General features: G+C 45.0%; 3 protein-coding genes and 2 long non-coding RNA genes across 10 annotated transcripts; 3 read left to right on the top strand and 2 right to left on the bottom strand.

Annotated features, from left to right (window-relative positions):
• Window positions 1-7154: 7154 nt before the first annotated feature.
• On the top strand, window positions 7155-26328 carry DDIAS (DNA damage induced apoptosis suppressor). 4 transcript variants are annotated; one of them, XR_013982000.1, is made up of 7 exons: window positions 7155-7938; window positions 13062-13196; window positions 14152-14277; window positions 15936-16097; window positions 18228-18345; window positions 21056-23594; window positions 26204-26328. XR_013982000.1 is itself a non-coding variant. In XM_081024406.1 (6 exons), exons 3-6 carry the CDS (start codon window positions 14168-14170, stop codon window positions 23540-23542), a joined length of 2877 nt encoding a protein of 958 aa, XP_080880532.1. In that variant the 5' UTR covers window positions 7155-7938; window positions 13062-13196; window positions 14152-14167; the 3' UTR covers window positions 23543-23826. The 4 variants fall into 4 exon arrangements, 2 of the variants coding, with proteins under 2 accessions (XP_080880532.1, XP_080880533.1); XR_013982001.1 differs by having other exon boundaries at window positions 21056-23598; window positions 26204-26300; XM_081024406.1 differs by lacking the exon at window positions 26204-26328 and having other exon boundaries at window positions 21056-23826.
• On the bottom strand, window positions 25879-66784 carry RAB30 (RAB30, member RAS oncogene family). Its single transcript, XM_081024414.1, has 5 exons — window positions 66049-66784; window positions 35399-35499; window positions 32476-32559; window positions 30372-30555; window positions 25879-28407 (listed from the first exon to the last, which is right to left on the bottom strand). The coding sequence occupies exons 2-5, from the start codon at window positions 35489-35491 to the stop codon at window positions 28157-28159; spliced, it is 612 nt and encodes a 203-aa protein (XP_080880540.1). The 5' UTR covers window positions 35492-35499; window positions 66049-66784; the 3' UTR covers window positions 25879-28156.
• Window positions 66785-70815: 4031 nt separating this feature from the next.
• Window positions 70816-83632, top strand: LOC308469089. The gene is made up of 2 exons (XR_013981999.1): window positions 70816-76100; window positions 83267-83632. It is a non-coding gene; the product is annotated as an uncharacterized lncRNA (long non-coding RNA).
• Window positions 83633-90758: 7126 nt separating this feature from the next.
• On the bottom strand, window positions 90759-94535 carry LOC308469095. 2 transcript variants are annotated; one of them, XR_013982003.1, is made up of 3 exons: window positions 94290-94535; window positions 92426-92518; window positions 90759-91891 (listed from the first exon to the last, which is right to left on the bottom strand). It is a non-coding gene; the product is annotated as an uncharacterized lncRNA (long non-coding RNA). The 2 variants fall into 2 exon arrangements; XR_013982004.1 differs by lacking the exon at window positions 94290-94535 and having other exon boundaries at window positions 92426-92558.
• Window positions 94536-94704: 169 nt separating this feature from the next.
• PCF11 (PCF11 cleavage and polyadenylation factor subunit) lies at window positions 94705-114936 on the top strand. Of its 2 annotated transcripts, none has more exons than XM_081024404.1 (16): window positions 94705-95386; window positions 99899-100024; window positions 101711-101899; window positions 102203-102412; window positions 103851-104908; window positions 105083-105275; window positions 105363-105813; window positions 106055-107772; window positions 108802-108910; window positions 109410-109529; window positions 110450-110564; window positions 111296-111479; window positions 112488-112643; window positions 113186-113278; window positions 113961-113996; window positions 114420-114936. In XM_081024404.1, exons 1-16 carry the CDS (start codon window positions 95144-95146, stop codon window positions 114636-114638), a joined length of 5220 nt encoding a protein of 1739 aa, XP_080880530.1. In that variant the 5' UTR covers window positions 94705-95143; the 3' UTR covers window positions 114639-114936. The 2 variants fall into 2 exon arrangements, with proteins under 2 accessions (XP_080880530.1, XP_080880529.1); XM_081024403.1 differs by having other exon boundaries at window positions 108802-108925.
• The last annotated feature ends 3118 nt before the right edge of the window (window positions 114937-118054 follow it).

Below are 118054 nucleotides of genomic sequence, written 5' to 3'. Positions count from 1 at the left end.
CAGGGAAAATACGTTTTTGTGGGGGATGGGGGTGGGAATCAACTTCCCACTAGAAATATATTATTATTATCTTGCATGCCAGTGATGCTGAGAATCATTAGAAGTAATGAAAATTTGGTTATAATCAAAAAATTTATGATCCTGCAATTGTCTGCTGATGCACCAGCTTCATGGGTTCTTAACTAGGGAACACATTATCTTCAGCTGCAGGATTCTACTTGTCTACTCAGATGGAGGGAAATGAAAAGAGGGGTAGTTTGCTCTATCTCACCACTAGCAGAAGTGCAGCTGATGGGTATGCAGGAGAGAACTCTTCATTATGGCACCTGGATTTGAGAACGCCCTAACGCAATTGAACTTTCTTTGATAGTGCTTCATCAACCAATAGACAAATTGTTTATCTGGGCCTTTAGCTTAGATAATTAAATGGTTTGCTATGTAGCCATGTGTAATTTTGGATGTTTACTGTATTGCTTTATTGATGCTGTAACCACCTTCAAAGTGCATTGGAATGGAAAAGGAAAGATAACACCATTCTAATAAAAATAAGATATTGGACATGGAAGAATGGGGAATTTGAACACATGTCCATCCATGCAGCTCATTGGGTAGGCCTGTGTATGTCACTTCCTCAGCTGCAAGAATAAAGTTGGGGTGATCTTATGTTAACCACCAATTGTTTAGAGCAGGCTTCCTCAACCTCAGCCCTCCAGATGTTTTGAGACTACAATTCCCATCATCCCTGGCCAATGGTCCTGCTAGCTAGGGATCATGGGAGTTGTAGGCCAAAAACATCTGGAGGGCTAAGGTTGAGGAAGCCTGGTTTAGAGGGAGAAAAGTGGGGTGCAAGTATCATAGTACAGCTGACAAATAGCAAGAACTCATAAATGTGTGCCAAAGAGAAAGATGATGTGGAAGCTGTGACCTTCCAGATGTTTCGGACTACAACTCCCACCAGTCCTAGTCAGCATGGCCAATGGTCAAGGACCACCAACATCTGAAAAGCCACAGGTTTTCCTCACTGGGTATATAAGGGATCCTGCCATGCTAAGCTTTTTGTGTGAGCATGTGTGGAGGGCAGGGGTTGATGAAGTGGGGGAATGCACATATCTAAGCATTTGTTACTGCATTAAGCACTGCAGTGAAGGAAAAAGCTGGAAATTATGAAAAGGAAACTCTTCATTTACAGACATCCTTAAAGAGTCATGTCTGCAGTCTGACCTACAGATTAAGTGCATAAAAATAAAGTTTCACTGAGAAAACACAAGCAACTACTTCCGCTATTTCCGAGGACTATTGTTCAAAGGCCTATTGTTTCACTCACAGTTTCTTTTGTCCCTCACTATGCAAACATCTGCCAAAAAGGACTCATATGAGCAATGCTGGCTAGCAACCTCTAAGAGACAATCACTTATTTTAAGAAAGAGAGAATCGGACACCTCTTTCAATTGGTGTATGATGGAGGCAATGACTCTGAAAAGTAAGAGGAGAGTTATGAAATACAATACAGAAATTTTAAAAAGTAATACTCCAGGATATACTCCATTCAGACCTAGCCATTTATGCATGCCCTAGAACAGTGTTCTTCAAGCTTGGCTAAGGTAGCAGGGGATGTTGGGAGTTGTAGTCCAATAACAACCAAGGACTCAAGGATTAAGAACACTACCTTAGAAATTGTTGCAGCAAAACATTGCAAGGGAAAGCTGGCAACACTAATGCGGCGGCATGCTTGCCACTACTATTCTTTTGAAAAATCCACAATGAAATTTCAAGGTTCTTCATGGTTCACGGCTGCAGTTTTTAAGACATTGCACTGAACAGTTGAGTCTACAGCGTTCTGATGAAGGTGATCTGCGCCATCTGTTTTAACTGCCTGGGAGAATGGAAGACTGCATTTGCACCTGTGCATAATTACTTTCATGTATGAAACCAGGAAAAACACTAATTACACATCCGTCAAAAGAAACTGATGGCAAGCGAAACTGCCATGTGCTCTCCTCCCTTCTGCAGGCAGTCCAAGACACCTATTAAATCAATAAGCAATTTGGCTTGCAACATCTTTCTTTCCACCCTAGAGTTATTTTTACTGAGCCACCCAGGGACAAGGCATTACTACATCTACAGAAACACAAAGATCCATGCTTCTACTTGAAAGGCTTTCTTAGTTTGTTGGGCTATATTACAAGAAGGGTTAGGGTTTTATTATGTTTTTATATCTGTTGGAAGCCACCCAGAGTAGCTGGGGCACCCAGTCAAATCAGCAGAGTACAAATAATAAAATTATTATAAGGCTAATCCACATGATCCAAACAGTTTCCCCTTCTACTTAAAACCTGTAACTTGCCTTTAGCCTTATTAAAATAGTAAAGCTTTCTCCTAAGCAACCAGACACAAAAGAGGGCATGTTACTCGACCTCTAGGGGAGAAAATGTTGGCTAAGTACAAGTTGTCAGGCAAGGATAATCTGAACAACTGTTAAAATGCAAAATCCACACCCCCCCTTAAAAACCAAAACAAAAAATGTTTGGAAGAGCCATGCCAACTTCCTGCACTTTTGAAATAAGGAGCAACTGTCTCCAGACAGCAATCTGGTCTATCCCACCCACTGTTGATGAGCTGGTCACATTCTCTTAGTGCAAAGCAGGCAGCCACCATAATAAATTCCAGCTACTATGCAAGCCCTTCTCGGAGCTATGAGGAAGAGGAACTGCACACAACTGGATTTTGGAGTTGGGAGACTACACACACCTTCAGTGCTCAATTGCAAGGCCAATATGGTTATGTCATAATACAACTCTTCTCACAGCAATCAAAGGTTCCCAATATATGCATACACCATCTGAGTGTGTCTGTTCCAAGTCTACATGTGCAGCCATTTATTTATTTGCTACATTTCTATACCACCTTTTCTTCCAAGGAGCTCAAAGTGGTGTACATGGTTCCCTTCCTCTCCATTTCATATTCTCAACAACCCTGTGAGGTAGGTTAGGCTGTGAGATGGTGACTAGCCCAAGGTCACCATGTCTCCCAGGTCAAAGTCCAACACTAAGCGTTATGCCACACTGGCTCTCAGCCTTGGCATATTTATATGTGATTTACACATTAACTCTCTTCAGTCAGGTGATCATCTGGTATTCTGCCACGCAACTGCCTACCCTGTGGCACAGCTACAATAGCTTGGGGCTTTGTGCTGCTTCGTTCTAAGACAAAAGAACAAGTCGTAATTCAAGCTTTCTCCTGACCCTCTGATCAGTTTGATCACTCCAATCTCAGCACCTCAAACTAGTTAAATAAACAGACTTCCATACTGACAAGAGTCATACCTTAATTATCAATCATGGGAGAGTTCACTACACTGATTGTCTCAAGGCAAGCAGAATGCATTTAAATACCAAGTTTCAAGTTATGTGCTGTCCCAATGACTTCTCCAAATCACATCCTCATTTTCCGGTGGCATGTGATTTCCACGAAGATAAACATGAAACAGATTCCGCATGATCTCCCAACATAAATTATTGAGTTTTAGCCCAGGGGAAGGGGCCAAATGTGGCCCACCAGCCATCCTCATTCAGCTCATGAGAACATTTTCCCCAAGCCACACCCATCTGCCCAAAACCAGATACATGGGGAAGAGGAAAAAAAGTGATTCCCCTCCCCCCCAAAAAATGTTGAAGTGATGCACAGGGAGCTCAATCTTTCTAGGGCAGCATCTTGTCCCACTCTACAGGGAAATTTTGACAAATGAACAGGTTAACCCACCTGTCATTCCCCCCAACTTCATTTTTTTCCATGAACTTATTACTTTTGTTTTACAAAATGCATCTGAAGGTGACTTACCAAAAATAGCATGTGCATTAAAACCACCACAGAACTAAAAGAGTACAAGCTAAAAACACATTCCTATTTCTAAAAAGGCACATCCCACCCACTGAGGGCCACGGATAATTAAATATGTAAGACCTGGCAGAAAAGAAAAGCTTTTACCTGGCATCCAAAATTCACTTAATAGTCATAGCCAATAGCCGGGTTTTATGTTCAAAAGTACTTCACATACATTATAATCTCATCAATCTTTACAAGGCTGCTATTGATGAAACTCATGAAATTTTAGTGTTTTTGGCACTGAGTTTTTAATCTCCCCCTCCTATGGATCAACTAACAGTTTACAGCACAATTCTCTGGGACTTTATTCTAAGCAAGCATGCAACATGTTCAATTGGGTTGCAAGTGTATATAAGAGCAACAACCAGAAGATGTTACTTAATAGGAAAAGCCCAAGAAACCTGCAAACTAATAATGACAGGATAGGTTAAAATTAGACGAACTCATAGCCAAAAAGTTTAATAAGGCACAATGGTTCTGTCTCTAAACACCAGTTGCTGGGAAAATCAAGGAGAGAGAGTGCTATTGTGCTTACGATATACCATGTGCATCAAACTGGACACAGTGAAAACAGAATGCCGGACCAGGTAAGCCTGTGGTGTGATCCCTCTTATGTACTTACAAAGACAACTGACTAAGTACTGTGGTGCCTCGCAAGACGAAATTAATCCGTTCCGCGAGTCTCTTCGTCTTGCGGTTTTTTCGTCTTGCGAAGCACGGCTATTAGCGGCTTAGCGGCTTTAAGAAAAAGGAAACAAACTTGCAAGAACTCGCAAGACGTTTCGTCTTGCGAAGCAAGCCCATAGGGAAATTCGTCTTGCGGAACGACTCAAAAAACGCAAAACCCTTTCGTCTAGCGAGTTTTTCGTCTTGCGAGGCATTCGTCTTGCGGGGCACCACTGTAGAAGGGAGAGACCAGAGTTTGCACAAGAGCAGAAGGGCATAAGGCTCCATTAGCAGAGGGTGGCAGTTGTGTCACGGAAAATTGGCTGGGCTAACTGAAGACACCTCCTAGCCAAATAGAAACACCATAGTTAGCTGAAACCCAGTTGCTGGCTTTTGCTTTCGTGCCCTAGTTGTGGGTTTCTGGAGAGCACTTGTCTAGTCACTGCTGAAAAACAGAATAACCATGAGTTCATCTAAGTTTAATGTAAGAAAGCAGCAGCCTGGGGTGACAGAGTTGTGAGAAAGCACATTCTGTCATTCAAACAGGGACCAAGCACCACTGGGAGATTACACCACCCGCTTTCCTGGAAGAACATGTTGCACAAGGGTGAAGTCGACGTGGCTCCATTGGCCACCCAATGAAAAGCAGCTGCAAGAAGCTTGCTTCACCCCCTCCCTGCCAGAAATGAAATTTATTAAGCACCTTCCATACGAAACATTAGTGTCAAGAGTATGTATGCATTTTTCCTCCTCCCTCCAAATCTTTTTCCTCTTACGTACTGTATCTCTTTTTTTAGGACTGTGAGCTTGAAGACATGAGCAGTCTTATTACTGATCCTTGAGAGTCACTCTGGGAGTCTTCTTAAAAAGGCAAGTACAGTGGTATCTCGGGTTAAGTACTTAATTCGTTCCAGAGGTCCGTTCTTAACCTGCAACCGTTCTTAACCTGAAGCACAACTTTAGCTAATGGAGCCTCCCGCTGCCGCCGCGCCACGCGATTTCTGTTCTCATCCTGAAGCAAAGTTCTCAACCCGAAGTACTATTTCTGGGTTAGTGGACTCTGTAACCTGAAGTGTCTATAACCTGAAGCGTCTGTAAGCCGAGGTACCACTGTACCGGTACTTTTTAAGTATGTAAGAATACTTAACTTGACACTGGGCCACTCCAGTCACACTCATCCTGACCTCCTTGCACAAACATTGTCGCAGAGCTTAGATTATATCCCATTTTCACCGAGTCTTCCATCTTTGCTGAGCTTATATTCCAATTCGTTTATGGGTCAATTAGACACTACTGAGCATTCAACCCATCTCCATCCTGATTTATATGTTTTCCCATGGCTCACTCATTTGCCCCACACTTTTCAATGCTTGTCACTTTCCAAACTTATTTTTAAACGTGGCTCTGTTGCACTAGGGAGGAAGGGACCATTGACCCACCTGAACTGCAGTTATATTGTAAATTCCTATTAATAAATTACCAATAATAAATTTAATAGTTTAATATTTAATTTAACATTAATTTATTGTTAATGGGAAACTTTTTAACAAATTATTCAGAAACTATTGTCATTGATTTAATATCAGTTCATTTATTACCAATAGCAAACTATCAATAAGTTACTAATTATTATTAATGAATGACTGTTAATAAGAAAATTATGGCTAGTATTATTATTACTTTTAAATATATGCATGTAAACTTTAACTATACGGACCTTTGTTGGCAAGGTGATGTCTCTGCTTTTTAAGATGCTGTCTAGGTTTGCCATCGCCTTTCTCCCAAGGAGCAGGCGTCTTTTAATTTCGTGACTGCTGTCACCATCTGCAGTGATCATGGAGCCCAAGAAAGTAAAATCTCTCACTGCCTCCATTTCTTCCCCTTCTATTTGCCAGGAGCTGATGGGACCAGTGGCCATGATCTTCGTTTTTTTGATGTTGAGCTTCAGACCATATTTTGCGCTCTCCTCTTTCACCCTCATTAAAAGGTTCTTTAATTCCTCCTCACTTTCTGCCATCAAGGTTGTGTCATGATGTATGGAAGTGAGAGCTAGACCATCAAGAAGGCTGATCGCCGAAGAATTGATGCTTTTGAATTATGGTGCTGGAGGAGACTCTTGAGAGTCCCATGGACTGCAAGAAGATCAAACCTACCCATTCTGAAGGAAATCAGCCCTGAGTGCTCACTGGAAGGACAGATCCTGAAGCTGAGGCTCCAATACTTTGGCCACCTCATGAGAAGAGAAGACTCCCTGGAAAAGACCCTGATGCTGGGAAAGATGGAGGGCACAAGGAGAAGGGGACGACAGAGGACAGTGTTTTCGAAGCTACAAACATGAGCCTGACCAAACTGTGGGAGGCAGTGGAAGACAGTAGTGCCTGGTGTGCTCTGGTCCAGGGGGTCACGAAGAGTCGGAGACGACTAAACGACTGAACAACAACAACAACAACAACAAATGTAAACTTTTGTCCTTATTTCCTGTCACTTTCCAAATTGAAACGTGGCTTTGTTGCACTGGGGGGACAGGGACACTTGCCCCACCTGAAGCGAGGACACCTTTGCCAATGACTACTTTTAGATATATGCCTATCAGCTTTTCCCCTCCGCTGAGGCGAACCCGCTCTTCCCCGCCTTACCTTCTGGGTCACATAGCAGGTGCGGTAAGTGCGGGAGTCATAGAGGAGGCCGGGGTCGGGGCGGGACGCCGTGTGGAGAGAAGCGGGTCCGGGGACGACGACGCCCCCTGAAACCAGGCACACAGCCTCCAACAACAACCCAAGTATCGCCGGGAGCCTCATGATAAGACTACCTCATCCGCAGCCGCGCACCGCCCTTTTTATAGCTGAGCATCGTGAGGGCGGGGCCGGGGGAACGGAGGGAGCAGGGCGCGAGGCGGCTCCTAGCTCCGCCCATAGCCGGGAGGGAAACCAAAACCAAATCCGTTGGGCCGTGAGGGAAGGAGGAGGAGGGGCGGGAGGTCCCAGCTCGCTCTAAACCCCGCCCTCCTCCAAGGCGATTGGCTGGCGGAGGGGGCCCCCCTCATTGAGGAGCGGGAGGTCGGCTGCCGAAGCTTCCCGCGGTTGGCTAGCTTGTCAAGACCGGCTGTGGATGGGGGCGCGCGGGTCTGACGGTTGGAAGCCGCGAAGGGCGCCGCCGATTGGTCGGTGGGCGTGGTAGGGCGGGGAGGCCGGGCGGGGCTTGAGCGATGATTGGATGCCTTCGGCCGAGGCGGGAAAAACAGACCTTGTTGGCATAGCCGGTGGTGTCTTGGGTCTCGCGCGGGGCTCTCTCTCCCCCTATCTGATTGGTGCGCGGCTCTGGTGTCGTCACTTCCTCTGTAGCGTGAGGAGGATGTGTGGTAGGGGGCGTGAGGGAACTTGAAAGTCTGTGGTGAGTGAGGCGCTCCCCCCCCGTTTCCCTACCCATTTTTCTAACCAATGTCTCTTTTTTCTTCTTTGTAATCTTCCTTCGTGTCCCCCCCACTGGCCTCATAATGCTCCGCCCGAAATTTTTGGTAAAACACGGGTTTTACCAAAATATTATTACCGAAAAATATTATTAAATTGCTGTGCCTCCCTTAATCTGGGGTTCACAGGGCGGTTTACACTATAAAAACGTAGACATACATACCGCAGTAACAGACAAAAAACAGTTTAAAAATCCATAGATTGTTTAATCCATAGTTTACCAAACTTGGGTAACTTCCTGTTTTGGGACTACATTTCCCATCATTCCTGACTACTGGTGCTTCTAGATAGGGATGATGGGAATTGTAGTCCAAAAACAGCTGGAGACCTAAGATTGGGAAACCCTGGTTTAATCAGCCAAATGCCTGAGAGAAGAGGAATATTTTCTCTTAAATATATACATAATGAAGGCGCCAGGTGAGCCTCCCTGGGGAGAGCATTTCCCAACTAGGGGGCCACCGCAGAAAAGACCCCGTTCTTGTGGTGCCACCCTACGGACCTCAGGTGGAGGAGGCACGCAAAGAAGAGCCTCAGGATGATTTCAGGCTCCAGGTCAATTCATATGGAGAAAGGCAATCCTTGAGGTATTGTGGTCCTGAGCCATTTAAGGCTTTAGAGATCAAAACCAGTGTCAGTGGTTGGACTACTCCTGCCATTGTTACTACCATTAATTCAATTTATATACCATCCTTTATCAAAAGACCCCAGGGTGGTATACAACGTTAAAAAAATTTACAGAACATCAATGATAAAAACATAAAAAGCATACTGACAGATAATAAAATAGTCATCATAATAACAGTCCTCTCCCCTACACTTTCACAGGCCATAGATTATTTAATAGCCATAGGCATGGGTAAAGAGGAATGCTTTTGCCTCATGCCTAAAGACATGTAATGAAGGCGCCAGGCCAGGCAAGCCTCACTGTGGAGAGCATTCTACAATCGGGGAGCCACCACTCTTGTTGCCACCCTCGTCACTAGGCAGCTCCCAAATCCCCGCTTTACCATTTTATTCTATTTATTTCTTTTAAAAAGTTTTTATTTCATTTTGCAACATGCAGCAAAGGAGGACTGTTGCAAACATCTTGAATGCCTTTGCATTATTCACTCATAAGAGCTTTCAGGATACAGTGGTACCTTGATTTGCATACATCTCGGATTACAAACACGTCAAACCCGGAAGGTGTGTTTGCAACCTTTTTTTGGATTACATACAATCCTTTTTTTTTTATTACGAACAAAAAATTTTAGAAGCCCCATTGGCAAAAGCATGCCTTGGGTTACAACCTGTTTTGGTTTACAAACGGACCTCTGGAACGGATTATGGTTGTAAACCAAGGTACCACTGTATTGTGAATGAAAAGGAAAATACATTATCACACCACACATTGGCATACAAAAAAAGAGTATATACAGTACTCTACTCAAGGAGAACTCTCCAATAGTCTACCATGAGACTGGGAATGGCAGGAGTCCTTGTGTGCTCTTCCTGTCTCATGTAAGATACAAATGGTCACCGTACCATGTAAAAAAAGGGGCTTTGCCCTTCCTTTAGCCACATGGTTTCATTTTGTTTCTTTAATGTATTTGTATTCTGTCATTCTCCCATGATGGCATTCATTATTATTATTTTTCAAAATGTGTAAAATGTAAAGTAACAAAACCAATAGCTAAATACAGTAAGCCTGCAATATATGTGAGGTTACATTCCAGGCATCATGGCCATTGGGATTTTTTTTAATTGCCAAGCTGTCAAAGCAGAATGTACACAAGCTAAATGCGCGTAAGTTGTGAGCTTACTGTACATCAAAACAATTTTACAACCACTGGTTCTTGCTTGCTATTTAAAAGGGCAAAGATTAAGTTGTACTAGTTAAAAACGTATAAAGCACAGAGCTTCCCTCCTTCTTTAATGTGTTATCCTCCAGGCACCCTTTTCCAGATTGACTCCTCTGGCCAAGGAAATCCTGATGTGCACATTCTGCTATGGATCCCTTGGCTCATTGCAAAGGACTCTGCGACATGTTTTAAGGCAGGCATCTGGCTTAAAACCTCATGGGTTTTATACACTAGGAAATTTGCAGTATAACTACAATCGGCACCTGCATTACCACAGACGAAGGATTCCAATAGCTTAAGGCAGACTCTCCAAGTGTCTATTTTCCAGGGACAGAAACCATCCCAGTTTCTGATTTGATCCCAGAATGTCCCTCTGTTCCTTAGAATGTTCCTACTTTTCATCAGGGAAGTGGAGGGTATGGTAGGACATCTCTATTTTTGTCAGATGAATGTTGGAGGGTATGCTAAAGTGCTGCTGTGAAATAACTGGAAATTTGAAACCATTGTACCTCAGCTGAAAATCATGTAGCAATCCACCAGTGCATCCAAATCTATATTCCCTCTGCCTGTGTTTTAAGGTATAGCTGTTGGACCTCACTACATGCTCATTAAAGCATACACAACACCATCTTGTGGTTGTACACACAGTGGAAGTGTACAAGCTTTCTTTCAGGGAACCTCTGACAAACTATGGTTTGTTGCAATGTATTGCAAACAATCAACATATTATTGTATTTTTATTTTGAAATGGATTTTGTAGCTTAGGGGTCAGAATGTCTGTTTAGTATGAATGCTTTTTATCCCACACTGACTTGATGGTTGCGGCGGGTCCCAAAGCTTATTTTTATATTTATATTGCACCTTTCCTCCAAGGAGCTCAGAATGACTGGCATACATCATCTTTTCCTCTTTCCCATAAGTTGAGGAATAGCAGCTCGTCAAAAAATACCCAGAGATCTTCATGGCTGAATAATAATAATAATAATAATAATAATAATAATAATATATTATTTATACCCTGCCCATCTGGCTGGGCTTCCGCAGCCAGTCTGGGCGGCTTCCAACCAAATATTAAAATACAGTAATACATCAGACATTAATAGCTTCCCTAAACTGGGAATAATGATTTGAATCAAGGTCTCTGTGTTCCAAGTTGTGCGCGATTCTGTCCACTCCACCATACTGTCTCTTTAAAACCCACAGTATTGACCACTTTATAAAAATGTAGAAGCCATGTCAGGAAAAAAGAAAAGAGTAATTTCTTGCCGAACATTTTGCTTCTCTGCTGTTCTTGTGTGCACTTTCCTCATAACATCTCCCAATCCACATATTACTTACAAGTCACCCTACCAGTTTATTGAGTGTTAATTAATCCAAAATTACTCAAACACAGCTGGCTGTGCAGTCACAAGCAATAAGGTGCATTAGCACCCTGAGGTAAATTAGGCAGAAATATGATTGCTCCAGAAGTACTAGATTTAAGTTGCTGCACCTGCAAGCTGCATCTTAGCAGCTGCTTGCGCCCAGGACTCTCATTAGCTTTATTCCTGTAACATTAAAATCAGGTTTAATTTTGCTCTTGACCCGAGCTGAAGTGGTATTGGTCCTTTGGTAATCTTTGCTGCTGTACAGTCCAGGGTTAAAGTGTTTGAGTTGCAACCCTCATTTTTATTGTATTGTATTGATATGTTGCCTTTCATAACAAACCAGGTGCTAGAATGCTAGTATCATCCCCAGGGCCCCAGTTGTAAGCAAAATGGGTGAAGGTGATTGTTCATATTAAAATAGGGTTAGACAAAAAAGAAAAAAGCTTCGAGCCAGCCTACCCAGACAAATAATTTAGCCATATATATATCATTTAACCATATATATTATATATATTAGTTCAGTCTATCTGTTCAGTCTATCATTGATAATTGTTTTATATAATTTTGTATACTTAGATGGTTTTTTATTATTAAGCAGCCTGTACATTTTTCTAAATAAAATGAATGAATACATATATGGAGAATAAGGCTACTAGCCATGATAGCAGCACTGTACATCTTTGAAGACCAGTTTATAAGGAACACAAGTGGGAAGAATGTTGCGCTCATGTCCTGCCTGTGGACTTACCATAGGCACCTGGTTCGCCACTGTGAGAAGAGGATTCTGGGCTTGATGGAAATTTGGCCTGGTAAGAACATAAAAAGAACCTCCTGAATCAGGCTAAAGGCCCATGTAGTACAGTATCCAGATCTCACAGTGACCAACCAGATTTCTGAACGCAACAGCACTCTTCACCTCTGCCGTTTCCAGCAACTGGTACTCAGAAACTTATAGTCTCTGACAGTGAAGGGAGAATTAAGTAAGTCTGCTTCAAAACTAGAGGGCTGAAATCCACCTAGCGCTCCAGCAGCTGAAAATCTCATACTTCACTGAGATTTGTAAGGGGAACATGTAAATGCAGAAACCAACAAGACAAAACCAAGGAAGATTCTAGTGCCATTTTAAGAACTAACACTTTTAGCATAGCGTTGAATCTCTGATCCTAAACCTCCTCTGCCTTGTGTGATATCTTCAGAAGAAAAGGCTAAGAAGTAAACCCTACACAAATCCAGAATGGAGTTCCTAAGATGGATGACATCTTGTACACCTCCTTCCAGCAACTTCTGTAGCCAAGCTGTTGCCAGACATATTGCTCTGCTTTCCTTTGGACCATATCAGCAAGGCCAAGAGGGGATCTTGTCATCTGGGCAGCCTAGGACCTCCATATACACTGGCCAGCCTTGTGCCCAGAGAGGTCACTTCAGTGCTGCTAGCACAGTGGTTTGACTTCACCCCCAGTGGCACATTCCATTGTCCATTGATACAGATCTGTGCCAACAATGTTTTGTGTTCAGAACCCACTTCCACCACGATGCATGAATTAGCCACTTAAGTCTTTTTTTATAAATAAAAAACCAGGAAAAAGGAAAAGAAGGCAGAGAATACAAAATATGTAGAAGCAAGAGTGGGGAAGAGAGATGAGATTAACAAAATAGAGTGGGGAAATTTTCCTGGTAAATGTAAATGTGCAGCACGATTGCTGAAAATTTAGGTTACCCCGAAGAGCAATGAAAGTAGTCAGAAAGTAGATATTAAGGCTAACTGTTATATCTTCCCTAGGTTATTGCTGTACAGAGGCCCTTTCTAACCAAAACTACTTTGCATTTCTACACTGCAGGTGCTGATCTTGCATTGTGCTCCAGCAAATGAGTCACTAAGGCATTAGCCAGTCCTGTAGATGAGTAAATACATGTGCCAGTTTGTTTTGTCTTCTGCTTTGAAACCCAAGAGCATATCTTGCTGAAATGTTTTGGTTAGTGCTTTCCCAACTTCAGACCCCTGCTCTCCCCAATTCCATAATTTAAAATCGGAACCTTTACTCTTGTATCTGAAAAACTTCCCCATTTTTAAAGAATCCCAATAATAATACCTACCCTCAGAGAAGTATGCTTTCTGTATTCACCTCCTCACTGGAAGGAAGCAAGTTCTGAACAATGAGTTATGCAGAGATGCAATGGATAAGGTTATTGGTGAATGAGCTGCCACAATTCACTAGAGAGTTTCGATAGGGAGCTCTAGTGTAGCCAGTCCCATCCATGTTTGCTGTCAATGTTGATCAGCCAGCCATTGATGTCAGCAAGCTCTAGTCTGCAAAGGAACAATATAGAGCTAACTTTGATTACCCCTTTGTAGCCATGTCCTTACCTGCTTCGCGTCTCACATCACATCTTATGTCAGGTGAGGGGCCAAATTTGAACCAGTGCTGGACCTAATTAGGCCTATGAGCTGGAAGTTGCCAACCTCTGGCTTTGGCAGTGGAGCTAATTACCTGTTGCACTCCATGGGCCACACTGTAGGATGATCTGTATATGTAACTACAAATCTACACCCTGAATTACTACATATCAGGGACTCTTAACAGTCCAAGTAGTTTTTATTTTTTATTTCTTACTAACCTTCCACCATGAGATCCCAGGATTACAGCAATAAAAAATACAATATTAAACTCAGTTTGAAATAAATTATGTTCAAGAGAACATGGTCCTAATATATGTACAAATGTGTGTGTGTGTGTATCAAGTGTCAAAGGCCAGGGTAAAGTGCAAACAATAAAGCTTTTTGTCAATTAAAATAACAGAGAGTCAGAATTGGTGGCTGCTATACTACAAATCGCATTGAGTGATGCATGTCTAGGTTAAGAAACATTCACTGTAGGAGTGTGAGCAGACTTGGTATGACTAACAATAAACTATGTTGTCTCTTGGTAGCTAACCCTGGGAGCACATGAATGGCAGACATCTCTTGGCTGCTTCTGTAATTTCTGTCCAGAACTCCAACTTTGTATATCCTTCATGTCAAAACTGCTTTTCCAGGCTACTCCTAGATTTGAAGAGGTAAGTCCACTCCAGAGCACTGATAAATTTGGACTATCATCTAGCACAGCACAAATAGGAAAGCTGTGGCCCTCCGAATGTTGGGCTTCAACTCCCATAAAATCCAGCCAGCATAGCTAGCGATCACAGATTATGGGAGTTGTAGTCTAATAACACCTGGGGAGTCACAGTTCAAAAAGTGTGCAATGAATTCTCTAGGCCTGAGGGCCAGTGTGAAATGACATTGTTTCCCCACTTGCATAACATTTGGAGCTATATGGCAATGGGTAATTCGCATACAAAATTCACATGAACTTTTATTATTGATTGATTGATTGATTGAATTTATATAGCACCCTATACCCAGAGGTCTCAGTCTGCTTGTCATGCAACTGAGGCTTGCTTTGCTGTAGTGGAGACCAGGCCATGGCAGTACAGAAGTACAAGACTTCCATCAGCCATTTGAGCATTATGCACTATGAGGCTAACACCATGTAGTGATAGTTTGTCATTTTAAGACGTTTGTTCATCTGAGATAAATTTATCTGGCCATATTAAGTAAATGACAGTTTGTGGGCATTCTCTAAAGTTGGATGGGCATTCTCAGCCGGGGGCTACATTCCAGCCATACAAAAGCCAGAGATTTTCCTTTAAATGGCAACACGCACAACCTTCAAGCAGGCAAGTAAGAGGACTTGTCACAGTTCAAGGACACCTTCCAGACAGGCAAAGCATCCAAGGACATGGTGGGGGTCAGTGGGGGAATGTGGCCTTGAGAGAGTAGAATAGAGAAAGTCCTAAGGGCCAGATAGCAGGGCCTCATTTGATCCTCAGGCTTGGAAGTTCATCACATGGGGCAGCAGAAGGCAAATGCCATAGTTTAAACTGCGGTGAAAAGCTTGAGTATTTGGAACTGCAGTTGGAAGATTCACCACACGGGGGTGCTGCATGGCTCAGCAGTATGTGATAAGTGAAGCTTAGTCCAGAAAAGCCTTTTCTTTAATAAATCTGTTAACATTTACACTCTAAAGTATGTCAACATCGTTTCCAGTAATCTGTAATTCCTCTATCACAAAATAGATTAATTCTCATTTTTCAATTGTTCACCGAGTAGCCCACCTTTCATTGTGATGCATTGCAGGTTTAATTCCCCCTTTAGGGCTTAATCTAAAGCAGGGCATAGTTCTGGCCTCTAAAGGATCAGCTCTCTCTTTTAGAACATACAAAATGACAAAGAGTGCACAAAGAGTATATAACTGCAACCAGTTCTGTCCCCCAGGAGGTCACAGAGTGAGTCTCCCATACAGGATTGTTTCCCACCGCTTCTCACTTATGAAATTAAATTGTCTGTTGCAGATGGGGACTGCCTTTTCCTAACCACTTCCGTGAGTTCAAATCTGAGCTGAGGTTTGAATCCAGGTTTCCTCCGCTCAGAACCTGTGAAAGCAGGTGGCTTTTGCCATTTTCATTCATTTTTTCCTAAGGCAACAATCCCAAGTACACTTCCTAGGGAGTAAATCTAATAGGACTCAGTGGAACTTGCTTCCGAGCAAATATGCAAAGGATTGTGCTGTTAGATTATTAAGATGACAGGTGATTAAAGACTTAGGTTGGGAAGCTGGTATGCACCTGCAATATTTGTCAGCTTCCAGTAGCTTTTTCATCTGGTCTTTTAACAGGTACAGTTGCCTGAAGTGTGGCTGCTCAGGTGACCCTAGGGAAGCGAACTACAGGTATCGACTCTCACTAGAGGTAGCTGACACTCGTGATGTATTTGAGGTGACAGTATTTGGAAGCTGTTTGGATACTTTCTTTGGAGTGACAGCAAAGGGACTGCAGAGGTAAGGAATGCAACATCATTTCTCTGCTGAAAGTGAGTGTTTCCCCCCCCCCCCCCAGTACATCCCAGACTGCATGTGATGTAATTATGTCTCTAAAAACAGTTGCGGCACATTTTGCTGCTTGGATACCAAGCTGGTATTTATTAATAGGGGCAATTAAATCTGTGCAGCTATGAAATTTGTGGACATTCAGGAAATCCAGCATATTCTAGTGGGGTGGATCCCTGGACAAATTTGGACTCAAATCCCCTCTCAGCTTTCCTTAAAACATTTTTTAAATTGATGTTTGTGTATATAAACATCCATCTGTAAGATGAAAGAAGAGCAAACAATGACTACATCTTGCCACCTAACCCTGATTTCAGTTTCTAAGAAAAAGGGAGCATGATTGCTTCATGCCCTGCATTTTAAAAAAATGGCAATAATCAGTCTTTGTCCAGAAAATTCATGCTCTCCACTTCATGTGTGCCAGTGAGTAACACTGAGGTAAGCTGCACCAAAGCAGGTACAGCATAATGTAGCATACTTAAGTTAAACTGTCTTGCAGGATTTGCAGAAGGAGATAAGCTGCTCATGGACAAAAATGAAGGGCTCTGATAACAGTCAGAGGCCATGAGAAAATGCTTTTGTGTTCTCAAACTTCTATGCTTTATAAGAGAATGATGATTTGGACCAAGGTTTGAAACAGTGGCCGGGGGGAAAAAACTGTATTTTTTAAAAAGAAGCAAAGTAAAGATTCTCAGGAGCCCTGATTGATGCTAACTAGGCTCAGATAGCAGTCTGTTGTCATATGACTCACTTCTATTTCTGATACTAAGCCAGCCTTTTTAGCCACCTGGGAGCCATTTAAAGCTCCTCTGAGCTCTTTTGGGGAAGAGCAGGGGGCAAGTGAAAGAAATGATAACCAAAGAATTGACTGGGTTGCTCAAATTCATATGTGAACTTTGGTACCTTATTCCAGTACTCCATTAAAGGTAGCCAGATTATAACAGAAGCAACAACTTGCAGAATTCTCTCTCTATGCAATTCAAAAAGATCCTCTTCATATGGGGATAGACATGGTAACACTCCCCCCTTCGCTGGGAGAAACGCAGGGGGAAGAAACTCTATGCTGCATCTGCAGCAGCACAACCAGACGCCGTCATCTGCCCCAGCTGCAACAAAACATGTCTCTCCCACATCGGTCTCTACAGCACAGTAGGCGCTGCGACCTTCCAAAAGCTTGAGTTCACCCCCAAAGGCATAATCCTCCATCGTCTCTCAAGATGGACGGATGCCAACAACAGCAGCTCCCTAATTCATAATTTTCAAGCCTTTTTCAGGTTTCAGTGTATTCAGGCTTTTGGTTCATCTTGTCCAGTATTTACGAGTACAGTGGTACCTCGGGTTACATACGCTTCAGGTTACATACTCTGCTAACCCAGAAATAGTGCTTCAGGTTAAGAACTTTGCTTCAGGATGAGAACAGAAATTGTGCTCCGGCGGCACGACAGCAGCGAGAGACCCCATTAGCTAAAGTGGTGCTTCAGGTTAAGAACGGACCTCCGGAACAAATTAAGTACTTAACCTGAGGTACCACTGTATCTGCTGTAACTGAGAACAGCTCTTAAAGACCCCAGGTAAAGATCTTTGATAAACCTGGGAGACTGTCCCAAGAAACATGATACATACAAAGGAGATGGAAGGAAGGAGGGAATCTGTTTCCTTTTTCACGGCAGGTCTGGAAAACCTGAGTTCAGCATCTTCTATTGTACAAGTACAGGGATTGAGGGAGGCATTAAAATTTGAATACGATGGGTGCTGTCCTTTTCTGATACGCAGGCAGACATTTCCACATCACATTTTCAACTTGCTAATACACGTGCACAAACAATCCTGGGTGTGTTTACTGCGAAGTAAGTCCCACTGTGTTCATTAAGGCTTACTCCCAGGTAAGGTTGCACCCCATAGCACAGTTGGTGATGTCCTGGCTATTTGAATGGAAGTGCATTTTGCTAAATTCTCTCTTCGCAGCTTGCTGCAAAGTGTAACGCAGCAATATTATTTTGACACTTGGACCTTAAATTCCTTATAGGTCTCAGAAGCCAAGCAGTATCCAGTCAGTAATTTTTTGTAACACTTTTATTCAAGGTACATTGAAGAACTGAAACAAGAAGCAAGAGAACCAGACAGGGATGCAGTTCCGAGTTTGGTATTTCAAGCAGTTGAAACATGCTTCCTTGGGAAGAAATTTGTCTTTGGAGTTAAGGTAACTCACCCCCACCCCACCAGCATGTTTTGTTCAAAGAATGCACAACTTATTCTTGGGGGAGATGAGCATCATTCGGGGGGGGGATGAAAGCTGCCAAATTTTGTGCATGACTGCCTTATTTCTATATTACACACACACACACACACACCACCCCTCAGATGCCCTGGAACATTTTTAGCATCTGGGGCATTCCAGAGGGTGTGGAATAGCTGCCCTAAGAAGCTGAATTGTTTGAAATGTAGCGAGAGAAATAACTTGCTTCTGCATTATATCAGTGGCAAGCCCCACCCTATCACCCTCCCAGAAAAAATCACTCGTCACCAAAATCCACACACACTCCCAAAAAATGTCTACATGTGAACGGGGTGAAGAATTGGAGAACATTTTTTCGTTCTGCGCTAGTTACTTCACAATTGGTATTTTAACTAAAGACACCAAACATGACTAGTATTTCCTACGGCAAAACATTAACATCTGCACCAGGAAATCAGTCTGGCTGCATTTCAAAATTAGAAGAGGAGTGGGAATTTGTGTACAGATCACTTTGCCTCCAAGCAGGAACGTAGAGGCAGTTACCAAGAATCAAGCTTGAATTTCTCGATCCATAAGGTGCAAACTAATAATATATATGCCTCCAGTGTTCTGACTTTTCCAAGTGATGGCTATGAGACCATCCAGTTTCAACTGCTAAAAGTAAACACATGCCATCAACAGCTCCTTGAAGCATGTTTGGATATTTTCCCGCTCCCCCTTCAATCAAAGGCACAGCTCCCGGGAGAGATACAAAATCAAATCACTTCAACAATAATCCTACTCTAGGCTTGCTGATTTTATTTTTTTCATTTTCAATCTCTCTGTTCAACAACCTAGAGTTGGAAATAGGTAGACTGTTTGTGATCAGAGAGAGCGAGATTACTGTCAGTTTGCACAGATATTCTCTGAGTTTGGGCATCTGCCTCCAGACGCCGTACATGTGAGGAATTATAATGAGCGGTATTAATGAGAATAAAGCTGCTTATGAGGAAGGGTCTCTTCCTCAGAATATCTATTTTGTGACTGTTAGATTCTAGGAAGAGCAAAAAACCAAGGCTTCCTTCTCACCGAAGTAAATCTGTGTCTGGGGTACACCACCTGAGGGTGCAGATGTGTGCTCATGTGACTGGGGGTGGGTTCTACATAATTGTTTTCCTAACATGCTAGTTTCCTATATGCAGAGACTTTTCAATATGAGGGAGGAGTCGTTTTGAACTGAATTTGCCCCTTACACTTGTTGTGGTTGAAGAGATTCGGTGCTGGGCTTGCTTTAGTGCCCTCATCAGTTTGCTGTTTGGATTGACCCTCCTTGTATTATAGACAGGAGAAAGTCCTGCCTTGTAAACTGAAGCATTTGGGTTCAAAACATGGAGGCACACCAACTCCAAAGGGCGTAGGTGTCTTCAGACTCCTCAAAATCTCCTGATGGGGCCAGGCTCCCTCCATGTTAAGGGGCGGTGGAGGCTGAGTGCAGAGTGCTTTTGTGGCTGACTCCTCCTGAGCACAAGAGAGGAAGCCGCTCTGCAACATTGTCGTGCATCGTGCACATGACATTGCACACATGACGTCAGATGCATGTCGCATGCCAGGTCCCCCTAATATCGGGCACAAGACGGCACCTCTGCCTTACAGTACAACTTCCAAGTGAATCCAGCCAGCTAGCCTCTCCTGCTATTCTGTGGTTGAAAAGAACCGTCCACTGATTGTAGTTAGGAGAAAGTGTTTCTGTATAAACTACCTCTTGGCCCTTGAGTGCTTAACAGATGCTTACTAGATAACTTATAATATGGAGTTACAGGAACTTGAAATTTCAATCCTGTGTATCTGGAGTTTTGGAGCAAGGGATTGTTTCCCGTGGTCCCATGGGTGCAACGACCTGTGCAAAATTTGTGATAGAAATTGAAGTTAATGAGAACCTTGTCTGTCTTAAGAAGCAAAAGTCCAATATCAAAGAGTAGCTGTAGGTTCCCAAGGGAGAACAGCAGTGTCTTCCTGCACAGATTGTGGTCTTGTCTCAGTTTAGACACCCCTTTTGCTGTTCCTGACCGTTCCCTCAACTCTGCTTGCTAATATGCAAGAGTAGCTTTCGGGGCTTCCTCTTTGTCCTACTTACCTGAAATCCTAATAGGTTTCACCTGTTCTTGTCTAACTGACTATGACTGCAACCCCACAGATCTAGCCCAAGTCCTTACTCAATCACAGTCCTGCAACTCAGTTTCCAGTGCAGTCCGTCTACAACAATAAATATCCTCCTTACTGACATGCGGATACCAAATAAAACTATAATGTTGTTCCCCAATAACATAACTTTAAAGGAAACCCAGGTGTACCCATGTGTACCTTGCTGATAGACGTGCATATGCAGAACCCAGGTGTACAACTGTCATAGGTGATGATGAAAATGGGAATGTTTGCTTCAGAACTGAAGCATTTCGTCTTGGTGCAATTCTGCTGGACTACAACTCTCATCATCCTTGGCTATTGGAAATACTGGCTGAGGCTGATGGGAGTTATAATCCAGCAACATCTAGAGGTCCATAGGTTCCTGATCTAAAGTAATCAGCTTCATGAAAGTGATTGGTCCAGGTAAACCTCTTAAGGTTTTGAGCTATGAAATAGAAGTACCTTCTTGTAAAGTATGCTAGCTGATAGAGCACCTTCTATTATCTTGCAGGATTCTGATAAGCAGGATGGCACCGGCTCCATGCAAAATGGCTGCCAAATTGGCAAGAACTCCAGAGCTCTCACTGCCTGTCAGATGGTTGTACCAAACTCTGGACTTGTGGGCTGCACTGTTATACAATACCTCAAGGAGCTGCAAAGTTCTTACTCCAAGCATAGCCATGGGGGCTTCTGGCCTCCTGACTGCTTTGCAGCTGTTGATCAACCAAGCAGAGAACTCAGTGGCCTGCATGGCTCTGGCACCTTGGGTACAGTTCCATCAAGTTGCATAGATGTTCTTTCAAGCCTCTGGCCTCAATCATTTGGACTGACTTCCTCCTGTGTTTCTTCAGGAACAACCGCTGATCTTGTAGCTCTAAGTACAAGCAAGGCTGCCCAGGATGAGCCAAACTCTGATGATAGCCCAGTTTCTTTGCATAGCCTGTCAGTCTTCAAGCCCCATGACCGTAACCTGACTGTGAATACGAAAAAAGAACAGAAAGATAAGAAATGTCATTTGCACAATGTCACTGAAAAGAGTGAAGCAGAAGACTATTCCTCATTAAGAAGAAAAGACTGCAGATCATTGCTGAGCCCCTTAGAATTAGAGGAGAGAGACTCTCCGCTGAGAAAAATTAGCATCCAGTGCAGCTATGGACTGGAAAAATCATGGACCTCATTCCCACCCCAGACATACGATGGATCTCTGTCCTCCCTTGCTCCATCTTCCAGTCGCATTAGAGCAGATGAAAACACTCAAGAAGCTCCATGGCTTTGGGATGAGCTGCCGTCATCCGAAAGTTTCAATGAATTCATTGCCAAAATTGAAAATGACAAAGCCATGGTGTTGCCAACAAAAGCTGATGTTTTGGAGCATTTCCCCAGTCAGGAGGCTGATGAATTCCATGGACCTTTTAAGCAGTCGTCTCCCAAGCCAGGCATTTGCAGAGCCAATTTCATTACTGAAGAGTCAGGTGAGAAACTGAAGAAGCTAGCTGGGAAGATGGAAATGTGCAAAAAAGATAATTTCCCTTGCCACCAGCTGAATCTTCCATGCTTCATTAGCAACAGAAACCACCAAGAAGCCTCTTACACCTCTTTACCCACTGAAGAAAAGGAAAATTTGGGGTGTTGGTCCAACCAGCACCCAGATCTTTCACCTCGGTCCACCCCAACTGGAATTAAACGTTCTCATTCAAAGGGAAGCTGTCTGTCATCCAAGGAAGGAGTTGGCCAGGATGTCAGTAGTTGTAAGAGTCTCAATTTCTGCTCATCTACCAACAACTGTCTCAAAAGCCCTTGTTTACAAACCAGGAAGACTACCCACTTAAACTGTAAAGATGATGGTAATTTAGACAAATGGGAAAATAAAAGAAGTGTTAGCGATCAGCTAAACCAAATGGCTGATCTCACAAACACCCAGGAAGAGGGTTTCACCCTGGCAACTTGTGAAAAAACAGACAAAGTTTGTGAAAAAGGGAGAGAGTTGCTCTCAGAAGTGCAAAATTATAATTTTAGAGAGGCTGAGGTCAGCGGTTCCGATTGCCCTGAGGGTAGTTACAATGCTTCAGCTGATCTGTTTGATGCTAGTACCAGACAGGCAGATGCTACTGTACGAATGTTCAACTTGGCACCAGCTTTCTCTCCACAGGAGGGCACACTGAACAAGAAGTGTATACGATCTGAAGCCATGCTGAGTGAGCAAGATGCTAGCTGGAATACTTCTTGGCATGGACTGTCCTTACATAAAATGTTCGCTACACCTCATCAGAAAACAAGCACCCCAGTTGCTGGTTCCATATCTGAGTTTGAGCACAGCCCTGCAGGTACTCCAGGCTTTGTGCCTGATTCCCAGTCAACTCCCCTTTCCAGACCTTGTCGACAAGTAAGCCTCCCTAGAGGGAGAGAATCCATTCTTACCAAATTGCCACGGAATAAATTGTCTTGGATCAATGCCAGATGCAAAAGACCCAGGCCTTCCTTGAAAAATTATTTAGCGAAACAGCTTGTCAGCAAGTTCCTGCAATCTAGAAGGTCGAGCGATGCAAATTCTGTTAGCATCAATGCATCTGGTCCTCAGCAGCTATCTATCAAAGTAAGTCCAGCCCAGAGGCTGTCTGAAAACGATGATGAGGAATGGATTCCTCCGTCAGATAAAAAATTGATACATCCACTTGCTTTCCAGAACGGAAAAACTTTGAGGAGCGATGCCAGTTGCCAAGTTGCAGAGAAGTCTCTTCTTTCTGAAAACAAAGTAAGGTTTGTGATTCCAAAGTCTAATGTTAGCTTAAGGAAGGTAGAATTCATTCATAAAAGGCAACAGCCGACAGAGACTAGATTTGAGGATGGACCTGTTCCTGAAGATGGTGTTCATCTCAGACAGCTCATGAATGAATCCCTCAGCTCCTCTGCTTCTGCAGATGTCAACAGGCCAGGCCCTTCTTCCCCGCCTGGCAGCATGCATAACACTGCAGATTGGTCTTCTGAACTGTTCGTGTAATAAAACAGCCAGCTCTCCCGCTTGGAGGCCACTTTGTCAAATTCATCTGCTTGTACGTAAGTTTCCTTTCAAAACATCCTTTTTGGTCACCGTTGTGCTTTTTGACATGTTCTCAATTATGAGTAGTTTTCTGAAGTGATTGTGAAATGGGAAAGGGCTATTTTGAAGGGGGGAAAACACTATTGTTTGTTATTCCTCTTGGCACGTTTAAACAATGAATTATGTCTGTTGGACTGAGCATTAAGTGACTATTTGCTAGAAGACAAAATAAAATGTTGCCTCTATCTCTGGGTATTTTTTTTATCAATAGCTTTGAACTGGTGACTGCTCTATTGCTATGTAATATAGAGGGCAGCATAAGGGTACAGAGTGCCTGCGTGGCACACAAAGGAGAGGTGATTTGGGTAGCCCCTCCAGTGCTTACAGGCAAGCTTATGCTAAGCTGCGTTCACTCTGGGGCCCACCTTCAGTGGCTGCTCCACCAGAACCTTTATTTACACCCCTGTGACAGAATCATTGAATTGTAGGGCTGGAAGGGTCCACAGGGTCATCTAGTCCAACCCTAATCTTTTGCCCAACCTGAGGCTTGAACCCACAATTACGAGATTAAGAATCTCATGCTCTAAATGCTGCTTGCAGCAAATATGGCAGAAGATAGGCTTTGCCCTGTTGGGAAGTATATCTGTTCTAGAGGATTGGTGAATAAGGCTGCCCTTCTGCACCCTTACATGGAAATAGGTCCTGTGCCATTGAACTCAGATGTACATCTGAACTGACACCTGAAATCAATTCCACAAGTTGTTTTTCTATGCAACCTGGTCGTGTAAATGAGTGGTAGGGAACCTGTGCCACTTCCTGATGTTTTTGGGATACATTCCCCATCATCTTGGAACACTGGCTATGCTTTTGGGGGCTGATGGGAGCTGATAGTCCAACAAGACCTGGAGGCCCACAGATTTCTCATCCTTGTTTGAGAGAATATAGAAGCATTCCCTTCATTTCTGTCCAAAGGAAGAGGGTTCACAAAATCCTTGTGAACTGAGCTGTATCTCCCATCAGCACTGCTTCCTATGAGCATTAGGAGGAAAAGCACTGCTGGGTTTTGTGTACTTACAGTCATGAATATACAGATTGTTTATTGGGGATGAAATCTAGGATGCCCATTTATAGTATACACAGGTTTCAGGATGACCATTTACAGTATGCACAAGTTTCTGTAGCGTGCCACTAACTTGTACAGGATTTTCTGTACAAAATTGGGGGAGTGGGGAGAGAAAAGCTGCTTTGAACAATCGAGGGGAAACTACTAAAATGGAAATAATTGTAGCTGCTCTGCTCTACCAGATAGGAGTTTTTTGGGCCTTCGTGTGCAGCTGTGGGAAATGAAAGCAACATCTGGAATGCAGCTCTTATAAAAACCCAGGAATATGGAACAATACACCGCTGATTAATCCATCCAATGTGTATGGTTAAAAATGGATGCCTTGACACAATGGGCTACTTGCTTCCAGTTTGCCTTGTGGCATTCCAAAAGCACATCTTTTCGGTATCCAAATGTGTCCAGAAAGCTTTATTAGTATTCCTGCAAGTACTCTGACTGTTTGCAAATACTTTTTACCATGGGTTCTGCATGTGTACAGCTCAAGAGTAGAGGAAGAGGAAGAGTTAACAGTGTGTCCAAACAGTGTGTTGCGACACATTAGCGTGTCAGCTGCAGTGTGTAGGTGTGTCGTACGAGCATGCTCCACGATCCTCCCAGGGCTGGAAAGGGGTTAGTTTAACCTCAAGTTTGGTAGTAAAAATGAATTACTGTGACATGAAATAATGCATATCTAAAAGTGTGTCACAGCCATGAAGTTTAGAAAGCTGAGTTAAGGGCCAAACTAAAGTTTTACCCAGTCAAGTTTAACTTGGACATGTTCATTAATATAAATAGGTCTACTCTGAGTTGAATACCACCCTTTGCATTCTTCATTTCATGGCTACTCTCATTGTCTGTCTGTATTATGCAACTCTCCACATAAAAATAAAAACCCTAGGGGTATATTTGATCATGCCACATGTAGTTTGACCATGTAACATTCTTTTAAAATCTCATCTCTTATGTGTTTCTGCTGCATTGATAAAGGAAAATAGGAAATTGCCTTCCATCTAGTTTCTGGCTGGCAGTAGCCATGCAGGGTTTCAACACAGAGGTCTTTTCCATCACTTGCTACCTGCTCTTTCTCACAGGAGATACCACAGAATGAACCTCTTGCCTGTGATTTATCAGTAAACTGCAGTTCACTCCTTTAATTTTGATAAAACCTTGTAGGGGGCAGAGGGAAGACACACACTTTTTAAAATGTTGACTTTATTCTCAAAAAAAGGCTAAAACTTTAGCAGCTTCTTTTTCAATGCAGAAGAGATCGCCTTGTCGGTGATCGGGCACAGCCTCCTAGAAGCACCTCGAGTAAAAGCAAGCCCTCTTTAAACAAAGGGTTGATACACAGAGCGCATCATGTATCCATGCCTTTTCACATGTTCCCCTTTCACCAGGGGAGATGCACCTGTCCAGTCCCCAGCAAACAGTGCCCATTCTTCTTCTGCACATAATTGAACTAATTAATACTAAATACAGAATAACCAGCGAATTAATACTAAAATTACAATCCATTGCAGGTCCATCATGAACCAGACAGTTCGCCCTTCCTTGCAGGGTAAGCGAGTCAACACCAAGATCTGAGGAAAAAAGCTGGCCATCTCTGCCCCTGTGATTCTTCTTCCAGCATCCAATTTGCAGAATCTGGGTGCGTTCTTTGAGCATGGCACAAGAGGTGCAGTAACAATGGAGATGAGGGCAGGACACATTTCACACTGCTTCCAACTTTCGTGGTTTGGGACTGAGGGGAATGCCCAAGCCAAGAGTTTTACATACAGATACACACACGCGCACACAGTTGAGCCCAGGAGAGCGCAGCGGACAAATTAGATGAACTACAATCGTGAGCCTGCAAGCGACTACATTATAAAGGAAGGCTTTTTGACGCTGCAATTTGAATTCGCTTCTTAGGAGCTACAGCTTTGCAAGATGGTCGCAGCCTCAGTAAAGATCAGAACATGCGCTGCCATTTTCTGTTTTATTCCTAAAGCATATAAAAACCCTATGAAATTGTGCGCTCGCTTCCCAATGAGAAATACATTTCCACAAATGGATTTGAGTCCAGTACCGTGGCGGCGGCTGCTTCTGCTTTAATTAAAAGCACGCTCAGTATTGATCCTTCTGCAGACTGTACTGCTGTTCTGGACAGCTATTATCAGGACTGATCTTGGGGTTTTACTCCTTTGGTAAGGTCTTCCTCACACTTTCTTTTTTACATTTAGCAGTGCACACCACGAGTGGCATCTGTGCTTAAAGTGAACACATGGATACATTTGGCCAGCCCCCCAAAAATATCAGAATCCTTGTGTTGTAATATGCCTTTAAACAGACAATTCTATATTGCTGTCCAAATTCCCAAGTTACCCAGCATTCCAATGAACCAGTCCTGGAACTATTTCCGCTAACTCCCGAAATAATTAACTATATTCAAACCACCTTCATCGGGTCACTTCCGTATGATGGAAAGTGGGAACAGAAAGCTCCACTATATGCCAGGACGGTGCAAGATTTTAATTGCAAACTCCAGAACACTTATTTGTTCAGGTCAAGTTCACAGAGGATTTTTAATACTCCTCTTTAATAAGCTAAAACCAACTCTTTCAACCCACAGAAACGGCATCCAGGCAAAATGAGGCCTGTGGTGTATTTGTTTCTACCAGCAAAAAGGGTTTTTTTGTTTGTTTGTTTTTACAATTGGTGCTTCCTAGTGAACAGTTCCTGGCTTCTGTACAAAACAGAGCGGGCAGTTATGGATCGCATCTAAAATTTCGCCTGGGGGAAAAGTTAGCCAAACTATTAGTACCCAAAGAAGTGAGAGAGCCAATCTCCACTCTTGTTGGTTTCAAAATATTGGCATTTCTATTTTTAACTTCCATGTCGATGAAAGTGTATGGACATGAGAGGCATTAACACTTATTTCCCACCCCCACCCCCCAAAAGAAACATATTTTCAGGGGCTGTGCCCTAGAAACCAAATGATTTGGGCCATATCTATATACACAGGTCATTGCTTAGCTGGCAGGCCATGACAGCTGCATGATGGCTAATGTGCATTACACTTATTAAAAGGTCGGGGGGGGGGGAGAGAAATGGTGCAAGAGAGAACTTGCATTACTCAGTAATTCCAAGGAAGTTTCCCTAGTTGCTTCCTGGAAGTGAAACGAAGACCTGGCTTCCGCTTGCCATCGGATACCTAGAGCACCCTTGTGAATCCTCACCACCTCCAGATTACAGGGGAATTACATTTTTATATATATTTGTGTGTGTGTGTATATATATCTTAAAAAAATTAAACCAGGTTATATTTCTGCTACGCTGACCCCGCAGGCGAAGTGGCCAGCCTGCCATGCTTCAAGGTTGTGAACCTGACGACATCCGCCAGTCAGGTTGGGTTGAGGTGGCAGGAGCGGCCTTTGTCAAGACAGGCCTTGGCGAGAAAGAAGAGTCATAACCCTCGGGGGCTCGACTGGTTATCAGTTGAAATTGCAGCAAGTCAAATAGCTGATACTTTTCCCTTCCCCGGGCAACGGGGATTCCACATTGTTCACAAGCGTGTTTTGCCGCGCTTCGCTGATCAGCCGGCAAGCCAAGTCGAGAAAGAGTTTTTCCACGTTATCCGATTCTTTAGCTGAAGTCTCCAGATAGTACATGTCTTGGGCTTCGGAAAATTCCTCCGCTCTTTGTTGGGAGACTTCTCTTTTATCCGCTAAATCAATCTTGTTCCCTGCGTAAACAAAGCAGACGGAGGAGATTAGCTTGGCTGCAGGCAGGCAGAAGCCAACGAAAACTAAAAACCCCACCCTACAGAGCAGTGGAGGCTGGTCCATTAGGATGAATGGGGCACTGACCCACCAACCCTCAACTACTCCCCACCTTGCTTGCCTTCTTATAACCAGCTCAGGCTGCTGGCTTCCTCCTTAGTCTCAGCCATGGGTTGGCAAACTAAGGCCCAGGGGCCGGATCTCGCCTAATCGCCTTCTAAATCCGACCCACGGACGGTCCAGGAATCAACATGTTTTTACATGAGTAGAATGTGTCCTTTTATTTAAAATGCATCTCTGGGTTATTTGTGGAGCACAGGAATCCGTTCATTTATTTATTTTTCCAAAATATAGTTCGGTACCCTCAAGGTCTAAGGGATAGTGGACCAGACCCCTGCTGAAAAAGTTTGCTGACCCCTCTCAGCATCGCCTTTGCAGAACTCAGCAGGAAGGAGGAGGGGCACAAAACCAGAATTTATATCTCCCACTTCCAGATTTGTCATCCACACCCCACGTTCCCAGGTATGGGCACTACTGCAACCTAAAGGAGGTGAGCAGCAGCTCTGCACACCTCCCATTTTCTCTCCCTGTCCCTTGTCCGTATTCAAGGGGTAAATGTGCTTCATACTGTTAGGCTGCAAGCACAAAGCCAATGAGAAGCAGCCACGGTGCCACTGCAGCTGGCCAGCTGCCCTAACTAAACCCAAAAAGTTGATAACTAGCTCATCTTGGAATGGTAGAACTGTACAGTTGGAAGGGACCCTGAGGGTCAGTTAGTACCACCCTCTGCAATGCAGGAATCTCAATTAAAGCATCTGCCTTCTATCATCAAGTCCAATTATTTCAAACAGGAAGGAAAGCCTTGAGTTTTGTTGTAGTTTGTTTTTAATAACAAAGTGGTCAGTATATCTGTACAATCCCTGGTGCCCATTTTGTACCCCTGTCCCAACACACTTAAATGACTGGAAGAGTTTCCATTTGAAAAGGAGCCAGAGGAGAAGATGCGACCCAGCATGGGGAATTGTCTAGCCAGTAAGCCCTCCTAGGAGCAGTGGGGGGGTATGTGTGTGGGGGGGAGAACCACATTACTTTTCTGGGTATTCAGAATAAAATTTCAGTGCAAAAAGAGCATGTAGATGCAACCATGGGTTTCTGAGCTACTAGTGGGGGCTGCAACAAAATATTGCCTTGCAGGATACTCCAGTTCTGGAGACTCCATTTGATCCTCCCTCGCCATTTGCTCCCTCGGTCCTCACAAAGAAAAGCATTCCATGGCCACTAAGCTAATGCATTTCTCATTCAGCTATGTTTTTGGGGAAGCTGTTTCTCCCTTCCCCTTTTGCACTGTTTCCCTAAAGGGTAGTGTGGTTTTTTTGGGTACGGGCAAATCTTGGGGTTTCCCTGAGCCTGCAGATGCTTCCTTCCTGTGCACAGATAGTGGTGTTTTGCCTGCATAAGCAACGTCAGTCACCTCTGAACACTGGAAATGGGCATGGGGAGCAGGCTGCTTGGTTAAGTTAAGAAAACACTGCAATTTGTGGGCTTGCCATCATGACATACAAAACTTGTAAGAGAGGTGAAGCATGGAATTCTGGACTCTCTTTCTCCTTCCTTCCCTGCGCTCCTTGGAAGTGAACAGCCCTGTCTGCATGCAGCCTCTTTACTACTCCAATAAAATCTGCCAACGGCAATCAACAGCTCTATAAAACTGCTCCGGGAGCCGTTTTGAGACCTTGGGCCTCCATATCCTTGCTAAAAATCGCTGGCATTAAGCCTAGCGCAGCGCATAGCTGTGTCCAAAGAAGGCAGGCCACACATATCTCCCTTCCGCCAATGCTTCCAATGGCTCTGTGCTCCAACTCCCCCTTCCCAACTCTGCCACCCATGGATTTGCTATTAAGGCTCCCTTTGCATCAATGCCTCTTACCCACTAGGACGGTGATGACCTTATTGCTGGCGTACTGCTCTATCTCCCGCAGCCACTCTGGGAGGCATCGGAAGGACTCTTCGCAGGTGATGTCATAGGTCAGTATTAATGCATTAGCACTGCGATAGTAACTTTGAGTAATGGACCGAAATCTCTCTTGTCCTGCCGTGTCCCAGATCTGCAGCTTTTTTTCCCATAACAAGGGAGGAAAAATGATTGGGGTGGGTGGGTGGGAAGGAGAAAGCGACTGCATTAGTACAAAATCCTCAATTAGAATGTCTCATTGACCCCAATTTCCTTCCCGAGAATGTCTCAACGTAGGCAATATTTCTTCCGTATGCCACCCGATAAACCCAACCCCGTTTTAAGAATGTCGAAAAGTGCCTTGCTGGATCTGTTTAAAACAAGGTTGTATTACATGTCAAAAGGCCCACAGCTTCACCCTTAATTTTATTAGGAGAAACGGAAGGGATGGATCGCTCTCTCTTAGCTCCTTCCATGATTCGTGATGATATAAACTTCTCTCGTGCCCTGTCTACTTTATGACACAGACACAACCCTTTCTGCATTTTGAGATTCACAACAGGAGGCATGAAGCTGAGATGACTCTTGGGCTGGGGTATTTTGGGGGGGTTGTTGAGAGGGGGCTGTCGCTGTTAATGATACTAATTTTTGTATCTTTATTTTAGATCTTCTGAATTTTATGGGGAAATGGTTTAATTTTGGTTGTGTATTTTTGATACTTTATTGTTTATTACTACTTTTGTTATGTCTGTAATTCTGTAATTCTTTTAAAGCCACCTTGAGCATGGTTTCATCTATGGAAAAGCGACATACAAATAAAATTATGTATGTATGCCTGACATCCCCGGTGATTCTCCTTGGAACCAGCCTCATGTGGATACTGCATATGCATGCAAAGTGATGGGGGAATGTAACTGGGCAGGTGGGCAGCCCTTCCGGGACTGGGATAAGGAACGGGCTGCCCACCAGAAAAGGTTCCCTACCCTTGCCCTACAACAACTTAGGGCCCCTCCAGACTGGTAGGTCCCCCCCCCCCCCGGGTGTATTCTGCAACATGTCATTGAATCCAACAATATTGCATTAGTGCTGGATTTATACTGCACAGTCCACATATCACTCTACTCTATTAGTTGCTCTACAATGCTCCCCCAGAAAACTTGCCATACGTCGGTACAGAAATCGGGGAAATGTCTTAGACGTATGGGAGCCCATAAAGCAATTTTGCCCAAAAAGCTCAACGACTTTGGCCCCCTCCCCTCCCCTCCCAAAAAGCTCAACAACTTTTCTGTCCGTAGTTACAGTGTTTTAAATATGGCAACCCTAGAATATAAGATATTTCAGCAGGAAGTTAAAGGACATGCACCAATCTGAAGCAAAGCAGGGTGTCCTTATGAAAACCTTTGCAGGTGCAAATATTGCTGAAAGTGAGAGCATGTATAACCAACCTAATAGCATAATAGGCACAAATAATAGTGAATGCACAATAAAAAGAGTGCCTGGAGGGGCCCTTAGGCAATCTGCACTTGCCATGCTATAGCAACCATTCACAATACCCCTTCCAAAGCCGCCAATATACTCATAGGTTGCCAGCTAAGCCCAGTAGTAAAGGCCATTTGTTAGACTCTGGATTGCCAACATTCACCTCCAACATGCAAAGCAAGTGCCAGGAGGGATTTTCAGTAGAGAGAAGCCACAGGTGGGAGAGTGAGATGCTTAACCCCCAGCCTCCCAGCCACTGTCCTCTACAATCTCTTTCTTAGTTGCTTTCTCCCAATTGATTGGGAGACCTGATCTTTGGTTCATAGGAGGTGGGGGGCAGAGGATGAGGCAGAGTGAAAGACAGGGGAAATGAGATCCTTCTATGGGAATCCCCACTGCTGCCACAGGGAAGTTCCATATGAAGGGGAAATTCATAGGATGCAGAGTTTTCATACATCACACAACATGGCGCCAATATGAGACTTCCTATCCCAAGATCCCAGGTATTTCCCTGAGTGGTCATATATTTTAACAGAGAAAACTGTTTTTCCTTATGTCAAATCAACTCAAAGTGGAGGAAAAAAACCAAGCAAACCCTTACCTTTACTTTTTCACCATTGATCTCCACTGTCTTAATCATAAAGTCAACGCCGATTGTGGCACCTTGCCCTGGTGGAAAAAGACCCTTGAGAAGGGAAAACAAACATTGTTCATAAAACATTTTCAGCATAAGGAATGTTGGACATTTCACACTGCCGTTGTCCTAGTGGAAGAATCTTGTGAACACCGATCAATGTTCTGACTTGAGGCTCTGTGTCATTACATGCCTCTTCTGAATCTCTTCTTTACGGAAGGCTAGAGGGAAATTTTCAGATTTCCTGCAACAGTAGAATTTTGCTCAAGGCAACAGCCCTGCAGCATAATGGCAATCAATGAGGCACCACCAACAGGTCCAATTCTAGGTTTTTTGCAGGCAAGGAGGCATCATTCAGTGGCTGGGGAACGTGGCCAAGGAATTGACATCTGCAGTTCCATGCACAGATGGTCTCCAGAGTCCCTTGGGGACACTGTCCTCCCTTCGTAAAATGCATGGCCAATACTCTCCTGAGCTGCACACTTTGGATTTCATTTGGATTTCTCGTACACTGTTTTCCCTCGTCCAGCTCAGAGAAACCACTTCACAACCCCCCCCCCAAGCTACTGTTCTGCGGCCGGTTTTTCAGAAGATGGGGGACCAAGTTGTGCAAATCCCATCTGACATGGAGGACCAGCCCAATGGAGCAAAAAAATAATAATGTTTGGAAGCTATGAGAGGTAGCTGAAAAGCCCAGTATTTCTCAAAAGTGAAATATGTGCAGATTCTCTCTCACCTCCCCGCAACTTTTTATACAGAAGAGATGTTTGGGTGGTTTTGTCCCCCCCCCCCCCCCCGTGTGCGCAGCAAGCAAGATTTATGTTCCTTGCAAAGGAACACAAATCACCTGGAGATGTCTCCCAGAAACCACCAAATCACAGCGAGTTCGGTCAGTCTGCAGTGCTCCCAGCAGAATTTTAAGTCCGGCGCTGTTGGAACAGAGCAAGCAAGCAAGCAAAGCACCAGCTGCCTCTTTTGTTAGCTCTGCACCACAACTTGTTCCTCTTGTTTTGTTGGACACCTCCATCCCTCGGAACACTTACAGGGACGGGCTGTGGAGTGGATAAGCTGGTGTTTTGATTCCCCACCCCCACTTCCCCAGGGGTGGGGGGTCAACTTCGCTCCATCCCCCATGGCAGGCTGCCCATAGAAAAGAGAATATTTCCAGGCACATTCTTTGAAAGGTCTCCACGGGGAAGAAGTGCTGACTGTTTAAGATGCAGAACTGCCAAGAAACATTCCGTGCGTTACGCAACCACTCGGCAAGAACTTCCTTTCTACCAGGCAAATGCAACGTCGCCGCTGACCCTTTCAATGTCTTCTTGCACAGAAAGGGAAGGGGAAAGCCAGTTTTCTGTTATTACTTTCCTTCCACCAAAGTGGCATCACCTGCTCATAGAAATATAACAAGAGCCCATCTGGGTCTGCATCCTATAGGAAGTCTGCAGCACAACAGAACACTCCCCTGCAACTTGGTCATCTAGTCCCACCCCCCAGGCCCAGACAGAGGGGGGGGCCATATGGGCCACTTGGCCCGGGCCTCCGATTCCAAAGGGGGCCTTAGTCAGCATATTCACAATCGCAATAGCTATATTTTCCATTTTGTCTTTATACGCAGATATGGTTAAAGCCTTGAAATAAAATTATTTGTCAGCATAACTTTTGTGAAAATTATTTATATACAGTCATACCTTGGGTTGAATATGCTTCATGTTGAGCACGTTCGAGTTGCGCTCCGCGGCAACCCGGAAGTAACGGAGCGCGTTACTTCCGGGTTTCGCCGCTCGCCATGCGCAGACACTCAAAATGACGTCACATGCATGCGCAGAAGCGGCGAAAAGAGACGCGCATGTGCGCAAATGTGCCGTCACCAGTTACGTTTGCTTCTGGATGCGAACGGGGCTCTGGAACGGATCCTGTTCACATCCCAAGATACCACTGTACTTACTTATTTATAAGACTTCAGCTATCCCCAGGGTAAAAAAAGGGGGGGGCACATTATCTACCTGGCCCGGGCCTCTGCCTGGCTCTGCAAGCCCCTGCAACCCCCCAGCGATGCAGGAACCACAGCTAAAGAATCCCCAGCGGATCACCATCCATCCTCTGTTTAAAAACCTCCAAGTTCCTGTTTGATGCTGCAATCCTCAAACGATGTGCATGGTCCAACAGGATTTCCCCGGCCTGTATTCACCCTTGAGGTTCATCCTGCCCCAAAACCCAGCAGCAGCAGCACAAGCAGCAGCAGAGACTGCAGTTCAAAGATGGAGAGCCTGCAGCCCTTCAAATGCTGTTGGACTCCAACTCCCATCATCCCTGACAAGAGGCCAATCTGGCTGGGGATGATGGGAGTTGGGAGTCCAGAAACATAGGGAGATCGCCAGACTGGCCACCCTGATACAAGTATATGGGAACACCCGGAAGGTCACAGGCAAGCCACTCCTGCGTTGGCTGATGCCCTCTCTTACTATATGATAATAATAAATGATAATAATTTTTTATTTATACCCTGCCCTTCCTGGTTCAAAAACCGGGCTCAGGGCAGCTAACAACAAATTTAAAACACTTAATTGTAAAAGCAGCATAAAATACAGTATAAAAACATGAATAACAATAAAATTCGAAGTTCAGAAATCAATTTTGGTGAAATCCATTTAATAAACATTAGATAATCACCAGGGCTAGCTGGCTGAATTAGTCCTATTTGGGCCAGTGAGGAGGCCAGGGGGGAATTAGGTGGTACAGATGGTACAGTTCTGCCTCATACCAGGAGAAGATGGCCGAGATTCTCCTGGGTCCTAGCTACTAACACATATATGAATGTGCTGTGTACACATCTGTCCTGTCCTTCTTGTCCGCCCGAAGCATCAACAACCCTAAAATGCCACCTTACCTGAGTAAACCGCCGCACTAAGCAGGTCTTCCCCACGCCAGCGTTCCCAATTAAAACTATCTTGAAGAGAAAGTCATAATCTTCCATACTCATTTACACAGCTGCAAGGGAAAGGAAAACAAGGAATTAAAAAAGAAATCCCCAAAGGGCTTCCGTTGCAGCCAGTCTTCTCCAAAGGGCTTTAACTCCTGCTGGTTAAAAGAGCACCAGGTTTCCAGTTAAGCTCCCTGGAATCCACCGGCGACACAGAATCAGAAGCAAAATACATAAAGGAGGGACGTTAGAAGACCCAGTGACTTATTTCATTATTGACGGACTTTGATCCTCCAGGTATTCAAGGCAAAGGTCACTGCGGTATTGGCAATTTCTCACCAGAACACAGAAGTCATGGCAGCACATGAACCCAGGAACTACTGTTGCCTGTGATCTGGTAACCTCTAGCTTAGATTACTGCAACATCTTGTACATAGGACTGCACCTGAATTTGGCAACCAGGTTGCTCACTGGGCCAAAATGGTCTGAGACTACCACACTAATCTTGGCCTGACTGCACTGGCTGCCAGTTAGCTTCCAGGCCCAATTCAAAGTGCTGGTTTTGACCTATAAAGCCTTAAAGCGCTCAGGACTGCAATACCTCAAGGACCGCCTCTCCCCATATAAAACGACCCAGATTGTGTTATCATCCTCTGAGACCCTTCTTTGTGTGTCTCCTCCACATGAGGTCCAGAGGGTGGCAACACGAGAACGGGGTCTTTTCTGTGGTGGCTCCCCAGGGAGGTTCGTCTGCAGCCTTCATTATACACCTTTAGGCTCCAGGTGAAAACATTCCTCTTCAACATGGCCTTGAGTAAATGACATTCAATGCCCTTTTAAATGTGTTGTGGGAGCAGGGATTGCTGTTTGTTGTTCTTATTTTCACTACGAATTTCGTGGTTTCTGTGTTGTAATTTTATATTTTGAACTGCCCTGAGATCTGTGGATGAGGGATGGTATGCAAATCTAATAAACAATAATATAGTTCCCTTATACAGCAATCAGAGCAACAGTTCCCAAACTCCTTTGGGCCACCAACCCTTTGGTTTCATGAACCTATCCCCAGTTCCCCCTAGCCTGCAAAAAGCATTATTCAGAATAGCAGTCTGAACAACCTGCTAAGGAAGATGATAACACAATTTTTAAAAAATCAAAACAGTAACAAGCGATTGCACATTTTATTCAAAATCCAATTAAAACTACTAAGTTTAATTAATTCAACACTGGTGAACTTGATCCATTGATACCAGTTTTTCAAAGCCTGATAGTCATTTACAACTCCAGCGTCCCCCTAGGTAATCCCCACCCACCCACTTTGAGAACCATTGATTCAGACCATTGGGCCACCTAGCCAGCAATGGCTCCTCAATCTGCCCCAGGTTCTCAGGGAGAGAGAGGTCTTTGACAGCTCTGGTTATGTTGGCCTCCAACTGCCTCAACAGACAATGGAGTCCGCCTCCAGAGGTGAAGTCAAACCACTGCGTTAGCAGCATCTAAATGATCTCCCCGGGGCACAAGCCTGGGCATTGAGTATGGAGGTCCTGGGCAGCCCGGATGACAAGACCCCCCCCTGACTCGCTGATATGGTCCAAAGGAAAGCAGAGCAAGATGTCTGGCACCAGCTGGGATGCAGGATTTCCCAGGAGGCGGCGTACAAGGGTACCAGAGATCTTTTTACCTAGAGATGCTGGGAGAGAAGGTGGTACGAAGGGCCATATCACACATTTATAAAGGTTCCCATGGATGGATCAGTATTAGAAACTGGAATAGAAAAGCTAGGAGCCAAATGGCTCCTGGGACCTGGGTTGTGGGCGCCAAAACAGAATGTTTAGTTGCCATTTTGGGAGGGGGGAGAGAGTCAGCAACACTTTATTTATTATTTTGATAAGCATTTTGATAAGCATTTTGATAAGCAATTCACCTAAGTGACACATTGTTAATATCACATTTTTAACAGAAATGGTTAATACATGTTTAATGTGTTTACCACAAAAAATATTGGTACCATGCTTTAGTTTCCAAAACACTCTACTCTCTGTTGTTAAACTCCTTAACATATACAGTGGTACCTTGGGTTACAGACGCTTCAGGTTACAGACTCCACTAACCCAGAAATAGTACCTCAGGTTAAGAACTTTGCTTCAGGATGGGAACAGAAGTCACACAGCGGCGACGTGGCGGCAGTGGGAGGCCCCATTAGCTAAAGTGGTGCTTCAGGTTAAGAACAGTTTCAGGTTAAGAACGGACCTCCAGAACAAATTAAGTTCTTAACCCGAGGTACCACGGTACTTTGAGGCTTCAAAGCACATACGTTTCAGTAATCCTTGACTGTCAGCCAGGTGCAAAAAATGGCACCCTGGCTTTTTGAGGTGCTCGCAAATGAAGAATCTTTAGGTGTGAAATGCGCCTGGCGCCCTGCTAATTTCGAACCCTGGGGTGGATGTGGAAAGCACGTGGTAGCCCCCCTCTGGAGCCAACTTTGTCATCTCAACCTCGTCATACGAACATGACGGCAACTGGACTTTGGCTACAGCCAACTCACTTCTCGCCTGTTGCTGTTTCTATCCTTCAGTAACAGTGCTGCAATACAGACGCAGCCCTGTGTCACACTCAGTGCTCAGTGACCCTCGGGCAGCTCGAGGTATAAAACCTCAGACGGCAGCTCCTGGGCGCCATTCAACTTTCTGTCTATAATTGCACAGAAGCCACGGGATGGTTTTGGAAGAAGGCCTTCGGTTTCCCTCTTCTAAACACAGGAAGTGAATTCAGTGTTTAAAGCAGTAAGAAGAGCCCTGGTGGCTCAGACTGAAGGTCTATCTAGTCTGCTTCCCACAGCAGCCCCCAACCAGATGCCTCCAGGAAGACCAAAAGCAGGAAGTGGTGCAAAGCCCTCTCTCGCTGTTCTTCTCCAGCATCTAGTACTTGGAGGCATGCTACCTCTGATTCTGGAAGTAGTATACTGCACAGTCAGCAAGGTATCATGGTTAGAATGTTTGGAGATTAGGGTTCGAATCCCCACTCAACCATGAAGCTCCCTGGGTGACCTTGGGCCATCCACTGTCTCTCAGCCTAAACTACCGTACTTTTCGCTCTATAAAACGCACCAGACCGTAAGACGCACCTAGTTTTTGGAGAAGGAAAACAAGAAAAAAAATATTCTGAATCTCAGAAGCCAGAACAGCAAGAGGGATCGCTGCGCAGTGAAAGCAGCAATCCCTCTTGCTGTTTTGGCTTCTGTTATAGCTGCGCAGCCTGCATTCGCTCCATAAGACGCACACACATTTCCCCTTACTTTTTAGGAGGGAAAAAGTGAGTCTTATAGAGCAAAAAATACGGTACCTTACAGGGTTATTGTGAGAACCACATACACCATCTAGAGCTCCTTATCCTCCACGAATATGTCTTAAATCCCTGTTCAAAGCAGCCCAGAGATGTTCACGCATACCTTGTGGTAGCAAATTCCATATGGGCTGCGTGAAGATCACCTCCTTCTTGGTCTATCCCGAACTCCCGCCAACGTTCAGCGTCACTGAATGACCCTGGGCTCTAATATTGTAAAAGAAATCTCTCTCTGTTCGCTTCATCCACTCTGCCCATTATCTTGAATGTTCTGTTTTATTATGTCTACTTGTTTGATTTTATTGGTATTGCAGTCATAACCGCCTCAACCAGAAGCCAACATCACTTTTGACTTTCAGGCATCTCCTGAATATTTTTTATTTAAATGGCAGCAGGCCTTTGTGGCTGTTTAATTAGCCAGTCACTTTAATGATTATTTGTAGTATTATTACTATTATTACTACTATTATTATTATTATTATTTGTTGTACACCACCCTGATAATTCATGATACAGCAGTAAAGGAATGCTTTTATGGATGAATAAAATAAATAAGAAAGATTATGAATATGTAAACCACTCAGAGTGTTAAAAAAAGGTAAATAAATCTTGTAAAATATCAATATACTGTATACCAACCCTCTGTGAACCCTGCCTTAGTCAGCCCAAAACTAGAAAAAACCAAATGCCTTTAGTGTTTCCTCTAGGGTAATGGCTCTCAATTAGCTAAGCACTGTGGACCCCCTGTTTTTCAAAAGCCAAGTTATGGACCCCCTACTTTTGAAAATCTTGACACCTCTTTGCCAGTTTTTATCATGTGAATGGTGCCACCATACCTTCCAACATTCCCCAGTGCAAAACTGGGCCGTGCTCCCATGCGAGTCACATGACCCGTGCGAGATCACAGCCCCCCAAAATAGGATGTCCCCATTGATGGGGATGTGCCTCCGCAGACCACCAATTGGGAACCATAGCTCTGGGATGATGTGCTCTGACCCCTTGAAAACTTTAAATGGGATGGGGGAGAACCATGCAGACCACTTTGAGATCTTTGGAGAAAAACATGGAACATAAATGCAATAAATTAAACTGAATTTCGGTTGCTCTTCTCTTCACCTTTTCCAACACTGCATATATTGGAAAAGCGGGAACCAGAACGACACAATATTCCAAATAGGTCAGGGCCACAGATGTATAGAAAGACATCACACGGTTCCTGCATACTGGATCAACTTTTTCATTGAGCAATCTACCATGATGCCAAAATCTCTTTCCTGGTCAATGCCATGTAAAATTAGGGATTTATTTTATTTTACTAAAAACAATCACTTGGAACACAGAACGAATCTCATTTGACATTTCGTGGCCCGTTTGCCCACTTTGGAGAGATCCTTTGGGAGCTCTCTGTGGTCTGCTTGGATCTTCGCAGTTTCATATAATTTAGGGCTATCCACAAACCAAAAAAACCTCACTGCTCTTTCCTGTCTCCACTTCCAGTCCGCTTTAACAAATAAAAACAATAGGGTCTTGCGCACTTGGGAAATGATCTAATTCAGCGTGGTCTGGGATTTCAAAAAATAAACACAGGTAACATTCGTGAGTCCATCAACTATAGTGAAGAAGATTCAATCATGTGCGAGGAAAAGCTTTTACAGTGGTACCTCGGGTTAAGTACTTAATTTGTTCTGGAGGTCCGTACTTAACCTGAAACTGTTCTTAACCTGAAGCACCACTTTAGCTCATGGGGCCTCATGCTGCCGCTGCGCCACCGGATCACAATTTCTGTCCTCATCCTGAAGCAAAGTTCTTAACCCGAGGTACTATTTCTGGGTTAGCGGAGTCTGTAACCTGAAGCGTCTGTAACCTGAAGCATATGTAACCCAAGGTACCACTGTAGAAGCATACTGCTAGCAGCAGCGCTGTGCCTGAGTTAATCAACTGCAGTAAACAAGATTAAATTAGCAAGGGTGGAGAAGTCCTTAGGGTACAGCAAAATCCCAACCCTTTGAAGCCAAAAGCTGGATTTGCAGAGCATCACATTAGAGATCATTATAGCTTGCAGAAGCCTTAAGAAGGTAAGAAGAGCCTGCTGGATCGGACCAATGGCCCAGCTACTCCAGCGTCCTGTTCTCACGGTGGCCAACCAGATGCCCCACCAAAGCCCTCTCTCCTCCTGTGGTTTCCAGCAACTTGCATTCAGAAGCATTACTACCTCCAGCCAAGTGGGCAGAGCACAGCCATCCATGTTTAGTAGCCATTGAGAGCCTTGTCCTCTGTGAATTTGCCTTGCATTTAAGCACTAGCCTGGTAGCCAAATGGGAAGTGGGTGGCACTGTGGGTTAAACCACAGAGCCTAGGACTTGCCGATCAGAAGGTCAGTGGTTCGAATCCCCGCGACGGGGTGAGCTCCCGTTGCTCGGTCCCTGCTCCTGCCAACCTAGCAGTTCAAAAGCACATCAAAGTGCAAGTAGATAGATAGGTACCGCTCTGGCGGGAAGGTAAACGGCGTTTCCGTGCGCTGCTCTGGTTCTTCAGAAGCGGCTTAGTCATGCTGGCCACATGACCCGGAAGCTGTACACCGGCTCCCTTGGCCAATAAAGCGAGATGAGCGCCACAACCCCAGAGTCGGCCATGACTGGACCTAATGGTCAGGGGTCCCTTTACCTTTACAGCACTAACTGTCAGCAAATCTCCAGAATTTCAGGCAGGGATCTCTTCCAGCTTGTTCCTGGAGATGCTGGGGACTGAATCTGAGGTCTTTCTGCATGCAATGTAGATGTTCTACTGCTGAACTACGTCTATTCCCCGGCAGTTCTAAGGCTTGCTTCATCTTCTGAGATGATTGTTGGGTGGGATGGAAGCTGTATGTTGATCTATATCATAGAATCATAGATTTGGGACAGATCATCTAGTCCAACCCTCTGCAATGCAGTTGTCCCATACAGGGATTGAACTTGCAACCTTGGCGTTATCAGCACTGGTAGCCAAAGGTGAACAGGAATGGCATGCAGGCAACAATTTACATCTGATGTGGATGTTACATCAGCTGCGCGTGAGCCTCTTTGCGCTTTTTCCCACCCTTCCCCTTGACTGTGCGTGACTGACTTCTCTTCAGCTATTGCATGTGTCAGGGCCACACAGATAAGGATGATCCTTTGTCCCTGTCTGTGCAGACACAGGGGGGAAGGACACCCAGAACAAAAATACTAAGGGGGTGTGGGAGGACTAAGCTGGTTTTATTGGAAGCAGAAGGCAAAGAGCAGCCAAAACACATTCTGAAAAGGAGAAGGGAGGGGGGAGAGAGAGAGATGGAAACACCCATCTGCAAAGTCTAAATATTTCTTGGAAATCTTTCTGGCTGCTGCAGATGCATTTCTGGCCTCTGGAATGTGGCGTCAGGGTTGTTACAAACGCTCACAGCTGGCCAGAACAATCAGCTCCCTTGGAAAAGATTGCCAAAGGTCCAGGGCAAATAGAAAACCAACAGACCCTTTGACCCAGCTGGACAATTGCTACAAAGCATACTGATGAAAAGACTGGCTTTTGGGAATACTATAAAAACAGCTGAAGCACTGCTTCAGAAAACGGGGGTGGGAGGGCAAGAAAGAGCAAGGCCCCGCCAGGTTTAGATTTCTTCTCCCCTACGAAGCAAGTCAGGGGCTAGACGAATTCAAGCTATATAAATATAAGCCCTATCACATGGCCATAAAATTCTGCAATAAGAGCCAAATTATGTGCTGTTCCAGAAATCCATTATTCTGCTATTGCCACCTGTTTGGCTATGCAGCGCAATAGAATCCCACCTGTTGAGTGCTGGGGGTCAGATTCAGCATTCGATTTTCATTAGTTTGTTTTCAGTCGTGAGGACCAGGAACTTGTGCCCCCTCGCTCTCTGTCAAATTCTGTGCTTGCAGAAAAGTGTAAGCATCACTCTCCATTTATGATTGTGTACGTTTTGTTGCATTTGCAACCCGTGTTTCTCCCAGCAAAGAACCCAAGGCAACGAACATGTTTCTCCCATGCAGTCTCCCATCCACGCACTGACCCAACCCAGACCTTCTTAGCATCTGCAAGGTGTTCACCTCCTCTGCCTTCAGACCACACCCTGGGATCTTACGCTGCAGAGATCTCTGCAGTGACTAACCCCATCTCTTCTAGCGTTCACCTGGAATGTTGCTGCTGTCAGGAGGCCAGATGTTTGGCTATGAACAGCTGCTGACAGGACACAACAGAGCAGTCCTGCCTCTTCCAAACCACCACCGCAGCTCCGAGGCTCAAGGGTGTCAGAAAAAGCACGTCTCAAAACATTTCCCCGGCTTGGGCAGACTTACTCCAGGATGTTGTCTAGACAAAGGAACTGAATGCCTCCCCTCTCTCTTTGCACCCCAGGCGTGTACAGGGAAGGAAGGAACCTGGGCTCCGTGTCCCTCACCAGCCTACACGCCGGCGTGCAGAATATCTGCCCAGGAACAGGAACGCAAAGAGGAGGAGTCAGAGGGAGCAGCCAGGCTGTCGGTCAGCCAGAGCATGCATGCTGCTTGTGGAGAAAAGGCAGCATCAGAGTATCTCTGATTCCGCTCTGAGGTGGCTGGCTGCAGAAAAGGGAGGAGAGGGGGAAATGTAGAAAATAAAGTTTTCAGATGTACAGTGGTACCTCAGGTTACATACGCTTCAGGTTACAGACTCCGCTAACCCAGAAATAGTGCTTCAGGTTAAGAACTTTGCTTCAGGATGAGAACAGAAATTGTGCTCCGGCGGCGCGGCAGCAGCAGGAGGCCCCATTAGCTAAAGTGGTGCTTCAGGTTAAGAACAGTTTCAGGTTAAGTACGGACCTCCGGAATGAATTAAGTACTTAACCCGAGGTACCACTGTAATAGAGCCTGCAATGCTAACTCACGATGTGTGTGAGAGAGAGAGGGAAGGGGGCCGGCAGCACCATGGGCATGTGGCTCTTTTTGCTGAGGGAGGACATCTCTTGCAGAATTGTGGGGGGTTTCATGGCTACACACTAGCCAGGCTTTAACTTTTTTTACTCATTTATTTCATCTCTCCCAACACTTACTCCAAAGAGCTCCGCTCATAACACAGGGTTCTCCCCAACACACACATGATTTTTTTTATTTTTTATTTTTGCCCTTTCTGGGCTCTTTTAGGGCAGTTTCTACCATTTTAAAAGTCACTTCTGGGTTTGACGTGATGCACGCATGCATGGGTTGTGCGTCAATTGGGCGAACGTAAATGGGGAGTTAGGGACATGGGTGGTGCTGTGGGTTAAACCACAGAGCCTAGGACTTGACGATCAGAAGGTCGGCGGTTCGAATCCCCGCAACGGGGTGAGCTCCCGTTGCTCGGTCCCTGCTCCTGCCAACCTAGCAGTTTGAAAGCACCTCAAAGTGCAAGTAGATAAATAGGTACCGCTCCGGTGGGAAGGTAAACGGCGTTTCCGTGCACTGCTCTGGTTCGCCAGAAGCGGCTTAGTCATGCTGGCCACATGATCCAGAAGCTCCCTTGGCCAGTAAAGTGAGATGAGCGTCGCAACCCCAGAGTTGACCACAACTGGACCTAATGGTCAGGGGTCTCTTTACCGCTTTAAATGGGGAGATGCCTGTGTAGCAAGCTTGGGGAGAAATGTTCCAGGTTTTGCAGACAGGTAGTGGGTGTGGGTTTCTTCAGCACCTGAATTTCCAAGCGTCGCAAGCGCTTTGGAGGTCTCTGTTTCAGTTCAAAGCCCTGTGGAGAGATGGTGCTTTGGCCGGGACAAGCGCTGAATCTGTGTCCAAAGATTGTCTGCTTCCGTTCTTTATTTGGGACCCCTCCAAATCTTCTCCACACCCCTAGGATGAAGCACTGTGAATGCTCTGCAACACCCTAAGTTAAGCTAATAAAGTATTCTTTTGCTGGTGTGAAGACTGAATGACAGATAACATCTGGACAGCAAAATGATGCTACAATTCCATCAGTCTCCAGGATACCTGATTCTCACCTGCATCTTCACAAGCATCACTTGCAAAGTTGCTACTCACTTCTTGAAAGGAGAGAAGTGTTGCCAGACCCCTCCTCTGGGTGGCTTGAGACAACCCACAGAGGCCTCAGAGGAGCCATTTCCTGAAGCAGCAGAAAACCACAGGAGGAAACATCTTTTAAACCCCAGAAGGACAATTTAGCCTCGGCACAGAGGGGAAGAGAGAGCCAGGTGAAAGCTAAAACCATCTTGCCCTTTTCACACAGAAAGAGAAGCCAAGAGTGCATTGCTGTCTTAAAGTAAAATGAAAAAAAATACTGTGACAGGAGGCACTTCCACAGTCTGAGCCGCCAGAAAAATGAAAAATGCAAACTGCAAGCCTCAAACTTGGCTTCTGAGCATCATCAGCTCAGGCCTGGTTCCAACACAAGGCTAAAGGCCAACTACACACGTCCAGGAAAGGGGGGGAGTACACGGTCACCACTGACCCACATCTCCTCTCGTACGGTAGTGATTATTTACAGAGCCAACACAGTGCAGTGGTTAGAGTTGGGCATGGGCCAAGGAGAGGCCACATGTCCAACTTTAGAGAGGACTGTCGTCTGTTGGAAGGGATGGCCGGGCTGAGTTTGTATTGGGAGAAGCCTAAGAACGAGAAACTTCAACGGGTCCAAAATGGAGCAGCCAGATTCCTGGCTGGGGTTCTGTTTAGAATTCGCATAACCCCAGTTTTGAAACAGCAGCAGTGAAACCCAGCTTGTTCCCGGGGCCAATTTAATATGCTCACATTAGCGTTTAAAGCCTTAAACAACTAAGACCCTCAAGTATCTGAAAAAAGCATCTCCTTCCCTATTGGACCCTCTTAGACCCTCTTAACCTTGGCATCTGCAGAGAGAGGGCATTCTCTGTGGTAGCCCCAAAGTTGTGGAATTCTGGTTTCATCACTACACAGCTTTCAGCTGAAGACACTTTATCTTTATTGTGGCCTTCGACACTAGAGATTTATATTACTGCATGCCATCCCAATCTCCAAGCGGTGCAAAATTCCAGGGGTTCCAGGCGCTTTTACCCAGGGTTCCTATTTCCATTAGAATAAGGGACAGTAGAGACTGCGGTGTCTTTATGATATATGGTTTATTTACACATATATACAACCTGAGCTTACAATGGAGAGGTTCACAGCATTAGTACCCCAAGAGGGTCTTGATTCACCCATTGCCACAGCCTTGGCTATATATAAACCATCTCTGCAAACTACAGAAACAGTAGGACAAAATACAAAAATGCAATAAAGCATTGTTATATAAAAAGACAGGGCACAGCTTAATAATCAAGGAAACCCATGAAGTTGCATCTAAAGTATGTCTAAAGTAACTGGTGGCGCTTTCCAACAGGCAGGGGAAAGAGAGTTCAAAGTTATGCAGAATAAATCATGGAAACTAGTTAAAAATTAAAGCATAATTTATGCAAAAATAAGAGAAATGATGGAAAGTTACCCAGTTTGCATGATGTATATCCAATATATCCAAGAGGTTATGTCCTTTCCATCTGCCCCACCCCCCGCCATTTTATCCTCACAACAGTCCTGGGAGGTAGACTAGGATAGTCCAAAGTCACCTTGTGAGCTTCACTGTCAAGTCAGGCTTTGAGTTTGGGCACCTGCCTCTTCCTCCTCCTCAGTCGGCCCCAGTATACAAGTCCCAGCCTGCTTGCGCAGCCACCCATCCCAGCATTTGCAGGTTCCAAACCTGCAAGGACTCTGTGGCTCTTCTCTCTGTTTGTTCATCATCTAGCTGTGCTCCTGCATGCCCCCCTCACCTCCTCAAAGAGCAATATAGTCCCTTTCTCAAAATGTAAATGCTGTTCTACCTGAACTCAGGAGCCTTGCCAGGAGCAAGAAGGCAGCCAAGCAGATACAGATGCTGCCTAGATGTGTTCTCTCATAGCCAAGGACATCAGAGATGAGATGTCTGCAACCACCCATTACACGGTCTAGCCATTAACTTAAAACATCAAGATAGCTACTCTCTCTGTAGTCGCCATATCTCCCGACTTGGATCCTAAATGTAGTCTGGCTCTGTGGCTGTCTTTAGCTCTCAAAGGAGAGAGAGATGAAAGGCTTACTGAAAAGTAAACCCAAGGTTGCACTGTAAAAGACTGAGGAATGCAGTTATAGCCATCTTCAACCTTTTCAGGCAAAGACCTCATCTTTACCCCCAACATTCAAAAAGGGACCCATTTAAGATTTTAAGTTGTATGTTTGTCTTTCTCCCATCTCTTCCAATCCACTCCCAGACCTTTTTAACTCATCCTCTGCATCCCTCTCCTTCTGCTACCCCCCTCCTACTTGGAACAATTTGAAGAAAGCAAGAATGAAAATGGTCCTGGAGCTAGTGGCCTGACCCACCTTGGGTTGGGGGCCGCTGGACCCTGTTATGGGTCACCACCCACCAGCCAAAAAACCATGCTCAAGCCTGCAGTGCTATACCTGGAAGGAAGACGCAACGATCTCAATGGACTTGCTTCCACATAAGCATGCAAAGAGATGTCACAAGTGACAACCAATTACATTACCTTCCGAAGACATCTAAAGGCAGCCCTGTATCGGGATGTTTTCAATGTGTGGTGTCTTCAGAAAGTAATGTAATATAGGATTGTGCTGCTGAATGCTAGACTCTTAAAGTGGGCTACCATAATTTGTGATGCACCAAGGCGTGCACACAGTTTTGACTGGCCAGGTGCTTGCCAACACCTCCTCCCCTGCAATCCTGATTTTAGAAATCCAAAGCAGACAGGAAAAACAGCCTCTGGGTCACCATTTGTGGGTGGTGGACTTGTCTCGCTTGGTGGGCCGCAAGCTGTGCAGATGTTCCTTGTTAGCGGGCAAAGCCAAAGCAAGAAAACATCTGCATCTTTGTGGACAAGGTAGTGCCAGAACTATTGACATACAAATCTCACTCGCAGTCAATATGCAAAGCATTCTGGGTTGTTGGCAAAGTTTTGTGTGCATACAAAAAGCTGTCTGCCCTCAAGGAGTTTACAATCTTAGGGGGAAACAACAAAGAGCAGAGAGGAACAGGAGGGGCAAGAGTAGCTATGGAAGAGTGCAAGCAAATGCAGTCACATTTCAACTTAAATGCTGAATCCACATTCTCCAGCATCGGCTTCAAGATACAAGTGACACAATGTAGTGGAAATGCGGAAGACAACTGTATTTCGAGGAGTTAGGTGGCATGTCCCTTTCCCTTTAACACCCCCAGTTTGATTCTTGTGTTTCGCACACCTGTCGGGAGTTTCTTGGGTTCTTCCGGGTTGCAAGTGCTGGCTGGATGCCCAGCTGCAGGTAGTGGGCGACTGTCAGCCGCTCTGTATTAATTCCATCTCAGGGTCCTGGGCTAATCATGCGTAATGCCAGGTGCACTTGATTACATCAAGGCAGGCTATAAAAGCCATAGGTGGGAGGGGCCTGGGGAGCTTCTGCCCAGATCAAAGGACCTGATGCTGGGAGACCGATGGGCAGGGTCTTTCTCCTGCTGCTCTACCTGGGGCTCCAGGCAGCTGAAGGGAAGATTGGGTAGCCCCTGTTGGGTATGTTTTATGTTATGCTTTGTATGCCGGCTGTTTATTTGTTAATAAAACTATTTTGGTTCCCCTTCCACCTCCTCAATCCTTTTGTCCTGATATCCTTGGAAAGAACTGCTGTATTTGACAGCACACACTATGGCAATGCTCTGCTCAGGAACAGAGCTATGGTAGTATGTCAAAGCATGTGGTGTAGGACCCCAGACACCAGCCCTACCCCAAATGTCCCCACACACATGCCAGCCTGCCCCCTGCACTACCAACCTCCCCAGATTGAGCAGAAAAGTCTGAACGTTCCCCGCAATCAGGAAACCAGCATGACGGGGGTGCTCAGGTACAGAGAGAGGCTCATAAGTGCATCCAGCCCAATGTGCTTAGAATTCCCCTCCAGGCATTCTTGCTCAACAGGACCTCCCAGCCAACAGCTGGAAAGGAGGCTTAATTGTGAGCAGATATGCAGAGAAGCAAAGCCCTCTACACACACATACATGTTCAAAGTGAATGTGTGAAGACAGCTGTGGAGTCAGGCACACATTACTCTCACAGAAGATATTGGCACATGGAATCATGAAGGTTGGAAAGGAGCTTCCAAATGAACTCAGATGAACATTCTGAGAAGACCCTTTCGGGCCAAGAAGGTTAGGAGTTTGCATGCAGGGCAGGGATGTTAGAAGGGACAATTGCATGTGTGCCCCCATGCCCCCTAGACAACCCCCCCCACCTACTTTTTAACCCGCCCATCAATCTTCCACAACAGCCCTGTGAGGAAGGTCAGTTTTATCCCCAGACAGCAGACAAAAGAGAAGGGAGAGAGGCTTGCCTGTGGTGAATGAGTGAAGGAAGGGATTTGTGGTCACTTCCTTTGAATTGAAATAAATGGCTGTATTTTCATTTCAAAGCCAAAGTTCCTTCGTGCAGACTTGCAATGCAAACAGATACTAAAAACGAGGAAGAAAGAATAAGAACAAGAGGGGGCAGGGTGAGAGATTGGGAAGATAAGAAAAATGGATTTTCCCCTCCTTCCAAGACATACAAAATTGATGCCTCGATGGCAAAACCCAGCACATTACCAATCCTGTGGGTGCGAGTTGCATTTTATAGGCAGCAATATAGGGTGGCAGGTGTTAGCTCAGTGTCCTTGGTCTGATTATGTCGCTGGCTTCAAAAGGAGCAGACTCGGGCCCTTTAATTAGGATGCATGGCGGAGCTTATTTTATGCCTCTGCCCAGCGCAGAGCAAGCAAGCCTCCTCAAGCAGGACAACCCCCCTGGGGAATTTTTCTCCGCAGAGCTCTATTAAACGCACAGGTGTTAATGCAACTGCATTCTGGCACACAGGGAACGTGCAGCATTTCATGGCTCACACGCTGCTCTAGGAAGCAGAAATCAAGGCTGGCATCAACGTCTAATCCCAGTTCTGCTACAGACCATAAGTTTTAAGGGACTTGGAAGGAGTCCTTCTGATAAAAAGGGAAAAAACCAGGCACTGCCTTGGAGATAGATACCACAATCTCTCTTCGGTAAAAAAAATAAAAATGGTTTTGTGGGTTTAAGAATCTGGGTGAGAGAGCCTGCTTTGCTGGTTCAGATACACAGTCCACCTAAACCAGCATGTTGTTTTCAGCCAACCTAATGGTCACTGTTCCTGGCAGCTGTAGTGACCAGTAGGCCTGCAACAAAATTTTGCAGCGCTCCTGTGCAGCACTCCAGCCAACCAGCTGTGCCTGATATCAGTCCCTTGCACCTTCCTGCAACCTGATGGCAGCAGCAGCAGCAGCAACAGCAGCAGCACATGGCCATTTTGATTTCCCACAATGCCGTGGGCATAGTGTTGCTCTGGGGCATTGTGGGAATTTGAATCCTGCCTGCTGGCCAGATGCTTCTCTTTCCCCTCCTCACGCCCATCGCCTCTGCTGACAAAATCTGAGAGGCAGGCAGGGCTGCCAACCTGTCAATGGCCTGACTTCACAACAGCGCACGGTTTGAAATCAGCTGAGCTTAGGGCATAATGGGAAATTTAAACAGAGGCCTGCTGCTGCCAGGTGAGGCAAAGGCCAGGCAGCCCAATAGTGGGACACTTTAGCAAGGAGGTTCTGGAAACCTGAATCTAGACCTCAAGAGACCCAGGAGCACTGCCCCGAGAGGAGGCAGAGAGGGACTGTTGGTATCTGTCTCAAGAGACAACGGAGTGTGCCTCTGGGGGTGACGTCAAACTGCTGTATTAGCAGCACCCAAGTGACCTCCCTGGGGCACAAGCCTGGGCAGTGTGTATGGAGGTCCAGGGCTGCCCAGACGACAAGACCCCCCTCTCGACCTTGGTCCAAAGGAAAGCAGAGCAAGACGTTTGGCACCAGCTTGGCTGCAGGAGTTGCTGGAAGGAGGCGCACAAGACGCCACCCAACCATCTTATGGACTCCACCGCATTTGTGTAGGGTTTACACCTTGGCCTTTACTTCTACCAAAGATCTCCCGCAAGGCAGTGGAGGTTTAGGGTCAGAGTTTCCCTTCTCTAAAATGGGCTCCCATGACAGGGGGGCGAGCTGCATCTGCCCCCCACTTCCTTCTACAGCATGTGCAGAAACGGTCTTTTTTAAAAAAATAAAATAAAAAATTATTAGGAATTTCAACATAAGAATTATCAAAAATACATCATCATCCTCTTTCCCCCCCTCCTTTTTCCCTTTCCCCCTCCCCAAAGAAAGAAAGGCCCACCCCCTAGACTTCCCTCAGCTCCTCTTTCTGATTTCTCAACAATATTGTTCTCTGCATATTATAAAAATGTATAAATCCTTGATTTATCTATCTATATATTGCCAATAAAGAAAAATTTGTGAATGTTTATTCAAAACCTGCCAAGGAGTCCAGTTCATTTTGTTGTTTCTTTAAATACTTTGTAAAAGGTTCCCATTCTTCTTTAAAGTCACAGTTGTCCTTATCACGTAGTTTGTGTGTCAATTCCGCCAATTCCGCATAGTCCATCAGTTTCTCTTGCCACAGTTTGCAGAAACTGTCTTATTGACCACTGGACCCACTACAGATCTCATCTGCTCCATCCACTGAAGCCTGTCTTCACAAGCAAGGGAAACCGCTAACTCACTAAGGGTTTGAGACCCTTCAGCTACCCTCACCTAGTTTAGCTGGGGTCTAAACCACAGAGCCTAGGACATGCTAATCAGGAGGTCGCGGTTTGAATCCCCACAACGGGGTGAGCTCCCATTGTTTGGTCCCTGCTTCTGCCAACCTAGCAGTTCGAAAGCACGTCAAAGTGCAAGTAGATAAATAGATACCGCTCCGGCGGGAAGGTAAACGGTGTTCCGTGCGCTGCTCTGGTTCGCCAGAAGCAGCTTAGTCATGCTGGCCACATGACCCAGAAAAACTGTCTGCGGACAAACGTCGGCTCCCTCGGTCAGTAAAGCGAGATGAGCGCCGCAACCCCAGAGTCGTCCGCGACTGGACTTAACGGTCAGGGTTCCTTTACCTTTTTTAGAAGCTGTTCCTGGGGTACGGCCGCTGTCACATGCTGACAGCTTCCAGGAGCCGCAAGAGAGAGCTGTGTGCAGCATGGGGACCCGGCAAACTACCCCAGAAGGAGCACGACGTGTCCCCCATCAGGGGTACTGCCCCTCCCCTAACACCCCATACATGCCTGGCAGAGAGGGATAAGACATCAATAAACGAATAAAATCTGGCTTCATGCTGAAAGGTGATCCTCAAGGCTCAAAACCTCTCCTTCCTAAATAGTTACACACACACACACACACACACACACACACAGGCTTCTCTTCTTTCTCCTGGATCAGTTAGACTTCATGCAGGACTGCTTGAAATTCAATAGCTACAGCCTGCCCCGGAAAGGAAAAAAATAGGGGGGGGGGAGACCTTCCCCAGATGCACAGAAACATGTAATAAACTGTCTTGTGCTTTCATGGCATGTGAAAACCCCGAGGCTGAAAAGATTGTGCCGAAATGAGGTTTCAAAGCCGTAATGGGACAATATTGCTGAATAATCAGAAGAGGCTTACAAGAACCCACAGTGCTAGAAGCATGTGAATGGAAAACCAATTTTTCTTTTAAAAAAAATAAAAATAAACCCACACACCAGGCTGCAAGATCCTATTCCTTCTACTAGAAACCAGAGCTGTGCTTCCCAAGCTAAGCAGCACATGAGAGAGAATATTTCTTTTCAGAATTTGTTGGCCTCCCCTTTGGAGGGACAGCTCACAACAAAGTGACCTAAAGTGACTTTACAAACACAACTGCCAACACTAATGCCAACTGCAATACAGATGAAAAATAAAACCCAAGAACCATATCTATACAAATAAAAGACACATCCCACAGAACCTGCCCCCGCCCCAGCTAAAGCCCCCTTGAGTCTCCATCTGGGGGGAAAGCAGGATATAAATATACTAGTAACAACCTTGACAGTAGAAAATCAGGGGACAAAGGTTCCCCAACAAGACCTTGCCAAAAGTGCTTATTATGTGTTGCACGTTATTACAAACTGTATTTATGAAAAGTGTTTTAAATGTTTGAATTTTATTTGAGTTATGGAGAGCCGTCTCCAGTCACAGGATAGCTGTCGAAATGAATCAGCAGGATGAACTCACGTCCTTTTATTTCAATGGGTCTACTCTGAGCTGAATTTACGTATAACACAACCCTATGTTTATCATTCCCATTATTAGCAGAATTTATATCCTGCCTCTGCTCCCAAAGCAACTCATGTTTTACTAAATCACCATACTGCAAACTGCCTTTTGCGGCCTCTGGAACAATGGGAAGCATATAAATTTCTTAAATAAATACAGCCCGCCACCCCCACCCCACAAAACCCTGGAGCTGGGTGCAGCTTGCTGCTTGTTAGCTTTTCTCCCACGTCCTCCCTGCTCCTCGGCCCATTTCTTGATTTCCCTCTTTGTGCTGCAAACACAATCACTCTCCGCTCCCCATCTTTCGCCTGCCGCTCAAGGGGCAGGAGACCGGCCCAACGATATATTCCACACGGAGCGGGACCACGTGACGGCTCCTGCAGCAGCTAAATTGCAACCCCAGAGAACAGAGAATCAAAGATCCGGCCAGAGAGCTGCTACTCCGGCCCCCGCCAGAACCAGGCAGCCCTGCGAACACCAGGCCTCTCCCAGCTGGCTGCCTCGCGCATCAAAATTGAGAGCTGTCAACTTCCATTGGCAGGATGGGTTTAGGGGGAGAGAAGAAATGGGCAGGATGAGACACATGTGGAATCCCAATTCTTTCACCCTCCCAGTTGCTTCTGTTCCTTCAAACCCTTGCCAGGCAAAAACTACTTACTTAACTTATTTTATATCCCCCACCTTCCCTTCTGAAAAGGGGTCCAGGAAGGCAAACACACTGGACTCCTCTGGGAGGAAGGGCATGGTATAAATTCAATTATTAAAAACTGTTTAAAATAGGGGTAGGCAACCTAATCGCCTTCTCAATCCGGCCCACAGACGGTCCGGGAATCAGCGTGTTTTTACATGAGTAGAATGTGTCCTTTTATTGAAAATGCATCTCTGGGTTATTTGTGGGGCCTGCCTGGTGTTTTTGCATGAGTAGAATGTGTCATTTTATTTAAAATGCATCTCTGGCTTATTTGCAGGGCATAAGAATTTGTTCATTATTTCCCCCCCAAAATATAGCCTTGCCCACCACATGGTCTGAGGGATGGTGGACCGGCCCATAGCTGAAAAAGGTTGCTGACCCCTGGTTTAAAACATCCAAAAACAATTCCAAGGCAGCTGCAGACTGGGATAAATCTCGACCGAAAAGGCTTGTGGAAAAGAGGAAGGTCTTTAGTGGGGCACCGAAACAGCAACAGAGACGGCGCCTGGCTAATATTCAAGGGGAGCAGAATTTCAAAGGGTAGGTATCACAACACTAAAGGGTCCTCTAGGTAAGATGGTACCTGACGGAAGCCCTCACCTGCAGGGTGCAGTGATCAATGGGATGTACGAGATGGTCTTTCAGGTATCCTGGTCCCAAACATAGGGCTTTATATGCCAAAACCGGCACCCTAAACCTAGCCTGGTAGCTAATTGGCAGCCGGACTTCTTCCGATTTTGAGTCTACAAAGCTGTCTCAAACCGTTGGTCCATCTAGCTCTACAGTGGCTCTGCACTGATTGTAGCTGTACACGCTCTATAGAAGCGACTAGATTTTTTATATTAAAAATCATTATACTATCATCATGCGCTTATTTAAACCTGGATCATGGTGGACAACATCTTCTTAGGTTGACCAATTTCTGACTCTGCCCTCAGGCATTACCAACTGGGGTTTAAACATTTATATCAGTGCAATACTGTTATTTGGCTAATTAAAAGGTCACTAAATCATGCGCAAGCTTTTGAGTTCTCCAGAACTCTTCACCAAGAAAAGAGGGGAGAGGACAGATATCTATTGCGCCATGCAAATATGACACATACCAGCTAGTCTGGCAGGTAGTCACTTGTGCCATCGTGTAAATATGATAGGCATACAAGCACTAATAAACTTCTCTTCCCCTGCTTTCCCCCCTTTGTTTACTGCCTAGCCTGACGAAGACATAGCTGTCAACCTTCCCTGGTTTTTGTGGGAAATTCCCTTATTCCAGTGCCGTTTTCCGCTGCTTCCTGCTGCTATCCCGGATTGTTAGAGATCCCGTAGACTGTCCCCGGGACAGGTGAGGCTGCTGATCCCTTATTTTCAAATCTGAAAGTTGACAGCTATGCGAAGAGTTCTGGAGAACTCAAAAGCTTGCACATAATTTTGTGAATATTCAGCTGGTCAAAGTATTGCAATAATATGGTCATTTGTGGGGAGGGGGCAATCTGGCTTCCTTTGCTTTTTAACTGGGGTTTCCACATCACAAGCTGCTCCTGGCCCAGCCAATGGGGATGGTAAGAGTTGTTAATGACTCAAGGCAAATGGTTCTATCAGGAGAGGGAAGTTTCTTAATGACATCCATTTAGATGGACACTTATCAGATGGCTGGTTCATTAGGAAGTGGATTGGGTCTGATGGGTGCGAGACGGCTCCCTGGGGGCATGTCTGCTATTTCCTGGCCTGTAAGTAATAGGCAAGTTCATGTACCATAACTTGGAGCCAGTTTTCACCGACAGATAGCGGATGTGCCAGAAACAAAAAGTAAACAAAACCAGGTCTTCCACTTGATAAGGTGCCCAGCTGCAGCTCTGCTGTATGTAACAGAGGTGCAGTTAGGCCTCCTGGTTCTGCTGCCAAAAAAACGTTTCACAGGGCACTCAAGCAATTCATGACAAGGAACCACAACTGTTAAAAGTGTGACCTCCCTCACCTGTTCTGTTTGAAAAAGCACAGCGGGGAGTAACTATGTACAAACAGCACAGCCTTACTCAACAGATTTGCTCTGCTGAAGCGTGGTCGCAATTGCTGACTGCAAGCAGCACAAAAAGTTTGGGTTCTTTAAAAAGATTATTTAAAAAGAAGAAGCAGCAGGGAGGCCACAGGAACAGCATGGCGGAAGGAGAAGAAAATGAATTCAATCTCAAATGCCATCAGGAGGACCCAATACATGCATTTCCCTGTTGCAGACTTAACTGCAATGATGGACCGACTGTGATTATCAGTTAAAAGCAGTTGGCTAGTTCAGATGACAACCATGAGCTAGGTTAAGAACTTTGGGAACTTAAAAAAGAAAGGTCACTTGATAGCAGGACAGTCCACATATATATTGGCCTATTCCAGCCTCTTTTTCTTAATGGTGACTGCTCCCGCTCAGAATGTACAGGAAAAAGGTTTTTGGTCCCTGAAATTCATTCTGATTGTGCAGATAAAATATAACTGATAGAATTCTACAGGATGTGGTATTAGTGTGTTAAAACAATCAAGATCCAGTGATCCCCAGGCATGCAGGGATGGTGCCCGGGCATCTTCACTTGGCTTGCAAGGGGACGATAGCCAGGGTGCAAAATGCACCTGGTGCGTGTCTAATTTCAAACACTGGCATCAGTGAGCCCTAAGACACCAAACAGCACACCATTTCACAAACTACAGTTCCTGAGACACTCTGGGTACTGTGTCTCGTTCTAGATGCCACATTTTTAGGAGGAGATTGACAAACTGGAGTGTGTTCAAAGGAGAGATACCAGAATGGTAAGGGGTGTGCAAACCAAGTCCTACAAAACACAGCTGAAAGAGTACATTTAGCAGGGAGAAGAGAACATTCAGGAGAGGCAAGATAGCTACCTCCAAATACCTAAAAGGATTCCACATAGAAGAGGAGGCAGATTTGCATTGTTGCTCCAGGGGGTAGGAGTGGAACCAATGGGTGTAAATTTCAGAGAACCACGTCTTCCATTCTAACCTTGCAAAATCTCCTCTTCTTCCTCTTGCTTACCCATCCTTGCCCTTTCTGTTTCCAGAGCATGTCAATCTGTTAGCGATGCCAGTGCACAAGAGGAAGTGGAGGTCTCTTTGCAAGGAAAGGAAGAGGCACAACTACAAAGGGGTGGGCAGACCATCCCAAACACCTTGACGGGCCTGATCTGGCCCATGGGTTGCAGGTTCCCTACCCCTGACCCACAGGATGGGAGAACTACCAGAAAGACTCTTCCTATTTTGAATGACCAGGGATAGCTCAGTTGGTGAATAACGCCAAGCTTGTTAGGGAGAAAGAAAGAAAGTGTTAAAGCAGAAAGCTCAGCTATTAGAACTGCAGGCGTTGCTACAAATAAAACTAAAGTGTTCACTTCGTGTCAACACAGTTGCACCACTAACTGAACTGCTTATTTACTGCAGGATGAAATTTCATGAACTGTTGAGAAGGATGGGAGGAAAAAATGAACTCAGGGCACCCTTTCCTATGCTAATGCAAAAAATATGGCGCTCTGCAAGTACTTTGTCCTTTGTTCTCTGCTTCAGATGATTTCCCAAGGCACTGAACACAACTAATCATAAAGTTCATCATATTTAAAGGCCCCTTGAAAGAAGCAGTGGTTAACCACTGCACCAAGATTTTACACGCATGCCCCACACTAAGGGCTCCGCTCGCTGGCCCCACCTACCCCTTTGCCCAACCAACACCCCCCCCCATCATAGCTGTCAACGTTTCCCATTTTTTAAGGGAAATTCCCTTATTCCGAATAGGATTCCTCACGAGAAAAGGGAAAAGTTGACAACTATGCCCCCAATATGCATCACCCACTCCCTCACGAACACACCATTTCTCTCCCATCTGAGGCAAATTCCATCAGTGACTCACAAACTTGCTACATCCAATTACAGTGCTTCACTTGGAAGTGCCTTTAAACACAGTTCACCAAGTGCAATCAGCTCAAACCGTGTCTGCCGCGTAGGAGAAAAACTGTTGGCATCTTCAGAAACAAACTTGCAGCCAACGCTGGTGCTGAGCTCTAAAGCCCCAGGTCCTTTCAGGACATGTGTGGGGAAGCTTTGGTCCTCCAGATGTTGCTGGACTCCCATCATCCCAAGCCATCGGCCATGCTTGCAGGGGCTGATGGGAACTGTAGCTCAACAACCTCTGGAGGGTGAAATGTTTAGGCGGGTATATCAAGGACAGATTGCACACATTTTAAACTACCCAAGCCTGGAGGTCAATACGGCCATTATGACTAGCAATAGGATTTGGAGCAGGTTGTGTATGGACTGCATTTTGGCATTCCTTACAGCACGTTCTTGAAGACTACTTATCTCCTCTTGAAAACATGACTGTGCTCAGACTTCCCTGATCCCCTGGATTCTGTGCCTCTGCATTTCCAATATTCTCCTGACGTTTTTAATGATTTTATGCTATTTCTATAGTTTATATGTACACTGCTTAGAGTCTTTCCCTCCTAGTATTAAGCAGACCAAACGTTTTCTCAGACAAGTGAATAAATAGGGGTGGGACTATCCTGCTCTGGTCCTCACCAGACAGCCTACGGCCTTCCCTAACCTAGCTGAGCCATAAATACTCCCAGGTCACGGCTGCGGTGTTGCCTGTGCCAATGGCCTATTTTAAGCCATGCCTGTCTGGCTGACCATCTCCGTGCAGCTGCCTCCTGCTCACTTCAGGACACTGCAGCATAGACCCCAAACCATGAATGTTCTGCATGAACCTCAGGCCAACAGCTCCAGTGCCAGCCCCGTCACCCCAAAATCCAGCAGGTGCTCATGTTAGTTCTTGCTGCTGAAGCCTACAACCCAGTGCTGGCAGTGAGTGACAAAATTAGACCTTACATATAGCTTAACTTTCCCATTATGCCACTTGAACAAAACAGGCAGTCCGCAACCCCTGTTTCAGTTAAAATTACATAGGATTGTCAACAAGGTACAGTTACTGCAAAGGGATCGTTTCGCCATTTAAATCATTGCACTAAAAGGAGGCAGCACAACAAAGAAGACTCCTTATTCATCAAGAAAGGCCACCGCAGAATCCTCCAGGGTGCTGCTAATTCCCACATTTATTTCCAAACTGCTTGTCTGTTAATTTGCTTACAGTGTGAGTAGTTGATGTGTTAGTCAGGTACAGAAACCTACAGGGCTAGAATCTCTGGCTTCACGTGCAGCGGCTTATATCAGCCTGGATAGCTCAGTTGGTAAGAGCATGGTGCTGACAACGCCAAGGTTGCAAGTTCAATCCCTGTATGGGACAACTGCATTGCAGGGGGTTGGACTAGATGATCTGTCCCAACTCTATGATTCTATGATATAGATCAACATACAGCTTCCATCCCACCCAACAATCATCTCAGAAGATGAAGCAAGCCTTAGAACTGATGGGGAACAGATGTAGTTCAGCAGTAGAACATCTACATTGGATGCAGAAAGGCCTCATATTCTGTCCCCGGCATCTCCAGAAACAAGCTGGAAGAGATCCCTGCCTGAAACTCTGGAGATCTGCTGACGGTTAGTGCTGTAAAGGTAAAGGGACCCCTGACCATTAGGTCCAGTCGTGGCCGACTCTGGGGTTGCGGCGCTCATCTCGCTTTATTGGCCAAGGGAGCCAGCGTACAACTTCCGGGCCATGTGGCCAGCATGACTAAGCTGCTTCTGGCGAACCAGAGCAGTGCACGGAAACGCCGTTTACCTTCCCGCCGGAGCAGTACCTATTTATCTACTTCCACTTTGACGTGCTTTCAAACTGCTAGGTTGGCAGGAACTGGGGCCGAGCAACGGGAGCTCACTCCGTCGTGGGGGTTCGAACCGCCGACCTTCTGATCGGCAAGTCCTAGGCTCTGTGGTTTAACCCACAGCGCCACCCGCGTCCCACAGTTAGTGCTGTAGACGACACTAATCTAGATGGACCAATGGTGTGATTGCTACCTACGTTCCACCAACCCAGCAGGCAGCTGTATAGGAAAGGGCCTCCCCGGTCTAAACCTAGCTGGCCAAACAGTTCCATGTCACAAACATTCTAGTTTCACTGAAAGTGAATTTAGTCCTGGATCTCCTGGCTGCTTTTTAATCAGGGCTAGCCATCTTATTTTGCACATAAGATGATAAGAACTGATTTAAAAAATAAAAAAAACTTTTATTCCCCAGTCTCATAACCAAAAATCAATATGCTAGTGCTGTGCAGGGAAGAAGAAAAATAACACATTTAGATGCCTAGGCAACTCAGTTTCTGGGATATCTTTTAAACGCAAACTATAAACATATTTGCTCTATGACTTGCATGTATTTTTTGCTGGCTATAGTTACATACCCTCCAACATTTCTTTGATGAACATAGGGACGTCCTATTTCATAATAATAATAATCATCATCATACCCTGTCCATCTGACTGGGTTGCCCCAGCCAATCTGGGCGGCTTCCAACACGTATAAAAACAAAATAAAATATTAAACATTAAAAAACTTTCCTATACAGCTGTCTTCTAAAGGTTGTATGTATAGTTACTTATCTCCTTGGCTTGGTGACTGCCTAACACCATACCCTCCAATATTTCTTTGATGAAAATAGGGACGTTCTAAGGAAAAGTGGGACCTTTCAGAATCAAATCGGAAACTAGGACAGCTTCTGTAAATCTGGGACTGTCCTGGGGAAATAGGGACACTTGGAGGGTCTGTAGTTATAGCTCTCTCTACCTTTAGGAAGTGCAAAGGCTCTCACCCCACCCCGCCCATCCTTTATAACATATTTTGCATTTTGCTCAAACGCTTTAAAGCAGGCATAGGCAAACTCGGCCCTCCAGGTGTTTTGGGGACTACAACTCCCATCATCCTTAGCTAACAGGACCAGTGGTCAGGGATGATGGGAGTTGTAGTCCTAAAACATCTGGAGGGCCGAGTTTGCCTATGCCTGCTTTAAAGGCCCTCCAAAAGGAGCAAATACTGCCATACTAATTATTTAGTGGTAGAAAATAAAAGACTAATAGGCCGTTCCACAAATAATTGAATCAGGCTATCTGAGTCTGGTCTTTGAGATGTCAGGGTGGGCATGCTAGTTTGAATCCCAGTAGGTCAGCTCAACTGACTTCTGAAGCAGCTTGGAAAGGGTCCATTCTGCAAATTGGCTGCCCACTTGAAATCACTGAGATGGCCCTAAGATAAAGGAGATCACCAGCAATCCCATGTCTCTAACCAAGCTCTATGAGCTTGCAATAAACAGCAGGCCCAGATGGAGAAGCACATCTACACCCCAAAGTGCCATTCAATGGGGCCCAAATGAGCATCCAGAAGTATCTCCACGGCAGCTGCACTTGCAAAAGCTTATTTCCGCACAGGCTCTTCTTCTCTACAGAATCTAAGTGGGTGGATTTTCCACTTGGAATAAAGCACTACCTGCAGCAACACAGTGCTTTGCTTAACTTTGCAGTCCAGTCCAATGGCTGTTTGGAACAAACGGGCATTGGACTAGACTGCAAAGCTCAGAAAAGTGCTACAGTGGGTGGGTGACAACACCATTATTAAAATTAAGTTTGCATGCTTATACTTGGGGTAAATCACATTGAACTTGGTGGGGCCAAAAGTGATTTGCCCCAATTACCGTATTTTTCACTCTATAGGACGCACTTTCCCCCCTCCAAAAATTAAGGGAAAATGTGTGTGCATCCTATGGAGCAAATGCAGGCTCCTTGGCTTCAGCGATAGCAACGTGAAGCCTCCGAAGCACAGAGGGAGCACTTCCTCCATGCTCCGGAGGCTTCAGGTTCCTTTTGCTGAAGCCAGGAGAGCAAGACTCTCCTGGCTTCAGCAGAGAGGGAGAGCTACGCAACGCCCCTTCAGCGAAGCGGGAGGAGAAATGGAAGGGGCTCCATTTCTCCTGCCGCTTCGCTGAAGGGGCGCTGAGCAGAGAGGGGAAGATTTTTTTTTTCTTGCTCTCCCCCTCTAAAACAAGGTGCGTCCTATGGTCGGGTGCATCCTATGGAGCGAAAAACACGGTAAGGGTGCACAGAACTGAAACTATGAAGAGTTGTTGTTATTGTTTACAATTTGTATTTTGGATAATGGCATTGTTACCCCACCCAGCCCAAACCTTAGGAACAATGGTTTGTAGGGCAATTAAAAATAAAAACAGCAACAACAATGAACAAGCCCACAGTAACACAAATGACTTTAACAACTATATGAACAACATATGCTCCAAAAGTGCTATGTTTGGATTGGAGACTCCAACACGCCCTTTTTCCTAAAGTCCTTGCATAGTTTTCTCATAGCTCACATATCACCAGTTCACCAAGGAAGCCCCCAGCACAAACTTATCAGGCTGAACTTTCAAAGCTCGTCCTTCTGGGCCAAGGCAAACCACTCCTAGAAAAACCTCTGCTTTTATAGCCAGTGCAGGAAACTGCATATTTCTTTACCCCCAACTTGCCAAGAAAAAGGGGTGGGGGTGGAGAAGATGAGGAGGGTAAAATAAAAGAAGCAATTCCAGGCACAAAAGAAATAAAGAAATCTATGGAAAGCAGAAGGGACCTGGGCTGTCGCTGCATTGTTGCTCTCCTTTGACAACAATAATAAAGGAAGGAAAAGAGAGCAGATAAAATATAAATGCAAGGCGGTTGAGCTGAGGAATGTCGATCCCTCGGGAAGGGAATGGCCCTCGCAAGATTAAAGAAAATGATATCAAATAGGATGTGCTGCAATATCGGCTTTTGTGGCCATTGTGTCAGTGTTTACAAACGCGTTGATCTCAAGGAACAGGGGGTTTCATTGTTCATCCTGAACTCATGTCACGCAGGGCAATGCGATTCCAATGAAAGTTTGCCAGAGGACAAAACAGTGCCAGTTACACAAGGGAAGCGCAGGAACAAATCTATGCAGTAGCGGCGGAGGAGATGCAGCTAGCCGGCCATATGGATTCAATTCGAGCCGTTCCCTTCCAGGGAAGGAACTCTGTACAGGAACCAACACAATGACGCCAGGCCTATAATCCACAAACCACTTAAGACAGATCACACTCACACTATCTCTCTCTCTCTCTCTCACACACACACACACACACACCAGTTTTTCTCCTCTGTATGCTTTTACTTGGACAAGCTGCTGAAATCAGTGGGATTTAACTTGGGATCCCACTGTTCTTCCACATAGTGCTTTCATCAATTGCATTAATTATAGGCGATGGGGAGGGAAGGGTCTCTTAATAAAAGCCACAAGCCCCACTGCCTGACTCTTTAGCCAAATCCCATAACACCCTCCCCAAAGGCATTGTAAACCCAGTAGCTATTGGGGTGGGGCACTGAATAGAAAGTCCTGCTGCTTGTCAATGAGCTTTCTTCCAACCACAGTCCAGAATACACTTAAACCATGGAACCACAGTACTGCAGAATTGGAAGGGACCCTGAGGGTCATCTAGTCCAACCCCCCACACTGCAGGAATCTTTCACCCAATGTAAGGCTCAAACCCACAACCCTGAGATTAAAAGTCTCATGCTGAGCTATCCTTATCTGAGAGCAATCCTTTGGTTTATTGGGGATTTTATGCTGCCAGATTATATGTTTGCGTAAGAAACATATACTCTGGCAGCATATAACCCCCCCAAAAAACCTATGATTGCTCCCAAATAAATTGTGAGCGCTGAAGTTAGGATAAGGGCTCCAGAGCCAGTGACAAGATGCAGCGTCCTGGGCAGGTCCTAGCGCCCCAGCAGGACGCCTTTGATCCCAGCTGGACAACTGCATGTGGGGAGCTGCCATTTTAATTTCCCACATTGCCCATGACTGATGCTGCATTAAGGAGCATTGTGGGAAATTCAAAAGCAGCAGCCCAAATTGCCATGGCTGCCCACCCCTGCCAGGGAAGCACTCCAGGTGAGGGGGAAGCTAATGACACATGAGGCGTTCCACCGGAGGGCACTATGCCAAGAGCTCCCTGAAACCTGGAGCCAGTTCTGCAGAATCCCATTGCAGCCAGCGCATCTCAAATGCACTGACGGCTCAATCTGAAGAAGGTTTATTTGGAAATAAGCCCCTTCGGATTGCACTGGAACAACAAGTGATGGGGCTGATAGAGGTGCTACTCACCCTGCATGCAGGCTGTAGAAAAGCCCTTCCCTAAGGAACAACGCTGTATGCAGGGAACGCAATGTTTTTAAAACTCCTTCCCAGTGCATGGAGCAGTGCATATGCGGCGCAGCATATTTCTGCCGGTGGTAGCACAGAATGTGCAGTCAGGAGTTCTTGCAAGTTAGAATAATAAACCCTCACAATCGTTATAATGTAGTAGGGCTGGGACTAAGACACTGATTTGTCATATGTTAAGCTGCTGGGCTGAGCAGACCTAACTCATTCTCCCTTACCCACACACAACTTCATACTGGGGATGGGGGAAAGGTGACTTGCCTCTTCTAATCTCCTCCCCACACATTGGATTCTCAGTCCTCAAGAAGAGAAAGAGCTGTCACATTTAGTTTTGCAGATTCCCACACAGTCCGCAAAATTAATATTTGGGGGTGGGGGAGTGAGCAACGATGACCCTTCAACTAAAATTCAGCCTTATCAGAAACGCAAGTATTGCAACTTGTATGGCTTTTGACAAGACTGCACTTTATTCATCAGGGTGCCCAAGCATCTGAAACACAGCTGCAAGCTATGCAAACTTGCTGAACTCAGTGATGCTTACTTCCCAAGTTGACATTCAGAGGCTCAGGCTACATAGACCCACCTTCGCAAAACTGAGGATGGCTCCTGAAAAAAATGAAGAGGACCAATAGGAATCTTTCAGACTATTTTAAGACGCCAGTCATCCCAGGAGAAAGAGCAGAACAGCCCAAGTCCTTGCTGTGTCAATGTTTGCTTTCCTCCTCGCCAATCAGGCATTTCTCCCGACATTCCCAGGGCCTTCCATCTCTCTGAGCATCTTGGCAGCATTAAGAACAGTGAGTGACTCGTTCTGGTTGCCAAGAGAATAAAACTGGACCAGTACAGCCGCTTCGCTGACAATTTATGGCTTGCATATGGTCATTTGGAATTTGTCGTTAGTGTGTGGCCAAAGTTTTTACAGAGTTGAAAACACAGAGAGAGAGAGATTCCAAGCCTGTTAGCAACCATCAGAAAGAAAAGGAAAAACAGGAGTGGGGATTGGGTTGAGTTTTGGGGGGAGGTGAGAATACTCACTGCAACATATTGGTTATGTAGTGGGATAGGATGCAGGCTTCCTCAGAAACAAGTCCCACCAAGCTGAATGAAACTTACTTCTTAGTAAGCACGCTTAGGATCGCAGCCTTACCATACATGCATGCAAAAGTATGTCTTATAGACCAATGTTTTCAAATACGGTTGGTGGAAGCAAGTCCCATTTTATTCAACAGGATAAACTTCCAAATGAGAGTAGGACTGCACCCTCCCCTATAGGAAATTACAGTGTGATCCTATGCACTTTGCTCAGAAGTAAATTCCACTAAGTCGAAGGGTGCTTAGGACTGCAGCCTAAGCCCCATCAAACTCAGTGGAGCTTACTTCTGAGTAAATGTACCCAGGGCGTGGGGTTCCTGGAGGGCTATTATCTTTTCTCTATTTTAAACACCACTCGCCTACCCCTATGACTATTGCTTATGCCATCTTTTCTTTAAAAAAAAAAGACGAGAGCCATTTCCAATAGTAAACATTTCTGACATTTAAACACACACACATACATTTATATCCTCTACTGATCTTGCAAAAATAGGAGGCAGAAAGAGTGATGGGGAGCTGACTCAAGTCTTCGAAGCTTGCATTAAATCATCTCTTTCGCACCCAGTAATTGTTCAACGTGCCAAAGACTCTCCACCGCAGCCCCCCAAAACACGAACACACCCGGCTATGTTCAGTCAATGCCACAATTAGGTGCTTCAAGCGTCCCAGACACTCACACCCCAACATCTGGAAAGGGGAAGAAAGAGGAGAGGCAGGCAGAAACACTGCCTGATAAGCATTCAGCAAGCAAGCCCGTCTCTGTAGGGATTCCGCACATGTAACCTTTCCTTTCCCAAAAAGAAAAAGAAAAGACAGGAGGAGGAGGATGGGGAAACACCGGGTTTGCAGACAACTCCAAGGCTTTGTTGCTGGGGCTCATCAATAATCTTCGGAGTTAGGAGGCGGCTCATTATCATTATCACTTTGCTTTGGGCGATGTTGCATCCAAACAGCAGGGAGGGGAGAGAAACCAGGAGACAAAGCGTGTTTCCACCCCCCCCCAACCCTTCCCCACGCCGCCGCCGATGCATACATCCACAACACGTTCCGGATTTTAGACAGACTAGCAAGATGATAGATATGAAGAAGGGAAAATAATGCTTTAAATAAAATTAAAACAGCATCGCGCAACTCACCTGGTTTGGGACGGCTGCTCCCTGCCCTTTACAAAGAACATAAGCCAAGAGGCCAGGTTGGAAACCAAGTCACTTAATTAGACATGAGCGGGGCAAAGCTTGCGAAGCAGTTCCCTTGGGATGCAAACTGTAGAAGGTCGTGTGTGTGCGCCGCTTCCTCCCCAACCAACCAAGCCACCCACTCCCGCCCCCTTTTGCTTGGGATTCAGTCACTGGTGCTGCTGCTGCTCTGGTTGCTGGAAGCAGCAACAGCAGGGGGAGGGAGGAGGAGGCTGCACACCGATCTGGGTCTGGCACAATGAATTGCAGCGCAGAAGGACCGCCCCGCCCTTCAGCCGCTTTGCAATTACATCATCCTTCTGTGGCTCGGTAGGGGGCGGAGGCGGAGGGGGGGCGGGGAAAAGGAAAGACAGAGCCTTCCCATTGGCCCCTCCGGGCAGGCGTCCCTTGGGTCGCTGGGAAACGTAGTCCCGGGGCGCTGTTCCGCCCCGGGCTACTACAGGCGCGTCTGGTCGTTCGCGGCACTACAACTCCCGTGAAGCCCCGCGCGGCGCGGCCTCAGAAAGGAGCTGAGGGAGAAGAGGGAGGGCCTTAAGGTTTCGAGAGCCGAGCCCGCTCGCTCCCTCAGAGCGGCCATATTGGCGGCGGTGATGACGGCGGCGGCAGTGCGGTTCTCGACGGGCGCCCTGCGGAGAGGAGGAGCGGCCCTAAGGAAGCCGGGTTTAAAGTGGCGGTGCGGTGGGAGAGGAGGGGGTGGGGGAGCGAGTGGGGGGGGGGGGAATAAAGCGAACCGGAGCGGTTGAGGAGAGCTTTTCAACCTGAGGTGGGGGGGGGGGAGAAGCGACGGTGGGCGCGAGGAGGTCAAAAGTCCTCGGGTGCGTTTGGCGATTCTCTCTCCCTCTCCCCTCCCCTTCGTGATAAGTGACGGGCGGGGGCGCGCGCTGGGGGCGGGGGCGGCGTGTTGCCGTGGGAACCCCCGACGGGAGCGCGGCTGCGCCTTCCCCGCCCCTTCATAGGTGTCCCCAGACCGCAGCGTTCCGCGCTTTGCCGCGGGTGGCGCAGAGGTTAGAGCGCTCGTTTCGCGCGTCCCCGGGAACCCAGAGTTCGGTTCCTGGGCGCCTCTCTCGGGCCTGGTTCCCCTAATAGCAGTTTGAACACCGAAACAATCGGTTGCTGCGGCGCCAGTGCAGAGCGCAAGCCCTGAGCCAGGATTAGTGGCGCCTGCTACTTAACCTGGCCATGGATAGGAAGCTGCCCCAGACACTTACTTAGGTCCATCTAGCTCAGTGTTGTCTGCACTGGCTGGCAGCGGGCCAGGACTGAGCTTTCAGCCCTTGAATTTAATGGGATTTTACTTTTGAGTTGAGTGGCTTTCTTTGGGGTGGGTGGACTAGAGTTTCACTGAGTTTACGGAATGACCAGGTTTTTATTTCTCTCCCTCTTCCCTAATGCAGCCTACAAACCCTCCTGCTTGCAAAACCATCAAACTGCCTGGAAATCCTGCTTTTCGTAAAACTAGGAGAGCTGGTCCTAGTGGCATGTAGTACTGAGAATCTGTCCAGCTTGCGGCTGTAATATTACAGCGAAGTAGTAGAGCACTTACTTGCATGCAGGGAGTCCGCAAGTTGAATCCCCAGGGGATCTGCTGCCAGTCAGTGTAGACAGTGTTGAGCTAGAAGAACCAATATTGCAGTTCAGGGTAAGGCAGCTTCCTAATCTAGACAAATTCCCCAATAAAGTTGATGAAAGACAGCATTGTTATAATAGTTTTAACTTTGGGAGTTCCCCCGCCCCCCAAAAAAATTCCTACTGCAGATTTCCCTTGTTTCCAAGCACTTTGTGGTCTACTCAAGATATACCTTAACAGTGCAACTCTGTACATCTTTACTCAAAAGGTCCCACTGAGTTCAGTGGGGCTTACTTGCAGGTAAGTGGGTATAGGACAGCAGCTTTAAAAATAATTTTCTCCTTCTTGACAAGATCTCTGGGATCTTATTTGAAAGGTGAGGTAGAAATCCCTGTAACAAATAAATCATACCTATGATAGTTCAGATTGCGTTGGATTTTCAGAGCAGTATTAATGGAGCTTCATTGCGCTAGTTTGCAAGTGGTTGTGGTTGCATAGTCCTAAAATGGTGAGGTTTCAACCTTCCTGTTTTAATCTGCTACATATACTATTATGCTAGTATCCTGCCTGTTTTTTGTTCTACAACAAACATTCCAGGTGGCTGAAAGGTTTATTTACAAAGCGTTATAAAAGCCTAGTGAAAACAGATATCACAACAGGGCAGTAGTTGAAAGTATAAGGACAAATTAACGATAAGGGTCATCCTCGTTTTGCATTCAGCAGAATCACAACTTTAACCATCAAGCCCCAAAGATATTCTTGCATTGCAGGAAATAGATGACTCTTGGTCTCCCAAGTCTACGATTCTATTACATTTGTTTCATTCTGTGGGAATTGTTGGCTAAAAATGGAGCATCATTGACGGATGTCAAAGAGCTCAATGTGTGGATGTTAAACGAGTTCCCTTTTTTTTTATGAATACTTCTTCCAGAGCAAGAATGGGGAATGTTTGGCCCTGCAGATCTTGCTGGGCTTCAGTTCCCATCATTCCTCACCAATGGCCATGCTGCCTGGGGCAGGTGGGTGTTTGTCTAGACCTGGGCTGTTGAACAGAAGATAAATAAACGGACAGGGGCCTCTTCAGAAGCATTTCCATGCTGTGTTCTCTTACCAGTTTTGGTATTAACCATGTTCTGTGTATCCTTCAGAGAGTTTGAGTCCATTGGCTTTCCTATCGCTGTTGTGGAACTACAAAATGCTACATTTAGGCCACTGCTTTGCTTTGCAGAACTACAATTTCCAGAGTTCCCTGGAAAAAAGGATTGTTAAACTCACTCTTCATATATAGCACTGTGAAATATAAGTGTGTGTGTGTTTGAAAAATCAGCTTTGTCCACACATGTATATTTTAGGGAGGGGAAAAACTCACTGCTTGACCACTTTTTAATTCCTTTTATATTCCTAACACCAGGAAATGTTCTTACCCCAGCACAGCTTTATAGGGAGATGAAGCGTACTGCATTACCGTATCTTTAGAAAGGGACATTATAAAGAGCAGGCAGGGGGCTATTTTATCTCTGATCTTAGCGCTAAGCACCACAGTGCTGAGATCAGAAAGTTTGCATTTTACTTTTCACAGATATTGCCCTCCAAAGTGCTGGGTAGTGGGGAGGGGGCTGGAAATGATGGTTGTGTGTGCATCAGCACCTGTCTTTTGTGTGTGATAAATTTATGTAAGAGTGTGTCTAGTGTTTGAGCTCTCTGTGTGTGTGTCCATGCATGTGTACACTGACCACTTTCACCACTGGCATGTGGCCTTCAGAAAAGTGTGGCTGTCAGTGTGTCCCTCTGACCAGAAAAGACTAGCTGTTCCTTGCTCACACCAAGCAATCTCACCTGAACGTACATTTGGGGTTTGAGATTATATTAATACACAGGCTGAGTCAGTAAATGGGAGCAGGGGTAAGGCTTGTGATCTGGTCACATAAACATTTGATACGGTCATTCTAAACCAGGGGTTGCCTTCCTTTTGGACCAGTGGGCCCATTTCTAACGTTGGAGGCCACCAGTCACAAAATAGCTGCTATTGCAATTGAGGGGGACGTGATGGTGGAGGATAACCTGAAATGGTTGCCACAGGGAGTGTGGCGACATGCAAAATTAGAGACACAGCCACCCACAACAATTTTATGCTTTCCATGGGAAGTCTTACCTGTCCCAATTGTAGAGATACACAACCATGGGTGTAGCCGGGAAGGGGACTCCCCCCCCCCCCAGCCTGGATCAAGTAAAACAAAAGGAATACATAACTAACTGACCAATCACATCGGTTCTGCCCCCCTCAACAAAAGTTCTCCCCCCGCAACAAGAATCCTGGCTACATCCATGCAAACAGCACTGATTTTAAACATACTGTACACTGATCCTGCTGCTGAACATTTTGCTCCATAACATCATTTCTAGGAGGCCTGGAGACACACCTAAAAAGAAGAATGAAAGTGTGAAGTCTGGGGCATGTGCCCAGGTGAAAGCCTTTGCTTGGTGCCCACAGGTGCCACGTTGGAAACCCTAGTTCTAAACTTAAAAGCAGAAATGCAGCACAGTCTTATGTGTGTTTACTCAGAAGCAGTGCTTTTTTTTCTAAAAAAAATGTTTAGGGGTATGCGTACCCCCAGAAAAAAGCACTGCTCAGAAGTAATCCCTGCTGTGTCCCAAGGGACTTTACTCCTAAATCGATGTTCTTGGGGTTTCAGCCTTCTGCTGAAAGCTCCCTTAGACACAGTGAGGCTTATTTCTGAGTAAACATGTAGTAGTGAGTTGACACTGGGTTGGTACACTGTGCTTAAGCCCACCAAAATTACTAGTCAGCCTATCTAGGAATATTTAGCTGCAACACATTGGCAGACACTGTTGGGGGACAGAGTGGAGTGCTTCGACTTGCAAAAGTTTCTTTCCAGGTGAGTGGCTTGGAGAGGACATAAAGCAGGGGTCCCCAAACTAAGGCCCGTGGGCCAGGTAAGGCCCAAGGGACTCGTTTATCCAGCCCGCGGCAACTCCCACTGCTGCTGCCCGCTCTTACCTGCGCTGCGCGGCTGTCCACTTCCGGGTCGGAGGAGCACCAGAAATAGCTTGTGAGCATGCACAAGTGTTTGCGTATGCGCAAGCATTATTTCCAGTGCACATCCGGGCCAGGAGGCCCGTGCACATGCGCACAAGCTATTTCCGGTGCTCCTCCAACCCTGAAGTGCGCCGGAAATAGCGTGTGCGCACGCATATGGGCACTCACTCCTGCCCGCCGTGTGATCAGCGCTGGAGACACCAGCCCGAGGCGCAGCAAGTTTGCTGACCCCTGTCAAAACAATGATGGGAAACCTGTGACCTACCAGGTGTTGCTGGACTCTAGCTCCGATCATCCCCAGCCAGAGTGGACCATAGGGATGATGGCTTGTAGTAGGCCACAGTCTCCCCATCCCTTGTAAAGTAAGCAACTAATGAGAAATGGAGAGTGCTTAATGTTCAGTTCTGCGTTCTCTTTCAGGAGCTGCCAGCGCAGAGAATGTGACTTCTACGCCTCCTCTTCGTCTCTTAATGGGGTCATACTAGAGATTTCTGTGATCTGGGCTTTATCTGCCGTTTCTGGGCAATGTCTTGGAAAGACGAGGGCGTGCTGCTTATCCCATGACCCAGCAAGAATTGAAGCAACAGTCCATTCATTTTATCATGGCTAGTTGGGAGGGGAGGGTGGAGGTAATTTATTCAAAGTTCTTCCTTCTGCAAACACTTCACTCAAACCTTATTCGTTCCTCCTCAATCCCTTTCCCTTCACAGCAGGTAGATCTGTAGCACCTGAAGAAAATGTTTATGGAGGGCTTTAAAATCTGAGTAGGCTCAGGATGTTCTCTTCTGGGTGTCAGAACATCCTGTTTTTAAGACTTGTGAAATTGAATCTCCTCCACAGCAACAAATCCATTCATAGGTAAAAGGCAGTAAGTATTTTGAAAAGCCCTGCCAGGATCTTGTCTCTGTAAAGCTGCATCTGACACAGGTTTCACTGAACGTTGACCAAAATGTTATTACAGACAAATTAGGTGCTTTTTGTTGCCTTCTATAGAGTCAAACCTTGATCTATGTATTGTTTACTCTGGCTGCCAGTTGTTCTCCAGGGTCTTTGGTTAAGAGGTATTGACAAACCCTTCAGTGTGAGATCTTTGAAATGGAGATGCCAGAGATGAACCCAGGACCCTTGGGCATGCAAAGCATGTCCTGTACAACCGAGTTACTTTGTTCCGACATTTTTGGGATGGTGCTATTGTTATAAATAGTCCCATCGGTCTGCTGCAGAGTGATGCACTATACAGGAGGCTTTGCAAAAAGTAACAGCCAGATGCTTACCCCTGAAGAGTTTGCAAAGTAAATTTCAGCTGTGGGTGGGTTTGGAGGAAAGGCAAAAAATCTAAAGAGGGGATGGATTGTTCTAGGAATCTGCAGCTGAAGACTGCACCAATTTGAGCCCACAGTAAGTTGCAGACCACGAGTTCAGGTCAGTCTACACACAACAGGGGCATCAGCTTGGAGAGATGGCATTCCAACCTCAATTACTAAAGCTCTGACTTGGACAGGAGCACAGTGGAGTGTGAACTGCCGATCCAATTGCACAGCAATTGTCTGTGACCTATAGACGGGACTTCTTTTAAAATTTCTTCTACAAGAGGAGGCAGCAGGAACCAGGTAAAAATGAGTCCGGTTGCACTTTGGTCTCTCAATACTGTGTAAAGCACCTACATAGTATGTGGATCAGCAAGATTATATAAACTCAAGAGGGGTTGACATACTGGAGATTGAATTTTTTTTGCACGCTTCATATTTTCTACTTATTCTCAACTTGGAATCGCTTAAGCCCAGGTGTAGTTAAGAGCTGCAGCCTCATGCGGTGATCATAACTAGCTTACGTAGAAGTAAATTCAGTTGGTTGCACAGTGGGACTTGGTTCCTGCCCCTAAAGATAATGCAGGTGGTCTGTTTACCAGGTGCAAGGAAGTGGCCAGTTGCGATTTTCTTGGGTCTATTTTATTAGACAATTCAAATGGCTTTTGTGGCCAGATCTTATAAACAGCCTAGTCAAATGACTGATTTCTTTTCTTAAGCCACGTTTACACATACCTTTAACTATTTTATCCCTTGGAACCAAATACGTGCTGAATTCAATTTCCAGATGGACCTTCTTTCAGTCTCTGCTTCAGGTGTCCAAAGCAATACGTTTGCTTAGCATTAGCCATGCCACTGATGCTTTTTTTTAGAATGGAGCAATTCAGTGCTGCTGCTGACCTATCCACTTACAAGGGTTTGACACTGCTGGAGGGAGAGGCTTCATTGCACCCATTATGCACATCAGGAGTGAAGAGGCTTTGTCCCTGCAGACTTCACTCAGCTACAGTTGCCAGCATCCCTGCTGATGGACCATTCTGGCTTGGTCCGATGGGATTTGGCTTCCCTCTGAAGTCTGGGGGGCAATAGGTTCCCCTTCCTTGACACACAAGATAGATTTTAACCTGGTGGCTAATTTAATGCTCAACAATTTCATACTAGAAGGGTTTGATTTTAATGTGCAGAAAACATGGATAACTATCAAGTAATGATGCTTTCTTTCCACAGTTTTCCATATGCTGAATGCTTCTTACCACAGTCCTCTAGAAAGCCTGATGCCATCCTCGTGCCGTAGAAGCAGATACAGTAGTATTCTTTTCTTGAGGAAATCTGGAATGTCCTTCGAAAGCTCCTTTCTGATTTCAGTGCATGGCACAGGGGTTGGACTCGATGGCCCTTGTGGTCTATTCCAACTCTATGATTCAGTCTCCCCTAACCTGGTGCCTTCCAACTTGTTTAGAAGTCTCTTATTCCAATCAGCCTTTGCAAGCATGGACAGTGTTCAGAGAACGATGGGAGTCTTGGCCTGACAAAATAGGGATAAGCCACAGATTGGCTTTAAAAAGCATGTCACGCTCTGGCAGAGGAGGGAGTCTGGTTTTGGTAAGATGGTCATGAAGGGCCGACCCACCCATGGGGCAAGTTAAAGGCAGCCGCCTGGGGCAGCAGGATCCATAGGGTTAGCAGATCCGACCTGCAAGGAAGGCTGGGAATGTGGCCTCTACAGTGGCCTTGTTCCTGATGTAGATCTTCACTCACCCCTTCCCTGGTGGGTGGGCGTTGGGTGTTTTGCCTCAGGTGCCAAAATGCCTTTGGCCGGCCCTGTGCGTGTGTGGACCATCAAATCAAGATGTTGATGTTTTATTCCCAACCCAAGGCTGGCAGATGTGTTGGAACGACTGAGCCAATGGTAGGCAGAGAGACTGTCATCACAGGTGTGAGTGCAAAGTCAAGTAGCTAAGCATTGCTAACCCCATTTTTATCCCAAGTGGCTCTTCCCTTACAACCTAAGCTTTCCCAGCGAACTTCCTGGCTTAGCAGGGGATTTGAACTCTGGTCTCCGAGGTCTTAGTCCAACATTCCAACCACGGCTCCACATTGCCAGTCTTGCAAGAGAATGAAGAAGCCTAGGAGGAGATGGCAGGAACAAGTGACCCATACTGTTATATATTGCATAGAAAACCAATACGAATGGGCAGTTTCCAGAACGTTAGCTTCTTGCATCAAAAAACGATCCTGTGGCACCTTGGAAAAGTTGATGGCAGGTGTTGCTGCCACCCCATCGTTGTGCCTCTTTCCTGGGCTGCTCAGCGGCAGCAGTTTCCAGTGAAATCTCATGAGATTCATGCTCTCCATGAGATCTCACGAGATTTCGGCAAGGTCTTGCTGGAAATGGCTGCCAGCAGAGGCAAGATAGGTGCCCTCTTTTGGACTTCCACCACTTGAGGTGAGTGCCTCACCCTGCTTCATCAGTGGGCCGGGCCTGTTAACAGGCTTAGTGAGCCAGCCATCACTGCTCCAGCTTGTAGGAATGCTTTTCTTTTCCACCCTCAAAGTCATGTTCGAAATACAGTGGTACCTCGGGTTAAGTACTTAATTCGTTCCAGAGGTCCGTTCTTAACCCGAAACTGTTCTTAACCTGAAGCACCACTTTAGCTAATGGGGTCTCCTGCTGCTGCCACGCTGCCGGAGCACAATTTCTGTTCTCATTCTGAAGCAAAGTTCTTAACCTGAAGCACTATTTCTGGGTTAGCGGAGTCTGTAACCTGAAGCGTTTGTAACCCGAGGTACCACTGTATGTTTGTACGAGAGAAGATTGCCTGCCCCCCAAGGCTGCTGCAGGCAGATTATGAGTAGGATCTGCAAAAGGGTTGAGCGTCCCTCTTCCTGCTCCTTTGCCCCATTTTTGTGCAAAAATTAAATGGGCCATTGAATGTTTGTGTAATACTGTAGTCAGGTACGTTTGGCTTGGGCCATGAATGGACAGGTGCTACATGTCACCATCCAACCAAGAAGGGGTCCTTGGTTCTGGTGTTTATGGAGTGAGGGAGGTTCAGTAATCACAAGCAAGTTGAGAACAGCATTTAACTGGAATTGCCTGTAGAGAGCTTGCGTGCCTAAGGATCCTCCCAGCACTCCTACAGATGCAATGGTGACCTGCGTTTGCTGGCTTAACAACATTCCAGTGTGAAATATTTCACACCTGCGTGCACCTTAACAGCAAATTGTGCTATTTTGTTAAACCGGTGTTGTCAGCTCTCCTGAGCCTCGGACAAAGAAAAAAAATCTCTTTGCCAGTCCCCTGATCCTTTTTAAGCTGGCAGTGGTCCTGGGCCTTCCTGTGTGCATATCAGATGCTTTGGCACCGAGTTGGGGTCCCTTTTACATTCCAGGTGTATATAGGTAAATATATCCTGGAGGTGGGGTTAGGGCCTGTTTCCCTTCAGGGCTTTGTGTTTTAAGAGCTGCACTCGCATCCATTCAAAAGGAGCGCCATCTGTTTCATAATTTTGTTTCTCCGTAGGCAAAAATCTTGCCTTCCTGTTCCCTTTCCTTAGGGTCATTTGCTGTTGAAAGACAAAACCTTCCGAGGAAACTGGGATGGGTGAAAACTGAATAAGGGTGTGTCACGGCGTTTTGCGTCGCATGATGGGAGCAGGCAAAGCGTTAATCAGGAAAACGTGACCCAATTATCTGTACAGCTAAGATGCATTTGCTTCTGTGTCGAATTGAAACAGCATTTCTTAATACATTTTTAAGTGACTCACACAGGCTTTAACAACTTGTACAGGAAATTAGAAAACCATGACTCAGCTGGGAAGAGAGCTCTTTTCTCTTCACAACAAGCCTGTGTAACCAACTCTTTTCTCTATAGGCTGCTACAACTACACTCATGCTAATCTTTTGTCTTTTCAGCCTAAAAGGCCAGAGTCAGTCGGTGCTTTGATGGAGGCCCAGGAACCGCTTCTTGCAATGCAAATGGCAAAACAGGACTGGGAAGTCAAGATAAACCTAAATCGGCTGACTTGCTTTTCAGAGCTGCCACCAGTGCAGGCCTGAGGTTGTCACTTTGGAAAGTTCATTAATTGTTCAGTGGATCGTAAGCTGCTTAGCAGAAACCTAGATCTGCCCTTGTTAATAGGACATGTGCAGAGCTGAGGTTCAGCACCGTTCTTCGTCCAGTAGGGGGAGAAAGAGACGCCAGGCACAGTGAATCGAAAATGCACCAGTGTCAGAAAGATCGTTTTTCTGCGTGCATGGCAGGAAAACGGTCACACACCCCAGGCTGTTGTTTTTGGAGCAAAGGAGCAGGCTGGTGCACTTAGTCACAAGTCGGCAAATGCTGTTAAAGGCTCCAGTCTTCCAAATACGTCACCACCCGTTCGTCAGGCAAACGCATGTTGCTTGCGTAAGGGGCAAGATATAGGTGCCCTAGCAGTGGAGGAGAGATGATGGCACCTCCTCTGTGCAGACCCAACTGTGCAGGTAGTGTTACTGCATCGGGAGCTGGAACATCAAAGCACCCTTATAAATCAAGTGGGGGTGTGGCCCTCCAACATGCAGGGATTGTGGGATTTGTAGTCCAACAACATCTGGAGGTCACAGGTCATTACAGAAATGCTAAATCGCTGGGAGCAAGGATTAAAAGTTGGCGATAAATTGTGGAGGAAGGTGGTTCTTCACTTCTAACAAAAAAGAGCTATAGCTCAGCTGGTCATATAGTGGCTGTTAACCGTCCCCAGGGAAGCAAAAGCAATGCAGCTGTTTGTCCCCTTTATCCTTCTGTATGTTCTGTGCGCTTTGGACTACAACTTCCATAATCCCTGTTCCAGCATGGCAAAGCTGGATGGGCTTGATAGGAGTTGTGGTCCAAAACTTGCAGGTTGGCAGAGGATGTGGGGTGTGGCTCTTTTCTCTGCCTTGCCCCCAGCTTTTCCTGCAGATAGGAGGAGAGATGGTTGGGACTTAATATTCAGCATTTATCTAGCATGGGTCCCAAGTGCTGTAAACTACATACAGTGTCCCTGCAGTCCCTTACAACAACACTGTAAAGTAGGCAAGTATTATCACTTGCCTCCTGCAGATGAAGGACTGAAAGATGGGGTTTTTTTCTGCTCTTGCTAGCTTTGCCTCTGTGATACCCCAGCTAAATAGCATGAACTCATTTATCCCAGCCTATTCTATATATGAAAAGTGTAGTTTCTGCCTATTGTCTTGAGTTATGCTCTCGATGCCCTCACCTGCTGTGACTCATGCTATCTTCTTTGCTGCCTGCTTGACAGCATCAGATCATCATGTTCCTTCCAGTGCCAACTGGAAACCATCCGGGAGGTGCTGCAAATGAGATTACATCTCTCCCAGCAGCCACCTGCTATGACATCTTAAGAAGAAACGTAGGTAGCATTTGCCATAACCGGATCTCTGATCTTATCCTTTGCACGTTCTACATACTAGGCACAGTTCCACTTGGCTTGATGCATTTGTGCAAATCCAAAAGCTCGGGCTGTTGCATTAGCTGATACCTTTTATCACAGCCTCCCCCCCCCCACAAAAAACAAAGTGTGTTTGCTGATTACACCATCACATATGGCATGTGCCAAACAAATGTTGCCAAACCACAGCTCCCATCAAGTTAAATTCTGGCCTGTGAATGTTGAAAGCACAGAATGTAGAACTAAGTTTCCTGAGAAACTTTGCTCGCTCTTTAGCAAGATGCTGGACCTTATGACCACAAGGACATGCCCAACAGTGAATAATGTATTGTTGAATCTCTAAAGCCAGAAGTTTTGGTTTAACACTTTTCCTGCTCCTGAGGCCCTGGGCAGCAGGTGCCAGTCGGTGTACACAAGAAGTGAGGAACCCTTGGGCCTCCAGATGTTGTTGACTAAGAGCTGTCACCATCCCTGGTCATTGGCCATGCTTGATGGGACTTGTAGCTCAGCAACTTGTGTAAGGTCAAAGGTTCCCTACATCTGGTGGAGACAGTATTGAGCTAGATGGGCTACTTTTCTGACTCTATAAGACAGCTATCTACATTCCCATTCAGTAGGATCCTCAACCCTTGGAGAGCAGGGAATAAGGAAATCTGGTTCTGCTGGCCTTGTCCCATGTGCGTTTCTTTGGATCTAGCCCAATAAGATCAATGACAATAATCCTTTTGCCTGGATGTGCCTACGTTAAAAGTGTTTGGCTAGCACCTGGAAGATACGGGTTCAAATCCCCACTCGCCATGAAGCTCACTGGGTGAACTTTGGCCAATTGCTTAATCTCTGCTTCACCTCATTAAATGAGGTGAACCATGAACATTACATTGAACTTTTCTTCAAGGTGGGATATAAAATAATAGCCTGCAATGAAGGAAAGCCCACCACCTGCCAAGGTAGCCCATTCTACTTGCAAGCAGCTCTTAGTGTTAGAAATTTCTTCCTGATGTTTGCTCTGGGTCTCCTTTCTTATCATTTGAATCCATTGGTTCTGGCCCTACCCTCCAGAGCAGTAGAAAACAAGCTTGTTCTATTTTCCATGTGACAGCCCTTTAGATATTTGAAGATGGCTACCATGTCGCCTCTCAATCTTCTGTTATCTAGGCTAAACATACCCAACTCCCTCAGCTGTTCCTTAGAAGGCTTGGTTTCCAGGCCTTGATCATCTTGTTCGCCCTCTGCACACATTCCAGCTTGTCAATATCCTTAAATTGGAGCAGCCCAGCAAGTAGGGGTGGAACCACTATATCGCTGTGCATCTGCTCCCAACCCAACAACCTGATCCAGCAAGATGCCAGCCCCAATGGCATCACATGCTGCTGAGAGATCAAGGAAAGCTGGCAGGGACACACTCCCAAATGTCCCTCTCCCAACAGAAGTCATTCATTATGGTGACATGGGCCTTTTCTGTACTAAAACTAGGCAGGGCAGTGGCTAACGCCCCTCCTGCAATGATGAATTACTTACCCCCTGGGCCTAGCCAGTCAGTCCCCTCCAAGTAGATGTTAACCACAAAGAGCAAGAGTCAAATATGGACGTGGTCAGTTGGATTCTTCCCAGACCCTTATTGGCATCCTAAGACTTCAATAACTAAAACTGATCCTACACAATCTGACTAGGTGGTGCACTGGACACCTCCATAGGATCCTTGCCGATAGTAACATCAAGTTCAGAATGAAAATGAGCGACCTTGCTCCCAAAGTTCCTTGCAAACCTGTCCCAACAGGCCTCTGAGGGTTCCAGCACCTCCACTCGGGCCAGATTTTGGCGATCCTTGCACCACTCAGAAAAGCTGTATTGGGGGATGCAATGGTGGTCCTCTTTGCTGTCATCACTGCCACACAATAATGTTATATGTGCCTGGATGCCCATCCCTGCTTAAGGACATCCTTCCCCCATGGAATTCATGAATCATACCTCATTCTTCCCATTTTGACCTTACAACAACCTTGGGAGGTAGATTAGGCTGAGACAGAGTTAGTCACCCTGGAAGTTTGACTGCTGGGATAGCTCAGTTGGTACAGCATAGGACTCTTAAATCTTAGGGTTGTGGGTTCAAGCCCCACGTTGGGCAAATGATTCCAGCATTGCAAGAGGTTGGACTAGATGACCCTTGTGGTCTATTCCAACTCTACATTTCTACCATTATAACCCTCGTTACACTGGATCCCCCCCCCCCCGGATGATCCCTGTCTGCTTATCCATTTAGATCTTGCTTCAGGTCTGGCGATGGAATGTGGATAAAATCCTCGGTTTTAATATTCTGCATCTTTCTTCTCACCAGATTGGTTCAGAATACCAAATTGGTACATTTTGACTGTCTGCATTATCAAGATTTTGTTCCCTTCATGCCCTCTCTGGCTTGACTCAGGAACATACGCACCAGGGCCATTAGCCAATCTGACTCATCCCTCCACTCGGTAAACAATAATTTTCAAAATCCAGACGCTGACTCCCAGAAGATGGGACCTGGTTCACCACTTAGATGGCTTGCTTCTTTGCAAAGCTTCTAATTCCTGAGAGAAACACGGATGGGATTAATTACCCAGCCCAAAAGGATTATGCTGAAAAGTTTGCTTGTGATTTGAAAGTGTGCTACACAGAAGTGGTCCCCCGGAATAATAGGAATATTGGCATTATTCTGAAATTCAGATTGTGCATTGAAAACCTTTGCACTAGTTTGACTCTTCTCAATAAAAGAGAAAAGAACGAATAGAGATTTCAGGAATAGCCAGCTTTTACTAGGGTTGGTCCTATAGTTTGAGTGAGGTGGTTCTCTCAGGCAAAATATCTCCCTGCTGATCTCAAGCTCAGTGGCAGAGGTTGTCCCATCACTTCTGCTGAAGTTTGGACATGTGCACCATATATTTGAAGCACTATTGTACCATTTTAACAGTCATGGCTTCCCCCTCAAAATCTTAGGAGCTGTAGTTAAGGGTGCTGAGAGTTGTTAGGTAAAGGGACCCCTGCCCATTAGGTCCAGTTGTGGCCGACTCTGGGGTTGCAGCACTCATCTCGCTTTATTGGCCGAGGGAGCCGGCGTACAGCTTCCGGGTCATGTGGCCAGCATGACTATGCCTCTTCTGGCGAACCAGAGCAGCGCACGGAAACGCCGTTTACCTTCCCGCCGGAGCTGTCCCTTTTTATCTATTTGCACTTTGATGTGCTTTTGAACTGCTAGGTTTGGCAGGAGCTGGGACTGAGCAACAGGTGCTCACTCCGTTGCAGGGATTTGAACCGCCAACCTTCTGATCGGCAAGTCATAGGCTCTGTGGTTTAACCCACAGCGCCACCCGCATCCCTGCTGAGAGTTGTTAGGAGGCACCAATTTCCCTCACAGAGCTACAATTCCCAGAGTTCCTTGGGAGGAACCATGACTGATAACGAGAGCATTTTAAATGTGTGGTACATATGTGGCCTTAGAGGCAACAGTCAGGTTTTTCGGGATTTTGCATGGGGGTGGAGGCATTGTGTAGACATCTGGTTCTTCATCTCAGCAACATGTCTTGAGTCAGCTATGTAAATGCTTCTAATTTAAGAAGCTGGTCCCTCGAAAAAAGAAAAAGCCACAGTAGGATGACATTTTGGTTGGCCCTAATTCAAGGAGTGATACTATGGCCGGTTGTTGTTGTTTAGTTGGGTCACGAAGAGTCGCACACGGCTAAACAACAACAACACACCATAGTGTTACTGTTTTTGTTGTTTTGTTGTTTAGTCATGTCCAACTCTTCGTGACCTCATAGACCAGAACACGCCAGGCACTTCTGTCTTCCACTGCCTTCCGTAGTTTGTGCAAACTCATGCTGGTAGCTTCGAGAACACTGTCCAACCATCTTGTCCTCTGTCATCCCCTTCTCCTTGTGCCCTCCATCTTTCCCAACATCAGGATCTTTTCCAGGGAGTCTTCTCTTCTCATGAGGTGGCCAAAGTATTGGAGCCTCAGCTTCAGGATCTGTCCTTCCAGTGAGCACTCAGGGCTGATTTCCTTCAGAATGGATCGGTTTGATCTTCTTGCAGTCCATGGGACTCTCAAGAGTCTCCTCCAGCACCATAATTCAAAAGTATCAATTCTTCAGCGATCAGCCTTCTTTATGATCCATCTCTCATTCCATACATCACTACTGGGGAAACCATAGCTTTAACTATACGGACCTTTGTTGGCAAGGTGATGTGTCTGCACTTTTACTATATTTTACTTTATTTATACCCCACCCATCTGGCTGGGTTTCCCCAGCCGCTCTGGGCGGCTTCCAGCAAAACAGAGAAAACATAATAAAACGTCAAACATTACAAACTTCCCGATTCAGGGCTGCCTTTGCAAGAGAAACAAAACCCTGCAACCAAACCACAGTGACTTGTTTCCCTGAATCAAAACAGAAGTACAGAACTGCATGCCACATTTGTAGAAGGAAATGCAAAAAGCAGAACAATTGTTGTAGTGTCTGGGAGCACAGAGCACCCACAACCAATTGATCACAGATCTGTTTGGTGGTGCCCAGTGACTTGGAATCTTGCACTCTCTGTTCCCTGAAAGACAATGCTCCCTGCACAATGCTCCCTTGGGCTTCTTTTCTCTTCTCCTGGGCCTGGGCATTTTAATTGCCTATATAGTTCAGAACTCGTTTCAAGCTTGGCCAACAATGACAGCTCTTGGAGATTTATGGCGTTCTCTTTGTGTGGCTGCGGCAGGATGCCCCATGGAATGGAGTTTCCCCAGCTGCACTATGCAGATGTAAGAATTCCTGAGAGTTCGCTTATGGATAGCAGGGTTTGATATTTTTCCGCACAAAGATCTGACTGCGAAGAGTCATAGGAGAGCGGAGCCATGGATCAAGTCAGAACTAGAGAACTATGAAGGACCTAATAAAAAAAATCCTTCCAGTAGCACTTTAGAGGCCAACTAAGTTTGTTACAGTGGTACCTCGGGTTACATACGCTCCAGGTTACATACGCTTCAGGTTACAGACTCCCCTAACCCAGAAATAGTGCTTCAGGTTAAGAACTTTGCTTCAGGATGAGAACAGAAATTGTGCTCTGGCGGCAGCAGGAGGCCTAATTAGCTAAAGTGGTGCTTCAGATTAAGAACAGTTTCAGGTTAAGTACGGACCTCTGGAACGAATTAAGTACTTAACCCGAGGTACCACTGTATCGGTGTGAGCTTTCGTGTGCATGCACACTTCTTCAGAAACACGAAAGCTCATACTAATAACAAACTTAGTCGGTCTCTAAGGTGCTACTGGAAGGATTTTATTTATTTTGCTTCAACTACTGCAGGCTAACACGGCTACCTACCTATAACTATGAAGGACCTGTAACTTTATAAATGTATTGTGGCATAAGATTGTCAGTTGCACAAAGTGTGGTCTTCAATAGCCTTCTCTCACACACCCACACCCCGCTGTAAATAATATAGTTTGTCCCATGAAGCTTTATTATCACATATCTGTACTCCACCATTTTCCCTGACGGAGACTCAAGAAAAGGCTAAGTAGTAAATCCTACACAAATCCAAAGCAGAGTCCCAGATTTCTAATGCCATGCAGCCTGCAGTCACTACTTTTTAAACTGACGTACAGAAATCGACACCATTTCATTTCCTTTGAACTGTTTTGGATGCTAGCCATGTGTGTACATTCTTCTGGTTCAAAAAAAGGTGTTTTCAAGGTGCTTGTTCTATGACATGTTGCTTTATGGAACCATTTGTGCAATACGTTTAATAAACTTTTGCACATTTCTTGTTCAGACAGGCGAGCCAGAGGTAGAGCAGGCTCTCATGATTAGATGAATGAGTACATCAGAGACAAAAGGCGACTTTTCAGCAATTTGATGATGGCATCAGGAGATAATGTAATTACAAGCAATGTTTTGCTTTGGCTACTACATAACGTTTGTGTGTGAGAAAACGAGCAAAGGCTTTGCATAATTTTTGACTAGTGCATCCAGTGATCTAACCCTTCCAAATCCTTTAAAAAGAAGGAAAGAAAGAAAGAAACTTGGAGGGGGGGGGATTAAGAGTGCAAATCACATTTCTTTCCTCCTTTCAATATCACTTGCTTTTACCCACCAAGTGAATTCAAAAAGGTTTGCAAAAACTGTGCCACATCATAACGGGGGGGGGGGGGGGAGATTGTGTTTTTATTTCATAAAATTTGTATACCGCTTGATTGTAAAAAACAAACAAACACACACCAATGTGTTTTATGAAAACAATAAAATTATCAGTAAAAGCAATTATAAACCGCTCTTTGAAGCATTCAGACATGATTGAAATCAACAATAAGCAAAAAAATTGATGGAAATACGTGTCAATGTTCTACATATTTGTGTAAGCTAGTCTTAGCAAAAGTGTTTTAGCAGTTGATGAAAAGAGTACAGTGAAACCACCTGCCTGCTGTCAATAGACAGGGAGTTCAATGTGTAGGTGCTGCCACACTAAGAAAGTGATTTCTTACAAATGTGGAATGAGGATTGTGTCCAGTAAAGTCATGCTCAAGGAAGACCCACTGAAATTGGTGGAATCCAACGTTAGTAATATTCAGAGCAGATAATTGAATTCAATTGTCTTTAGTTACATTGATTTCAAGGGGTCTTCTGAGTCTAAGTCGGACGTCACTGAATGGACTTAAGTTTATGTACATCAGATTCCCCGTAAAAGATTGCTGCCACACACCCAACTCCAGTCTATGGTGGTCCCAACCCCACTTCACATTTTAGAGTGTAAGAAATGAAGATAGTTCCTCCAATTTTTGATAATGGGCCGTCATTCTTTATATTTGGTATAAAACAATGATATGTACATTTTGTTTAAAAATTCAGGGTTGTATCCAACTAGGCTACTCTTGAGTAGGCGCATTGAAATCAATGGACCTAAGTCAGGTCTATTTATTCAATCGTTCTATGCTGAGCGGGACTAACATTGGTTAGAGCCCATAGCAAGTCCAGAAGGAAAAAGTGATTCCTTACGTCAGCAGAGTGTGTTACAGCTCAGTCACTGAGCATAAGTTGAGCAACGTGGGAGAGTCAAGCTGTGTTTGAACTTCTTGGTCCTCCTGGCTGACAGGCAGAACCTGTTTAGAAGTATCTCTTAGGAGACACTCAACAGTCTTTCTGTTTTAAGTTCTAGGGTGTGGGCAGTTGGGTCACCATGTAGGTTCCAGGTTTGTGGGGAAGGGCTAAAAAATATGCCCTCTTTGAGTGGGTCCAGATCATGCGCCCAGTCCTCACCACAGCACAGAGGAGGTTGTTTCTGTTCCTCCTCCTTGCTCTTGTTACTGCTCACATACTTGGAAAGATAGGGCCGGCTCTGGCAATAAGTCAGGGCTGGGGAAAAAATTTTGTGCCTGAGGCAGGCACTCCCATCTAGCCAGCATTCTGCCAGTGGAGGGTAGGGCCAGAAGGAAAAGTGGGAAGAGCCACTGCTCACATACCCTCAAACATTTCTCCGATGAAAATAGGGATGTCCCATTCCATAATGATAATTTGACTATTTAATACCCCACACATCTTACTGGGTTGCCCCAGCCACTCTGGGCAGCTTTCAACATACAGTCCTACCTTGGAAACCAAACACCTTGCGAATTGAATGTTTTGGCTCCCAAACACCGCAAACCTGGAAGTGAGTGTTCTGGTTTGCAGACGTTCTTTGGAAGCCGAATTTCCGACACGGCTTCCAATTGTGTGCAGGAAGCTCCTGCAGCCAGTCGGAAGCTGTGCCTTGGTTATCGAATGCTTTGGAAGATGAACGGACTTGCAGAACAGATTCCGTTCAGCTTCCAAGGTACAACTGTATATAAAAACATCAAAAAAATTAAACATAAAAAAACTTTCCCTATACAGGATTGCCTTCAGATTATTATTATTATTATTATTATTTATACCCCACCCATCTGGCTGAGTTTCCCCAGCCACTCTGGGCGGCTCCCAAATGAGTGTTAAAAACAATACAGCATTAAATATTAAAAACTTCCCTAAACAGGGCTGCCTTCAGATGTCTTTTAAAGATAAGATAGCTGCTTATTTCCTTCACATCTGAATGGAGAGCGTTCCACAGGGCAGGCGTCACTATCGAGAAGTCCCTCTGTCTGGTTCCCTGTAACCTCACTTCTCGCAATGAGGGAACCGCCAGAAGGCCCTCGGCACTGGATCCAGTGTCCGGGCTGAATGATGGGGGTGGAGAAGCTCCTTCAGGTATACAGGACCGAGGCCGTTGAGGGCTTTCAAGGTCAGCACCAACACTTTGAATTGTGCTCAGAAACGTACTGGGAGCCAATGCAGATCTCTCAGGACCGGTGTTGGCTTGGGGGTCGGATAACTCCATACCCTCCAACATTTCTTCAGTGAAAATAGGGACATCCTAAGGAAAAGTGGGACATTCCAGGATCAAATCTGAAACCAGGACGGCTTCTCTAAATCAGGGATGGCCCTGGAAAATAGGGGCACTTGGAGGGTCTGAGCTCAATGGCAGAACGTCTCCCTTGCAAGTGGAAGGTCCCATGTTCAATCCCTAGCATCTCCAGGTAGGCTGGGAGAGATTTCTGCCTGAAATCCTGGAGAGGTACTGCCAGTCAGAGTAGGCAGCACTGAACTAGATGGACCAACGGTCTGTCTTGATATGAGGCAGCTTCCTATGTCCCTAAGAGCAATGGATGTAGATCATAGATTTGCATAGTTGTGTATCATCTATCCAGGGAAGCAGGAAATTGAAGGGTGCATTCCAGCTACACAAAAACACTCCAGGAGGGCGCAAAGCAGAGCTGGGGAGAGGGGGTGTGGCCTGAGGAGAGTCCCAAGGGCCAGCCAGAAAGGCCTCGAGAGCCACCTTTGACCCCTGGTCCTGAAGTTCCCCATGCCTGCATTAGGCAGAGCGAGGGAACTGCCTGAGGCAACAGGTGCTGAGGGATGGGTAGGTGACGCAGAGAGAGATGAGGTAAGGTACAACTGCCATCATGAGTGGCTTCTGTGCATGGAATGAGGGAGGTGCCATCTTGTCCTTTACCTCAGGTGGCAAAATACCTTGAGCCGGCCCTGTGCAAGAGGGCAGGTGAGCAGGGAGGAACAGAAGGACCAGGACCAGCAGGTTCTTGCAGGTTGTGGCCTTTGGCAGCTGGCTGACGGCGACAAGCTCTGTTATAAGACGCAGCGGAACGGGTCCAGAATTTGCAAAGAATGGCAGTGGAAGAATTGGCAGGATGTCTGGGAAGGTCACAGAAGGCAGGCAGGCAGATTTCTTTATTATTATATGCATATCCCGTCTTTTCTCTAAGGAGCTCAAGGTGTTCACATCTCCCCCTCCCTCCCATTTTATCATCACAACAACCCTGTGAGATAGGTTAGGTGGAGAACCAGTGACTGGCCCAAGGGCATCTGGTGCTGAGCGGGGATTTGAACCCTGGTCTCCCAGGTCCAACGTTCTATCCAGTACACAACATGCAACATCCCTGGACTACTTCTGGGGCCCCAGTGCCCTGGCAGGACCCATCCCTCACACTTGCTCTGTCCCCTCCCCACTTTAAACAAAGGAAGGTTGGGAGCCATCATTTAAACTTCCCACAATGCCCTAGCATAGCATTCCTCCAGGGCATTGTGGGAGCTGCAGAGACTCACCAAGACAGGAGAGGGCTCAGAGGGAGGGCATTTTGCCAAGGACCCTCTCCAGCCCAGAGCTGGCACTGACCTAGCTTTTCTGGAAAGTAAATGGCTTTGTGAGCATCGCGGCAGATGGAGCATACCAGCCACACACTGCAAGAAGAGTGTGTCTGTTTAGAGACAAGACACAAAGAGCCTGAGGGCTGAAAGCGAGAATGTCAGTTAAATTAGAACGCTGGATTCCTGCCCTTCAAGGCTGCATTGCAGCGATTCACACATGCACCAAAACAACAGGTGCTAAAAGGGCTGGTGTTTGTAAAAAATAAAAATACCCCAAACATTTCAGTTCAGAAATATTTTTATGTAGAATTGTACAGGCAGCTCATATCTGATTTAAAATGAAATAAAAGAGTAAGAGCTCCAAATGGCTCAGGTTCCAAAAGTCTCCTGCTGCAGCCTGGTGCCATCCAGATGTTTTAGATTGCAGCTGTCTAAACTCCTGCGTTGGAGGAGTTGAAGCCCCAAATATCTGGAGGGTACAAGGGTGAGGAAGGCAGCTATAGAACACACACGCACTGTGCATTTTTAAATAAACACATGCACCTGAGCAGGAAATGTGGCTAACATAATGCAAGAGGACCTGATAGGGGGGTTGCATTGCAGTCTCTCTCGAAAGAATACCCTCAGCAGAAAAAAAAACAAACCAATTTCAATAGCACTAACCTTAAAAAAACAGACATTACAACACAGTGTGTCACCTTTTGTTCAATATTGTAGGGATGGCAGCTAATCTAATCACTCTTGCTTTCCTTCAACCCTTTAATCTCAGAGCAAAGATCACAGGACTGCAGAACCAGTGAATTATTTATGGCCAGATCCCTGCTGAAAGCATGAGTGATATCAGGGAATCTGGAGTGATTGGATTTACAGTGGTACCCCGCAAGACGAATGCCTCGCAAGACGGAAAACCCGCAAGACGAAAGGGTTTTCTGTTTTGGAGGCGCTTCGCAAGACGAATTTCCCTATGGGCTTGCATCGCAAGACGAAAGCCCATAGGGAAATGCTGGCGGTCGGGAGCAAAGACTTTCGCCCACAGCCGGCCTTCAGAAGAGGACCTCTTCTGAAGGCCGGCGGGGGGCAAAAGTCTTTGCTCCCCCCCGCCTGCCTTCCCCCCCCCTGCCTGCCCCGGGCGATCTTAAAATGCTGGCGGGCGGGAGCGAAGCGTTCGCTGCCGACCCCCAGCATTTTAAAATCTCCCCGGGACAGCAGAGAAGTCTCTGCTGTCCCGGGGAGATTTTAAAATGCTGGGGGTCGGCAGCGAAGCGTTCACTGCCGACCCCCAGCATTTTAAAATCTCCCTGGGACAGCAGAGAAGTCTCTGCTGTCCCGGGGAGATTTTAAAATGCTGGGGGTCGGGAGCAAACGCTGCCGACCCCCAGCATTTTAAAATCTCCCCCTGTCCCGGGGAGATTTTAAAATGCTGGGGGTCGGGAGCGAACGCTTCGCTCCCGACCCCCAGCATTTTAAAACGCTGTTCCGAAGCGGGGCGGGGGGGCGGGAACACCTGCCCCAGCCGCCCCGCTTCGGAACGCTGCTCCGAAGTGGGGCGGGGGGCGGGAACACCTTCTGAAGGCGGGCGGGGGGCGAAAGTCTTTGTCCCCCCTGCCTGCCTTCCCAGGGGCTTTTAAATCGCCCCGGACAGCGGAGAAGTCCTCCGCTGTCCGGGGCGATTTTAAAATGCCGCCCGCCAGCATTTTAAGATCGCCCGGACAGCGGAGAAGTCCTCCGCTGTCCTGGGGTTTTTTAAAATGCTGGGGGTGGGAAGAAAAGCCCTTGTCCCCCCCCCCCAGCCTTCAGAAGAGGTCCGGGGACAGACTGTCCCCGGACCTGGTCTGAAGGCGGTTTCCCTAGGAACGCATTAATTGATTTTCAATGCATTCCTATGGGAAACCGTGCATCGCAAGACGAAAAACTCGCAAGACGAAGAGACTTGCGGAACGAATTAATTTCGTCTTGCGAGGCACCACTGTATAGGTTTTCCATAACAATCTAGAATCTCGCCTAGGGATAAAAGGTTGCCCAAAGACTCACGGCTAAGGCAAAAGCCAGGATGAATAGCCCTGGACGAAAGAGAGAGCTGATGAATAAAAGGTAAAGGACCCCTGACAGTTAAGTCCAGTCACAGACGTCTCTGGGGTTGCGGCTCTCATCTCATTTTACAGGCCAAGGGAGCCGACGTTTGTCCGCAGACAGTTTTTCTGGGTCATGTGGCTAGCATGACTAAGCCGCTTCTGGTGAACCAGAGCAGCACATGGAAACCTTCCCACTGGAGCAGTACCTATTTAACTACTTGCACTTTGACGTGCTTTCGAACTGCTAGGTTGACAGGAGATGGGACCAAGCAACGGGAGCTCACCCTGCCGTGGGGATTCGAATCACTGACCTTCCGATCAGCAAGCCCTAGGCTCAGTGGTTTAGACCATGGGTAGGCAAACTAAAGCCCGGAGGCCGGACCCGGCCTAATTGCCTTCTAAATCTGGCCCGTGGACGGTCCGGGAATCAGCGTGTTTTTACATGAGTAGAATGTGTGCTTTTATTTAAAATGCATCTCTGGGTTATTTGTGGGGCATAGGAATTCGTTCATTTTCCTCCCCAAAATATAGTCCACCCACAAGGTCTGAGGGACAGTGGACCGGCCCCCAGCTGAAAAAGTTTGCTGACCACTGGTTTAGACAGCTGATGAATACCTGCCCACATATTATGGAGTGGGACTGAGGTACTTGTGGGTCATGAGCACATAGTTAAACTTTGGGAGGCTGTGATGGTCACCAATGTGGATGTAATTTGAGAGGGATAATGTCATCAGCACCTTATCTAGGCAAAACCACTAATGGATTGTGTGAAAGATAAGGGGTGTGGCCTTTGGGAGTGTCCTGAAAGCCATATGGAACATGCCTGGAGGGTGAATTTTGACCCCTTGGCCTGAAGTTCCCCACCTTTGCATTGAGATGATGGTTGTCGAACTGTGTTACAAATAGCTTTGAGTGAATGCTCCAGGAATTATTTTTTGGGGCGGTGGGGGGGGGGGCACGCAGGGAGAGTCCTTGAACAAGTGACCTTAAGTGAGCTTCCCATCTATCTATGCACCCTGAGAGGCCCACATCATCCTACATTATTCCCACTGTCCACCTTGCTTTGCCTCTTCCTCTGTGCCCAATCCATTCAGCCTCCCAGAAGGAGAGAGCAGTTCCCCTTTTGGTTCCTGTTTCTTGGGGAAGGTGAATAGGCGCTGACAGCAAGAAGAAACAGCAGCAGAACAAGGGGGTACCTGGGGTTCAACAGTGGACTCCTTGCTGAGGCATGGGCCCCTGAAGGTGCCAAGTGATGCCAACCCATAATGTGGATCTTGCTCATATCCTGGAAGAGGTGATGCTTGCAGGTAGAGGTACTCTTGGGGCCATGATCCCCCTCTTCATTCTCCTGCAAACGTCCAAGTTCACTGCTCTGCAGTGTCTCAGCAAAGAAAGACCCACCCTCCCTTCCCCCCAGACTTCCCTCAGATCTTCTCTCTGGTTTCTCAGCACATGTTATTCTCTGCATATTATAAAATTGTAAACATCCTTAATTAATCTATCAATATGTTACCAATAAAAAGTTTGTGTATGTTTATTTAAAACCTGCCAAGGAATCCAGTTCATTTTGTTGTTTCTTTAAGTACTTTGCAAAAGGTTCCCATTCTTCTTTAAAGTCACAGTTGTCCTTATCACGTAGTTTGTGTGTCAATTCCGCCAATTCCGCATAGTTCATCAGTTTTTCTTGCCACAGTTCTTTGGCTGGGATTTCCTCATTCTTCCATCCTTGTGCTATTAAGACTCTTGCCGCCGTTGTCGAATGCCAAACAGCCTGTCTCATGCCCCAAACAAGCCTGATGCCCTCCCGCCCAGAGGAGACGATACAGTGGTACCTCGGGTTACAGACGCTTCAGGTTACAGACTCTTCAGGTTACAGACTCCGCTAACCCAGAAATAGTACCTCGGGTTAAGAACTTTGCTTCAGGATGAGAACAGAAATTGCGTGGCGGCAGCGGAAGGCCCCATTAGCTAAAGAGGTACCTCAGGTTAAGAACAGTTTCAGGTTAAGAATGGACCTCCAGAACGAATTAAGTTCTTAACCAGAGGTACCACTGTACTGTCATGTCGCCAATGTTAAAAGTCAGATTCAACCGCCAGGCTGGTTGGCCCGTTGCCTGATCTGCATGGGGTTACACTCTTTCTGAAAGAGCAAGACCCCAGTCTGAGAGTGCTCCTGGATTAGGCTTTGTCAGCGATATTGATAATGTTCAACGTATTAGCCACTTGCCGCATAGAGAGTCTCCAAGTGACATGCCATTCTTTTCAGAGCAGTTTCCGCAAGTGTGGTGATTTGTGGCTTCACACTGCCACTTCCCCTTCTTCTCCTCTCCCTGTGTGCCTCCTAAATCTGTTCGTTTGGGCGTTGGTTACTTCCAGATTGGATAGTTGCAATACGTTCTGTGTGGGATTTCTCTTGTGGTTCCTCCAGAAGGTGTAGTCAGTGCATCATGATTGCTGACAGGACAGGAGTGAGATGCTGCCAGCATGTTACACCTTTGCTGAATGATCTGCACTGACTCCTGACTTCCTACCTGCCCAAGTTCAAGGTGTTGCTTTAAGTAGCTTGGGACCAATTTACCTGAGGGATCACCTTGCTCAACTCCTTCAAGGTGTGGAACTTGCACTCTTGCACGCATCATAGTTCCTGGGTTCTGAAATTCCCAGATTATTGACATTAGTTAATTGTGCTGTTTCTGCTACCTGCTAAAATGATTTTTTTTTTAAGCCTCCCAACAAGTTGTATATACTGTACATGTGTCCCCTCCCCAATTTTTTGAATACGGACCATTGTTTCAAATCGCTTTATGTACACCTCTTAGGAATTACATTTAAGTGGTTTATAAATTCTTCTAAATAAATAAAATGCTGGTAGTGTCTGGTGTAGGTTTTCTGCCCCTTTTTAAAATGGTGGCCAGGGTTATTTACAAAGGGAGTGGGTTAGAGAAGAAACTGCAGCTAGAATAAATACATTGGATATAATAAACAACCACATTAAGGCCAGTTTGGAGGCAAGGTGGGTGGTGAACCAAGCTAGGGTCTTATCAGTGGTGACCCTTTGTGAAATGCCTCCTGACAGAGGCTTGTGCGGTGCTCACTTCATTATATTTTCAGCTCCTGGTGAAGACCTCTTGGTTTGCCCACATTTTTGGATTCAGTTTTAATAAAACGCTTTGCACTTGACTCACGTTTTAGTATCTGAGTTTACTGTTCTGCTGTTTCTTAACTATTATATTGCTGTCGTTTTGCTTGTTTTTGATCTTCCAGTTTTGTGAGTCATTCTGGGAAGAAGAGCAGAAGGAAAATACATAGAATAAAAATCAACTATATATATATATATATATATATATATATATATATATATATATATTCTCCCTCTCCAGTCACATTGTCATGGTTCTTCTCACTAACCACCCTTGTGCACTGAAAGAAGTTCCTCCCATCCACCAGCCAGATGTTTGCCCTTCACACATACCAACTGATGTAAAAATTGGGGTTTGGCTTTCACTCTTCAACTCCCTATGGGACTCCAAGTCCCCTATGTCCATGATCGGTCAGAGAAAATGGATGGAGGCAGGATCCAGTGAAAAGCAAGGTTAGCAATACAACTACAGTAAGGTTAGTACAGTGGTACCTCGGGTTAAGTACTTAATCCGTTCTTAACCTGAAACTGTTCTTAACCTGAAGCACCACTTTAGCTAATGCCGCTGCCGCCGCACCACCAGACCACGATTTCTGTTCTCATCCTGAAGCGAAGTTCTTAACCCGAGGTACTATTTCTGGGTTAGCGGAGTCTGTAACCTGAAGCGTCTGTAACCTGAAGTGTATGTAACCCGAGGTACCGCTGTATTTAGATACATGTGCATTTATGAATATTTATTATATATTTGAGACCTTAGAATTATTATAACACAACATATACACAAGATCTTTTACACATTTGGAGGCAGTTCTGGATATGACCACCCCTAAAAACAAACAAACAAAGAAAGCACACTTTCAATGCCTGAGGGACTTCAGGTGACGCCCTCCACCAAACAGACACATTATAAAAACAAAGGTGGCCCAACTGCTGAGGGAGTGGGGAAGAATGATAAAGACAGATTGTAAATATGGATTGTGAAACTGCTTGCCTATTTAAAAAAAACACTTTGTAAATTATACATTATAAAATAAATATTATATAAATGGTTAAGGACTGTGAGTGTATGTCATTGAAAAAAGTGGAGCACATCCACCTTTAACCAGACAACAGAAATGACCCTGTTTTTCCCCACACAACTTCAAGATGGGTCCCGTGTGGGTTTTCATCGTGTCTGGGAAAGGTCATTAGTTTGTTTCGGTTGAATTTTAAATAAAGATTGGTCTGCCTAGCTAGACGTATTCCTGGAGGTTTCATCACATGCCATGCCACAGAGACGAAACCGTTTGTCCTTAGGGAAAAATGAAATGTATTTGTTTATCCAAGGGAGTTATCACATTACCAGGACGTATGAATGTCAACAGTAAGATGGCAGCGTTAATCTAATTCAGAGATCAATGTTCCTTGAAATACAGTGGTGCCTCGCAAGACGAAATTAATTCATTCTGCGAATTTTTCGTCTTGCGAAGCACGGTTTCCCATAGGGTATTAACGGTTTTAAGAAAAAGGAAACAAACTTGCAAGACGTTTTCGTTTTTCGTCTTGCGAAGCAAGCCCATAGGGGAATTCGTCTTGCGAAGCAACTCAAAAAACGAAAAACTCTTTCGTCTTGCGAGTTCTTCGTCTTGCGAGGTACCACTGTGATTTGGAGTTTATTGAAAGCCTACTTGGGCCTATTTGAAATTACTTTAATTCACTGGTTTTGCATTTGTATGTGTAATGAATTTACATTGGCTATCAGCAAAAGGCATCCAAAATATTAAGCAGCATTGACAAAACCTCAGCAAATGCCAGTAACGGTCCCTAGTGTGGTGTTTTCTATACAGTAGTGCGGAATGTAGCCTTGTGACTTTTAGGTAAACCCCAAAAGGCCTTCATTCCCATAGCAACAGTTGAGCAACCGAACGGACCAATAGGAAACGAGGTCTCCTGCGCGGCCTTTGACCAAACAAGTTTAAGGGACGCCGAGCGGGAGGGGTAGAGCGAACCCGCCGACATCCAGGCGGAGAAGAACAAACCATTCCCAACGTCACACTACTACGAGGAGGCGGGGGCTGTTATTCGGAAGGCCCAACCAGACATCAAAAGAGATAAAGAGAGGCGGGACCGTTGCGCCCTCAGCGAATCCACGGCGCGCGTGAAGAGCCGGGCCAATCGCGTCTCGCCTGGACGCCGCTCAATCAAGCGGCGAGCCGAGGGAGGCGGGGCCCAATCAGAAGGGAGAGTCCCTCCTGCTCCAATCAGGATCAGGCTCGGGAGGCAGCGGCGGCCAATGGCGGCTCGGCCAGCGAACAAAAGGCGCTTCCCCGGCGCTTTTGCCCGCCCCCGCCCCCCTCCGGCGCAGTTTTTCGCATGACGCAACGGTTGGAGCCGGAGGAAGAAGGCGTTCGCGAGCCGCGGGAGCCGCCGCCATTTTGTGCGTGCGTTTGTGAGGCGAAGCGGGTGGGCTGAGAGAGAAATAGACGGAGGAAAAGCGGCTTGGCGGAGGAAAACGGCGGCGGCCTGCGAAGCTTCCTGCTTGACGAGGACGCGGCGGCGCGGAGGATGAGCCAGAAGAGGCCGGCAAGGGAGTAGCAGCGGGCACCGGCGACATCGACAGCCGCAGGGGCGGGAGAGAGGCGCTTAGTGTGTGTGTGAGGGGGGGAGAAAAAGCAAAGAGAGAGTGAGGGGGTCGGCCTGTGTTCCCCCCTTCCTTTTTCTCTTCTCCGGAGGGGCTCGGCCGTTCCCCCCGCGCGGCCTCTGGCGTGTGGGGGACGAGAGAATAATGTCGGGCGGCGGCGGCTCCAGTAGCAGCAGCTCCAGCAGCAGCTCCAGCGCGGCCTCGGAGGGGCCCGTGGGCGGCGGCGGCGGCAGCAGCGGGGAAGACGCCTGCCGCGACTACCAGTCTTCGCTCGAGGACCTGACCTTCAACAGCAAGCCGCACATCAACATGCTGACCATCCTGGCCGAGGAGAACGTGCAACACGCCAAGGACATCGTCTCGCTGATCGAGGCGCAAGTCGCCAAGGTTTTTATACACTCTACGCCGAATACGCTCTCTCTACCTACCCCCCACCCCCTCTACCTACCTACCTAGCTACTTAACCTACCCACCCAGGCTCCTGCCATAGCTCTAGGGCCAGATCTCAGCAAAAAACCCAACCCCACCCCCACCCCGCAAACAAACACACCGCCATATTATTTTTCTAGACCTCGTGTGTGTGTGTGTCGTGTGTATGAGAGGATAGAGTTCAGGGATTCCCCCCCCCCCGGGGGTTAGTGGCGAAAATGGGAAGGGGAAGGCATACTAGGGATCAGGCCTAGGAAGGAAAAGCAGTGGGGGAAGGGGTGGTTGGGTATGTTGCGGGAGGGGAAGGAAGTCAACGGCCTATGGCTGTTGGGGGGGGGTACAGCCAACCTTAGTAGTATTATTTATTATACCTTAGAGAAGGAAAGGTCAGAGGAAGGGTGGTTGTTTTTTTGTTTTCTGCGGGTGAGTTTATTTACTCACGCGCATTTTAAGAGCATATGACGATCCCGTGGTGTTTACTTTAGCCCAAGTACCTCCCTCGAAAAGAGGCTGCAGTAAATAAAAAAAAAATTGGCTCTAAATTTTTTACAAATAAAAAAAGCCAATAGTAAAAGCTTCATTCTAGAAGTCGGAGTGGGGAGGGGAAAACCCACTCTAGTATAGGCTAAAAGCAGGTGAACGTGTCAGCCGTAGATCCTGGGGGGTGGGTTATGGTGGGGAGAGCTCTTGATCTAGTCGGATTGGGGGAGCTGCAAGGAAGTGCTTGGGGGTAACATGAAGGTGGCTTTGGGATTAGGATCAGATAGTGGACAGTCTGGGCATTTTGAAATTGTGGCAAAGGGAATCCCTCCCAGCTTTGGGAATAAAGATAGGGCATGGGTTTTGAGGAAGGCAGCATTAGAGAGGTGGGAAAAGATCTAGGTGGAGCTGGATTGAAACAGAAGGAAATATTAGCTGAACGTAAAGAGGAATATTGATAAATGGGGGTAGGGATGTGAAAAGACAGTGAAGCATAAGGTAAAGCCTTCTTCGGAATATGGGGAAATGAAACAGCCTGGTAGAGGGAAGTCAGGTGTGTGTGGCGGGGGGGGGGAGTGCCAGCTGTTTATTGGCAGTAGCAGAGAGTGCAAGGAAATCTGGAAGAGCACCACAAATTTGAATGTAAGGCCTGATTCCCTTCCCTATCCACCTCAAGCAATTCAGGAAATGTTTGTTGGGTTTCACAAGCATGCATAAACGAGGCATACAACATGGCGGCCTGGCAGTGACTGTGCAGCAATAGCCGTGCTTTGCCCTGCAGTTTGTGCCTCCACAAGTAACATGTTTCAACCTTAGTTCAAGTTAGCTGCACCACAATATTTTGTCATTTTTCTTAATCGTTTAGCAGTAATCAGGCTAAAGGAGATAAGGCTTTACAATCAAGGATTCCTTTATATCACATAAGCCCCCTTTATTTTATTCTTTTGAAATAGATGATGTTGGGGTGCTCCTGAATTGCTCTGAGTAATAGAGGTGTACCAAATTAGAAGGATGCATGTGCCTGTGTGTATGATCCACTCCTTGTTAGAGCAGCCCATTCATTAAGGCAGGGAAACAAGTGTTCCACCCTGCCTGAAGGAACCGCAGCTGCCTGTACAATCCCAACATGGCGCCGGTGAGGCATATGATACAAAAAGAAAGAGTAGACTCCCAATCCAGTCATTTTCTGATAGAAGTCAGCTGGCTACATGTGGTTTAGGTTTTATAACACCTTTTCCCTAGGGGGGCCCTTTCAAACCTTATTTTAAATAGTGATAGAGTAACATCCCTATTCCAGTTAATCTCAGTTATTGCTCATCTTCCTCTCCCTCCCACCTCCCTTGGCTTCTTCTAGGTTACTGGGCTTTTTAATTGCTAATTTAATCAGGGGTTTAAGATGATTTAAAAGTAAAGTAAAATTTAAAGGTCTAATAGGGAAGGCTGTTTAAAATGTAGGTTGGTTAACTACATCGTATTCTCCAGACACTTTCCCATACTTATTCTTAATGTTTTCGGTTTCTCTGTTCATGACTGGAACTAGGTAACACACTATCAATTCCAGTACTGTTATCTTAGAGTGGGGTGAGGGTGGTTACATACCCCTTAAGTGTATTTAAAGATATCTACAACCTGTGCTTCTAATTAGATTTGCCTAGCTGTCATTAGTGGCCAGGATGAAACAAGAGATTTGAGTTCTCTGAAAACCACTTTTGAAGGAAAGTGTTGTCTGGGGACAGTTTCTATTTAGTGTAAACCAGAGTGGTTTTTATTACATTTTTAAATAAATGACTTTGAAATGTGTGACTGGTATTCCTAAAATGTAAATAAAATGTATGAAATATGTATTTGTCTTTTTATTTACCGGGTGTAGTGCAGAATCTGTTTCCAAGTGTTAAATTATTCTACGGCCTGGGTACAATGGAGTTATGAGGAAGGCTCAACCTTTGGTGAAGTCCATCAAAAATACACAGACCCACACATTATCAACACTCATTTATGACGTTTGAAGGAGTGCAGCAAGCATTCTTTTGCAAACTCTGGGCATGGTTTCACTGCAGATAGGCTTGAGGTTAATTTACCTTCAGTTTCTTAGTGGTTTGTGTTGCCTTCCTGCCTTCTGCAACTGCTGGATAATCTCTAACTTGGGTTTGTCTCTACTTGAGGGGTGGACCTCCAACATCCCACTGCGCTTTCTTTTAGAGACTAATGGGGAAGTATGGTAACTGAAGTATGGTTCGCAAAAGTGGCATTCAATTCGTTAAAAGGTGGGGGTTGCTTCCTAATTCCTAAAACCAGATCCTGTTACAGGCTTGCTGCCTTATTTCACTATAGCTTCACATGTTGTTTTCACACCACGTGTGAGCATATGATGACATATTATACATATGCAGCAGTTTTGCTGTTCATATTTAAAGATGGAAAATAGAACATAACTTTTGGGAATAAGAACTTTAAAGTCAGCTGTGTTTCCTTGCCAGCTGTCCTTGGAAGTCTGAGGATAACACATACGGGTTTAAAAAAGGATACAGGTGTCCCATGTGCTTTCCCAAGCCCTATTGTAGCGTGTAAAATCAGATCTCTATGTACATAGCCCAGTTTTCATTTCCAAGCTGTTGGGGAGTTAATCCTTACATGCCCTGTATGCCTTGTCTGGTGGTCTTGTGTTTCATATGAAGGCATACTTCCCTCCATTATTATTTTGTCACTATATGCAATTTGGTAGAGGCCCCACCTGGTTGAAGACTTACTGGTATAATTCTCCCTTGAAGCAAATTTCAGATGAAATGGTTTGCATATCTTTGTGCATAAAAAACTCAAAGCCACACATTTTAAGGGTGCAGATAAATCAAGGGTGGTTCAGGTTTTCTCACAATTTAAAAAATAAGTTGCCAGAGTTTTCTGCAAATTTCTTCACAATTTAGTGGGGAAAATGCTAGTTTTAAGGACAGTCAAGGACAATATCATTTGGACAATGGAATTTTTACAGTTATTGCAGACCCTGTGAGTTGCCAGATGTTAAACTGCACAGAAATACTAGCTTTTTTTCTTAAGAGTTGTTGGGTGGTAAATGGGAATTAAGTTACCCCTGTTGAAACGGAAGACAGTTAATAAGCAATTATCCTTCCCAACAAGTCTTTATAAATACACGTTGATGCTTTCTGGAAGCTTGCTGCCATTTCCTGATATGGATGAGACATTAACATTCATTTTGAACAGAACTTGAGAAGGCTTCCATTTTCTTTGGACATGCAGCCACAACGGCACACAGTTTGCGCTGCACGGACTTGGGGCCCGTCTTATGTATGGCGAAAAAATCCAACTTGGCTCCTTGGGCATTGAAGAGTGTCCAGACTTGAAGACTGCCTTCCGTGCCAGTCTTTGGTTCCAGTTATAATCCCGACTATTCAACACCATAGCTTCATTATGGATTTATACTCTTCTTTTTTTGGCTCGGGTTGGATGGTTTGAATATAGCTTTGAGAGCATCTGAGTCGAATTGCTTCAACTGGTCAGACTTGGTGACATAGCATTTTTTCTGGATTGCAGCAAAGTAACTTCCAGATATGGCTCACTCAGACATCGGTATTCACCATTGGTCCATGCGCTTGGAATCCCCCCTATTTATGGGACTTGCAAATCTTTTAAGTTATTCCATGTCCTTCCTTCTAGAGATCCCAGCAGAAGCTAGTGTGTGTTTAAATAGAGTATAGTATGGTTGGTTTGGATACCCCTAACCATAACATGGGCCAGTTCTTTCTGCCATTGCAGAGGTTGAGTATCCCCTCCTCTTAAAGAAAAACACTCTACCAAATAGAGCTAAACTCTTGGGGGGGGGGCGGTGTTGAGCTTGTTAGCTTATGAAAACAACCTTTTACACAATAATTGTTCCAAAATAAAGATATGGTGGGTTGGGGAATGGTAACTCTAAAAAAGAAATCAACATGTTTTTGTTATAACTAAAAGTCTCAAGTTTTCTTCTTATTACTCCAGGCTCCTTCTAATGAGAAACTTCCTGTTATGTACCTTATGGACTCCATTGTCAAGAATGTTGGGAGAGAATATCTTGCTGCGTTTACTAAAAACCTAGTTGCAACATTTGTTAATGTGTTTGAAAAGGTATATATACATATATATGTGCTTTTATAATCGTTTTCAAAATTGTTGCTGTATAAATAAATAACTTGACACTCAGTCTTGGGTTTTCTTGGGTACTAAGTGCAAAGAATGCAGTAGGACCTTTCATATTTAGACTATTCACGCTCCAGTTATATTAAGAAAACAAGGTTTTAAAAAAGTGTAGCAGTACATAGTTGGAAATGTGTAGAGCATATCCAGAGTGAGAAGGCCTGTATTAGAAAACTGTTTGATCTTTAGCTCTGCCATTTATTACAATGCTGAACTTTTCATGCATAAGATATTTTAGCCTTGCAGAGAAATCAGTGACCTTGTGTGTGTTTGCATACACTCTTAACACTTGTCGTTTTGATTATACAATACGTTATGTTTTCATTCATTTATAGTAGTGTATGCAAACATTAGATACTTAAATGGAACCTGCCTGCCAAGAATTCTGAAAGTTTATATTTTGATAATGAGCACCTTTCATTATCTGACTCCCAATCTTTTCACTTCTGCAGTCTTTTTATGTTTCACTTTAATTTCTGAGCAATTGCTTGTGGCTGGGATTTCTCAAACTGGGTTGGCCAGAGGATTGGGGTAATTTAAAAAAAAAAAAAATACAGAATGCATATTTATAATTTTTATGTGAACAGTTTTACATAAATCATTAAAGGAAATAAGAATATGCCAGTTGAATTAATTAGCGTTCCCCAGTGCTGTTTAATAAAGGGTTGGAATTGCTCAAAACAATTGGATTAGTGCTTGCTTCCCTTTATCAAGTTTTGTTTAATCTTAAATCTCTTAATGATACTAATAAAAATTGAGACAAACCCTTGTGACCCTGTTTAAGCCATACATACTTTCTGACTGGTAGTATGGAGCTTTAGCTGGAGAAGAATTAATATATTTTGAGACAAGATTGAGCTATTTAACAGCCTAATCTTAGGCATTTTTGCTCAGTATATCTCAGCTTCAGGATTTGCTTGGGAGTAAGTGCATAAGATTGTAGTATCAATGCAGTAGTCACTGAATTGCCTGTATTGGATTTATATCTTTACCAGGAATAGTAGATGCAGTATGAAAACATTGGGAAATGAAAATTATCTGCATATTATGATATTGAACTTGTTCTGTGAACTGCCTTGATGGTTGAGTTGGGATAATATAAAATGTAAAAATAAAAAGATACCATGGCTGTGTCTATAACACGTGGAGGGTTTACTGTTTTCAAATGTATATGGTACTGTGCAAATCACAATATGTTGGACCTGGGGGCAAGTACATCACCGTACTGGCAGAAGCTGACTTCTATGTCGAGAAAATACTCCAATGAGGGTCAAGGAACCCTGCTGAATGGGATAGGTTGTGCACAGGGGATTGAAGAAATACGGTTAAGCCCACCTCATTCAGCGTGATTCCCTAACCCATAGCATTTTAGGGAAATCGGCTGCTGCTAGTTCTGTTATGTGTGCTTACCTCTTAATCCATCCCGTTACATGGAGGCCCACAGTCCATCGTTCACCTGTGTGCACCTGATTTCTACTAATTTCAGTGGCACTTCAGTACACACAAATGAGCAGGAGTACAGCTTTAGAACACAGTATCTGGTCTTGAGTTGTAGAAAGAAGCATAACAAATGTTTTATTAACTTAACAAGCCATAGAATTGTTCTGTTCTTCTTAGGTGGATGAAAATACTAGGAAAAGTTTATTTAAATTGCGTTCCACGTGGGATGAAATTTTCCCTTTGAAGAAACTCTATGCCCTTGATGTCCGGGTGAATTCAGTAGACCCTGCTTGGCCAATTAAACCTCTACCCCCTAATGTGAATACTTCTAGCATCCATGTGAATCCTAAGTTTTTAAATAAATCGGTAAGTTTCGACAACTAAATGCTGCTTTAAACTATGTTTATATGAGTTTGTGTTCAGGCCTTTGAATTTCGCATGCTTTGAGGTGACAAGAAAGGACTGGTAGTTATGGTAGGGATTGTACTTTCAAAACATAAATGAGGTGAAAGCATTAAACTTATGTTAAAAGTCTGACATTGCTTATGCATTCTAATTTAAATGTACAAAAAAGAATTTTAAAACAATGGAACATTTCTAGCTTTGAGTTAACTGCTGGTTGCTTTGCCCCACAAATAAGAATCGTGTTCTTTACCATTTTCTTGGTAGCCTGAGGAACCACCTGCACCTAGCCCTGCAGTCTGTCCTCCTCCTGTGTCCTGTTCTGCTGTGTCCTCTACTCCAGTTGTTCCTGAAATACAAAAGAATTTGACTCAAGAGCAGCTAATAAGACAACAGCTACTAGCAAAACAAAAACAGTTGTTAGAACTTCAACAGAAAAAATTAGAACTGGAACTAGAGCAGACTAAAGCACAGCTGGTGAGTAGGATAGAAATGACTGCTGTAGCATGTCGGCAAGCAAAGCAAAACATGACCAATGTTTGTCACTAGCCCATTTCAGTTGTCTTTATTTGGTGGAGCCTTTGTTAAGACTATTAAATTTGATTGATCTGTGGGGCAAGCCACAATACAGATTGTAACCTTTCTTTCATACGCTCAACAAGTTAATAAAAATAGGAATAGGTTTTTCTACCATGTTTTGAGGTTATCATTAATTTGGACACATGGTTTAGCGCCCTCCACAAAATTCACATCAGTCCCAGCCAGCATAGCCAATGGCAAGGGAGGCTGAGAGTTGTAGTGTAGCAACACCTTCATGGAATCATATGGGTTGGAAGGTACCCAAGGGTCATCTAGTCCAACCCCCTGCAATTCAGGAATCTCGGTTAAAGCATCCATGACAGATAGCCATTCAACCTTGAGGACACAATGTTTACTACCTCTAGTGTCATGGTAAAACGTATATGTTGCACTTGGTCCGTGAATCGCACTTCCGTGTATAGCAAATTCCACACCCCTGGCTGTTGTTTAGTAGAACCCAGGGCTTGAGATTGGGACCATCACATTGTGAGTTTTCTTCCATGCAAGTGAAAAGCATTGACATCAAATACATGACCAAGGGAGAGGTTTGATACCCCACAGGTATTTATTACCGTAGCAAGTGTCACGTATAGACTAGCTCACAAGTAACCACAAAGGGTTTTCTTCCGGAATCAATTTGTGTGTGGTGTCATATTTTGTGATGTGTTAATCGTTCATGGTTTGCTTGCGGTGTAAACCTGCAGCCCTCCAGATGTTGTTGGACTCCAAGTCTCATCAGCCTCAAGCCAGCATGGCCAATGCTCAGGAATGGTAGGAGTTGTAGTCTCAATATCTGGAGGGCCACATGTTCCCTGCCATCCCTGTTTTGAAGACAGGATTGCAGAGCATGTTCTAATGTCAAGAGGTTTCTATACTATGTTTATGTCGGCTACAGAAATACCATTTATGCCCTTTAAGTATAATTTATCAAAAAACTAAAATGGTTTAAAAATACGTATATTGGAAATACTGCATAATTTTCCATAATCTTATAGGGCAATGGACGTTTATTGATTCATACCTTGTAATTATTGACCTTCAGTGAAGGAACCTAAAATACCCTTACAATCTGAGATAGGAAATGATTAGTATATTCTTTAACACATTCACAGACATCATGAGTATTGCAAGAAAATTCTAAAATAGAGAGGCTTATCCAACAAGCTAGTAACTTATATGCCTTTTATTGCAAGTTCTCTTTTCTATATAATTAGAACTCAAGAATTAGTCCCTACTTTCAAACCTATCCTTGAATTTTTATGCTGTACAGTAGGTAAGGTTTTTTAAGTGCTACTGTTGTAAATACTTGCTCCTTTTTTATTACCTTACGTTTCAGGCGGTTTCTCTTAGTGGTCAGCAAAGTGGATCCAGCTTGAGTCAAGCATCTGTGAAGCCACATGTTCCACAACCATCTCACATGCCAGTTAAAGCTCCTCATCAAGTTTGTCTGCCACCTGAAAAAACCCGTCTCTCTCCACTCCATGATGTCAAAACGGCCAACAGAGATCCTCGTCTTAATAGAACAAGTCAACATTCTTCCCATTCTAAAGATCAAAGTCATAGGAAAGATTTTACAGTTAATCCAGTCAATCAGGCTGATCCAAAGGTCAGCAAAACACTACAGGCTGAAAAACAAAGTACATCAAAGCAAGAAAGACAAAAACAGAATGAGAAATCTCAAAAGAAAGAGTTTGATCAATTTGATTCAAAACTGAAGTCTCCTTCTCCCTTGCAGAACAAGCTGCTTCATGCTAAAGATACTAGAAACCAAGAAAGTGAGAACACCAGGGTATCTGAAATAAGCAAGAGAGATCCAAGATTGAAAAAACATATTCTAGAGAAGCCAGATGGTAAAGATGATGATCTGAAAGAAAAGAGGAGATGCATGGAGAGAAAAGACAAAGAAGAGCATAGACCAGTCAGTGGTAGAACCAAAATAATTAATGGCATTGTCCAAAAGCAAGATCCCAATACTGAAGAGTCAGAGAAACAGGTTGGAAAGCTAGGAAGGTCAGGTACCAGGAAAAGGTCACGTTCCCCTAGATCTCGGTCACCATCTTCCCATTCTCCAAAACGAAGAGACAGGAGGTCACCCAAAAGACGGCTCAGGAGTCTCTCTCCTGGACCTAAAACTGCAAAGTCTCGGGCGTCGGGACCAAAGCAATCCCACGCAGAGGACTTTGGGCAGGGAATACGGGAAGAAAGGAGCTCTAACAAAAGGAAGCAGGAAGTGAGAGATTCAAGGAGGCCGAAGAAAACTCATGAAGACCGACCGCAGGAAGGAATGAACTTGCATTCTTCAAAAGCAAACTCGGAACCTAAGGAGAATGTGGAGAACTGGTCAAGTTCCAAGTCAAATAAAAGGTGGAAATCTGGTTGGCAAGAAAATAAAAAGTAAGTTGGCATTTATGAGGCAAATTTAATTTGCCATCGTAGGTATAGATCTGAAGTTACTGCCAAAGAATAACCGTGTTGGTATGATGCTAAAGCAAAAGTGAAATAGTTGTTTTTATCACACTATGTTGGGAGATTGTGTCAAGTTAACATTCTTGCTTCTGTGGATTTCAGCCCCCAGCCAACTGAAGAACACCAAGGACTTTCTAAATCACCTCATCAGAGGCACAGGGACACCTGGGCAACCAGTAGTAAAGGAGTTACATCACCTCGCACACCAAAGCAGCAGCATAGATTAAGTGTGGATGCGAATTTGCAGATTCCGAAAGAACTGGACTTGGCAAACAAGAGAGAGTTACTTAAGAAGGTAACATGTATTAACTTTTATAGATTCACATATTCTTTCCTAACAGCCTTCCAAATTTAACTCTTTTAACGGTTTCTCTTGTCACAGGCTAATGAACAACTGTCATCTGGAGAAATAACGCAAGATGAGTTTCTTGTTCTGTGCCATCAGATTCGCCAAATTATCCAGTATCAGGAAGGAAAACACAGGTGCAATGTTTGGGATAGTCCCACAGGTGAAAAGGGAATTTCGAAAAAGAAGCCCCTGTTGTCTGATGCAGATTTAATATATCATGAGCATAAAGCTAAGCTAAAAAGAACGCAAGTTCAGCATTCATTTCCAAGACTCAACATGATGGATCCTGAAGATATTTTACTTGAGAGACACTTGAATGAGACATTTCTTTCTGGAATGGATTGCGAACAAACAAAAAGCAAATCGGGGAGTCAATTCAGTGAAAGATCAAGGCGGCATTCCCCTGTTGGTAGTAACAGACCATATTCTGAAAATTCACCTCATGACAGCCGGAGAAGACACGATGAGTCCAACTCCTCCAAAGGTACAAGGAGCTTCAGGGAAAATACCTCCATTATCTGTATTATAGTTAGGGAAAATCAAGAGACTGTAAATATTTTCTTGGTTTTCAGTAGAAGTGCAGCAAAAATATACTGGAGTTTTCAGGTTTGATAATTTTGGGGAAATACTTCTCACAGTGCTGTAGATTTGCTTTGTATACTACGCTTTCTATACTATACTACTGCCTTCAGGCAGTAACAGTGCTGTTTTGTTTTGTTTTAAAGGTATTCGAGATGAGCGGAGGTCTCCGTTCAATGAACATTATAAGAGAGCAAGATACGAAGAACCAGAGAAACAATTTACTGAGAATACAGGATCACGATTTGGGGTTTCGGATGGAAAGCAAAGATTTAGTTCACTGATGGAGGAAAGATCTCATTTTGAGGGCTCCCCTAGACATCCTGGAACAAGGGCAGGTGGAGATGGACAAGGAACTCACTTTGAAGGGCTGGCTAATGCAAGTTCTAGAATTGAAGCACCACAACCACAGACTAATTTAAGGTTTGAGGGGTCCCTAGGCCAGCCAGCATCTCAGTTTGACGGGCCCCCAGGACAATCTGGAGGAAAAGGTTCTATGTTCGATGGACCAGCACAGATGGGTGGTGGTCCCTTGAGGTTTGAAGGGCCCTCAGGGCAAGTTGGTGCAGGGACTGCTATACGGTTTGAGAATCCTATGGGACAGCCAGGGGGAGCGTTGAGATTTGAGGGGCCCACAGGCCAGTCGATGAGTGGTATAAGATTTGAAGGGACCCATGGTCAGCCCTCAGGTGGGATAAGGTTTGAAGGACCTCATGGTCAGCCATCTGCTGGGATTAGGTTTGAGGGACCACATGGTCAGTCATCTGGGATCAGGTTCGAGGGACCACACGATCAGCCTTCAGGTACTATGAGGTTTGATGGCCAGCCTTCCGGTGGAATGAGGTTTGAAGGTCCACATGGCCAGCCTTCAAGTGGGATAAGGTTTGAAGGGCCTCATGACCGTCCTGTGGGGCCTCATGGTCCCCCAGGAGGTGGAATGAGGTTTGAAGGCCCCCATGGCCAACCTATGGGGCCTCATGGTCAGCCAGCGGCTGGCATGCGATTTGAAGGACCTCATATGCAGCCAATGGGACCTCTTGGCCAGCCAGGAGGCAATTTGCGCTTTGAAGGTCCACATGGACAGCCTATGGGTCCGCATGGGCAGCCAGCAAGATTTGAAGGTCCTCATGGACAGCCTATGGGGCCACATGGGCAGCCTTTAGGGCCACATGGTCAACCAGGTGTTGGTCCCAGATTTGAGGGGCCTCATGGTCAGTCTGGGATTGGTCCCAGGTTTGAGGGGCCTTCAGGCCAGGCTGGAGGTGGACTTAGGTTTGAAGGACCTATTAACCAAACAGGGCCAAGGTTTGATGGCTGTCATTCAAGATTTGATGGTCAACCTGGTCAGCCATCACTTATGCAAAGACTGGATGGATTACATGTGCAACCTGGTCCAAGGTTTGAAATGGGCCCTGCTCAGCAGACACAACCTCGGTTTGATGGTCCTCCGGGTCAGCAGATACCCCCAAGATTTGATGCACCAATACCTCAACGGTTTGAAGATCCTAAACACCAGCAGGCAACACGATTTGATATTCCTCTTGGTCATCAAGGTCAAAGAATTGAAAATGTAGCTAATCATCCTGCCTCAAGACTCGAAACACCACCTTATGGACAAACTGGCCCTTACAATGAACCTCCCAATCAGCCACCCTATAATGCGCCATCACAAGGAATGCAATTCCAGAGAACTGAGCAAATATTTGATAACCCGCAAGGACCAAACTTCAATGGGTCACCTGGTTCTGGAGCACAGAACTTTCCTAACACTATTAACAGGGCACCTGGACCTTACTATGATGACAAGAATCTTCAGTATGGAAATTTCAGTGGTATGACGGGAAGTGTTCAGCAGCCTCAGCAGGTAAGGGGCTTTCAAGACTTAAATTGATCTTATACTTGTTCATATATAATATGCTTGTTCTTTTCTGCATGTTCAGTAACAGGAGAGTGTTTCATGTATATGTGTGTGTAGATATAGATATTTGTTCATGGCAGGTAGGGCTAAGTTAGGGTTGCCATATTTTAGAAGGTGAAAATGTGGACTCAAAAGTTGGGGGGGGTTGCGGGGGGGAGTTGAGTTTTTGTTGTTTTGGGCCGAAGTTATTGAGAGAGAGAGTGTGTGTGTGTGTGTGTGTGTAAGGGGGGAAATCAAATAATGATAGTCAAATTAGTTATTATTACATGTATATCTTACGTTTCCTGTAAGGAGCTATGGGTGGCATAATCTCCCTTGCCATTTTATCCTCACAAGCAACTCTTGCCTGACACTTAGGCTCAGCTTAACTGCTCAGCTTAACTTAAGTCACCCAGTGATCTACATAGCAGACTGGGAATTTGAATCATGGTCTCCCATGCCCTAGTCCAACACTCTTAAGCACCAGCGTGCTTGTATAGCTCTTGGAATTTGAGGTACTTCTTGGAAGCACAACAAAAGCCAATATTTTGCTAACATATTTAACAGTATGTATATAATAACATATACAATATATGTATATAATAGAATATACCACTTAATAGAAAAACCTGTTAAATGGTTTACATAAAATAGTACAAAGTTTTAATTAAAAATACAGATCAAATCAAACTTTAAAAATAAGTAGATGTACTAAAATTTACCAAATAAAGATAAAATGAGCAGTTTTGAAAGAAATACGTAATATTAATATAGATGGAGCACTTTGTCCCAGAAAGTGGGTTGATTTAATCTGGTTTTAGTATTAATGCTTAAAGTTTTATTTTTATACTGTTCACTTCATTGATATTTTACTTCTGTAAAATAGAGTCGTGCTGTGTTGTAACTAAATGCAAAACCAAACACCATTCATTGATTTGGAATTTAACAGTGAAATAGCTGAATATTCTGACTAAAACAGCATTTGCCTCTTGGCAGGTTCCTGTTATGTCGGTAGCATCTACTCAACCTGTACCTTACAATCCAGGGCAGCCTCTCTTAGCAGCTCATGCACAAAATCCTGGAAGCTTTGTCCAAAATCAACCAGGTCAGTATTTAAAGGGTGAGTTGTTGTTTTTTGTCCTTTTGCTAAAACGTTTATCAGCTGCCAACGAGGCAGCTGTGGAGAACCTTTGACATTCCAGATGTTCCTGAGCTACAGCTCTCATCATTCCTGACCATTGGCCATGCTTGCCGGGGCTAATGAATGCTGTAGTCCACCAATATCTGGAGAGCCAAATAAAGGAGATTTTGCATCAATCCTGAACAAACCTCAGATTTGCCAGGGCTACTTCCCTATTTACTATAACCCCAAAGTTACTCAACTGGAGCTATGTCAAAATAATGGTTGGAGTTGAGGAGGGGGAACCAGGTGCAGAACAGTTGCCACTTGGTTAGGGAATGTTACCTACTGTATCTCATGAGCTATACCCTGAAATAAAAGATAAGGAAAGGGAACGTAAAATGTTTTGGACTGTGAACCATATGATCCTGTTTAAGTCTTAGAGCTATTTGAAAGTAGTGTCATTTTTTTGTCCCATTTTTAGGGAACGCTCCGCTTTCCTATCCTGATAATCATCTTGGACAACTTGATGTAAATGAATTATTCTCAAAACTACTTTCTACAGGGATTCTCAAAGTTTTACAGACTGATTCAACTTCAGCTCGTAAGTATAACTTTTACCTTTTTGTTCTGTGAGGAATAGTTAAAATGTTAAAGGCTGTTATGACAGAAGCTGGTATGTATGATACTACATATGTTTTGTCTAAGCATCTTGCAACAGTTAATGGGTTTAATAGCAGCTGCTGTTCAAAATCAGCAGTATTGACCTCCTCCTTTGCTACTCAGAACTGTCTAGATTGAGAAATAGATCCAGTGTATCCTGTTTTAAAGGCATATAATTGGGAATAGCTTTTGTGTTTTGCTTTTTAAAGTCAAGATACAAAGTTGGAGGAATTGAAAGAAGTTTGCCACGTGTGTTACTAATAAAAATAATAATTTATTTGTACCCCACACATCTGACTGGGTTGTCCCAGCCACTGTGGGCATCGTCCAGCATATATAAATACATAGTAAAACATTAAACCTTGAAAAGTTTCCCTGCCTTCAGATGTTTCCTAAATTTTATATAATTACTCATCTCCTTAACATCTGATGGGAAGGCATTCCACAGGGTGGGCGCCACTACTGAGAAGGCTGTCTGCCTGATTCCTTGTAGTTTCACTTCTTGCAGTGTGGGAACTGCCAGAAGGCCGTCAGAGCTGGATCTCAGTGTCCGGGCTGAGTGATGGGGGTGGAGACTCTGAACCTTGCTATAATACAGGCATGGAGAACCTCTGACTTGTGGGTCTGGTTAGGCCTGCCAGACCATTTTATCCCGGCCCCCCTGCTTGGCACCTGACGTCAGTTGATAGTTGTTTTCTGTGGAGCACTTTGCACTTCCCCGTCCCCTGTTAACAATACAGTAATCACTAGGGACAGAGAAGTACTGTCGTGTTTTAGACCTGCCTGCTTTAATTTGACAACGATGCAGTTTTGAAAGCACACGCTTTGGCCCAGTACTGACAACGTACCTCATTTGTTTAGAAGTCAGTGAAGTTTCTGCCCAGCCAGCTCCAGAGGAGGAAGAGGAGGATCAAGACCAGACTGAGGATCAAGATGTCCCAGACCTAACTAACTTCGTTATAGAAGAACTAAAGCAGTAAGTATATTTGTTGGGGCGGGTGGGTAACACAGAATGTACCTAGGCATGTCATGTTGACTTAAGTAAGCCATTTAACAGTTTTAGATCAAACTGTTGATCTAACTTGAATTTAACTGTGAAAGTCAAATAATTGCTGTTTTAAGGACAGTGAGAGTGCTATATTTATGTTTGTGATAAGTATTAAATATCACTTTGGTATGTCAAGCATATTAATTAAAGAATTCAGAATTAACCACTGATAGTATCTTGGGATTTATAGGTCTCTGATCTAGATAAAAAGGTTTCAAGGTTTATTGTGGGCCTTTTTAAAGTTGTGTGACAGCGTCTTGATTCCTAATGCAGTTCCATATACTGAAAGTGCTGACTGGCTTCTTCCTGACACATTTATTCTCTCATTCATGGATGTGCATAGCCTGCCTTGTTTTCATGAGCTCCCAACCCCAGCTAAATGAACAAGACCTCTATTTCTTGGGTGGGAAAGGTGTTCCCAGTTTTTTCTTAACTTAGGTGGCAGAGTTCTTAGTCCTCCTGCCCTAGAGCCTGTTCCTTAGCATGCAAGTTACTGATTGGTGCTTGTTAAATTAGAAATTATTTTAGCAATCTTCCAACTTGAAAAAGTGTTTTGTCTTGTATATTTGCTTAACAGAATTATTTGAAGCTTGCATGACTTTTTCTCCATAAACTAATTGCCATAATCTGCTGCTAACTAGTTTCTGACTTGTTTTCAGGCGTTATGATAGCATTATAAACCGGCTCTATACTGGCATTCAATGTTACTCTTGTGGAATGAGGTTCACCACTTCACAGACAGATGTATATGCAGACCATTTGGATTGGCACTATCGTCAGAACCGCACGGAAAAGGATGTCAGCCGGAAAGTCACTCACAGAAGATGGTACTACAGCTTAACGGTAAGTGACGGCTCAGTCTGTTTCACCTCAGGGTACAGAATTAATGTTAAATTAATTGCCTGCCCTGTTCCAAAGGATTCAGGTGCATAACAGTAAAACAAACTACCAAGATTATATGCACTTAAAACAGCATGAGCCTTCAAACACTATCTTAAATTCCCTCTCTGCTTCTGAAAGCTCAGCTTTCTGGAGGCACCGAGTTCCATTTGGGCAGTGCCTCTGCCTCGAAATGTCACCAGATCCCTCACAAATTGTAGTTTCGATCCTTTTTATAAACCTTCCCCTCTTAGATCCTTGAGGGCACCTACTTCCTGTTTTATAGTAGTTGGCTGCCTGTGTTCTGCCTCTGTAGCTTCCTGCTTGGCTTCACACACTTTTCTCCCTATATTGGCTAGTTTGGGAGCAGCGTCACAAGTTTGCCCTCTGGTGGTCAGATGTCACAGTGTCTGCTTCTTAAAGTCTCGTGTTTGCAGATGAGTTTTCAGGAACCTCTTTGCACTTGCAGGGGTTAAATATTAAAACAAAACAAAAAATGAAAATCTGAGATTCCTGTGACTAAGGAAATAGTCATACAGAGATAAATATTCTTCCTTTGCATGCCTGAATTAATTGTGCACAGGTGTTGTACTACTGGTAGACTTTGGCTTAAACAAACGTGAGTGGGTGGATTCTGACATCTGTGCTGCACGTGAGATTTATGAAAAGCTTGTCACTGATGTGTTACTAGGTGAATTGTGCACGCCCTTCAAGTTTAGCATATTGCTCAAGAAGCTCTAATGGATTGAGGATTTTTAAAATGGTGATGGATTAGTGGTTTTTTGTTTTCTTACAAGAGTAAGGATTCGGAAGACTGTGCCCTATATGCTGTGATCTGGATCCTAAGAAACAGAACCAGAGAGGATAATTAAAGATTTGTGCAGAACTGTATTGTGGAAAGTTGAGTGAGCAGAGTAAAAGATAGAACTCGTAGGATCTTAAATTGGCTTTGTCAATATTTTTTTTCTTTAGGACTGGATAGAGTTCGAAGAAATAGCTGATTTAGAGGAACGTGCAAAGAGCCAGTTCTTTGAGAAGGTGCATGAAGAAGTTGTGTTGAAAACACAAGAAGCTGCTAAGGAGAAGGAGTTTCAAAGTGTCCCTGCTGGCCCAGCTGGAGCAGATGAGGTAAGCTGCCCTCGGTAAACTTGCTTCTTGAGACTGGCTTGACTCTGTAGAAATCCTTACTTTTGTTCCTAACTATATTTCCAACATTCTGCCTTAGATAAAGATATGAAGTATGCAAGTGTATTTTATTTTTAAAAATCTACTGCGGAAGATAACTCTTTCTTTGTAGATGCAGGTTTATGGTAAGAAGGATGAGTTGACAGCAAAGCTCAATAAGCTAAATGTGAATTCACCCAAACTTCCTGATCCCCACCCCCAGTTCTTGAGAATCCCTTTTAAAACATTCCTATTTATTCCTCTTAAGGAATTTGGTTGTAGCAGTAAATTCAAAAGCATGGCCACTATGGGTTGATACCACTTCATACATTTAAAGAGCAGAATTTCGCAGTCTTAATATATTGATAATAGCAGGACCCAGAATTGTTGCAATTATACTGTACCTACCTTTTACTTGTCATAACTTCTCTGGTGAACTGAGAGTAAAAGGACAAGTGCGCTGTTTATGTAAATACTGCTCTTTTAACTGCTTTCCTACATTTCAGAGCTGTGAAATCTGCCAGGAGCAATTTGAGCAATACTGGGATGAGGAAGAGGAGGAGTGGCACCTAAAAAATGCCATTCGAGTAGACGAGAAGGTAATTTTGAATATATATTTGGTGGCAGCACCGAGGAAAAACAATGACTTTGACTACCAGGTTTTGGCTAAATAATCTTTCGTTTTGTGACTCAATGAATTTATGACAGCGTAAGCTTTTGTGCATCCGATTAAATGGACTAGTCCACTAAGCTTATGCCACAATAAATTTGTTAGTCTTTCATGTGCCCAAGACACACTCTTGCTTTTGCTGCAACAAACTAACATAGCTGCCCCTCTAGAAATGGTTAAATGACTGCACTTTTAAAGCAAGCTGTGCCAAACACAGTAAAATACAGTGGTACCTCAGGTTGTGAACTTAATTCATTCCGGAAGTCCTTTCTTAACTTAACATTCCCTACATAGGCTTCTCGCGACCTGGAAGCTGATTGCATTCGTATCCCAGGGCAAAGTTCGCAACCTGGAACACCTACTTCCGGGTTTGTGGAGTTCATAACCTGAAGCGTTTGTAAGCAGGACTGTTCATAACTCGAGGTACCACTGTATTAGCAAATGGAGGCCGAAGACTTGAGTTTGTGCAGAAGAACTATAGAGTATTGTGTACAGTGACTTTAGTGAAATTTGTAATTGTATGAAAAAGAAAGTTGCATTTGCTTTGCAGTGTATTCTCCTATGCCTTTTAAAGTATGTAGATATTAAGATTGATTGTCTTCTCTCTCCAGATATACCATCCGTCATGCTACGAAGATTATCAAAATGTAAGTGCATTATTTTCTGTAGGTTTATGTATCAGATCTGCTAAATGTGTTGGTTAGGTTAGTCTATAGATTGAAAAAAATAGAATGTTGTGTTTTAAATGTGCTGTAAAGCACATTCATTCATGAAAAGAGGAAGATATTCAGACAGGCATCATTATTTCCAAAGTGTGGCAAATAATAAACCAGCTCTTCAAAATAATATTACTTAAAAATAACAATAACAATGAATTTGGGTTTGATGGCTTTAGGTTGCTTTTTAAAAACTTTTCCTTCTTGCTTGAGTTAGATGTATCATCACAAAAAGCATGCCTATTGTGGAAGCAACATTTTACACCTGCCACTTTCAAATCACGTTTTAAAAGCTACCATTGAAATGTTTTGGTAGTGCAAATTAATGTATATGGTGTTAATTTTTACTTATAGACCTCGTCATTTGATTCAACGCCATCTCCTAGCAAGACACCTGTAGAGAACCCGCTAAATATTATGTTGAATATTGTTAAGCAAGAAGTACAGGATTCCTGTAACAGTCCCAAGGTAAAAGAAGAGCCTGAGGATACGCCTGCTGATGATTGTATGGAGGGGAGCTCACCCACATTGGCCGAAATTAAAACAGAGCCTGAGAAGGTTGAGTCAGTTTAAACTAATTTTTTTCTATTCCAGGGAAGAGCTGCTGTGTTCTAGCTGACTCTAGAAGTCAAATAATTTTTATATGAATAAAGTGTTCACTTGGGGCAGGGCCCCAGCTGCTTATTTGGTTAATAAATACATTTTTGTATTTGAATTTCTTATTGCCTGCACAGTGTCAGGTGTCTATTGTGTGGAAGTTCTGTAGAAGGCATACAAAATTTAACAGGAATAGACTGTATATGTAAGGAAAATTGTATGATTTTTTCATTTGTGGAAATGTAAATTATAAATAAAAGATATTTTTGCTATCTATGGAGTGTAATGTTTATGCACACCATCCAATAACAATAAAAGTATTTCGGTTTCAAACGTGTTTTAGATGGAATCGAACTTAGGCTTCAGTGTAAGCCTTGTGCTTAATTAAATTGACTTTTCAGTGGAAATTGGAGATGTGTTTTCTTCTTTCTTTTTTCTTGGTGTTGGAAGAAAGCTTGTTAAGGCGAAAACTGCTGTTCCAGAGGATGTTCCTGCAAACATTGGATTGCTTTTCTTAACCTGCATTCACATCCATATGTTTAAAATGAAAGCTTAGGAAGGATACATAACAAAATAACGTTCTTGACTTCGGACACGTGCCAAGATTTCACAGCAAAACCCAGGGTCAGCTTGGGAGCAAAAACAGATTCAGATTTTCCTAATTTTTTCAAGTCATCAAATATACAAGTGCGTAGTACAAACCAAACCAATTTTCTTTGGATTTTACAGAGGAAAAAAAAACCTAATGTACGATTGCTCGGTTGCAACATGGTTAACATTTTTTGTTGGTTTATAACTTGGGTCTAGATAGTAAAGAATTGCCATGAGATGTTAATATTTATTTCGTGTAATAAATTAGAATGAAGCATATACCGGTGTGAATCTCTTTATTTCTTGGGTTGCTTTGGGAAAGATTGTCAACATATGCCTATAACAACGCACTGAATGTGAACAGGTGTGTGCCAAATTCACTAGATGTATTTTAACCTCCACTGTTTTGAACATAGAAATGCTTCCAGGTTTTAAAGCCTCAAGGCCAGCAACATGATGTAAAAGCTCATGGAAGTCAGGAACTCCTGTCTCTTTTTATTTTAATGAAACAAAAACTTGGAAGTAGCCTAGGGGAGATGGGGAAGAATTTGATTGGTACATTGTTGCTGAAGGAAAGGGATGTACAGTTTCAGTCACATAACTTGCCTTTTTACTTTGCAAGATCTTCCTAGCTTTGACTTGTCCCAGTGACTGAAGAAATTAAATTCCCATTGCTTTATGCACATAGTTCAGTTCTGCTGTGTTGTCAGTTACTTAAAGTTTAAAACCTCCAGGAATGGGCAAAGCTAGTCAGTGCCTTGTGAAAGCACCTTTGAATGTAGCTGTTTCAGATAGCCACTAAATCAGGGGTCAGCAACCTTTTTCAGCAATGGGCCGGTCCACCGTCCCTCAGACCATGTGGTGAGCTGAACTATATTTTTTTTGGAGGAGGGAAACAAATTCCTATGTCCCACAAATACCCCAGAGATGCATTTTAAATAAAAGCACACATGCTACTCATGTAAAAACACCAGGCAGGCCCCACAAATAACCCAGAGATGCATTTTAAATAAAAGGACACATTCTACTCATGTAAAAACATTCCTGGACTGTCCACGGGCTGGATTGAGAAGGCGATTGGGCTGCATCTGGCCCACGGGCCTTAGGTTGCCTACCCCTACACTAAATCTTGCAGTGCTCTAGACTGGTTAAATTCAATTCACTAAGGAGATGTACTGGAATAATCTAGCAGTTTAGATCTTTAAACATTTCTGGCACCACTGCATATAAAAATGGCAATGGGGTGGCCAACATGCTAACAAAGGCATGCTCTCTCCACAGACAGCTGTACTGTCAACCTTCAGAGGCAAAATTTGGAAGCGAGCTAAAACACATTGCACAAGGATCGGAGGAAATCTCAACAGGGACCCACTGAAATCAGATTAGGTCTTATCTAAGATCCCCACAAGTTCTTGCTGACCCACACTGCCAAGGGTGAACGATAATGGCTTTCGTTTTTTTCTTCCCATCCAAGCCACAATTCTGCAATGTAAACAGCCGAATCCTGTTTCTTGAACACGCCTTGCTCAGAAGCTTCAGTAGTAAAAGCCAAAATTGGTTCCTGGATTTTTAAAATTTACATATAAAAGTGTTTTCATGCTGCTATATGGTGAAAACATCAGGGTGGTATATAAAATAAAAATAAAATTACAGATAGTCATGAAGGTGACTAGTTAATAAAAAACAGCTAAACTGCAAAGTCCTGTTGGCATAAAAAAGATCTTTAAGGGGCGCCTGAAAGTCAAAAGCAAAGGATGGCAGCTGGACCTCTGCTGAAAGTGTCCAACGGCATGAACCAGCGACACTAAATGCCCGACTTCTGGCTGAGGCAAGTAGGACCTCTGTAAGACCGCTAACAGCGCTCCTCTTAAAGTTTCTTGGACCCAAGTTGTTGAGAATACATGCATGCCACTTTATATTCTTAGCACACATGGGGAAGAAGCAGGCTCAGTAGAGCATGAGATTTTTAATCTTGGGGTGGCGAGTTCGAGTCCTACGCTGGGCAAAAGATTCTTGCACTGTAGGGGATTGGACTGATGACCTTCCAACTCTACAATTCTATGATGCTACAAGTGGGGTTCTGCCATTGGCCTTGGGCAACTGGCAACCCCCTCTCAGGTTTAAGTTTTCGTCAAGTCTCGACTCTTGTGTGTTGGAGGTGCCCATCGCAGCAATAAGGACTAGGAACCTACTTATTTTAAAAAGCTGGACTTGTTTGGGGTGCCGACTACAGAGCTCAACACCCAAGAAGGTCTTAGAGGTGACTTAAGAGAAGCATTGGACTTAAGGGAAGCTCCCCAAACTGTCCCAGTAGAGTTAGCCTTCGAAGTCTCCCATCAACTGACACCAAAAAGGACACAGTCTTGTGGGGTGTAGTAGTTAAGAGTGTGTTTGGCTAGGACTGGCAAGACCCGGGTTCAAATCAGCCATGAACCCTAGGCAGAGCACTCACTCTCACAGGCTTATTTTGAAAATCAAATGGGTGGGGGGGGGGAGAGAAAGGTGGGGATGTGAATAAATAAAACGGAGTGTTATTTGCAGTACTAACAGCGTTTTCAATCTCAGAGTTGGGAATGAAGTAATGAAAATAAGCAGAAAAAGACAATATGGGGGGGGGGGGGAATCATATAAACAAAAATTCTGTGGGAGGAGAGCAAGCAAAACTACACGTTTTGTTTTGGCCTGGGCTGAAAGGTGTCTTTGAACCGTGATAAAGCCACTTATTTTTCCGGATAGAGGATAGGGGAGGAGTTGTGTGAGTGTGCGTTTATGACGCTGTCAACATTTGCAAGAACAATTAT

The sequence above is a fragment of the Podarcis pityusensis genome, assembly GCF_964106645.2.
Source record: "Podarcis pityusensis genome assembly, contig: HAP1_SCAFFOLD_70, whole genome shotgun sequence".
Lineage (NCBI taxonomy): Eukaryota > Metazoa > Chordata > Lepidosauria > Squamata > Lacertidae > Podarcis > Podarcis pityusensis.
The sequence above is the reverse complement of the archived record's forward strand: the minus strand, read 5'-3'. Positions and strand labels throughout refer to the sequence as shown.

Bases quoted from the DNA above. Each gene is read 5' to 3' on its own strand.
- RAB30 (XM_081024414.1), bottom strand. From the start codon at position 35,491: ATGAGTATGGAAGATTATGACTTTCTCTTCAAGATAGTTTTAATTGGG. The intron at 30,556-32,475 runs GTAAGGGTTTGC...TGGGAAAAAAAG, and splicing joins TCAATGGTGAAAAAGTAAAG to CTGCAGATCTGGGACACGGC. The intron at 28,408-30,371 runs GTAAGAGGCATT...TTGTTTACGCAG, and splicing joins GGTCATCACCGTCCTAGTGG to GGAACAAGATTGATTTAGCG.
- DDIAS (XM_081024407.1), top strand. From the start codon at position 14,168: ATGAATGGCAGACATCTCTTGGCTGCTTCTGTAATTTCTGTCCAGAAC. The intron at 14,278-15,935 runs GTAAGTCCACTC...GTCTTTTAACAG, and splicing joins CTACTCCTAGATTTGAAGAG to GTACAGTTGCCTGAAGTGTG. The intron at 16,098-18,227 runs GTAAGGAATGCA...CTTTTATTCAAG, and splicing joins ACAGCAAAGGGACTGCAGAG to GTACATTGAAGAACTGAAAC.
- PCF11 (XM_081024403.1), top strand. From the start codon at position 95,144: ATGTCGGGCGGCGGCGGCTCCAGTAGCAGCAGCTCCAGCAGCAGCTCC. The intron at 105,276-105,362 runs GTAACATGTATT...CTCTTGTCACAG, and splicing joins AGAGAGAGTTACTTAAGAAG to GCTAATGAACAACTGTCATC. The intron at 108,926-109,409 runs GTGAGTTGTTGT...TCCCATTTTTAG, and splicing joins ACCAGGTCAGTATTTAAAGG to GGAACGCTCCGCTTTCCTAT.